Raw genomic sequence first — 144,179 nt, 5'->3', positions numbered from 1 at the left:
ACCCCATGCCCCCTGATCACGCAAAGCCATCTCGACGGGGCCGCCTGCATTGCTGGTGGCACTGTCAACCTTATTTTGCAGTCCATCATCATTCCATTGTGCGACCTTGCCTCTCCACAAGCTTGCACTCGTGTGGTCGTGCACACACTCCACGCCCTTCTCCTCTACATGCGTAGTGGTGCACACACTCAGTGGCCTTCTCCTCTACATGCCTCACTCTGCCCCACCATCTTGCCACCACCATCTCTTGTGCCCTCTACTTCCATCTCCTCATGTCCGATGGTGTCCACCTCTAGTGCCTACCCCCACCTCCTATATAGCCTCGATGCCTGCGGCAGTGGTGCTTCTACCACCTATCCATGACACCTCCTACTAGCTCCCTCCCTACACTGCCGCCCCCCCTCGCTACCACTCGACCCTCCCCTCATAGCCCCTCCCCTCCCCTTGGCCGCCAAGTCAACGCCCCCACCCCCCCTTTCTATTATTTTTAAAACAAATCACCTAACCCTCTAACCCACTCACTAACTAAAATTAGGTTACTTAAGTTCGTTAGGTTAGGTTAGATTAACTACATCACACACTCAGTGCCCTTCTCCTCTACATGCCTTGCTCTGCCCCACCGTCTCGCCACCACCACCGCCATCTCTTGTGCCCTCTGCTCCCATCTCCTCCTGTTCGATGATGTCCACCTCTAGTGCCTACCTCCACCTCCTATACAGCCTCGCCTGTGGCGGCGGTGCTTCTACCGATTGCCCACAACACCTCCTACTAGCTCCCTCCCTACACTACCGCTCCCCCTCGCTACCACTCGACCCTCCCCTTAGAGCCACTCCCCTCCCCCTAGTTGCCAGGTCAACGCTTCTGCCCCCCCCTTTCTATTATTTTTAAAACAAATCACCTAACCCTCTAACCCACTCACTAACTAAAATTAGGTTAGTTAGGTTGGTTAGGTTAGGTTAGATTAACTACATCTAGATTAGCTAGTTGGTTAGGTTAGGTTATACTAGCTGTAGTTAGGATAAATTAGCCAACGTTAGGTTAGCCTAAATATAGTTACGTACGGTTACAATAGACTAGGGTTAGTTAAACTAACTAAAGTAGTTGGCCCACTAAACTAAACTAGTTAGGCTAACTAATGCCAATTAGCTTGGTTAAATAAACTGAATGAGTTAGAGTAATTGACATAACTAGCAGTTAGACTAAGTAACTGAACTAACTAGCAAAGTGGTCTAAGTAACTTAGGGTTAGTCTTTCAACTAGGGTCCATCTACAGTTAGACTTAAAGTCTAAAGTCCATTCACATCTAAACTTAAAGACCAAAGGACCCCTAATTTCACCATAACTTTAACGGACCATAACGCATTCATTTGGGACCAGATTTGAACCCGGTTTGAACCTAAATTTCACACACAAAGTGTAGTCCGGCGGTGACTCACATGTCATGGGGTTCTTCAAAGAATTCCATGGAAGCCTCTACTCCCAAGTAACTCCTTTTGGGAGCTTGGTACGTGCGAGCTCATGCTTGTCACCCAAGCGTTTATCGGATTGTGTGCGTGTGATTCCACGAGGGGGGAAAGAGAGAGGGAAGAGGGGAAAGCATAAGGAAGGAGCAAGAGGGAGGGAAGAATGGGGAAGGGGGAGAGTGGCAAGGCACCTTAGCAAGAGGAAGAAAGAAAACTCAATGCAAGAGAATGAAGAGAAAGAGAGACGTCTATTCCAAAACTTGCAAGTACACAACGAAGACTAAAGTTAAAATTTTGGCCTTATATATACATTCCACCTTTTGAAGGGAGGGCTAACCCTTGTAGTCTCATGTACCTCTCTCATTCTCATTTTACAACCACTTGGGCTCATTTGGCTCCAAGGCAAATGGCATATGCTGATCCTCATGCTCTCCCAAAATCTCCGCTTGCTTCACATAATACATGACTATTAACTATGGACGGTGATTAACATGCCCCCCTCTTTGTTTACAATCCATCCCTAGAGTGTTGCCTGTGCATGGTCTTGGATTTGAGGGAATTATTCTCATGATCCGGTACTGGTCGAAGGTTCTATAAGAGATGCAGAAAAATGGATGGAACGGCTTCCAAAAGTGTCTCGAACATATCTTCAAAGGTCTGAATGTGGTGACCACGAAGATTTCGGAAATGCACGTAGAGGCACATTACTTGAGGGAATAAGGTACCCTAATTCAACTTTAAGATGATTTCCATATGGAGCCACTGATGATGCTCTTTGGCTAGCAAGTCGAGTGTAACTAAGAAGAGGAAAACAGTTTTCAGCCTCCACCTTTGTGTGTATTCCCCCATTTTGTATGTGAGAAAGTCGCAAGTGAGACTCCTTCCTTCTCTCCCACTCTCTTCACATGGTATCAGAGCTTGGTTCATGGTCAGGAGCTCAAGAAAGCAAACCAAGTTCGCGGTGTCCTAGTAAGAGGATCAGTGTTGCTTTCCTTTTTTTTCGAGTTTGGGAGCAAATCTCTGTAGGTAGCATAGTCGAAAAGTGCAAGAGTGCACTATCTCAGATTGGGACACCCTTAGCTTTGTGGCGAGAGGGTAGTATATGCTGCAGGAGAAGGCGAAGTCCTTGGTGACATTATTTTTTTGATTCGAGGCCATTTCGGGACCCATTTTGGTGGTGGAAGTTTTCTGCAGGTACTCAGAAAAGTGCCCTATTTTTGTTGTGCGACCATTGTTTTGCAGGTCCGTGAAAAGTTGTCATAGAAATTGCATCGTATGCCTGTGCACAGAGATATTAGGAGTGATAGAATCATTCTTATTGCCTGTTGATGCAAAATCGTCACTAGGAAGTGACTGTGTGGTCAAATACCACTCTCGTCAGTTTTGCAAATTTGCCCTTGTGAGGCATAAGTTGTGTTTTTTTGCAGTGATAGAATATTTTGCAATGTTCTGTAATGGCATCTCATGCTCTTTCACAGATTGTCACTGAAAAGCTTGACAATTCCAAGCATGGAAGTTTAGAATGATGAATTTCCTTAACGAAAAAGGCTATTGGGAGTTCATTGCTCGAGCTGAACAAGAACTAGTTATTCCTAATGTTCCCAATCAACAGGAGTTGCAGGCATTTAAAGGCTGGCATGAGGGAGCCATAAAAGTTATGTACTGGCTGTCTTTCAGTATTTTGAATTCTATGATTGTGCAGATTCAGGATGCAAGCACATCGAAGGAGGCATGGGATACTTTGACAAAAATGTATAGCACAAATACCCAAGCCAGGAAAATGCAGCTCAAGCAGAAGTTGCATAATGTGCAAAGAGAAAATATGAGCATCAATGACTACCACATGAAGGTGAAGAAGATTGCAGATGCACTTGCTTCCATTGGGTCACCACCAGTGGAAGATGATGATTTAGTTTCTGTGACCTTGAATGTGGTCTAGGAAAGGATTATGCACAATTTCGGACATCCATTGCTGTCCGTGAGAATTTTTGCAATGTCCGTGAGAATTTTTTTGATTTTGGGGAGTTGATTGCTCTTCTAATTTCTGAAGAGTAGAGAAATGGTGGTGCATCTTATTCAGGATGAACTTCAAAACAAACTATCTTCTACTCAAATGCTGGAAGAGGTAGAAGTAGAGGTAGAGCAGGCCGATCTGGAGGCTGTGGTAAAAATCAGAATACGAAGCAAATTCAAGAAAACTAGTCCTATGGAGGAGGACATGGTAACTTTAGAGGCAGGGGGAGCCAAAGAGGTCGTGGTGGATGGCAGAGAGGCCAAAATGCAAACAACAATGTTGAATGCTACTACTATGGTAAAATGGGTCATATGGTTAAAGACTGCTATAAAAAGCAAAATGACATCATGACTGAAAAATTGCAGCAAGGCAATTATGCATCCTCTAGTAGATAGGGTGATGATAGAAATGAGCATCTATTTATGGTGCAGCACATGACCAATTCTGTGACAAGTGCAAAAGAAAGGAATGATGTGTCGTATGTTGACTCAGGTGTGTCAAACCACATGACAAGTCATGTAGAATGGATGCAGGATGCAAGCAAAATGGAAAGACCAGGATTTGTGGAGACTGGTGATGATACTGCACATCCTATTGTGCAGATTGGTAAAATTCCTTTGTCTATGCAGGATGGAAAAAAGAAATAACTGTCTGATGTATTTCATGTCCTCTAGTAGATAGGGTGATGATAGAAATGAGCATCTGTTTATGGTGCAGCACATGACCAATTCTGTGACAAGTGCAGAAGAAAGGAATGATGTGTCGTATGTTGACTCAGGTGTGTCAAACCACATGACAAGTCATGTAGAATGGATGCAGGATGCAAGCAAAATGGAAAGACCAGGATTTGTGGAGACTGGTGATGATACTGCACATCCTATTGTGCAGATTGGTAAAATTCCTTTGTCTATGCAGGATGGAAAAAAGAAATAACTGTCTGATGTATTTCATGTCCCGAACATCACCAAGAACCTGGTTTCTATTGGTCAAATGGTTGTGCAGAGGGCTTGCAGGTCAGATTTATGCTTTGTTGAGGATATGCAAAGTAAAGGTCGCTTGATAGCAAAAGGGAAGAAGAAGGGCAGGATGTTTACATTGGATGCAAACATGCTTGAATGTGCAGCAATGTTTGCACATGGGACCGGTGTAGTTGCAGATATTGATATCTGGCATAAATGCATTGGTCATGTTAATGTACGACGACTTAAATTAATGCAAGCCCAAAATATTGTTGCAGGATTGCCTAAGTTCAAGGTTGCAAAAATGCATAAGGTATGTGAAGTCTATCAATTTGGAAAACAGGCAAGGAAACCATTTCCTAGACATGTTTAAGAGAGTAAGAGGCCATTGGAATTAATCCACTCTGATGTGTGGACTACTAAAGCTACATCTATTAGAGGCTGTCATTATTTTTTCACTTTTATTGATGACTACAGCAGAAAAGTTTGGGTGTATTTTATGAAAAGTGAAGTGTTTGGGCATTTCAAAGCTTTTAAAGCTATGGTTGAAAAAGAAATAGGCTTGCAAATAAAATGCCTAAGGTCAGATGGAGGGGGAGAGTACTCTCAAATGAGTTTGCAAGGTTCCTACAGGAGCATGGCATAAAGCAGCAATATTCATGCAGTCATACTCCACAACAAAATGGACTTGTAGAAAGGAAAAACATGCATATTGGAGAGGTATCTCATGCCATGCTCAATGAAAAAGACCTCCCGGATTATTATTGGGTTGAAGCAGTTGCTACAGCAGTCTACATAATGAACAAGACTCCCACTATAGCAATACATGGCATGACGCTAGAGGAGAGGTACACTAGTAGGAAACCAGATATTTCTCATTTGAAAGTTTTTGGTTGCATTGCCTATGTTCATGTGCTAGATGAGTTGAGATCCAAGTTGGATCCAAAAGCTGAGAAGTGCATCTTTATTGGTTATTCTCTATAGCAGAAAGGGTATAGATGCTATAACCCTTCTACTTGTAAGTTTACAGTGAGCAAAGATGTTGTTTTTGATGAGATGAGCAGCTGGTATAAACCAATAAATGTGATTGATGATGTAGATGCACATAATGGTAATGCTGCATAGAATTCACAGTAGCAATCACAAAATATTAGTGGACCTGTAGTGTCCTCTAGTAGTGGTTCACATACTTTGCCATGGACAGGCATATTGAGATCAGGAGGATCTCCTGAAAGCAATGCAGATAGTGGTATGCAAGTATCACAAAAAGGAAAAGAGAAAGTAGATCAGCCCATGGTTGATGTAAATGCAGGTCACTCTTATGTGGATGGTGAATCCAGTGGCTCAAAACAGAGCCTTGATGATGAGTTGGGTATTCCTTCTATTGTTACACCTGGAGTAAGGAAGACAAGGGATGTTTTGAGAGCACTTGGTAGTGAGTCTATTTTGCACAGGTCCTACTAGAGCTAGGTATCCAATGGATAGGCTGAAATATGATGGATTTATAGCCATTCACTATGCCTATATGGTCAAAGTGATACATGAACCAGAACCCACTTCTTTTGAGCAAGCCATGGGAAAAGAAAAATGGGAGAAATCCATGGATTAAGAAATGGATGCCTTGTAAGCAAATGCTACATGGGAATTGGTGCCTTTGCCTAAAGACAAGAATGCAATTGGCTGCAAGTGGGTTCATAAGGTGAAGCACAATGCAGATGGTTCTGTAAACAGATATAAGGCAAGATTAGTTGTCAAGGGGTATGCACAGACATATGGCATTGATTATGAAGAAACATTTAGTCCAGTTGCAAGGATGGAAACCGTAAGAGCAGTCATTGCTACGGTTGCATCAAAGGGATGGTCTTTACATCAGTTGGATTTAAAGAATGCTTTCTTGCATGGTGATTTGCAAGAAGAGGTCTATATGGGGTAGCCACCAGGTTATGTTCATGCTGTTCATGTTTGCACTATATTACCATATCAAAATTTCCCTATCACACTCAACTATGATTGGCTATTAAAGAACAATGCAATGATTGATTTTAAAAATAAGCAAAATTTTTGACTGATGATAAGTGATTGATGGTCTTATCAACATTTCTTATTGCCAAGATGTGGCATGAAAAGCAATTTGCAAGGTTAACCATCATTGGATACAACACAAGAGGAGCATTTTGGGAAGGGTGAAGACCTTGTCAATGTGCATTTGGAGATTTATAAGTTGAGGTACAAATATGAGGCATCACAGTAGTACTATTAAATCAAGCAACTGTGTTTCTTGATAGCATTAAAGCCACTCAACCAAGTAATAAGGAAATTTGCTACCAAATTGACTTGGTATGTGTTGACTCACATGGTTTTGCTGGCAACTAATGAATCTCAACTCAACCTCAAGTCAAAGAGCCCAACCAAAATGGAACATTGCATAATTAATTTCCCAAATTTTCAATAAGGTGCAAGTGAAGTGGCAACATGACTTCCATCCCATGCCCCAATTCCCACCCCATCTTCTCATCCAAAGGCTTACCTCTATTGCAACTGCATCCAAATTGAGCTATATTCCCTCTCTTTCAAGCTTGTCAAAGAGAGCCCAAGTATTATGTGCATAAGAATAGTTATACTCATTCATGGCATAAGGTGAATCACATGAGTTGGCAACAACAAGAGTTGTCCATGAGAAAAGAGAAGGGCAAGATATCTATTAAAAAGAACATACATCACACAAAATGCATTAATTGAAAAGATAGCCAGTAACAAAATATTTACAAAAAATCTTTCTTGTCATTGCTACCAAGGTAAGAAAATCAAAACTTGTGTTGTCTTTATAGTGAAAGAAATTGGCATAAGTCAAATGAGATACCCTAAATAGTGATAGAGAAACAAATCAAAATACTTACAAAATAGCACAATAATATTCTTAGACATGTATAATAGAAAGAAGAAGGAAGGAGCATAGAAGAGAAAGCAAGCCACAAATTGAAAGAAAAAAGGTAACAATATCCCTTTTTCTCCATCTCTTCTCTTTTTCATATATAATTGTCCTATTGATTGCAATCTCTTTCTTTCATTCTTTCATGAAATAACAGAGGAGGGGAGCTCCGAAAGACAGAGAAGACTAGATTGAAGGTAAGCAAGCTCCTCACAAGCTCCCTCCTTCTTCATCTCTATATTTCTATGTTCCATCCCTCTTTCTCCCTCTTCTTCTTTCATTCTTGCATGAGAAAAGAAGAGGAGAGAAGCATGAAAGAAACATGAGAGAGTAATGAAAAGAAAAAAGTAGAGGAGATTGGACATGTATTGGGGTATGGAAAAATTGGACTTCACTTCCTCTACAAAATCTACATTCTCTGTTGAGATGAAACCATGGCAATCCATCACAAAACTTAGAAGTACTTTTTAAAAAACCTAAAACCTCTTGAATGGAAAATAGAAACTACTTTAAAGAAAAGATAGGATGATGATTATCCATACATGGTATGGAAAAAATGAAGGGAGAAGGGGATTTGAGTTTAAAGCTCCTTCTTTGCCAAGCACCAAGCTCCAAGCTCCTTTCTCCTTCAAAGGAAAGTTGAAGGGGATAGGAAAGAGTGGTGGGTGTTAGGGTCTAAAGTATTTTAAAAGTGGGGAAGCTAAAGAAGCAAGGGAGGGAGGAGAGATCTCAAATTGGAAAAATGAAACTAAAAAATACTTTTGGGATTTCGCCCCAAATTTTGTCTATATTTCCTCAGTAGTTTTGACCCAAATTTCTTTGGTAAATCTATTGAAAACTCCCAATATATCCATCAATATTTGCATCAATATATTCATTGGAAAAACCAATATAATGGCTAATATACCAATGAAATAAAGTTTTTGCTCTATTTTTTGTATTTTAAGGTGTTATTTCAAATGCTGACATATTTTTGGCGTTATGATGGAATGTGTGATTAAAAATAGAGAAGTTCATCATCATGAAATGAAGAACTAGTGGATAGGAGCTCATAGTGGCTTTGTGAGAGGATTGTTTATTTGTGAGCATGATGAAAGCTACCAAATTAACACCCCTTTAGGTTCCATAAGCATAATCCTTTCATTGGGATATAATTTCAAGAAGCTTTGCAAAAATGCTATTATAAATAATGATTTCTTTGTATTGGTGGCATGAGCCACAATGTAAGTAGCTAGCTCAACCCCTGAAATGTTTCTCTCAAGAAGATAGAAAACTTGAATCTAGTGTTGATGCATCTTCTTTGGATACATCAACACTAGATTCAAGGTTGTTATTTTCTTGAGAGAATGTAAGTGTCATCCTCCTCCTCTAATTTATCATCCTCTTTGACAACATCACCACCTAAAACATACATTCAAGATGGTATGATTCATGAGATAGATATGCAAGAAAAAATAAGTAGAGAAAGATGTACAAAAAAGAAAGGAAGTATACAAAGTAAGAAACATATAAACACCCTTGTGGTTGCATGCTTGCATTATAAGTGGCCTCAAACTGCACTTGGAACATCTGCCACCTCAGACAGTGAACCCACAATGATCCATGCACTTCCTCTGATGCAAACTTGCTTGTAATCAAGGGATTCACATTTGTGGGAGATATGGCTAAGGACACTAATGTAAACTCACATGCAGCCACAAGGATAGTAAGGTTTACTCAGGCACCACTCAACAATATACGTATCCATATATTGGTAGATAGTGGGAGCACCCACAATTTTATCAAACTCAATGGTCTATTCAATAGTAAACCATGAGAGCCACTGAGGGCACTTTTTTTTGGAGGGAGGGGGGGCAATCCACCAAGGGCACACTGGTGACGCATACGTGTGTGACTAAAGTAGCTAGTCTAAAGTTTCTTTTAAAGGGTTGAAGAGTAAATTTCAAAGTGTTAGAAATGCCTAAAATTGAATACTTGTAGGATATGCTTTCACATATTGAAGCACTTTCATTGAGCAATGTTTACAAGGAAAGTGGGGGTGATCCTCTCCTAAAGTAATGCTCTGACCTTAGGACCAATGCAACTCAATTAAATATATTCTCTTTGACCTCAACTTTACTTACATAAACCTCTAAGATCAGTACCCAATGGACTTCTAGAGGTCTTTGCAAGTATAATTTAAGACCAAAGAGATCAAACAGCTTCAATGGAGGTACATGGTTCCAATTTCAAATCACTACTTTAGGGTAGGGCACCCCTATAATCCTTACAAACATATAGTTTTCAATTAATTGCTTCAACTTTTGAAAGCATATCCTACAAGTATTCAGCTTCAAGCATTTTTCATGCTTTGAAATTGACTCTTAAATCCTTTAAAGAATGGCTACTTTGATAATCACATGTATACACATCATCCAATGTGCCTACAACAATACCTCTCAATGCCTCAACAAGCACAAATAGTCTATTGTTGAATAGACCATCGAATTGATAAAAATGTGGATGTTGCCACTATCTACCAATATGTGGAAAGGCCTATTGTTCAATAATCCCCTTGCCTACACCAATTCCCTCAGCATCAACCTCCTACATCTCCCACAAGCATGCACCTCCCCTTGCATTGGAAGCGAATTTGCATTAAAGGAGGTGGATGATTGTCCACTCATGATTGTGGGGTCATTGTTTGCTTAGGTGTAGCCATTTTTGGTGAGGCTCAAGGACTTTTTTGTATATGGGTATCTTGCATGACCCATAACATTGCTCAATGGAATTCGGCAAACTTTGTCTTCAAGTTGTAGTACACATTCCAAACTTGAACATGAGAGCAAAAAATTATAGAATAAGGATTTGGAACAAGACCATTAAAGAATTATAAGTGCTATGTTGCATGTGAAGCATGCATCCTGAATACTATAGGATATAGCAATTTATTCCAAAACATCAAAATTTTGTTCTATACATACATGCAACCAAGTAATCATTCTAAAGTACACTACGTGAGCATCTTTTCAACCCAAGGTCACACCTAAATGAGATCATTATGCATGGGTTAATGGGCCTCCAATGTTGTGCTAAAGTGATGCACACCCATTTGAGGGCACGCTCCATAACTTTTTTTTATTTGTTGAAAACCAAAACGGATTGAAAATTTGGAATCCAAACTATTGGGAGTAGTGCATGGTGGTCTTAAAACATTGATAGTTGTTGGTATTAGTATCTAGATTCACCCTAAAATGGAAGAAGGTTGGAAAAGTGCAATTTGTGCATGTGCAAAGATATTTTAATAAATCCAACACTATTTACAATTTTGAATTGTTTCTTTTTCCATGCACTTGCTTGCTATATGGCTCGTAAGCATACCAAAGGTCATTGCATTTAATAATACACAGCATCAGACCCGATAGCATGCCCTTTGGCCTATTTGTGTTTTGAAGCATTTTAGACCACATTGCACTTGTTTGGGATATCCAATTATGCTGACGTGTATCATCGGAGGGGGGAAAACCGGCGGCTGAAATTTTTCTATTCCAATGAATTTTGAATTTTCACCCTCCCACCCGAAAAATCTTGGAAGATTTAAGTATCTACAATGTGCCCCCACCTGCAAACACCCTACAACCTACATGCACCTTAACGTGACCTTGTGTAGACTTTGGTTTGCCATTTTCTTCTTTCGGGTAAGTTGTCTTCTATTCTTTGCTTGCCTCACCACATCTAGCTTCTCTAGGTGTATTCTGGACTAATCGTGGCCATGGCATCAATGGAAACATGCAGCTTGCCATGGCTTGCAAGAGAAGCAAACAGAGGCTGTGAGACAAGAAAGTCGAAAAGTTAGGTCAAGGCACAAGGAACAGAGTGCGGGTCGAGGAAAGCACTGGCATGGTATCAAATCGACAACAGAAGACACTTTTGTAACATCTGCAAAGGGAGAAACAATGAGAACAAAGAAGACTCCTTGCAGAGCAACAGCAAGAAGAAATTGCAGATGCATGCATTCGATCATTGCCATTGGAGCAAAGAACACGAGCCATAGTGTCACGATTGGTGGGAGCATTTGAGGTAGCAACATCAAGCCATTCAGATGATTACCAGTCTCAAGTCTTCACAAGCTTTAGCCTGCACCCTAAAGTTCATAGAGTAACAAACCTACCAACACCTCAAGAGATGCACGCCCGAGGCAATGCTCTCTAACCTAAGAAATGGCCTACAGAAAGTGAAAGGGGTGCACAGCTTAGATCAACTAGCTGCAAAGAGGCCGATATTAGCTATGTTGGTGTCCCCTGAAACAAAGGAGAAATGGCGTGATTAATAATCACTGTCTGTGCTGACTCCAAGTAATACACCCATCACCGAAGCATGTCCTTCTTGCAGCTATTTTCCTCCTCCTTCTCTGAGTTTGTTTCTACGAGGATGCCATCCAACATCATTTTTAGATAGAAAAAAAGCATTCCAAAGTCTTTTGGGTATGGCATAGATTTGCAGTAGGTGGATCAATGTACAGAGTTTGGATCAGTGTACAGAGTTTTGGGGCTAGATTTCATAATGGGCTCTAAGTTGTGTCTGCATTGCACTTAAATAGGGAGAGAGTTCATTGAGCCTGACCTTCTCATTCTTCAGTCTCATGTTAGTTGTCCAATCTAAATCTTTCGTCTCAAATTAGTTGTTTAATCGAAATCTTTCGTGGTACAAGAGTTCACTAATTAAAATCTTTCAGCCTCACATTAGTGATCTAATCAAAATCTTTCATCTCACATTATGTGTCAAATCGAGATCTTTTGTCTCATCATTATCACCGTGCTGGCGTGGATCAAAGGACACTATCTAGTCACTTAGCTAAGAAAACATTGCCCAAGTAAACTCTGGAGAAGATTAACAATTCAATAGATTATACACAGATTACATAGATTACAATCTCAAAGACTCCTTCCCTTCATACCGGCCCTTCCCTTCATGCTGCTTCCTCTTTCCTTGATTTGAGTTTCCTGGTTCTAGGCTCGGCCCTTCAGGATCGGCCCTTCTTGCTCCTTTCCTGAAGGGGGTTGGTTCCTCCCTTCAGGCTTCTTTTCCTCGCAGTCAGGTTCGGTCTTGGCCTTCTTCAATTTGAGCTCCTTGTCTTTAAGATCTTTTGCCCAAATGGCAAATTGAGCTGCAGCATCTACTTTCTCATCGTAGTAGATAGCTGTAGCAGCAGGCAGGAACATTTGATCTGTCCATGACCTGGTCATCTACATAGCGATTTTGTATGCATCCACACTCCAAAGCAAAAAACATGCACAGGGTGGTAGCATGAAGGCCATCGAATACATCAGTCATCTATGATGGAGGTATGGCAAACCATGCATTTCGGACCCTGTTGCATAGCAAGATAGGCATCCGATTTAACTATTGTGGCCATCAATACCATAGTCTTGCTCTGTACATGATGAAGTTGCTTCTTGATTCCTTCCTCCCTCATCCTAAGGCTGCAGATGTTCTCCTTAATCTCCTCCACTTTTTTCTCACTTTGTGCAACAGCTTCATCTGAATCCCTCAGCATCTATTGAACTTTCATAAATTCGTGAAAAACTTCTTCATGGGCGGTTTCCAAGACTTCCACTCTAGTTTGGAAATCTCGCAGGACGATAGACTGCTGATTTGTTTGGGCTGACCAGTCTGCCCCAAAATAGCCCTTTAAGGGCTCACAAAACTAGGGCCCTTTGGCCCATACTTCTAGGGCTTTTGGCCCTCCAATCAAGGCAGGGGCCCAGTAAACATGGTAATGAGAATTATTGCCCAGTGGTGGTCTCTCTCATCAGCCACGTCTATTGTGGCTAAGTTAATTACCAGCCACTGGAGTGGCACCACATGGCGTCTTCTTCATGATTACCAACCCATCTGGGGGATTCCACTATGGTGGCCTGCAATTAATATGGATGGAACCTCGGGCTCTAGCCACCGTAGTGGCTTGAACTTTATAATATATAATATAAGATTTGTGGCATTTGGCATTTTACTACGGTGCTCTGATCTGCCCATGCTCTGCTACTTTGCTCCACACCCCTCCTCTATCTCTTTTTTGCCCCTGCTCTACTTTGCTCCATGCTCCCTCCTCCAAATCTCATAACTACATCTGCTCCCCTGCTCATCTTCTGCTCACCTACTCATCTCGATGCTTTGTGATACCAATAAAATCTTCCTTCTCATATAAGGTGATTGTGTTGCACTCATGTGGAGTAGAAATGCTCACACTAGTGGAGACCCTTTGTTTCCACAGGCGACTCCCCACACATCTGAATGTCATCACCTTGGATAACATGCTACAGAGGGCCTCTTTATGGCTGTGCTGTATGGGTTTCCCCTAGATGTCGATGAAGCCCTCAATATTTTTAGAGCAGAGTACTCTTAACTTGCTAGGGGGGCCATAATCTGAGTCCTGGCAATGTGCATGGTCTTCAGCCTCTCCATTGTATCCTCCTTTGGCTCCCTAAAAATTTTTAATGCAACAAGCTAGACTAGTGGAAAACTAAGTTGTACAAATTCCCTCTTGCTCAGACGAGGCTCTTAGCAATGGCTGGATGTAATCTTTTGGGCAAGTTGAATGATCTTTTTCCTCACTGGATGTAATGTTTTGGTCTCTAAGGCATTTATGTAATCTCTTTTTTTCAATTTGAGGCTCTCAGTATGTACTATTGTTAACTTTTACAATTTCCTTGGTTTATGATCAAAATAGCACTAAAATAAGTCCAACGACCCACCGTTGTGGTTGCATGGAGATACATCTAGAAAAATACAATTAAACTTTTAAAAAATGCAATTGATGATATGGCGCTTGAGGGGTCCCCGTTAGGGGCAAGGGCCATATCGACATGCCATTTCTATCTAGTGGCATCCTAGATATTGTATAATGCATGTAGATATGACCCTTGTCCCTAAAGGGGACCCCTCAAGGGCCATATTGTCAATTGCATTTTGCTTGGTTGCACAACGGAATACATTTTCCTTGGTACACAAATATATAACTCCAAGAACCAGCGCGGTGGCTTTCATAAATCTCCTCTCGTAATACGTAAAAATAGGTAATGGAGCTATAACTCCAAGAACTAGCGTGGTGGTCTCTCCAAGACAACCTTGAATTCTGGGCAATGACAGGTGATCATGCCAGAGACTGTGTTGAGGCGATGCTCAAAATGATAGATTGTGTCTCATTATTACACCAAAAACCAGCGCAGTGGTCTCTCTAAGCCAACCTATGATTTGCATGGGTTGCAGGCAAAGAAGCGGCAAAAGGCTGCATGATGACAGGTGGTCAGGATAGAGATTGCGCTATAGCAGTGTTCAGAATGACAGATTGCGTCTAATTATTACGACAAGAACTAGCGCGGTGGTCTCTCCAAGCCAACCTTCAATTTTAATGATCTACATGGGTGCGTGCCCAGTGACAGGTGGCAAGGCTGCACGATAATAAGTAATCAGGCGACATAGGCCGGAGACTGCACTGCGCGAAGCAGAGCTATGCGATGTTCTGAACAAATAGATTGTGTCTCATTATTATGCCAATGCACCTTCGTGACGTCGGGAAATTTTTTGGCGAGAGCGTTAGTCCTCAAAAAATTCAAATATTCACCTAGAAGTGCATCACGTCATGGCTCCAAAATAGTTCTGCGATTGGCTACACCCAAGCTAATGTTGACCCTGTGTGCATGGACAATTGTGGAGGTGGATGATTGTGGGCTCACATTTGAAGCTAACATGTCAAGAGAAGGTTCTGATGATGAAATCTCCCAAATGAACGCTTGCAAAAGCAAATCACAAGGGATTTTTGGAATGGGAGAGAGGAAAGGGAAGTCTAGCAAAGAAGGGATGGTAAATTAAAAGATGAGAGACAGGGATATGGGGTGGGAGAGGAGAAAGGGCAAAAAGGAGTAGTTTGAGAAGGGGAAAATGGGAAAGGATGATTGGGTCATGGTAGTGAAATCATGATTGAGTCAAGACAGTTAAATCGGGTGAAAATTTGAAGCATGGCCAAAGTTTCTAAGATTCTAGTGTAAAGTAGATGATAATTTCTAGCATCCTACATGAAGTGGAAACTAGAATAATGCTAACTCAGATATGTAATCTAGTGTAAGCAATGGGGCTTAGATACCCATCACACCACATCCATGTGTAGCCATATGATGTCCTAGTAATGTCACAAGGTTTAAGCTACTAGTAGAGATGTCTAATTTAATTACAAGAATTTGGGGGAAAAGGAGAGTATTTATTTGATGTGCTGAGCTAGCTCCCTCAAAATTAAAAAGTCAAACTCATGCTCATCCTCATCCATAAGCTCCCAAAATGTATTAGACATGTCTCAAGCTCAAAATTGACATTGATATGGCATGAAGTGGGAGTGAGTTATATCCTCTTGAGCTTGTCTTAAAGAGCTACAAGCTCACTTGGAGGAACTAGGGAAGCAAGGAGAGAAAAGCAAGGGAATAATTCTTATGTATTTGTACATAGATCATGGGTGGTAGTCATGCGTAAGGCTAGCATTAGACAACAATAATGCCATGAGCTTATAGCATGTAACTTGTGCGCCTACTATAACCCTTGCTTATAAGCTTGCTTCGTTTGTGGTCCCTCTGAGTTTTCGTAAGTGGCCAAAAGGAATCAAGCTCACTCCAAGCTCATTGCAAGGGTTACAATAAGCACCACATAGTAGCTACATGTATGAGCTCATGGCATTATCATTGTCTAATGCTAGCCTTCTATGTGACTATCACCTATGATCTGTGTACAAGTATCGAAGAAGGATTTCCTTGCCCTTTTTTTTTATGCTTCCATAGTTCCTCCAAGTGAGCTTGCATCCTCTTTAAGAAAAGATCATGCGTCTTGTACTCTTGAAACTCATTGCTTCAATTTAGGTAGAGAAGGAAAAGGAAATCCCTGTCCAACTAGGAAAGGAAAGGGATAGCTAAACCTAATTGGCCCTTTGACCAAGTCTTTACTAGGCCATAAACAAGAAGCCATAGTAGGACCTCTAACTAGCTTTTTACTTTCCAATTATATATAATAGAAGTGAAATCAACACCGTTTACTTTCTTATTCCTTTAAAAGACATATTTATATGTAAACATGCTAAACAATTCATTCTATTTAAACACCTCTAAAATATTGGAGGATAAATTTGATTGAAGAACAATAGCCAAAGAGACATAATGTGAGAAAAATAGCACAATCTTTTGTTGTTGATGGTTTGATTTTTCATGCTGATGATGATGACCAGCACCTTTACATGAGGAACTTTCTCTACATCTACCTCTCTATTTGAGGCTACAAAGGCTTGCCCACTTATTTGTCATTTCCTTTTTTGAATTGCCTATGTCCTTAATTATTCACCCAACAAAACAAATTGTAGCTCTTCAATGTTGGTTACTACTTTTGAATGGTTATGCTTTATACCATATGCTGATAACCTTTTCCAAGTCCACCATTGAGAGTGACTTAAACTTGTTCTTCAAATTTTATTGTTTGCTATAGCTAAGTGTTGATGTCTTTGATCCTTAGCGCATATGCATGATTGCTTTGTCAAAAGCTCTGAGCCAAGATTCTTGATGTATTCATTCAATTTTGCAAGCATGTTCCATGTTGCTTTTGATGTTTTGACTGCACTTAGTTGTCCAAGCATTACATCTTTTAATTTTGTTTGATCAAGTGATATGCATGTTTGTACTTTTTGTCCCAATCTTATTGTGCTTGTGCAATGGCAAGATTTAGTTCCTGCATTACTTCTTGATCTAGGTTGACTCCCATTAACATATTCCCATCTATCTTGAAGAATAAGAATGGTTTCTATTCTATATTTCCATATACCATAGTTGCCATTGTTGAGCTTCACTAAAGACTCTAGGTTGATGCTACTTAATGTTGACACATTTTTGGAAGCATATTGGATCAAATGTATACAAGATTCACACTTCCACAATGGTTTTGAATTATTATAAAAAAGATTTCAAGATTTTTACACAAAAGTTGGATTGTTGTGCTTAAGAAGCAAGAGAAGACTGCAATCCAGTCTAACTTCAAATGACCAAGTTGTAGTTACTTTTCTTATGAAAAGTGCCTAGAACTAATGCATGTTTTGATCTTTGTAATGATGTCTAAAAATATATCAATTGAGATGAAAGACTTCTGCAAAGCTAATATTTGTGTGAAGGTTGAACTCTAATTATGTTGACGTCTTGGTTTGAGTTTGAATGAAAAATGGCCCATTCAATCGTTAAAGACAAGTGTGAATAGGCCATTTTCCTTAAATAATATTCCATGCATATTCTCTTGGTGAGGTGGCATTGACCATAGGTAAACCTAGCCTACGTATAGTCAAACTTGACCATGGATAATCTGATTATGGTTAAGAGAGAGGGTTAAATTTAATCTTGATGATATAGCAAGATGATGTGGTAGTGCCACATACCAAGCTAACACGGTGGCTTATCTACCACATGGCTTCTTTTGTGGCTGTAAAAGTGATAACAAACTTATATGCCACGTGTCCTTTGTCTCTCTTCTCCTTCGTCATCTCTATGTGTTTTCTTTATACTCTATGTGCTCTTTCTTTATTGCTTATTATGATGTATTTTGGTGTGCAATTCCTTATGGCTTGTGTTGAGCATTGTGTATATATTACATTACCATGTTTACTTTGTTTTTGTAGGTGTGTACATGAGTTGTGTTTAAGTGTTTCTGATGTTTGTTACACCACCACGTCTACTTTTCTTTTGCCAGTGTGTGCATGAGATGTGTTTAAGTGAGTGAACTACTTTTGTTTATCTTGTTGTTGCATTGCATTGCCTACTTGTTGTGTTGAAGTTGTTGTTTTCTATTTACATTCTTAGCTCTACTGCCATATGCCATAGCCCACCTAAGTTACCAGGTCAACTCCATGGGCTTGCTTCGTGCCATGTACTAGTGCCACAAATTGACATTTTGCTATTGCTATGATTGTCCCGGGCCATTAATGCTTCTACCCAAAGTTACCTCAAAGCTACTCATTACGTCAACCAAAACTCTTTCACTCAATTCTATCGGAATGATCCCATCATAGCAGCTATTCTTTGCTTTCCTAGGCATGGAACACAAATATTATTTGCACAACTATTTTGAATCACGAGACTTGCAAAGCTGCTACGACAAAGGATTTACTCAATGAAGGTGAAGACTGTTAGTCGAAGACTCAAATCAAGGACCTCGGAATTCAACGCCCTAAACTGGCCAAGCAAAGAATTGAAAAGCATGCTGAATAGCTCTTCATGACAAATATTATTTGCTTTCCTAGGCATGGAATACAAATATTATTTTATACCTATGAATGAATTTATACAAGTAACAATATCCCAAATAAGTGTGTTTTTAGAGGCCTCAGAAAATAATTTAGCTTTAAAACAGTAGATATTGGAAACTTTGTTAAACCAAAAAATGATTATTATTCAATGAAAACTATCTCAATGTTCTTAATATCAATATGACAAATTCTAGTATAAAAGATTGTCGTCAAATGGTAATGAGCCAACTCACTTCCAAGTTTGTTCCACATTTTAGGCTACTTTTTCAAAACAACAACAACAAGTGCATTCACTTGAAATATGATCCATTCATAGGACAAATTTGGAAAGCGCATGCATATGACTATGAGGTAATAGGCTTAAGGCTTCTTATATTTTATGTACTATTCAAGATGATAACAACATTATGATTAGGAAGCATATATGTAAGAATGTTGAATGTCCAAATGAAACTTTAAAAATGTGTCCTTAGCACCAAAATTATTATTTATCCACCAAGAAATAGCTAACCATCATGGTGAAGGTGATTTGGGTTAATCAAAGTATTGAATGGTTGCCAAAGGCCATGGGCCATATTGTAAATAATGAATATTAAGGTAGGGCTAATTTATTTTATTAATTATGGATGAGGGCATATTAAGCGTTGTGATATTTTGATCTCATGGAGCTATGTTGAGCAATCCCTCTATCGGCATTGTCTCTCTTCTTTCCTCCTTGTTTCCTTGTTCTTGGTTTTTATGGTTTTGGTATTAGATGCCTAGCTATGCTCTAGCTAGTCTATGAGAATCGAGAGACATGATTACTGCCAATCTGATGACATAGTCATTCACATAATGTTCTACTTGATTGCTAGGTTTTGAGTTCATATGCAAAACTTATCAAAGATGCTTCAAAACTTGATGTTTCAAGTGCTATTGACAAAAACGGCCCGCTATAGCATGTCCAAATGGTATGTACCAAGTATTTTGAGTGGCTGGATCACTATATTTTGACTTAAGGTAAGAAAGCTATGATTGTTTCTTTTCAATGCCTACTATCAATGAATTTATAATAGTAGTCTTTGAACAGGAAGACGGAGAGCCACGACCAAAGATGACTTAATCTTAGGGCATGAAGACAAAAAAATAGGTTCATATTTTCATATAGTGAATGAATTTGAAGCAAAAATAGCATCATGTGATTTCAAGCATGGAAGCCGTATGAAAATAGCAACAAGGATGTCCCTCTTCTAGGCAAAACACCAAGACTATTTAATTTGGAAGAAATAGAGGCGGTCCTAAAAGAATTATAAGGGAGAATATTTTTGCACAGCTATTTTGGATCAGGAGACTTGCGAAGCTACTACGACAAAGGATTTACTCAATGAAGGCAAAGAGTGCAGCTGAAGACTCAAATCAAGAAGGAATTCAAAGCCACAATCTGACCGAGCAAAGAATTGAAAAGCATGCTGGACAGCTCTTCATGACAAAGGAGATATGCATTCTTTCCTACATATTTTCATTTTCTTTGCTTCTAGGTACCAAGTTAAATCATAAACTTTGATGTGTGATTAGACAACAATGTACATATACCCTTCTATTCATCATAGAATAATATATGTGACTTATTTCTACTCACATCATAAGGAAAAAGATTTATGCTTTGTATTTGTTATTATTTCTCAATATCATATTGGTATGGGATAGTATAGATACTAAGGAATATGACAAATATAATGCTTGGACCTATACCAAAATAACACAAGCAATGAATGGATGCCGCATAGTACTTTCTCTTAGTAAAAGATAAGAAGTGCTAAGATAAGAATACACGTGACAAGTGTTGAGAACAATAATCCCAACATCAGGGAGCCACGTGCACATATTGTTAATAGTATTGCAAGGTTAAAGTGGTATAAGGTAAAGTCCACATTAGGGCAAATCTAAGCCAAATGAGGAGCAACCCCAACCCAATTCTATGATTGTATATAAGTGTGTGTTCCTTGATTCTTCAGTAGAGTTGTACATTCTAGGTTTCTATTGTGTACTCTATCACTCTCCTCTCCACTTTAACGGTTATAATATCATGTAGCTTAGTGTGAAGAAGTTATTAAATATGTTATTCTCTTTTTTAACAAGAACAAAAAGGCTTTTAGCAATCAAATAAGTGCTTGAAGGAGTTGGTATTACTAAAGATGATAGAGATATATTTCTTCAACAAGATCTTTGAAGTCACCACAAGTATCACAAAAACACACATAGCAATGAATTTTGCTGTGGAATTAGTGGTAGTTGGAAGACATTGGACAAACCATGCATTTGCTGGGCATTGAAAAGCATCAAGTCAAAGCATAATCTATTTCTTTTATGGAGTCTTTTAAAGGTATAGAGAGAATAAGTGAAGGGCAACCATGATACACTGCACGCTTGAATGGACTTGTTATTGGGGGAGAGATGTGATGAAAAGTCTTGAACACTTGGGCAATAAGAAAATGGGAAGAATGGAGGAACTTAGATGGCTTGTCTTAGGAATTCATAATATATATTTGTAAGTGAGTGGTAACTTGGAACACTCTTAGGGATGCTTTAGTGTGGATCTAGTTTTGCAACTAAAGATATGATCATGCAAGGAGGCACAACGTAGGTCATGCTTGGGTGCAAGTGGAATGCATTTACTTTATTTACAATTTAAAAGGCACATAGAAACCATGTGCTCTTTTATTAAGTCTTTATGCCTTGAGAAGAAAGAGGCATTTTTTGAATGTGGGATTACACAAGATGACGTGATGTGTTATTTTCAACCTTTTTCTTTTCCTTTTGTTATCAACATAGACATTGACCACGGTTTGTAGGATGTGGCATTGTGAGAAGAGACTCCACTTTAAGATTCATAATTTCCACTCATAATAGTTAATAGCAAGCAAAAGCACTCTAAGAGAGATGCAAGTTTCCTTTAAGAAAATGTAACCTAGGACTAAAACTATACATGCACTAGGACTTTAAGATGTTCCATCTATAAAAAGGAGCATATGAGTGTGCACTCCAAGCCTTTACAAAGTGTCTTGTGCCTTGTTGAAAGTTGAAACATAATATATGCCACCCAAATTTTGAGCGTTATCAACATCTTTTGCCTCATTTTGTTGGTATTTCTATTTGTTTGAAGGGGAATTTCTCCATATCATGAAGATCTAGAACTTGTTGATATCATTTACCACATCCAAGAAAAGTCGGTCGGGGTTAAATTTTTGTCTTAAGTATCAAAAGGCATTTTAAATTGAGAATTTCAATTTTAGAGAAGTCTATTGCAAAAATAGATTTTTAGAAATCCTTATGCCTTAGCATCTTCGTTGTTGCTGAAAATAGATAGGAAGCCTAAAAGCTTACCATGGTAACGCCTGAGATGTGTTCTAGGTTAACTTATTGTTGAAAGTTGAAGTTCATGTTCTTTTTCCTTCGTGGATTTTTTTACACAATTTGTAGGTACTTAACTTTCTTTTAAAAGGAAGCATCTCCATCAACTCATGCATCAAACTTTACATATATGCTCACATTAACCTAACTTTTGAGTATTTAGAAACCTATCATTCATACATGTTAATTGATATTGGCTGTCGCTTTTTAAAAAAGTACACATCTTGTCAATAAAAGTAGATTGACGATTGTTGTAAGTGAAGGACATATTAAGTATCGAAGAGATCACAACAAACTAAACTCAATGCTAAAATTGCAACTACCCTCATGTTGAAGCTTGCATAGAAATGCTAAGAACATGGTAGTCACTCAAGTGTTTGTTAGTTTTGGAAAATCTTCGAGGAGATTCCACCCTTTATGTTTTTAATTCTTACATTTATACGATATATAATTGATGTTGTTCTCTCTCTAGAACTAGACATTCTCCCTCTACACATGTCATCTTCAGTAAGCTCCCAATATGAGGTTTTTAAAAAATGAAGTGGTGGTGAAGGGGCTTCCACCACCCATGTCCCTTCTCTCTCTCAAGTGCCCTCTCTTGCAGGCCAATAGAGACACATTCCACAAAGGCATGGGTGATGGGGAAATCAGTAAACCACAAAGATGTGTGTGACGAGAACCACAATGGGAAAATCGGCGAAATAGAAAGCTTGCCGAGGAACTTGGCAGGATAAGGATGAAACAAGCCATTCTAGCAAAGCAAGATTCCGACGTAGCGGAAAGGCATTTCATTCAGAAAAAACAACAACTGTGCAGCGGCGGTAGCAAAGTGTGGGGTCCCCTACCAGCTTTAGAACATGGATTCCTAGAACTTTGAAGCACTCATACAAACAACAAGGTGAATTTCTTCAATGGGCTTGCCCTTTTGAAGATATGTAAGGATCTTTCTCGAATTAAATTGATGTGCGCGGACTCTAGCTCGGTCTTGACGAATATGGACTGTGAGTTAATTGCCCCACTCAGTAGAAACTGCAATTCACAACAACACTTCAAATGCACACTACGCAATAAAATGGTAATTAAATAAAACAACTACTCAATTTCAATTCGTAGGACCACATTCGTTACTATGACCTTCCCCTACGAGGGCGGGCCAAAAACTGAAGGTGACATATAATGAGATGAGCAACGACCCACGTCACCCTTCAGATACACGTGGACTAAAATAAATGTCGTGACATCACCGAACCGGTTGACTTGTTATATAAATGTGTGGTGCGGGCGGGCTGGCACGCGCGTCCAATCAAAACGCGCCGCGTGGCCATCCCCAGCGGCCGGTGGACTTGGTCTCCGGTTTGGTGGGGCGGGTACACAGTCAAAGCCCGAAGAGGTGACCTGGGGGACCGGTAGCTGCTCTATCTAAACCGGCTACAGGCGGTGAACACGAAGGCGGCGCGAAAGGCGTGGACTGCCACACCTGCCAAGCCAGTCAAAATAAATTCACACGTGTTGGCGTGGGGCAACTAAATTAGCGGGGAAGGTAGGGGGTAGATGGGGGGGGGGCAAAACCGCCAGATTTGGAGGGGAGCCGCCAAAATCTAGGGGCGGGGAGGTGAGATTAACGACTAAATTAATACTAATCATGGTAATTAAGGAACCTTATTCAACTCCTCTTCTTCTTCGTCATCTTCTTCGTTTTTTTGTGCGCTGCTTCTTCTGCTCCTTCCTCCATAGCCAGAGCTTCATTCGAGCTCTGATTCTTGGCTTTTTCTCGCCTATTTCACTCTCCATCCCCCCCTCATCTTCTCATTTCAAGCTCCTCCTCGCTAAGTCCCTCTTTTGTTTGCCAAAAAACTCGCCAGATTCCTCTTCCTCCCCTCTCTCCCATTCGCCTCCGCATCTCCTCGCCCATTTCTTCACTTTTCCTTCCTCCCCATCTTTTTCTTCCTCTTTCATCAGCTATCTTGAGAATTGTCCTCCGGGCGACTTGCAGTTCGGTCACGCAAGCTTTTTTGCTTACCTGTAGCCATGGTGCAGTCCCTCGCTCTCTCCCTCTCCGAAAATCCCCTCTTCCTCCCCCTTATCGCTGCTGCCTTGCTTCTGTCCCTAGCGCTCTTCTTCTGGCGCTCCTCTGCAGGCGAGAAGCAGAAAACCACACAAAACACTCCCCCCAAAAAGCTGATTGTAGAGGTTCCCGAGCCTGATGCGGAAGATCTATCGAAGAAGAAGGTCACTGTGTTTTTCGGAACTCAAACAGGAACGGCGGAAGGTTTTGCCAAGGTACCTTATTGCCATGTTCTTTAGCTTCCCACGACTAGCTTCTCTTTTTTGCTTATTCAAATCTTTCCTAATCCAAATATTCTTTGCGCTCAGGCATTAGCGGAAGAAGGGAAGGTTCGATACGACAACCGAGTAGGTTTCAAAGTGGTCGATCTGGTTAGTTCGTCTCTCCTTATGACTACCAGACTAATAGGTGTTATGATTCATCTCGGGATCTCTTTTCTTTTGGTTCTTGAGAATTCGTATTTTATTAGATCGTTTCGTTTAATCTTATTGATTTCGTTTATTATGAAGGACGATTATGCGGCTGACGATGATGAGTATGAACGGAGACTGAAGAAAGAGACTTTGGCTCTCTTCACGCTCGCAACGTGAGCGTCATACTTACTAGTCAAAATCTCAAAAATTAAGTCCTAAAGATTATTTAGTAGTTGACTTAACGATTTGTACTTCGAAATAAGTATTATGATAGCTCAATTCTGGATACTTTCTGTGTGCACTTGCAGTTATGGGGATGGAGAACCTACCGACAATGCTGCAAGGTTTTATAAGTGGTTTACCGAGGTGACTTATGAGTCCTTGATAGTTCTCTCCCCTCCCCTATTCGATGGGTCCTGAGACATCCGGATTGTTTTATTCATTCAGCTTTGGGAAACGTGTCTTCTCTACTTCTTGCAAGTGTGTATTGAATTGAATTCATGCTGTGTCTATGCAGGGGAAGGAAGCTAGAGGCGATTGGCTTTCCGGTTTGACTTTTGCTGTCTTTGGCCTTGGCAACAGGCAGTATGAACACTTCAACGAGGTGGACTTCGAAAATCAAACATATGCAATTAATATGCACGTAAAATAACAAACATTTAACACTTTGGGTGAACTTTGTTTTGTAGGTTGCTAAAAAGGTTGATGAGGCTCTTGTGGAACAAGGTGGGTTTTTTCCCAGGTATTAATAATAGTGTTAAATGTGTGGTAAATTTAGCATGCTGATAGGGCCTGAATTGGCATCGCATGCCCAATGTTTGTACCTGATTTGTGATCGGTATCTTTTAGGGGCTAAACAGTTGATATCATGTGGCCTTGGTGATGATGACCAATGCATAGAAGATGATTTTACTGCATGGTAAGTCCCATTTTTGATCGTCTGAAGTTTCAGCTTTGTAATCAGGCACATATGTATCCATGTTCTTAGTCTTTCTTTTTGTGTGGTACTCAGGCGAGAGCAGTTGTGGGCCAATCTGGATTCACTTGTGCTCGATGCCAATGATGCCACTCCAGCTGTGACCACACCTTACACAGCTGCTATTCTCGAGTATCGTGTGATCGTGCATGATAGTGACACGAAGGTTTACGAGGACACATATGCAGCCAAAATGAATGGTCAGGCAGTACATGATGTTAACCATCCATGCAGGTGACTTTCATTTCTTTTCAAATTTGCCTATGCTATCTTCTAGAAAACAAAAAATGTGGCTGACATTCCTTTTTGTTCCAGGGGCAATGTCGCCGTACGTAGGGAGTTGCATACTACTCTGTCTGACCGGTCATGTATTCATTTGGAATTCGACATATCAAACACAGGATTGATGTGGGTAGATGAGCATCATCCTGATTATCACTCAATTTCGGAATTTGAATGCTTTTCGTGACTCCTCTTGCAATACCTGTTTTGAGTGTGGCCTCTTAATTGTTAGGTATGAGACGGGAGATCATGTTGGAGTGTTTCCTGAGAACACCCCTGAAAATGTTGAGGAGGCTGCCAAATTACTTGGCTACCCGCTGGACACAAAGTTCTCTCTGCATTCTGATGCAGAAGATGGTTCACCCATGAGCAGCAGTTCTTTGCTGCCACCCTTCCCAGGGCCATGTGATTTACGAACTGCACTTGCTAAATATGCGGATTTGCTTAGCCCACCACGAAAGGTATCAAGGGATAGGACCTTGTTATTTGCATGAAATTGAGTTTTTGTGCTTTCTAGCAGGCAAAATCTTGTGCGTCTTTAGTACTAATTGCTTTTGTTCCCTCTTGGTGTAGTGGCCACGATTTGAACATAATTGTTCTTTTGTGGTTGATGGTTGAACAATGCTTTCTGTTACAGGCTGCACTTGCGGCACTTGCAGCTTATGCCTCTGATCCTGCTGAGAAAGATCGATTAAAGTTTCTGGCCTCACCTCTCGGCAAGGTTCAAAGTTTTAGCAGTGTCTGTCGTTGGTTGAGTGGATTGGTTCTTTGTGGGCGGTACAATAATTGTTGGCCTATCGTGTATGGTGCAGGACGACTTCCAGCAATGGATTACTGTGAGCCAAAGGAGTCTTTTAGAAGTCATGGCTGAGTTTCCTTCAGCAAAGGCACCCCTTGGTATCTTTTTTGCAGCTGTTTCACCCCGTCTTCAGGCTCGCTACTATTCCATTTCGTCTTCTCCAAGGCAAGTTTTATTTCAAATTTGCCATCAAATGTGTAGTAAAGATGGTTTGATTTGGCTGTATGAAATACTTATGTACTTATATCTCCTGTTACAGATTTGCACCTGATAGGATTCACGTAACTTGCTCGCTGGTTTATGGAGTGAGTCCCACAGGTCGTTTCCATAGAGGGGTTTGCTCCACCTGGATGAAGGCAAGTTGGCTTCCTTGTTTCGATTGTGTGTTTGACTTGCATTAGATTCTCAATTACATTTCTGACCTAATGTTTTCCTGCTTTTGGATCTTCAGAATGCGTTACCTGCTTCGGAAGTGGGAGACAAATGCAGTTGGGCACCAATCTTTGTAAGGCAGTCTAATTTCAAACTTCCGACAAATCCAATGGTTCCAATAATAATGATCGGTCCTGGCACTGGACTTGCACCCTTCAGGGGCTTCATGCAGGTCTTGTTCAGTATTCTTGTTTTGGCATGATTATGCAAGATTTCCTTTTATAAGTTTTGCAAATATAATTTGGACTGGACTGTTTTATTCATCAAAGTTGGGCCATTTTTACTATTATTCCTCAGGAAAGGGCTTCTCTCAAAGAATCTGGTGAAGCACTAGGACCTGCAATGCTGTTCTTTGGCTGTAGAAATCATAAACAGGTATATTTGTTGTTCATGTACGACACTGGAGCAATTATGTTTTTGAAGGTTCTGAAGTTCCATTGGATTGATTCTATAGGACTACATCTATGAGGATGAGCTGAATTCATTCTTGGACAATGGTGCCATATCTGCACTGTCTGTCGCCTTCTCAAGAGAAGGCCCTTCAAAAGAATACGTGCAGCATAAAATGGTTGAGCAGGTAAAACCCCAAAGTGTTTGTTTCACTTCTTATGGACTTTGTAATGAAGGGGAAATTTTGTGTGTCAGTAAGGGTAAGCAACTTAGCACTGTGTGTGCTAGGGGTGTGTTAGCAAGGAAGGCCAAAAACTGTGAGCCTCATTGCCACTCATTGTAAGTAGGTTCTGTGACATTCATGTCGATTTTAATGTCTGCCTGTTTGGATATGATGCAGGCAGATGCCATTTGGAATCTGATATCCAATGGAGGCTATCTTTATGTCTGTGGGGATGCAAAGGGCATGGCTAGAGATGTACACAGGACTCTTCATACAATTGTTCAAGAGCAGGTTGGTAGTTAGTGAAGAGGCCTTTGTCATCAACTGGATCTAGGGCATCTGACCCATTCTTGTGTTTTGTCTTTGTAGGCTTCTGTGGACAGTACCAAGGCCGAAGCAATAGTCAAACAGCTGCAAACTGAGGGAAGATATCTCCGTGATGTCTGGTGATCTCTGGGCTGAAAAAAGCAGCATTTTCAGTTTATAATGGCTATCATAAAAATTTTGGAAGGCAAGGAAAAATCCTGCATACATCTTGTATACTATATACTTGCTTGATTGAACATCTTTTGGTTAGGCTCATTTCTCTAGCCTGCAGGGCTAGGTTGTATTCTAGTGGGGAGGTTCAAGCCCTTGCAGGTTAAAGCACCCAGAAATAACTTCTTGACATTTCAGGAGGAATTGGCTGACCTAATTGCCCGTAACAGGACATATATCACATATTGTGAACTAGCAGAAGGCTTCAAACTTACTGCTGTCCACTGAGCTTAAGTGTGATTTATGAGGGATTCTTTATTAGTTCTGGTCTCATAAATCAAAAGTGCAGTTCAAGCCACATGCGTTTGCACTGTAATGGTGTGCCCTTCCATCTTTTAGGGGACGCAGCAGTTTTTACATGGCTAGCTGCAGCACACTTACTTATTATTCTTTCAATTTTGAGGATCCTTTACTGGTTTAGTTGGTTGTAAGTAGAGTCACTGTAAATTTTCATGATCCTTTACTGGTTTAGTTGGTTGCAAGTAGATCACTAAAAACTTTCATGATTTTTAAGGTTTTGGGCTTATTTGCATTCCTGTCGGCATCATCTTTGTGTAACTTGTAAGTTTCACTAATACTCTCTAAAGCCAAGTTTTCTTTCAGTTGCCCGTAAGACTTTCTTAATAGATGTATTGAATTGGTTTAGTTATTTCTATAAATCCGTCTCCTATTGTCCAAGATGGATTTTGGCTTAGTCGCCTTTGCAAAATAATAACTTCCTTCAGTGATCTTGCTTGACTTACTATTTTACTATACTTTATACCGCAATATTATCTGAAGCTTTGTTAGAAAAGCCTGTCTCACTGGTTTTCATTTACAGAGTTAGAAATCAGGTGGATAGGTTTAAAATTTGAGAAATCAACTTTACATTGGATATTTGATTTTACAAAGATGAAACTTCCAAGTGGCAAGATAGATATGGCTTGCAAATAAAAGGGCAACACTGATTTGCACATCAAAATTGGAAGTGCTAAGGTTTTGAAAGACAAATGTAAAAAGTTTTGCAATAGATACACTCTAGGCCTGAGTCATTGCGTTGCGTAGAAGATGATGCAATTATTACTTCAATGCCGAGTAACCAATAAGTCATGAGCTTTGGAGAAGCCTATGGAGAGAGGAGGATGTTCAATCTGGGAATTATGTCAGAAGTTTTATTTTGATTAATTTGTTAAGAGTTACATCAGATTATGTGCCCAAACTCAACTTTTTGGAAAAATGGATTTGTTGGTAAAATGTTACAAATCAGGACAGTGATTTGCACATCTAAATTAAAGTGGTAAGGTTTTGAAAGACATGTGAAAAATTTTGCAAAAGATACACTACTCGATGTAGACCTAAAAATGAAACAACAAAACTTATGTAAGTCCTTTATTTGCAAGTCTGTCTTCCATATATATTGGAAGTGTCATAAAGGCTTGAGTCATTGCGTTGTGCGCAATGTGTGTTCCAATTATTGTTCAACTTAGTGTAACCAATAGCGTATTGAGAGAGGATGTACGAGTGGATTTAAGTTGGATTTTGAATGATTTGGTAGGAGTTTTATGTGTGGATTGTGTCCCCTAACTCAGTCCTCTAACTCAATTTTGGTAGGAGTTATATTTTGAATGATTTGGTAGGAGTTACATTTGTGTTCAATCCCCTAGTCCCCATGAACAATTAAAATTTTAGGAGGATCGCCTCTATTTCGCACAACTAGATGCATCCCCAGATTGAAAAATCAAGGTAAGATTTATTTTTAGAAAAATGATCCCCCCTTGCCCTACCCCTTGGGGCTCTTTTGCCTCACTCACCCGCATACCCTTCCCCTTTCGTTGGCCCCTCCTATGCATTGCCTCCTACTTCACCCTCCCCTTTTGTCATCCCCCCCCCCCTTTGTGTCATCCCCCTACCTCCCTCCTGCATCCCTCGGTATCTCCCTCCCTTCCCTTCGTCCCCCTTGCCGTCGAAGCATCCTTCTTCTTCTCTCAGCCTCCCTTACCTCCCTCCCTTGCTTTCCTTTGTCCCTTCACTTCTAGGTTAGGTTACATGAGGTGGGATAGATCAAGTTAGAGAAGTTTGATTAGCAACATTAGTTTAGGTTACGCTAGCCAACATGGGTTAGGTTATGCTTGATTAGCATGTATTAGATTACAGTGAAGGTTTAATTAATATGAATTCTCAAGTTGTAAAGCAAAGATCAATGAGGGCAATGGCCCTAGCATTCTGCTGCTTCCAAATTCTTTGGTGTTGCTAATCGAGTAATTCAACCTTTGTCATCCTCAACAACATCCCAAACACCTTCGCGCTTAAGAAGCAGCTACATCTTGGTTTGCCATGTGGGAAAACCTTCTCCTTTGAACTTCTCCATGAGTAAAGAGCTGGAAGGTAATGATTTCATTAGTATGATGGCAAAGACCTTGATGAAGGTGAACAGCAACCCCACCGAGATGCAAGGAGGCGGCAAAGAGAGCCAAAGGAGTGCTCCAAAATGGAAAGCAGTGACCTAGAATAACCTCGAACCAGCACATTAGCATGGGATTTTTATATGCAAAATACAAAAGTGTTGGCTTTGCTATACATTGAAAGTTATAGGTTTCACAAGAGGTTTTACAAGAGACTTCAACCACTAAGCATATATCAAGTATGGAAAAAAATGAAAACTTTTCATTGGGTCTCTATTGCAACATAGAGGTTGAAACAACTTGAAATGGGGGGTGGGGTGAACACGAACAGGAGAGCTAGGATGGAAGCTCTATCTTTAGATAGATTTGGAAATTTCAAAGTCGCTAAAAGGAAAGCATGTTTCATAAGTTTCCAATTACAATTAGATTGAAAGATAGCATTAGCCTTATCTCTTGGTTTTTGTTGGAAACGTGCACAAAAGTAGTAGATTGTGAAAATGTCCTTTGTGGGTCGAGCTATGACGAACAAAAATACAAGCCTACGACACAATGTACAGCTCAACTTTGTATCATAGCCAATGTACACACACACACACAATGTAAAGCTCAACTTTGTGTGTGCACTAGTTATAGTTGAGCTATACATTGTATCATAGGCTTGTATTTTTGTTCTTGCTGGTGTAAAGTCGTAATCTTGACATGTGTTTTGGTCCAATGGCTCTTTATTTCATTTTATTTTTCTATTTCTAGGCCTTGGGCTCTCTAGTACAACTCATTTCTCAATTTCTAGGTAGTAAAATAACCATTTTTGTATGATCTATTTCCAACAATCATGTTATATTTGTATCGCATCCATCAATGGGAGGTGAGTTATCATGAGAACAGTCAAAGTTCAAAATTTAAGAGGTCAGCAGATGTATTTTTTATGGAAGTCCTTACTCATATATGGAAAAGCAAAAAAAATCCATATCTATAGGTCATGTGATTCTAGGACACGAAAGTCATTGTTTGTGTAATTGAACTGATTGCCACATGTTGCCTCAAAGTGAGGCAAGAAAAAGTCTTACAAATTCTATATTTTTTTGAATCCAGAGGATAGCTAACAAGATTTAATTTAATGAGAACATAAGCACTACTTTATCTACCGTTTAACCTAATGAGATTGTAATCTACCAACTTAGGTTTTCTTTTAAAACCTGTTGTTTTCTTTATATATGCCTTCAATCTTCAATATTTCTTTACTCTTAAGCTTAAGGTTTATTGTATTAGTTTAGTGAAAATAGATAGATTGAAAACCAAAACTATAGCAAGGAACTTAGTTTTGCTACCAATTTTTGCTGTATGAAAACAGTAATGCCTTCTTGTGGAAGCACTCAACACTTTGTACAAACTTTTCCCTTTCAGGCCACCAATTACCAATGCCTGATTGATAGCATAAATTTTTACTCCCCAAAAATTAACCATGATTACTAGACCGTGTGAGTTCTTCACATTTTAATCCAGCACATCTCTTTATATGTATGATGTCCTACCCATGTTTCTTTAATTGTCTTAGCATCCCCTATTGTGAACCTATAGCATAGTGCCAATGGTGCCTCATAGATATGATGATGACGAAAGGGCAAGCCTACACATTGGACAAATTTAAGACCACTCGTGACAACATCAACCAATTGGCCAACAAACCATTGCCAACTAGCCACTCAGCCAATCTAGTCAACCACTCAACAACTCAGTCAATCTAGTCAGCTAGCCAGCCAACTACTTGGTTGGCTAGATGGTTCATTCTAGATCATCACTGAGTGCACCAAGTAACTTCATCCATGAGGGTAGTCTCTCATGCTAATAATACATATTACGTACATTTCTCATCTATTATATGAGAATAAAGTGTGTTATTATTGAAAGGTATAGTTTGTATATGCGTGATGTCTCATGATCTTTGGTGATCTCTGGGTTGAAAAGAACGCGGCTTTTTCAGTCTATCATGGTTATCATAAAAATTTTGGAAAGCAAGGAAAAATACCGACTTCATCATGCTCTCCCTTACCATGCCCACTTGCAAAGAAGCTCCATGTCATCTCTATGGCTATCATTCCACCGTACCTAGCAACAAAATAGAAGGTCCTACAAGAGTTGAATTGTGAGGCAACCCCATCAGACCAAACCCAACATCATTTCACTGCAACTTCTTGTTCTTTCAGCCACTTCTCATGGAATATGAAACAATGTTGCACAAATAATGTGTCATGATGCCTATCATCTCAAATAAAGAAGTGAATTATTTAGTATTTATCATTTTTGAACTTTCTTTGGTCCAATTTTGAAATTTATACATTAGACTTTATACAAGTCCAAAAATGTTGAATAGGGAACGAAGATGAATGGAGGATAATCTCAATTGATCAACTCTCATGGAGAGCAAGATAGGCTCATCATGCAGTTACAAAAAGGATCTTGCTTACATGCCAATGATCACATTGCTCATTATGTACATAGCTCTCCTCCCCATGATTGATGCATGAATTAGCACTTGGTTATCACCTATCGGACCATTTCACCATTGCTAATTAGGCACTTCGCTATCACCTACTAGACCATTTCACCATTGCTTAGTTAATCACCCTTCATCATGGGTTACAATTCACCTCCACAACAAACCACTAAAAAATGTGAACTAATCACTTTGATGGTGGTGACAATGAAGGAGCTGGAGAAAGTGTGGGAGGCGGAGGAAGTGAAAGAGAAATTGGATGTGGAAGAAAAGGTTCAAGAGAGAAATGGGGATGAAAACATTAAAGGGGGAGGAATGATGGATTCTGTTGAAATGCCTACTCAAGGGAAGTATGTTCTCATTAATGTCAGTATATGCACCTACTAGCTGTCGTGAGAGGTGTACTACGTGCAATCCTTATCTAATCTAGGGGACGATGTTGTGTTGATAGGAGACTTTAACATGGTTGAAAGAAGTGTTGACAGATGTCTAACACCTTAACATAATCTGAGCTTCATGCTTGGAGCGACCTCAAAGATTCTCTTCATTTGGTGGACACAATCAGTTCAGGAGACTTCACTTGGTCCAACAGGCAAATTGGAGAGACAAGGAGAGAGGCACAACTAGACACAGCCTATCTTTCTCAAACTCTCCTCCAAGATACTTTTAGTTTAAAAAGTACAGTCTATTCCACTTTTGCAATCTCTGATCTCACAAACCATTGTTTCTTCAGTGTGACTTTCGGTCAAGTACAAGAGCCTCATCTTGGTTTTAACACTGACCCCAGCCTTTTCTAGCTAGGTACTGTTCAAGCCAAAGTGAAGGAGTTATGGAATGCTCATAGACTCATTGATGAGTCAGCAGAGCTAACTTTTGGTTTTGGAATGTCCTTAAAACACATGAAGTTATCAAGCAGAGACAGGGTCTAACGGGGCAGAGAATAGACGTTGTCCAAAAGAGGTTCGATACTCTTGAAGCCCAAGCACGTAATGGAGATACCCAAGCGTAGATCGATCTTTGCCTTTCCAAGAGTGAACTAGCCAAACTAGAAAGCATAAGATATGCCTCAGCCAGATTATATACCAGAAGATGGTGGGCATGTAAGCTTGATAGGCCCACCAAAGAAACTTTCAAGATTATTTGGTCACAGGAAGAGAGCTTTAGAGGAAATTTCACTCCTTGAAGTCAGCACAAACAGTTGGGCGCAATCGGACACTGAAAACAGAGACTTCATTTGTGATCACTTTAAGAACCTGTTGTCAAGAACTATGCATTTAGATGATAGAGTGGCTCATGCAAGACATAGATGCCAATCTGCAAGACAAGGTGTAGTCACAGGTCTTGATCTTCAGAGCTTGGAAGCTCCTCTTACTCTTGGTGAACTTAAGGAAGCGATGCTGGTCACTAAAGATGACAAACCCTTGGAGAAGACAGCTTACCTATTGAGTTTTACAAGCTCTTATGGGATTGGATAGGCCCCAGACTTCTGGAGGTGTGGTAGGAAAGTATCTCCACCTCTTGTCTGCTTGATCACCTGAATAGTGGAATAATCAAGCATATTCCAAAAGAGAAGTATTTAATTAAAAACTGGAGATTTCTGACTATGCTTAACTGCAGTTACAAAATCTTTGCCAAGGCTTTAGCACTAAGAATTCAACACAAGATGGACAGATGGATTTTGCAGGAACAAAAGGGATTCATAAAAGGGAGACACCTCCTAGAGGCTATTGTAAATATCTGGGAAGGGTGTGAACATGCTAGGGAGTCGAGTCAAGATATTTGCTTCATCAAAATAGATTTTGATAAAGCTTATGACAGGCTTGATTGGGATTTTCTAACGCAATCCATGAAAGATATGGGACTGGGGCTGAATTTCATCTCTGTGGTCAGCTTCTGCTCTCCAACGCCTTAGCCAAGGTGTGCATTAATGGTTAGATGTCTTCACCTTTCCCGTCGAAAAGATCCATTAGGCAAGGCGGCATGCCCCATTGCCCCTCTCCTATGTGCTATAGCGACAGACGCGTTGGGCTATATGCTCATTGAAAAAACATATGAGGGTACAGTCAAAGGAATTGAGTTGCCTACTGCGAAGCAAATGGTTATGCAACAATTTGCGGATGACACCAATCTTATGCCTAGAAACTCCACTCGTGATGTGAGTGAAGTTATGGAATGTCTGGAAACGTATTGTCTAGCATCAGGCTCACTCATCAATCATAACAAAACATGATATTGCACTCTTAGTGGAAAGTCACAAGTTGAGCTATAACTCCTGGGCTGTCAACTGATCACTGTGTTCAGATTGCTTGGCATACCCATGGGCTTCGAGGTGTCTATGAAGGATCGATGGGATTGGGTGCTTAACAGGTTCAACGCACAGCTGGAAAAGTGGAGAGGATCTCAATCAAACCTGGTGGGAAGAAGAATGGTACTCAACCATTGCTTGTATCCCATTACCATTTTTTACTTGTCTTGTTGGCATCCTAGTCAGGTGGGATTGGATAAGCTTATCGTCAAATGTAGATCCTTTTTGTGGGGGGAATACAACAGAATCACCAAAGTAAGATGGAACTTTTGCACCCGACCCAAGAGTGAAGAAGGTTTGGGACTAGTCGACAACATCAAGCAGGCAGCGGTGAAGTTGGCTGCTACATAGATGCACAAAGGCTTTGGAGGGTACTCAGGTGCATCCCTCGCACACATTGGCTAGTATCTGGACAAACACCGTACATACTTTGATGGCCGTATGAACGAGTATGCAGGGAGACTCCTGTGCAGCCTCAGCTAGGAGGGCTTCTTTCTTCAGGGAATGGAAGGATTCTCCTTTCTTCTCTGAGACTACTACAGGGTTGAGGAGGCACTTTCAACCTCAGCCTTGGTTGCTTTCCACCTCACTCTGAGGGGCTTTTTTATTTATCCTCATGATTTCATAATGTATTCTGCTTTGAGCTTGCTCTCGCGGGTTTTCTCTCTTACTTAATAGAAGTCTCTTTCTTGAAAAAAAAGAAGTTGGCTGCTACATAGATTCTCAAAGCCCTTTTAAGCCCTAAACTTGATTGGGATACACTTCTAGCTCAAAACTTCAAACTTAATCGGCCTGTTAGGGCTAAGAGGTGGAAGAATTACCCAATATTGTATGCAGTTTTTTGTCCTGGACCTTGCTCAACTAAGGGAAGTGATCTATGGAAATCCCTCTTCTTCGAAAAAGGCGCTTTTATGAGACTGGACTCCATTTGGGCTTCATCAATTCACAGAAATGCTTTACTTACCAACACATATTTTATTAGAGCCTTCTTCCTTTTCAACGAGGGCCTCCAATCTTGGGGACAGCTGTGGCAAAGGGATCAATTTAGATGAAGACCTTATTGGAAATTAGGAGAGAATTCAGACTTTTTACCAATCAAGATGCGATGTTTGTCACTGCTAGACTAGCTCTTTAGGAAGAGACACATAGTGGAAGGGGGGCTCAGTGCTCAATTACGCCTTAGAGTTTAGCTGGATACTCTCCCCCCATTTGCTTATGATTCCTACACCCTATGACTCTATTGAATATATGATCCCGGTCCTAAATTCCCGGTGAAACACCTTATATTTGGGCTAAAGCCATTCCTGAGAAGATGTCAACCTTGCTCTGGTTTGTTATGCTAAAGGCTGTTTGGCCAAATGCAAGGGGACTTAAGATTGGAAAAGGTGATGGCAAGTGCCGATGGTGTCCGGGAGCTCAAAAATATGTTTTTCGATTATTCATAGCATGCCCACCAGCTAGGAAAGTCTAGAAGAAAGTGCAGATGCAATTAGGCAAGCCACTCGATTGGAAAGCAATTCTCCTTGGGGATGCATCTAAAGTCAAACACACATGATGGGCACTCGTGCAGGCACATGCATTGTGGTTTGTGTAGATTTCCAGGAATGAATTTCAATTTAACGCTAATATATGTTTTCTGAATGGTTAGCAGGCATCGCAGATCTATGATAGCGACCTTGAATAGTTCTCCGCGGAGATCAAGGACCACGAACTGGAGAGGTTATCTAGATAAGCATGTTCTCTTCGCATGTTATTTGTATCATTTGAGACTAAGGAGGCAAAATAGTGCTTTATGAGGCTTTAAGAAGGGTTGAAGACTAGGCACATGGGTGCAATAGGAGCTGATTAAGGATTCTTGGCTTTAGTGATGGAGGATGGTACATATATCCCCACCCTTCTCTTATCATGGACCCTCTTCAACCCTTACCATGAGACCCATGAGATAAGCAATAGATGGTGTATTGTCTCCATAAGACAATCTCCTCCGAGTACATAGAGACTACATAGCCAAGAATGCTAGGCAATCCTAGATGTGAAGCTTGCAATGGATACTTACCCAGAGAGTACATTGGGATAACTTTCGCATTAGTATGCATGCATTCTCGGCCCGGGAGGCAACTCTAGTGATCCTATCAAAAGAGGCGACTCAGTGATCCTACTGGAATAAACAAATTTCCATGTTCTTTTGGCTCTCTTCTAGCATGTTGGATTCCTAGTCAACACTTGGAGACAGGCCTTTGTTTGTGCATCCCAAATGCCCATGATGCGTCATAGCATTAGATGTTAGAAGGATCATGTACGATGTATGTGTGTGTGAGTGCTCAATGGTGTGAACACACCCTTCATAGGATAAGGGATGTAAAGTGAAAGATATGGTTAAGTGTGTAGATGAATAAGAGAGCCTGTGAAGAAGCAAGATGGTTTAAAGAAGAACTCTCATTTTTTGTTTTTGTGTAGTAGCAAGAGAGCCTGTGAAAGATATGGTCAAGTGTGTAGATGAAGAAGAGAGCCTGTGAAGAAGCAAGATGCTTGTAAGAAGAACTCTCATTTTTTGTTTTTGTGTAGTAGCAAGAGAGCCTGTGAAGAAGCAAGATGGGTTGAAGAAGAACTCTCATTTTTTGTTTTTGTGTAGTAGCAAGAGAGCTTGTGAAAGATATGGTTAAGTGTGTAGATGAAGACGAGAGCCCTATGAAGAAGCAAGATGGGTTGAAGAAGAAGCAAGATGGGTTGAAGAAGAACTCTCATTTTTTGTTTTTGTGTAGTACATCACACACACGTGGTATCAAAGTCATTTGGTTCCCTCCTTCTCATCTAGTCTTCAGCTAGTCCTAAAGCTTCTATCAAATCGCCTCTGCGGTTAGTCGCATTAAGCAGTGTTTGAAGCAGCACAAGCGACTCAGCAATGTAGCAAGCAAGGCCACAAGAGCATGCAATGAAAGCAGCAGCCAGCAAGATAAAAGAGACGCACTGCAAATACTTTGCAAAAGCAAGCAAAGCAAGAAGTAATTAGCAAGGTAGCAAGGCAAACAAAAAGGCAACAAAGCAGCCAAGTGAGCAGCGCATAGAAGCACAAGCAGAGGAACAAGCAAAAGCCTAGTAAAGCAGTGAGCGACAATTGAAAGCCCATAGTGCAAGAAAAGCTAGAAGCAATGCAAGCACAAGGTAGACAAAACAACGTAGTAGCAGCCAGAATTGAATGCAGAGAGCAACAAAGCGACTCAACTAGCAACCAAGCATCAGCCAGTAGCAACAGCGTAATAAAGCAGCAAAGGCGGCGACAAAAACCATAATACAACATTGCAAGCAACTTAGCAGCAAGAGCGAAGTTTAGCAATGCTCAATTGAGCACCTAAAAGTGCAAACAAGAAGCAACAAAGACATAAGCAATCAAGAAGCAAAGTGACTGAGCAGCAACAATAGAAACAAAGCACTCAAGCAAGCAAGAAAAAAATCAGTAGCCATTTTTGTCTAGTTCCAACAAGAAAAATCACTTTTCTCTTGCTCTTTCATGTTTTTTTACAAGCATTATCTTAGTTCTCTTACCAAGGAGAGCAAAAAAATGCTAAGCATTCATTAAAAAGGATGCTGAAATTAACAGTCGTGGACAACAGATAGTTGAATTGTCAAGTTTGAAAGTGCTCTGCCCGCATTCTTATGAAATGTACAATTGTTGTGCATCGAGGTTCTAGATATTGCATCTTGACGGCTTGTATGTCGATTGTTCCGTAGACATTTGGACTGACGGCATGATGCCGATTCATGCTTGACAGTTTTAACACAAGAGACTATTAGAGAAATGGTCGTTCTAGAGCAGCTGCAAGATTCGTTAATCAACTAGGCGACATGTTCAATTTTGCATCTTTGATGAACTAGACGATGGCATTTCTCACTCAGTAGAGGGTTGTAGATTTCCCAACATTACAAGCTTCAATACTAAGCATAATGACAACAATTTCAAAAAATGAGGGAGTAAGAGGCTGTTTTTTTCCCCCAAAGAAAAGACTTCAATTACGTATGAAAAAACCTTGAGAGAGAAGCTCAAGGGATAAGTACATCATGTGAGGCATGAGAAAACAAATACCCTAATAGGGCAAAATCAAGCTTCTAGAAGAGAGGAAAAATCCAAGGTTGAGGCTGAAAGTGCCACTTCAACCCTGTGGGGGACTCTGAGAAGAACAGGGAGCGGCTCCACCCCCTGAAGAAAACAGTCCTCCTGGTAGACGCTGCCCGTGAAGGACCTTACATGCTTCCCCAGCAGAAGGCTATTTTCAGAGGCAAATAGGAAAGAATCCTACAGGGAAAAGTTTTCAGAGCAGGATCTGTTAATCAACTAGGTGACATGTTCAATCTTGTATCTTTGATGACCTAGATGATGGTATTTTGCAATCAGCAGAGGGTCATACATTTCCTAACATTATAGGCTTGCAAACTGGCAGCTTCACGATAGGAATTTATGAATTCGCTACAACTTTGCTCTTTATACAACCTTTTCATTGGAGTTACAATTTGGAGGATATTAGCTGTTCAAAACAGGGAAAAAATTGCTGTAAACTCTTATAATTCAGCTGTTTGAACTGGACATACATGTTGCAGATTTTGTATATGCAGTGTAGATTGATGATGTATATGCATTGATGGTTGATTTGATGTATATGCATTGGCGGTTGAATATATGCTGAAAGTCACTGAGAGCACATCATTTGGATGCATTTTTTAAGCCTACATTCTTATTTGGATGGACATGCTTATGGTGTGACAGTAAGCATATGACATAGATGTCCTAATTGGATACTCCTGGTTTGTATTCAGTTGGTATAGCATCATGGGAGAGAGTTCACAAGTCACACAGATTGTTGGTGAAAAACTAATAGAGGACAACTTTACGTTTGGTCCTATAGGATAGAAATTTTAATTGCTATTGGGAGTTAATCACAAGAAGATGAATGCTATAAATTGCCCAAGGAAGATTTATCGATGAAGCAAATGAAAGCTTACAAGGAATGGGTCGAGAGATCTAGGAAAGTCTTGCATTGGATTTCCATATATATGTATCAGAAGGGATTATTTTCCACATCAGGAAGGCCAAGACACTGAAGGAAGGATGGAACATTATTGTCAAATTGCATGGCATAAGCACTGAAGCCAGGAAGGTTGCATGGTAGCATTACGGATTATGTGGCTGAAATTAGACAGATCTCAGAAGATCTAGCATCTATCAACTGCAAAGTTGAAGATGATGACTTGGTTTCGGTCACACTGAATGGTCTTGGACTGCAATATGGATACATCTGTCTCGGTGTAAGGAACTACGCCTAATTTTGAAGAGCTAGTAGCTTTGTGTATGACCGAGGAGTCTGGCAGTAGATCCAAAAGGAATCAAGCATTTCATTGCAGCTGCTTTAGTGGTGCAGGCCACAGAGGTCATAGTGGCTACAATAGAGGCCATGGACGTGAGGCCTATGGCCATGGATACCATGCATGTAGAGGCAATTTTATGAAAAGAGGAGGCGACCACATGCCTAGAGGCAAGGGGAGAGCACAACCCCATGGAAGAGGTCAAACAAGGCCTATCCAACGTGATGGAGAGTGTCACTTTTGTGGGAAGCAAGATCACTTTGAGAGAGATTGCTACTTCAAGAAAAATCAAAGCCATAGAGGTCGTGGAGGCAGCCATTATTCTGGAAACTCTGTACATCTATGAAAGTAGGTACGAAGGTGGTTCTGGATATAGAGAGCCTGGATATAGAGATAACATCTATGAAAGTAAGGCTAGCAGTCATCTTTTGGCCATGGAGCATGTGCCTGGAAGTATGACAGAGCTGTAGCAGATTGAGGACTGATTTCTTGACTCCGGAGCTACAAATCACATTCATCACACGGAGAATGGTTTGACTGTAAAGATGAGATGTAAACGAATGAGTTTGTGGCCACGCGAGATGACACCAAGCACTCACATAGGGACTGTGTCTTTACTAGATAAGGATGGCACACAGAATGGACTAGCTGATGTATTATTGTATGTGCCTTGCATTAGTTGGGCAAATGGTAGATCAAGGATTACATGTTTGCCTCAACAGGCTTTGATGCTTTGTCGAGGAGTTTCATAATAGCTGACCAGGAAGATTACCTGCATGGGGACGCAAGAAAGGAAGGTTGTTTGCCTCGAATGCCAAGAAGCCGTATGTACCACAAGGCATGTATAAGGACATGGGCAAGATCATGCAGTGGAATTGACCGCAAATGAGGCGGTCGGAGAGAGTCAAGTACCTGTTGACAAGTTGACATACAATGGCTACATGAGGATGCATTACGCACACATGGTCTCTAAAGTACAGCATGACAAATTTATGTGTTTTGTAGAAGAAGGAATTCCAGAATGGATTGTGGCAATGGATGAAGAATTGGATATATTGATGAAGAATGGAACATGGTTAAGTTGCCACAACAGGGAAAGAATAGATGCATTGATGAACAATATATCATGGTTAAGTTGCCACAGGGAAAGAATGACATAAGTGGGTTTACAAAGTGAAATGCAAGTTTGATGGCATAGTGGAAAGGTTTAAGGCTGAAAGACTCTGCACAAACTCATGGTGCTGATTATGATCAGACCTTTAGTCCCCTTGCAAACGTGAATATGGTTAGGACAATAGTTGCATTGGCAGCCATGTATGGCTAGAAATTATGGCAAATGGATGTCGAGAATGCTTTCTGAATGAGAATCTATAGTATGAGATATACATGCATCAGCCGGAAAAATGCCCATCGCGTTGGATGGACAAAAGCAGTAGAGCCTAATCTGCCTTCACAGCCACCCTCATTCACGTTTAAGACAACAGAACAACACCATCAGAAGGTAAAAGGCATTCATTCAACATCATTGTCTCTACACATTCAATTCATACAATAGCTATATTTTCCTCTGGAAGCCAAACAACCTCAAAAAAAACCCAGTGGACTACACAGCCCAACACAAGCTCCTACTAACTGAGCTCAAGCTCACAAAGCATTCAGATTCATGATGCATCCAATCCCACAACTCACCGGACAACCACCCACAAAGTGGCCATGGTCAGAAGTCTTATTATATCTTTCCCAAAGATCATCAACAAGCAGTGGTAATGATGCAACCCGCCATTCTTGCTCATCTCTGCCTTCAAGCTATATTAGCTACCTCATAGCTATTCCCCTCCTCACTCTATACCCACCTTATATAGTAGTGACACCCACGACCAAGTTCTGAACCTCCCAACAAGAGCAACAGCCCTTCATGCACGTGACCATTGTCTACACCTGGCGCTTCTCTGGCTCATAAAGCACCCGCTTAGTCAAAAGCCTCTCCTCTCCTCGTATATTCTCGGCCTCTCCCCAGAACCATGCAACAAGTGAAAAACATTTTTTCATTTTTATCCACACATCTCTAGCAACCCCTTCTCTTCTGCTATGACATTCATGTCCAACAGCTAAAGAAAAACACCAGCAAACCACCTGGATCACAAACAAAGCAAACTTGTACTCTATGCCTCTGCTTTTCTTTTCCTGGATCAAAAGGAAAACTTTGAACCCTCCATTGCCAAATATGCATAATCCACCATCCCCCTGGATCAAAAGGAATCAACAACACACCAAATTGATGTAGCCACCAGCTCCTTCCATATACCCACATCCTCACTAAGCCTCCAGGATCCCATAGCTTATCCTGCCAAGAGATTACACAACTCCACTGGCTATTAGCCATCACACTTGTATCATGAGTCTTGCTCCTCTTCACATGAGCCACATCTTTTGAGGTCACTACCTCACACCCAAATCTCACAGACACAACTAGCTCATAATCTGTGATTAGGGACTTTTCAACAGACCCTATTGCCTCAACCTTGTAAGCTGCAAAACTTAATCCATCACATGAATTATCAAGATCATCGAGGAGCAAACAAACATCCTTCCCACCTGTGAATGCTCAAACATATCAGCACACTCTTTGCTATGCATCCTGTCCTCATTGATATCCTCATTTTTTTAACAATCATGAGAAGTATATATTTTCTTATCATTACCAACCACACATGCAAAATCCACGAGGGTTCATCAAGTAAAGCATCTAGCTGATCATCAACCACACTATCACTACCATCCAGCTCAACATGCATACTGGTGTTTACATTCTTTTTCAAAGAGATCAATGCTAGCATATCATCTAGTGCATCATCAAGAATGCAATCCGGCTCATCCTCTGAATCACCATCATCCTGTAAACACTGAATCTTAACCTCATCATACACATCAAAGTCCACATGCACATAATCAACATTTGTTGGTCCCACCCACAATAAGTGTTTTAACTGCAGGTCTTTTACTTTATCAGTAATAGCCACATCTGCTTCATCACTGTCACACATGATTGAGCTCTCATCCTCATTGCTAGTTTTACCTCTTTCTTCCTCACTTGTTGAATCTGAAACCTCAATCTCTTCGGTATGCACAATCACAGTGTCAACCACGAACTGATTGCATTCAGCCATCATAGGCACATCATCACATAACACTGGAGCATGATCATCATCTACACACACAGACTTATCCTTAGCTACCTTGAATGGGCTCTCAACCTTTCTGCCATCTATGGCAGCAACCCCTTCTCTTGGGTTCTCCTCTGCCACCTCACACAGATCTGGTTGAGCAACACCCTCCTCCATAGTAACTGACAAGCCTCCTTTCATAAGTGTAATGATTTCCAGCTCCCTTACATCATCAACATCCGGTTTCTTCAACAGTGAAGATAACTGACTCTCTTCCTCTAATGAGATGCTCTCTTTCTCTGTCTCATTCTCTGTATCTTCGTCTGTGACTGTCTCCTCAGGTTCCTCTTTCAATTCTAGCCTACAACTCATATTACACTGCATGGGTATAGACATAATCTCTGGTATGGTCTCCATTCTGATCAGGCTGATTGCCTTTCCTTTCTCCTATCCTCCCATTTCACACCACTGGTAGAGAGCTGATTCAGATCTTTCACCTCCATACTGTAATCACTTGGTCTATCATTTGTTCTCTGCTACTCAGGATAGACATCTCCTGCCCTGGCTGGCTTATCACAGTGAGGGCTGATATGTCCCCACTCCCCACAATTCCAGCATTGCACATTACTCGGATACCCTCTCCCTCTTCCTACAGACTCTATCCAATTCAAGCTTAAAGACTTCATGAGCTCCATTGCTTCATGAATATCTTTCTTTAATGAATCCTCATGTTTAGGAATTGCTATAGCTTCTTTCTCAGGATGTACATTCACCATCTCTGGAACATTCACTTACTTCTTCGGTTCTTCCTGTATTCCCAACTACCTCAGACACTTCACCTTCCACTCCTTCTCACGAGCAAACTCTAACAACCTCCTCAAAGCTATCTGGATTCTTCAGCTCCACCTTCAGACGGAGGGTAGGCTCCAGACCAGCCACAAACCAGTCTCTCTTTATCATATGCAGAGGTACTTCAGGAATCAAAGCCTCATACCATAGACTCCACAGTCTACCAAACTCTATCAGATACTGATCCACATCCTGACTATCCTTTTGCTGAATTTTGCACAACTCCTTCCATACTTCATTAGGGCTTTTGGATTGTGCAAACCGTGCAAGAAAAGCTGCTCTCACCAATGTATACTCCGGATTTTGCTGCTGAGGATAAGTAGTTCTGAAGGCAGAAACTTAAGTCTGCAGCCATGCTTTTGCATCTCCCTGCAAGCAATAATTCAGGATCTGAAACAAAATCTCAGGGGTTGCTCTATCCTTCATAAGTGCTGTAAATTCCATCTTTTCCAGGAATCTCACTGCATTCTCATATGGCATCCCCCAAAACTCTGGAAAGTCCTCTGCCATCTCTCTCAGCTCTTCAACACTACAACTGACTGCACAACTTTACACTTGTAAACTGAAGTGCACAGTCCTCCGTGGAGGCTCCAAAACGTGGATGGACAAAAGCAGTAGAGCCTAATCCGCCTTCATAGCCACCCTCATCCACGTTTAAGACAACAGAACAACACCATCAGAAGGAAAAAGGTATTCATTCAACATCCGTGTCTCTACACACCTCTATATACAAACTCATACTGTGGCCACATTTCCTCCGGAAGCCTAACAACCTCCAAAAAAACCCAGTGGACTACACAGCCCAACACAAGCTCCTACTGACTGAGCTCAAGCTCACAAAGCATTCAGATTCATAATGCATCCAATCCCACAACTCACCGGACAACCACCCACAAAGTGGCCACGATCAGAAGTCTTATTATATCTTTCCCAAAGATCATCAACAAGCAATGGTAATGATGCAACCCACCATTCTTGCTCATCTCTGCCTTCAAGCTATATTAGCTACCTCATAGCTATTCCCCTCCTCACTCTATACCCACCTTATATAGTAGTGACACCCACGACCAAGTTCTGAACCTCCCAACAAGAGCAACAGTCCTTCATGCACGTGACCATTGTCTACACCTGGCGCTTCTCTCGCTCATAAAGCACCCACTTAGTCAAAAGCCTCTCCTTCTTCTCGTATATTCTCGGCCTCTCCCCAGAACCATGCAACAAGTGAAAAACATTTTTTCATTTTTATCCACACAGCGTGTATGTAAGTGCAGAAAGCATTGTATGGACTAAGGTATCCACCAAGAGCATGGTGCGAGAATATCAATAAGTCATTGCAGAGCATGAGTTTCAGCCAATCAAGAGCTGATTACTTCTTTATGTGAAGTACATGGATGGTAAGTTAGGCGGTGGCAGTCATATATGAAGCCATAGAGATTGTCAAAGGAGTTTGACATGAAAGACTTAGGAGAGCTCAGGTACTTAGGCATTGAGGTGATTGACACACCTGTAGGGATGTGGATGGTAGAAAGACAATATCCCCTTGACATGTTGCAGAAGTATGGCATGACAGGATGTAGGCAAATGGATACACTATTTGACCAGAATGTCAAGATGTTTGATGATGGGAGATATGTCCACGATGCGACCATGTATTGGAAACTAGTTGGGAGTCTCATCTACCTAACCAGAACTTGACCGGATTTGAGCTATTTTGTTGGTGTGATACGTCAGTTTATGCAACAGCCATCTTGATGCTATAAGATAAGCTCCTAAAATGTGGAGCCTATGCACACATCATAGAAAAATTATACGGATAGAAGGGACAACCTGAAAACTCTGTTAGAACAACCAGCCAAAAGCTGGGGAGCTTCCTAAAAGAACTCTTGGAACATTGCAGCAAAGTCTCGGATTAGCACACAAGTCAGCTAAACAAGTACTCAACAATGCAGCAAGCTTTGTAAAAACTTCTTCCACTACACACACACACATAAATATATCTATATGAATATGTGTATATACACACTTTCTTTTAAATAGTGAAAGCCATGATTGTTTATATTACAAGAAACACCACCTCAAAGCGAGGAACTAGAAATTACATCAGCTGAAAACCTCTGTATATGCTAAATATACATCATGATCGATGTAGCGAGTGTGCAGAGCACACACACACACATGTTTAAAACTCTGTGTGTGTGTGTGTGTGTAGGTATGTAAAATGACCAGTATTAGTTAATCGTGGTCGCCAGTCCCATAGATCCTGAAGGGTCTGATCCACGAGAGAGGACTACCGTTGTGATAGGGTACATGTGGGAGTCGGCTCATAGGAAGAAGCTTAGGAGGGATACTAGGACAGGGAGTTCGGGGGATATAGCTGTCCTTTCTTATCACACCTAAGACCACTCGTATCCATGATGTGGAAGGAGGAGCATGCACATGTGTATACGAATTTCAGCCACTTGGTATACGTTGTTGTGTGCTACTCCCCCCCAGATACATCATCTTATGCCCATGAGGAGGAGCTTGTATTCAACTTGGTGCAAACAACAATGAAGACCAAAGTCAACCATTTGGTCGTAGTCCATATGAGAGAATACATGATGATATCACGTAGTTCTCCAGATAGGGGGAGTCTGCAATGCACGTATGGGGACAAATAGGTTTTTGACTTCAGATTGGACTCCCTCAAAGTACTAGAGATGGACCTACAGAGCTTGGTATAGTGACACACTTAGCAGATGCACACCGACACTTATTGGAGATTGGAGTAGGTGCATGACTTGATCATCTATAACTGTCTTTAGAGATGGCCGTTATCTAGAGGGATCACTTGTTTACCACGTGGAGGGTGGACTAGTACAATGGACTAATTGATGGGCTGCCCAGCCTTTGTATCAGGTGTAGGGGAGATTGGCCACACATTGGCCAAGATTTATGGATCGATGCTAGAGAGAGAGATCACCCTTACACCAAGGCACATGGGCAACGAGCCTTGGGACAGGCTAGGTTCCGGTGGCAGCGCTCTACCCTTGATCACATTTTCAATCTTCGAGCGATCATTGAGGAGGCGAGGTCGAGATCCTAGAAAATATACACATGCTTTGTAGATTTTCAAAAGGCCTTTGACACACTTCCATGACCCCTATGATTAGGAGACTTCGGTAGATGCAGATTCCAAGAGTCATGATTTGGGAATTGATGAGCCTATATGAGTCTAGAGACCATGATCTAAGTAAAGCAGGGATGCCCCCTCTCACAAACCCTCTTCGTCTCCCTGAACCTCAAAGAACAGAAACAGAAAGGCCCTCCAACCAAAGCCAGGTCGAAGAGTCCTAGGGCAAGAATGAATCTGCAAGCCGACAATACGGTGAACCGATGAAAACTGAGTCATGCTCAAAAGCTGTCTAGCAATCTCGCTGTCAAGTAGCTCAGCTGACCAACTTTCGCTCTCCCAAGAACGAAAGCTGCCTGTGGAGGAACGAAGAATATGCCCCTCTCTGGATAGAGTAACAGATGCCAAGTACTCCTCTACCTCCTCTGACCATCGACAAAATACCGGGAGAAGTTCCAATCTAGTGAGGGAGTCTGTGGAAACCCCTCGAGCCAAAAAGGACCAAAACTCAACGGGCAGATCTCTGTCAACCATCCTGGGGTCAGGTCTAGGAGTCAGAAGAGCTGAAAAGGGCTGAGCCATCCTAACTCTGCACCTAGAATAGGTGAGAGGGAGAGGAAGAGGAAGAATCTGCGACGAGGTGCCTGTAAGCATGGGTGACTGAAAATCTCACTCGATCTCATCTGCTAGGATCTCCCAACCCTCACACCTGTCTGGAACTTGGGGAAAATCTGTGACCACACTCGCAAAAGATCTGGATAAACCAGGAGTGAAAAGCTGCGAGGACGAGGCTGTACTGGGAGGGGTGTCTAAGAGGACACTCCGCATAGCAACAAAAGAAGGTAATGTGCGATGGGAAGAGAAAGAGGTCTCGAGGGAACCTCATACAGGCGCATGAGATCCTGGGACGGGCTCTTACTCTGACCTGTGTCTTGAAATACCTCTCTCTCAATGGACTGCTAGGAAGAGGCATCCATCACCGTAACTACAGTCTGAGCAGTCTCCTGCTGGATAACTGTCTCAGAAACCAATATCTAAACCTCCGGGGTAGAAGTGTCAAGAGTCATCAAAACCTGAGCTACTTTCTCCTGCACAGTGTGAGGACCTGCCTGCGAATGGTCCTCTGCATCTCCCCTTTCCGGGGTCTCCTACACGTGTGTCTCAACTCCCTGAGCTACCATCTCCTGCACAGTGTCAAGACCTGCCTGCGGATGGTCCTCTGTATCTCCCCTTTCCGGGGTCTCCTGCACATGTGTCTCAACTCTCTGCCATCTGTGAGCTCGTACCTGGGGCTGCTCGTACTGCTGACTCTCCCTCTGTCTCCATCTCCTCCAAGCTCTCCGTGAAAGCTGTTCCACTGGAGGCACCTCCAAGTCCTCTGAGTTCACTGGAGGCTCCCCCAGAGGAGTCTCCTCTCGCTCTGCTGAATGAGTCGAAGCAGGCTCAAAGACCCCTGGAGGCTGAGCTGTAGGTTTTGGATCACTCGTAGGATGAGATGTATCCGGAGTCTCTGATCGAGGCCGACGACTGGGGCAATCCCTAATAAAGTGACCTCTCTTCCAACAGAAAAGACACTGATCAGGAAGACCCTCGTACAAAACCCTCTGCTGCATCTGGACCCCATCTCCGGTGGAGTACGAAATCAAAGTAGGCAAAGGTCGACGAGGGGGGAACTCTGAAGTGAGTCTAACCCTCGTAACACCTGTGCTAGTAAGTGACTGAGCATAGGAAAGTCTAGCACCTGAAGGGATGACTGTACCTGCCACACTAGCCATATGCTCCACAGCTCTACGACAAGAGCTGACCTCATCAGGAAGTCTAGGGAAAAGCATCCGAAAGGAGACCTGTCGCGGTCCCGGGGAAGTAGAACTGAAGTGCTTCCGCCAAGGCCACAAATGGATGACTCTGCTCTGAAACTGAATCGGTGAGCTCATAAGTACTCTTTGAGCTTGCTCTGCAGACTGAAGGCCAAAAGAAAAGTACCCTCTACGAAGCAATCGGAAAACCGTAACTGAGACACCCAATGAGGCCATGCTGGTGTACACCCAATCACGTAAGTGTTGGCCTCTACCGGGTAGAAAGCCAATGATGTGTGTTGAACGAAAACCCTCCTCTGCTATCTCAATCATCTGCACAATGTCGGGAGGAAAAGAAACTGTGACTTCAATCTCCTCAGGTTCGGCGACGGGAGTGGCATTAGTGTCCTCCATTGTCTCAGCTTACGCTGTCCTGAGGGGAGGAGCTACCTCTGCTGAAAATACCCACCAAGAACTCGCAACCAACCACAAGTAAATCCCCAAAAAACCTGTATAATGAATGCTCCGATCTTCAGCCTGCGTGGGATGCAAACAGGTCGCTCAAAGCTGAAGCAGACAACTCCACCAATGCCTGGAAACAGCCTAGGATCTCAGCTCCACGGAACACGAGTCGAACAGTCCTGGAGAGGGCCCTGAAACAGCCCAACCTGAAGCAAGGGAGGGGCGGGCAACCAGCAAGAGAGGGGGCCTGAAAGGCGGCCTGGCGCGGCCAGACAGCAGGCTGAAGGGGGGGCGCGACACGCGACCAAACAGCAGGCTGAAGGGGGGGTGCGACGCACGGGCAGACAGGCTGAAGCGGGGGGGCGACCTGAGCAGGATGCTGCCAAGGGGGCCTGCGCGGCCAAGGCAGCAGGGCGCGGCCAAGGGGCGTGCGCGGCCAAGGCAGCTGGGCGCGGCCAAGGGCGGTGGCGGGCAGCTGCAGACGGGAGCTCCTCCTTCTATGATTTTGAGCAGCATTTCTGTGGGCAGATAATAGATTTGACTATGTGACATTTAGCTTTTCAGTATGGGTGTTAATGATCGTTTAGTAGGTCCACCCTTTCAGCTTGTTTGTATCAGGTTTCTCATAGTCTCATAGACCCATCGGTCTTCCAAAGACTTTAATAATCTCTCTCTCTCTCTCTTCCCCCCCCCCGCCCCCTCTCCTTCTAAAGGGTTAGCCTGTGCTGCAATGCAATGGATTGTAGCTCTGTGCTGCCCTACTAGATGGCATTGACCATCCCACTAGCCCATCCATCCTATGGGGGGACACTCTACGCCTGTAAAATCTGTGCAATGGCTTGCTAGACCTCCTCCTCATGGAATAGTGCATCTATAATCCTCATTCCATTCTAAGGGAGCCCCTGCTGTGGGTATTCCAAATGCCATACAGTGGGAGAGTGATATGACATCATTGCGGAATCGGCTTCCTCTTTCCCCCCCTCATTCCCCCCCTCTCTTTCTCTCTCTCTCTCTCTCTCTCTCTCTCTCTCTCTCTCTCTCACACTCACTCTCTCATTTGGACCCTAAAAATGCAACATCATAAATGGAATCCATGTTAAGTTGCATGGGAATTACAGTAGGAAAGGAATGCAAGGTTCCAAAAGTGGCATAAAATGTATTACTTCCCAGTATCTCAATATGTTTCTAGCTTGAAGGATATGGTGGGTACATAAGTAACCCAACACACAAAAATGGAAGATGTAGTGGATGCAAAATTTGATGCACAAGGAACATAGGAATGCTAATGTGCTGAAAAATTGGAAGGGTTGACTACTAGATGGCTACGAAAGACTTTGGATCCCTAACTAATGTGTAATCTTCATAGGTCGTCCTCTTGGACTCTTGCTTCATACAGAATACTTGCAAACCTAGATGATTGCTTAAGACTCTTGAGTTTCAATGATGAGCAAACACTTAGTCTTCATATACTAATATTCTGTTCTATGATAGATATGATTTCGACGCCATAAATAGTCCCTCTTCGACTCTTTAGGATACTTGAAATACAGGTATTAATGAGAATATGTTGCATACACTCCATATATCATCCTCTTCAACCCTTTAGGATACTTGAAATACAGGTATTAATAAGAATATGTTGCATACACTCCATATATCATCCTCAATTGGGTTTTCACTGTTCCATAAACTTTTGAAGACTTGAATGGGCATTCGACTTAACAATCAACCTTAATAAGACCAAGGTTATGATCTTCAACACCTCACAACCAATACTTCATCGGCACGAATCCACTTACCAAGGAGAGCCGGTGGAGATCGTGTAGTCATATACCTATCTAGGAGCAATCTTCACAGGGCCAATCTTCACGATGACTCATGCAGCTACTGCATAAATCACATGAGGGCAAAGAGCTCTAGGTGGACTAGAGCATCAGTGCTTTCAAGCACACTACCAAGAACCCCCGACGAAGGGATGACTATTTAATACACTTGTGAGGCCGACAACCATGTATGCAGCACCCTTTTGGAGGAGTGACCTATCAGCAACCGATTGACATAGATTCAAGAGGCTATGGGTGATTATGAGGTTCAAGATGATTCAAAGTAAGCCCTTGGCCCCTCATCACATTGTACAGGCAGAGTTTGTTATGACCCCACTCCAAATTGATGCCATCTTCTAGACGATGACTTACCTTCACAAGGTTTATGCCTTGCCTAGATGGATATTACCGAGGTTTGCACTAGAGTCATCCATACGACTAGTCAAGCGAGGAGTTAGCATGGCTTGGTGCACATGGATATCCACATGGTTTGCCAATCATGATATTTAGATGGATCATCTTCCCCCCTTCCAGTACAGCTTGGATGCCCCTTCCCTCCAGATCCTCTTCCCTCCAGATCCTGCAAGATGAGATCAACAATCTCATACGGTTGGATATACTCTAGCTCTACATGTCACGGAATCCATGACCACTTCTTGAGTATCAGAGGATGGAGTGAATGTATGGAGGATGGATGAGTACCACATGCATTGAGGATTGCCATCGGATAGACGGGTCTCATCCAAGGAGAGCCATAGGCACACCTAGAGAGCAGCGGATCTACATGTTATGCACATTGGTAGAGGTGGAGACAATGGAGCATTTCCTATGCACTTGCCCCGTCTACTATGAGATCGGAGGACTGTACCATTGACTCTTGCAGGAGGCATGAAGGCAGCATGGATCAACAGGAAGAGATAGTGCGGAGCCGTGAATCCAAAGCCACAAAGACCACGCATGATGCAGAGATTGACCAGGGCACATACGATGGAGGTCTAACCCATCCGAACTACTCAGAGGGGACAGTCCGGGCCGAGATGTCACTCTTGATATGGCCCACTCGGAGACCAAGTCCCACACCACAATGACAGACAAGTCGACGGATATAAATACAAGACATCTCTCATGGGAGAGCCACCGTGGCGCTTGGATATGTATTTTGAGCACGAGTTTTGAGTGTTTGAGTTTCTTTTGAGTTTATTAGCTTAGCACTCAGCAAGGGCCTTAGTGAGCCCTTTGCCTAAGCCCATAGTGGCTTGTATGAATTAACTTTTCTATTGTACTTTGTCTCCTAGGCCCGCGAGGCCACCCAAAGACGTTAATACAACTCTCTCTCTCTCTCTCTCTCTCTCTCTCTCTCTCTCTCTATATATATATATATATATATATATACACCACCCTTTTTTTTGCAATCCTTGAGGTTTGTGGGTATGCATACATCAGTTTGGAACCACAATTGACACTAGTTCTTCCACTTCAAATGGTCTGATATAGCTTGTTATTACAAAGTACCCTCTACAAGTTGGAAAGCTATTTAAGTTTGATGAGAAACTCATAGATACTCCAAAGACAGCTTGCTATTACAAGACACCGTCTACAATTTGGACTTGATTTTGAAGGTTTAAAGACAAGCTCATGTATCCTCAGAAGTTAATGAAAATCTCCGCCTGCATAGTTGGACGCCAAAAATTAGAGCAATGTGTCAAGAAAATACATCTGTACTTGGAACACCGATCTTACAATTAGCATGACATAGACTAAAGTGGTGCAACTTTTCACCCTTACAATAATTGAGACAGGTAGACAAGAATTGGAAAGAAACTGTCTCTTATCACACATGTACATGTGCAGGCACAGATAGACTGGATTGTGTGGCAAATTGTAAGTATATAGAAATCCAAGGCCATCCATAAACTGTTCTTCACTGTAAGTATATTGATAAATTAACTTAGAAGGATTTGATACCTCAAACTTTGGTGGACAGCAGACTGCAGCTGAAGATTACAAGATCATCAACAAACCATGAACTTGAATGGACAAGACAAGTGAGCTGCATCACAAGGCATGATCAGGTTTGCCATCTCTTAAAATTACTGATGATGCTGTGTATGATGCAAGCAGCCTTTTAAAGTCTTCTCCTGGATTCAGAACCCCACTACACATTTGAAACTTTAAGAACCAAAAAGAGCTTGTTGCCATGTGAAATTGCAAAGCCTAAGGAGGTCATATTCATACTTTCTACACTAAATCTGCAGATTCTTTAATATATTACTTTGGCAAACACATTGAGGATCTCTGTTTCACATTTCTTAAACTTCCTCCCAAAAAAGAGAGAAGAAGAATCACAATCTACCTCCATTATTAGAAGTCTCCAGTTCTGTATTCAACGGGTCCATCACTTTTTTATAGAATTACTGTTTACTTATCTTAAGACAGTCTACAACAGACACAAGGGTGAGTTCAATGAGGAATGTCGCTTTACTGAGAAAGCAAAAGCACAACAGCAGATCTAATAGAACACTCTATTTGAGCTTGAGGATTACAAGACATCTGGAATATTACTGTGTTGCTAATATTGGGGATTCAGATGTTTGAATACCAAAGGGCTCTGCCTTTTCATTCCCTTTTAAACAATCAAGATTTAAAGAAACCGTTTTTTCGATTATATCTCTGCCTTGCTGATTAAATGTTTGTGATAATGAACAACCGCAGTCTCTGCATTTGGCTTGTGTGAAAGGAGTTGATTCCATAGCAGATAAACTGTCTGTGAAATCATCACCAGTTTGCTGGCCACAACTGCAGCATATCAATGATATCCCCTTTTTTGAATCTGCAGAGTTATCTATCTGCTTCATCTCGTCTTGTTTGTCATATGAAGCACTCAAACTGATATCTTTCTGACCATGCATAGTCTCCTTACTGTGCTTTACCCTCTCATCATCCAACCTCTTCTTGACCTTGAGTACATCTCTTCTAGGGAAAGAAGCAGGACTCTCTTTTTCTGATATTGCATTGACCAGTATCCTGTTCAATAAAAGCATGCACACACATAGTTAAGATTTCTAGCATTGAGGAAATCTCAGACATAAAGCTAAATACAATGAGACTGTTAGCAGACAATGCAGCATTACTCAACATTTGCTTTGAAACTTAGTTACAGTTGGTTTTTTTAAATGTATGGTGAATGGATGTATTTCTTTGTAGAGGAAGTTGACAAATATTTCTTGCTGTTCCCATCAAACAAGCAGGGACAGCAGGCTATAAAATAGTGCCAAAATTTTCCTCCTCATCTCTCCACACCCTTATGTTGGTGCTGCTCTCCTGTTCAGACGGTATTGAGGAGAGTCCATGTCTCTTAGACATTGCGCCTTGCCTCCTTTTTTCTTCCTCTCTTCACCCCTCTCTGTTATTTTGGGCAATCTCAGAATTATCAGCTAGATAGGCTGTGCCACCGTCTCAGCAAGCTTGATAGTTTGAGCTCCTCTTGCAACTTTTGAGCTCACTATTTGCTTCTCTCTGCTTCGTTTTGATGAAAAAAACCTCTATTAAGTATGAAAGAAACAGAGGAGAGAAGAAATTCTCAAGGCATAGATACATCATACAGAGCATGAAAAACATATGGTAATATACCACTCTAGAGTTTGAGCAAATGGAAAACTCGATAAGAACCAGGACTGTGGCTGGAAATACCAAATTCTGGGGGCTTGTTTTAAATCATAAACTGCCTTCTTCCATTTGCATACCATTTGCTTCTACCTCATAGCTATTGCATGTAGACCTCTTCTTGAAGACCTTTGTTAAGAAGAGCTGACTCTAATGAACATACAAGTTTAAAGTGTATGTAACTAACAATAGTAATATGGTCATCTTTATTCTACTGGATAGTGCAAAGTTTCCTCAAAATCAACTCGTTCTTGTTGAGAGTTACCTTTTGCAACAACCTTGCTTTGCATCTTTCAGATGTGCCGTCTATCTTATGACCTTTTAAACCCATCTGCAACCAATAGTGTTGTGTCTGGGACGTGGTTCTATACGTCCCCACCACCGGAAAACTTGATCTTGCAAACAATGCAAGCCCGCATCCCTGTCATGTCCATGTGTTGGATATTGCAAAAGATAAATGTCTCTACCATCATCCTGACTTCCACCAATGCTGCACAAGTATATAAAACCATGGCATCCAAAAAGTCTTCTTTCTGGTTGCCACATACAAATTTCAGACTTCCGGGGCGTCTAGGTTTCTTAGTAATTGGAGCCATTTTCGTACTCTTTTGCCTTGATTTTTCAACCCACCAGGGTTCAAGGTTTGTAAGTTAATGCAAGCTGATCCGCCTGTTTCTTTTGAGGAGAACTTGATGTTCCCTCAGTTGACTTGACATCTCAGGTCGTTGCTGACCTAGAGTAACATCCAATGTTGTCTATTCCCCATACATCTCCTTAATTGCTTTCCATATTTATTTACATATTGTTCCAACTCTTTTTTTGGGTTATCTTTGGCATGCATTTCATCTATTGGATCATGACCTTGACATGTGCTGTCCTTTGGCATTTCTTCAAAGATTACATAGCTACTGCTTTGGTTCTTGGATCCCAAGTTGTATGAATTTTTCTCATCTCTATATCCTATGAATATACATTTCTTACCCTTAAACGAAAACTGGCCTTTCTTGTGGATATAGGCTTGACTGTTGGATACGTGTCTTCTGGTGTCATACCTTTGAGTGCACGTGTTTGTGAGCAGTTAATTCTCTGCCATTGTCCCCTCCCCGAGCATTTCAACTCTCTCCCACTTCCAGCTTCTGCCATTTCTTTGAAAGCTTTGATATTTCAAAAGTATTGGAATTTTTCTACATTAAAAAAATAAATACTTTCCTAGCGAAATCATCAATGAAAGAAGGTAGATAGTAGTGATCAATATCTGAATCTGAAATGTCTAAAAGAAGAAACAACCTACACTTCAAGCTTACATCCTTGCTTTGTAGAGGAAAACATGAGCTAGAGCAGCAGAATTATCATGTCAACGGAAAATTTGTAATCCCCTTGTTGTCATCTGCTTCACTTATTTTTTTGGGTTGAATCACTTCTTGGTGGCTGAGTGTGTCCCAAAAGAGACACTACTAACCCAAAGTCCTCCAGGATATGCTCCTTAGATATTAAGTTTCAAATTGCGAACGTGAGTCCGTGAGGATTAGGAGCTAGCACTTGTCGGTCAGTTCGGAGGATGAGGTGCTCACATTGTTCTACATCCATAGGGGATCACAGGTCCAAGAGCGGATGGTGGAAGCCCATAAAAATGCTCCCATCAAAAATTCCTCGTCTTCAAATCATGGTGGTCCTGAGTACATTCTGTCCCAACAGTGCTCTCCCCTTCATGCAGTGCAAGATGATGCCAAATCTAATAGTAAGAGCCTTTCCATCAACCATGCTTGGACAACCCTACTCCTGGATATTTCCCCCTGAAGAACTTCCTTCATCAGGGTCTCATTTAAAGATTTCATTGCTGGCCCTTGACCTCCGGTAACAGTGCGCAATGTCTACCAGGATCAAGTTCTACTTCTCGGGAGGAAGCTAAATGCCAGGGCGTGAGAGATTTGAGAGCTAGCTTGGTTAGGATCTGACGCCTCTTGGAGAGATATCAAGATCCCCCTACCTTCCCCTCAGTCAGCCCATGCTACAGGATGAAATGTTACGATCAAGAGTAAATGATCTCAGTTTGAATTCCACACAGCAGACTTTCTGAATCAAGAAGGTTAACTCATGTTGCAGGGAGCAGGCGGAAGCATCGCCATTTATATCAAACAAAAAGAAATCTTAGTACTCCATCATTCTTATGATGAGTAAAGGCCTTTCATTTAGACCCTGTAAGAACTTTAGCTATGTCTTGAAGCAGTAGCCTCAGTCACTCCTCCATGCCGAGTGTTCATGTAAAAGAAAGGCTTGCCAAAAGCGTACCTTCCAACTTCAAATCCCACACATGGTAAGAATATTACCTCTAGCTATAGATTGACCCTTGCAGCCTACGTGCTGCTATTGCCACTTGACAGTGAATGTCCTTTGTGTAGGGTGTGGCTATGCCACTGTTAAATTTTTGGTTTGAGTCTCTGTTCTCTCTATCTTTAGGCAGATAATTTGGCAAAGGAAAGAAATCGACAAGAAGTTTAGTATTAAAAACTGTTGGGTTACCAAAGGACAAATTCCAACTACAAAAATAAATAACCTGAAATAATATCACCCCTTTTGGAGGAAGTGTACATAACATGAAATATAATCACCTTTTTGGGCTTCTTTCCAGCATATCCATATTTTCTCTCACAGGTTCATCGATAGAATTTGATCTTTCAGAAGCTCGCTTCTTGGTGTCACCTTTAAAGACATGAAGGACCTCATTGTCACTTTTGATCACTATGTCTCCTTCTAGAGGTGTGTAAACATATTGACCCTTTAAAGCCTCTGAATGCACGACATTCCTTGTCAGATGCTGACAGACACTGGGTTCTTGAAAGTCAAGTTGCCCTTGCACATGGTTCAAATTCACTTTCGAACATCCTGTGAATGCCACAAATTCTAGTTTACAACTAGGTGACTCTTTGTCTGTCGTACTGTTGACATGTTCAACTTTTTTATAGTATATCCCCTCTCCCCAGTTGGTAGGCATTCTCTTCAGTCCCAAGCTACTTGATACCACATTTTGTTCTTCTCCTATCTGGTAAATAAAATACTCGCTCTTTTCTTTCTTCTTGGCAATATCTGTGCTTTCAGGATTAAGAATATTTTGACATAGCCCATTGGCTGACTTGCTTGGCAGTCTCTCCTCAGATGCAGATGATGAGTGGTTACGCACATCAGGAGCAATGTCACATTTGTCAGGAGAGCCACCCACAAATAATGCTCCAGCTTGAAGTTCCTTGCTTGATCTGGTAGACAGATCTGGAAACCACCCTTGGTAAGAGAGAATATTATTTGGTAATGGCAACTCCCTGTGGCCTGCATGTGAAGAAAGTTGCATGCCATCCCTTCCTGCTTGTGACGAAATTTGCATGCCATCCCCTCCTGTAGGTGCGCATATGGAATGAATACTCTGTGACTCTGGAGACATCACATCTCTATCCTCATTCGCAGTGGTTTCAGTTGTGTGTTGGACTTTGGAAGATCCATCAGTTTCATTGTTAACTTGATTATCACTCTGACTAGGTACATCAGACATCAGTAACATGGGGCCAGGTTTTCTGCTCAAATAACCAAGAAACTGCCTGATCGAACTGCACACAAGACAAACACTGATTTGTGTCATACATACATGCCTGACTCTGCACACGCAGCCAGAAATATGAAGTAACTGAATAAAATCTGCCACACGCAATGTCTTGGTCAGGATCATTATGATACAAATAGCCAGAAACAACTCCTGAATCAAAAGAAACCTGAGGTCCTTGACCCTTCCAGTACTGCAAATAAGATTGATTCGCCTTGCAAGCTCTTTCTCAACTTCCACCCTGAATCAAATGCCAAATTTCAACAAGTTGAGGATAGAAACCAAATTTCCCAAAACACACATACAAAAGTCAATACCACACACTTACAAAAGGAGCTTGTTGGTAGCAAGCCTGTCTATGCCTTCCATGTGTAATTCCTACATCCTCAACAAGTTGGAAGCAAATGTATTAGAAAAAGTGACAAGCTGCAGAAGACAGAACCGAGCATAGAAGTGTAATTTCTCATGACTTGAATAGCAAATTTGTATGATTAAGATAACAAAACATTGAATATTGGTATATAATACACTACACATACTGTTAACTTGATGTTGATGAAGCCTGGAATCTCCCAACTAGACATGGTTCTATTTTCTCAAGATGAGGAAACCACTCCTTATGTGTGAAGTCAAATGACTGAGGCTCTTGGGGCAATGATCCATGACTCATCCGCTTGACCAAACTTATTCGGCTTAGAGATAGCTAAGGCTTCCTGAATCCTTAGCATTATCAGTCTGGCGCGTTGCTACATTTGCGGAGTCTTACCAGTAGGTTTAGACCCCCATTTTGCTATATCATTCTTCTTGGTGCCAATATGCTCATGATGATCTTTGTTATCATGATGATATTAGAAGTAAGGTTTTAAATCGGACTTGACGTGTCCAGAGATCCTAGTGCTACAATGGCTTGGGAGATCTTGGTTCTTTTAACTCTTTGAAGAAGGGCTTGATATTGATCTTGATACCAATGCAGAGCTTTACTTTGCATGCTTGCTGTAAGAGGACTCATGCCCAGTCAAGAGCCGTAGATGGATTTTTTCTTAGGTGCATCAAATCTGAGAAAATCAAGCAAACAAGGCCAAGTGCATCTTGTTTTGACAACTTCTTGCCATCCCTTCTTCTCAATACAGGCTTGCACATGCATCAGTGGATACTTGTCGGGAGATTGTAGTGGGCATCACTGCCTGGCATGTTTGGAGATCTAGATGTACAAGCGTTATTAATGGCACCCAGGTCCATCCAGCTCATGTATTGGCTGGTATTGGACAGATATTGTACCCTCTGGTGGCTATTTGGTCTAAGATGCAAGGTTCTTCTAGGTTTGTTTAGACTAGGATGATGATTTTTCTCAAAGAGTGGAGAGGCTGTCCTTTCTTTTCTTGGCATTTCTAGAAACAATCCTAGTTCTTATCTAGTTTTATATTTGTTCAGAATCTTTGAGTGGTATTTTAACATGTGTTTCTCATGCTTTGCATGATGTACCTTTGCCTTGAGTTTTTTTCTCAATTGTTTCTTTCATATTTAAGAGGAATCTATTTTATGGAAAAAAAAAGAGTAGTTGTGTGTCCATCCAAGATAGGAATGGCTCATGAAGAGAAGATACAACCCAATTGTTCCTTCGTAATATATTTAATGTTACTAGACCTTCATCTACTAATAACAAAGATGTCAAACCATCTGAACCTAGGCACTCATCCTTATGAAGGGCAGATAAAGCAAGTCCTGAATTCCAAGTTGGTGAAAGGTACATCAGGAGAGATCCTTACATCATGGTTCACCAACGATGGGACTATCTACCAGTCCCTCAAACGGGCACTATATCTTTGTCAGTCGTGTCTACAGTGAGGCAAACCTAAAGCAATATGCATGATAGTGTTTGCGTCTAACTACAAGATCCCATCAGAGACAACCAGCTTGAGAAACACTTTCTCTGCATGTCTAGGAACAAGAGTAGAGAAAAAGTGTTTATTGACCCTTACCTCCATTTAGACACAAAAAAACTCCCGTGCACGATATGAAATCTAATCTCTACTCCCCAAGGGAGTCTAGTGGTAAGCCTTTTGCGGCAACAAAGGCATTTGTGGACCTAGGCATCTGAAGGTCTTTTTTGTTTCTCCCTTTGTAGGCTACCAACTACTAACAAATTGCAAGCTCTTGCCTAAAGATATCCTGTCCCTTGGTCCTGACAATGAGGTGATAAAAACCACAAATTTAAAAAATAGTTTCAGCCAAAGTAGCAAGAGAGCACCATTAAAAATATCTAGAGTCATACTGACAAATTGAGCATGTTGTGAAGCTTAAAAATGGAAATGATATATGAATCCAATCATCCACATGAAATCTATCAATCTCTGCATGGATGGGACTTAAGTGTCTCCTATTTGACCAATGAAATAGGAACAACCGTGGCAAGGCATGAAAAGCATCATCAACCAAACAATCTCTATCTCTGAACTGAAAAATGAACCCATCCCAGGAAGTTCTCTGAAGAGAGTGAATTCCACATTCCCTTCCCCATCTTTTGTCTACAGGCAACTCGATCATTTTGAAGTCACCTCCCCTTACCCAAGATTTAGCAAATCATGACCCAAGAAAGCAGCTCCTTCAATAAAAGAACTCTTCCACCTCTATTATTTGGAGGACAGAGGTTGAGGAAGCAGATCTTAGATCCATCTATCAATAAAATAACCCACTGAGCCCTAGATAAAATGACGATACCATGGGTATCTACAAGGGGGAGAATGGTGGCTGAAACCCCCCTCCCCTCCTGCCAAGTACAGCAAACCATATAGCTTATACTAAAATCCAATTTATGCTCTTGAAGGAAAAGAAAATCAATGGGTCCCCCTGAGACATGTAACTGATTACGAAGCATCGTCTTTGGTGGTGATGAGGAACACCACCGAGACTCTGAATGTTCTAACAAACCTCATTGGCGAGAGGAAGAAGCTTGGAAATCCTTCCCAGAATTAGTGAAGGAAGCATCTTCCCTCCCTGAATGTCTCTTGGCATAAGTGAGGGGCAGGAAGTCCACTGAAGAAAGGATGATACCATGCTGTCTTGTGCCATTGGCAGTCAATGCCCTCTTGAAATGAGCTGAAGTATCAATAAGAGTGGAATGCACAACCTCCAAAAAGTCTCCACAATCAGCCAGAGGAGTAAAAGCATTGCTCGACATGAGCTGAAAGGGAGCTTGAGTTCTCAAAATCCCGGCCTCTACAAGGGCAGCAGCAAAGAAGAAAATGAGGCCTCCAGTTGTTTGAGGATCTGACAATATGAGTGCTGCCTGAACTAGATCCTCCATGTTTTGGAAAAACATGCTAAGCTAATGAAGAGAGATTGACACTAGGTCTGAGAAGGCAAAAGATGGCATGGGAAGGGGATTCCAGATCTAAGGGAGCAGGAACAAAAACCCTGCCGTCTCTGACTACCCTCCATCTCTCACGAGGAGGACCAGGTGCCAAAGAAGAATTCTATTGAGAGGGAGGAGCATTCTTTCTTTTCTTCTTGGGCCTCTTTCTCTTCTTTTGGGCAATCCTAAAAAAAATGCCTAAACATTCTGCAAATGCGGCATTGACCCTGGCAACCAATTATCTCGATCCTCCGTTGAAATAGGCCATCTGGTATTTGAAGCATGATGTGATCATCCAAGATATTAGGGTCAGAGACAAAACTCCATCAAGTCTGATTGCCTCTACCACTGAAGAAGGCGAACCAGGGAGAGAGGAAACCTCTGTGACTACTCCAAATGAAGCTCAATGTTGGGGAGGAGCCAACGATAAACCTAAGGCATGAAACCTTGATGAACAAAGTGGTGATCTCACTTTATCCTCCTCTACTGAGTCAAAAACCAAGGTATAAAGAGAAAGGAAGACCAAAGCAGAACTTTACTTCTCAATGTCAACATGATAAAAAAATATCATCATGAACAGAATGACACAAAGAAGAAAGGACCTTGCTTTTACGGTGGAAATCCTGGAGACTTTGCTTTCGAGTGTCCGAAGAAAACGGCAGATTTAGCTATTTCAAAACCAAAAAAGTCGAGGCAAGCTGATAGTCATGGATCATTGACTCCGGAGCCTCTAGTCACTTCACTCCGCATGAGGAGTGGTTCTCTCACTTCAAGAAAAAAGATAGTAACCATGTAGAACTAGAAGACTCCACACTACATCAAATCAAGGGTACTGGGAACATACCAATGCAAATGCCAAATAATGATATATGGGACATACATTACATTTTGTATGTTGTAGGTCTAAAGAAAAACCTTCTATCTATTAGTGCCATTACTAAACAGAACAAAAAGGTGGACTTTGACGAAGGGGAATCTGTCATTCGAGACTTCAAAATCATAGCCAACAGAATTGAGGAAGGTCTTTATAAGCCAACACCATCTGTACATGCCCTTAAGGCATACATCTCAGAAAGAAAGAAATCATCTGGCATGAAAAATTTGGCCATTTGAACATGCAAAGCCCAGTCCTCATGAATAGGAAAGGCATTGTGAATGGCTTGCCTCATCTTTGTCAAGAGAAGATGGTGTGCAAAGCATGTATCATGGGTAGCACAGCCATGAAAGGTATCCAAAAAAAGGTTCAGTCTTAGATGTCAAATCAATAGGAGGTAAGGTTTACTTCCTGACATTCATAGACGACTATTCTAGGAAGAAATGGGTGTACTTCTTAAAGAAGAAGTATGAGACCTTAAGTACTTTAAGGAATTCCTTGCCATGGTTGAAAACCAAACTGACAAGAGTGTCAAGGCTCTCAAATCATATAATGGGTGAGAACATAAGTCAACAGAATTTATCAGATTATGTAAAGGGAAGGGCCCTCTACTCCTCATCCACTCCAACAAAATGGTGTTATTGAGAACATTAATAGTTCTCTACATGAGATAACCAGGACTATGTTAAAAGCACATAATATACCAAACCACTTCTGGGCTGAAGCAATAAATACAGCTACATACCTTCATAAACAGAGTGCTACAAAAGTGTACTAAAAAAACCCCATGAAGAGGCCTTTACAGTTGCAAAGCCTAGAGGCTAGAATAGATCATCTGACAATATTTGGCTGCACGGCTCATGCTCATATTCTTGATGCCAATGGAAGAAGAAATTGGTTAAAAGTATATTTGGGGGCTATAGTGATGATCACAAGGCCTACAAGATTTGGAATTTTGAAGCATGCAATATCATCACTAGTAGAGATGTAATCTTTGACGCAAGAGGAAGTGTTTATACTGCACAACAAGATACATCATTCTATCCTATCACTAAGCAAGTGGCAGAAAGAGAGATTGAACCATCTATTGCTAAAGAACCTTCATCAGATACTGGTGAGGTTGTCATGAACTGTATCAAGATGATTTATGAAACCATCAAAGGTTATGTATAGATGAATCATCAACTAGTGAAGAAGGACTCAAAAGATCTACAAGGGCCCGACAGGTACCCGATAGGCTCAATGTGAGTCACATTAATGACCACTACGGAAGATATAGCTGAGTCTAAGAGATATGATAATGCAAGGGATAATCCCAAGTGGCACGAAGCCATGAAAGAGGAGTCTGATAGTTTCATACAAAATAAAACTTGGGAGATTTACCACCAAGGAAGACTTCCATCAGTAATGAATGGGTCATTCGGACTAAAATGAAGAGTGATGGAAGTGTGGAAAAGTATAACGCCAAGCTATTTGCAAAGGGTTTGCCCAGAAAGAAGGCATTGACTATGACGAGACCTTTGCGCCAGTAATACTATCAGATTGATAGTAGCCCTTGCCTATCCTCTTTAGCATATGGACTTTAAAACCACTTTTGGTGATCTGAAAGAGGAGTTCTATATGGACCAGCCACGTGGATATGAGGTTAAAGGCGAAGAGAAAAAGGTCTTCAAACTGAAAAGCTTTGTATGGTTTGAAACAAGCATCTCGTGCTTGGTATTCAAATTTCGATCAACATTTCTATGAAAAGGAATTCAATAAGAGTTCATCAAATTATAATCCATATACAAAGCATGATAATATAGTTCTCATTGTCTTATCTATTGAGGACATAGTCATCATTGGTAATAATTAGGAACTAATGAAACAGGCCAAACAGGACCTAAACAAAGCCTGTGATATGAAGGATCTTGGCTATATGCATTACTATTTGGGAATCGAGGTCTAGAGGGACCAAGATAAAACGTTCATATCCCAAACAAAGTATACCAATGAAATTCTCAAATAATTTGAATGGATGATTGTAAGCTGATCAATACACCAATGAACCCAGGTAAGAAATTGTCAAAAGATCAACATAGCCTTGGAATATATGGCAACCTTATATAAGCAACTTGTAGGTAGCTTGATATATTTGACCACTACCAAACCGGACATAGCCTATCTAGTCAATGACGTATCTCAATATATGGCTGATCCGAAAGAAAGCCGTTGGAAGGCAGCCAAAAGAATTATCACATATGTCAAGGGAACCGTCACTCATGGGATTGACTACAAAGAAGCAATGATCTAAAACTGTCAGAGTGAATAGGCAAGATGCTCAGACGCTAGAAGGTCTACTTCTACATATTGCTTCAACATTGGATCTAGCCTGATGTTGTGGAGCAAAAAGAAGCAAAGTACTATTGCATTATCCTCCATGGAAGCCAAATATAGAGCATCCTGTAATGTAGACTGTGAGGCTATTTAGTTGACGAGGATCTTAAATGATATTGGAGTTATTTAAAAAAAAAGATTCAGCTTTGTTATTGATCGATAATCAAAGCTCTACTAAATTGGCTGCCAAGGATCTTGTGTTTCATGCTTGGACAAAGCACATTGAGGTGCAACATCACTTTATACGTGAAAAGATACTGAGCAATGAATTGTCCTTATCTATGCGTGATGGAGTTTATAATTTCAGCCTTATGAGTGACCATCATGAGATTGAAACTGCACTATGTTGTATTTTTAGAGGATGAATTTGGGCATGTTTTTGGACTCATACATCTATTGTCTGACAGAAGATGAGGTGGCTGGTATCCTAACCAAACCTCATGGTAGAATTAAGCAAGAGAATTTTTCCAGCCTGATGGGCATGAAGCTTAATCCATTATTCATGAAGGGGGAGAGTTGGAAACACTGATGATGAACTACAATGGACTTAATGCACTGAATTGCCCTTGGGATAGTTTTGGGTTAGGATTAATAAAAGGTTAAAAAAGAGCGGAAAGTGGACCTTAGGTCCTTGGAGAGGACATCAATGACATTATGTCATGGATAAGGGTTAGAGATTTTTAAGGTGCCACATGATGTGGTAAGCCCCTACATACATCCATCGTGGATGAAGGGGATGGTCGCTACATGGCGCCATTCTATTGGCCTTTCTCTTGCCACATCTCACACATACATACATTCACTCACCATTCCACTCACTCTAGGGCAGCCAATTAAATGCAAGTATTCCATGTACTGCATGAGTTTGGTGCATTCTAACTCAACACACTATGTCCGTGAGCCATATAGGATGGGGTTGAAGTCCTAGCTTTTGTGAGAAGCCTCCGAGAATCTTCTCCATCCTCACCTCCACACTCCTCAATTGGGGTTTGCTATTTTTGGGATAGTGCAGCCCACATGGTTGCCCTTCATGCACAAGGTGCTGCACACATACAATTCATATGGCTGCCCTCTCCTTTCTCAGCTCTTGGTATCTTTCTCCTTGTCCCCACATGGCAGCCCTTGCTATCCCATGCTCGTTGTAGGTGTCTTGCCTGTCCTCTCATTTGTGGCTCGCAAGGGCTGTGACACTCTTATCCCAACAAGGGGGACATTAATAAAGGGTGAAGCAAATTTCAAGTGTGTATTGGGGGGGCTCCCCTCCAATAGAGCCTTTCTAATTACTATATTGTTTGTTTAGTTCCTAATGGAGTCACCGTAATGCTCTCTAGCCTAGTGTAGGGTTTACATACGTTGTAGGAGGAGTTGTGAATTCAATCTCCAGTGGGTGGGTTGCTCTAAACTTTTGGAAGATTGATGTGTAGCCCTCTCCCTACATCAGAGCAAATTATCAAACCAAAAATAAATGGCCCTTAGCCATAGGTTAAAGATTAACCTATGCAAAAGCATAGGTTGATTGGCCATTGAAGCCAAAATAAAGTTACTTTTATACAATGTTGTATTTCTAAATTACCTGAAAAACATATAAAGGATTCTTTAGGATCTTGAATAGGTGCCAGGGTCATTCATAAAGATTGACTACCTTGGATTTCTTACAGTTGAACAGGTGATGGAGTTTCCATCTAGGAAAAGATTTGTTTGAGCATTATCACTTACTTTTTCCAATGGAATCCTAACGTCCTGTAAGCTTGATATTGATGCTAGGGTTCAGCAGGACCAGCAAGGAAGCTTGCTTGATAAACCAATTGATATCAAATTACAAAGTTATTCAAGGTTGTGAAGCACCAACCTCAACAAGAGAATAGTTTACATCAATGTAATGGTGTAGCTGTTTTCCAATTTCCTGCAAAAACCACAATCCATGCATTACAAAAACAGAAAACAAACATTTCAAGGGCCATAGAAAACAAGTTTCAAGTAGCCACACTATCATAAATGAACTGCCACAGGTGTATGCCAAAAAATTATAGAGATAAATATTCGAAGACAACAATAACCCTTGAAGCCTGATTGTACTATTGCTATACTATAATTTTTGCACACAGATCGTGCTATGACTCTGATGTGACGGTGGAGCTCCAATAAACCAACTTCCTCCTGATGTTCTCCAGGATTGGAGCAAACTAATAGGTGGTAGTGTCCATGCCTACCCAACAGCCCATGCATTTGATAGTAGTACCCTTCTCTATCCATATGTAGATGGCCCCTACACCTAGACCATATGGCCATCAAAGTGTGCACAATGCCAATCTATATGTTGGCCAACTCTGATCTGGGTGAACCTGCACCTTGTCAATCGTCTCTGTACATCTTGTTAGAATTATTATTATATTCTAGCAGTGACCAATGTAATGTAATAAGTAGGTTAGGGGCACTTTTCCCTCTTTAGAGGTTTTTTCCCCTAACCACAGTTAGTTCACTAACTACGGTTAGTGAAGGATAAGGTTTTGTCACTTAGATAAAATCTTTCCCTCTTGATATTTTTCCTCACTTCATCTATTGCAACGTTTGCAGGGGTTTCGGGATATGATGATAATGTAGTGTGGTTGCACCAGGGTGATCCAGAGCATGACATCCAGTGTGCGACGATGTTTTGTTACGGTATGGCATGTGCTCTTCATGGTTGTCCTGAGCCATATGTGCATGAAAGCATGAGTTTTTTTCGTTGAGGATGCCTTGTTTCCAGTGTGTCGGGATTGGCTTATATGTGGATAAGTCGTTAGGCAACTAGGTACTAAGCGCTTGTGATATGCATCAGTGTGCACAAAGTCTAAGTGTGGTGCATTAATTGCCTTGGTCTAGTTTGTGGGGAAGTTTTGGGAGTGGTAAAAAGGCAAAGGTGACGTGGCTAATTTTGAGAGAAGGAGGCCATGCATGCTACGTAAATGAGAAAAGAGGAGCCTCTGGATGAAGGACGAAGTCACGTACGTGGAGATGCACCTTGCGGGAGGATGCGAGAAGGAGATCGAGGGCTAGAGTATTTGGGGAGGGGACTGTTGCTTTGGGGAGCTCTAGGGTTCAGAGGTCGCTACTATATGAACGGGCTGGAGGCTGGGTGCTATGAGACGCAGCTGTGGCGTCGCTACTGTGTGGGCTAGGAGGATCTCAGACGACGAGGGTCATTTGTTCTGTAAGCTGGGGGTCGTGACTGCTCAGGCCAGGAGACAGATGAAAAGAGGATGAGCACGTGAACTAAGGACCGGGAAGGAGGAGTGGATTAAGTTCTCTAGAAGAGGCATCTCTACTATAGAAGGCTGGAGGCCTTTTGACTGAAGTAGTCGTCGTGTGTGAAGAGCAGAGCTCTGTGAGCAAAGGCACGCTGTGGAGTTGGGAGCTTTGGGACAGAGATAGATTCTCTATAGGAAGCTTGAAGTCCATGGCAACACGGGTGATACGTGAGCTCAAAGGCCACAGAGAGGAGTCCAAGTAATCGACCATGAAACATCTCTTGAGGGGACTAAAAGGACCTTCGCGCTGGGTACGTAATGATCAAGAAGCTATCTTAGTGTGGAGGCCATAATTCGACGATAAGAGCTCAATGAGCAAGAGGTAAACAGTGCGGGACTGTGGCTAGTGCGTGACGGGTTACAAGCGGTTAGTGCTTGCTGGTGGGAGCTTCTTGCACATGGAGGTTGACGGTGTCCTGTGAGGGAGTTTATTTTGGCTGGCTGGGGTGTCACTACTATGGAAGGTTTGGAGAACATTGGGTGGTGAAAGGCCATGACCTCCGTGAGGAGGAGAGGGACCTTTGGCTAGGCGGTTTCTTGATTGTAGCTGTAGAGACCTTGACTGTGGGAAGAACTATCTAAAAGGTTGGCCTGTTGGTTGAGGCGATAACAAGATGAAGGAAATGGTGATCTGCATTGATGGAGTTTTGCTATGCAATACGTATGTAAACTTGTGTGATTGTGAGGCAATAGCTCTGCATGGTGATGAGGTGTTTGAACAAATCCAGCTTCTGTATCAGTTCAAAGCACGACTGTGTGGTTGAAAGAAATATCGAGGTGGTGTGCTCTCCATAGTAGCTCCCGTGACTCTTCAATAGCATAGTGTGCAAGTTTGTGATTGTTTGCTCGAATAGGCTCAAATGCATCGTCTCTTCCAAGATTGTCAAAGCATGTTCTACAATTGCATGTGTTTGGTGGCTGGCTGTAGCGTATCTGATGCTCGTTGTTGAACAAGGGAAGAGGCCTTGGTTGAGGTAATAGGACTATGGACAGTAGAGTGGATAACGAATTTTGATGATTTAATAGAGGAGGCCGTAATGCAACAGAGCAAGGCGGATGGTGTCTTGCCTTTACATTGAGTTTATTGTAATTCTCTAAGGCAGTGGGATGCTGATAGAAGGTATCTGAGTCCTTATGGGCATGGTGTGTGAGTGGAAGGGAAACTGCAATTATGGATGATCATGTGAAGGAGATGGGCTGCATCATTTCTAGTGCTTGATTTATAATCTTGGGAAAAATAAAATAAGATTTCTAACCGTGGTCACTTTGTGGGTGGTCGTCTTGTGAGCTGTGGAATTTTCAATATGAGGTGCACTTCTCAGTTGTGTCAGGAGATACATGGCATCTAATATTGCATGTAAATGATGAAGAGTGGATTAATATGAGTTTGCTAGATCAGGAGGATATTCCTGAGGAAGTTTTATCTGGGATTATGTAAAGATGAGGATTTGGAATAAAAGTACATTTTGTATTTTGTCAGGTGGCTTCAATAAATGTGAACTGTGGATGTGATAGACTATAAATGTCACCCTCCTCGTCTCTATACTAACCTGTTCTGACAGATCACGGGAGTAGCACCCTGATTCTCCTCCCAGCCTATTCTGCCAAGACTTCCAAGCGAGACAGAGATCTACATTCGAAATCACGTGAATCCAATCCTTCTCTTCTCTCACTAGCCTTAGCAAACCCCAAATCCCTAGATAGATCTAGATGCCACATGTCATCCATATAGGGCCTTCCTAATGCAACATTTCACCCCTCTCTTGGGATGCATTTAATTCCTTGCCCCTAGGCACAATCTTTGCACTAGGCCCTTGGTCTCAGATCTATCTAGTCTGGTGCTATCAGCCCTCACCTAGGACCTTGACAAAATATCCCTCCCGATCATTTACATGAAGCGCAAACACATATATTACAGAGATAGATCCTATAAGGGAAATGTCGACTGATTCTTCCGAGGTCATGCTACCTCGGCTAGAGCGTAACATTCCTTCCCTCTTCAGACATCAGCGTCCTCGATGATAAAGTCTGGGAACACTCTCCGTAACTGATATACGGATTCCCAGGTAGCTTCGGATAGAGGCTGACCATGCCATGCAACCAACACCGTGGGTATCTTCCGATTTCGTATTTGCATTGTTCCTCGGTCCAGGATTCTTGTTGGTTTGCGCCTTGCAATATCCTCTATCTCCTGAAACAAAACCACACCTTCGATTAGTGAGTCACCAGTATGTAAAAATTTCTTTAAACGTGAAACATGAAAAACCGGGTGCACCTTACACCCCTGTGGCAATTCTAATTTATAGGCTACACTGCCTATTCTCTTTAGAATTAACCACGGCCCACAGTATCGAGGTGATAACTTAGCACACTCTCCTGAAGTCAACAACTTCGAGTGCGAAGGAATTCTGAGAAAAACTTTTTCTCCTTCTTCAAATACTCTTATAGACCGATTTTCATCCGCATACACCTTGGCTCTATCCATAGCCTGACGGATATTAGCTCTCGCAAGTGCTAGCATCTCCCGCATCTGAACTACAAAGTTCGCGGCACTAGGCACTTTCTGAGGCACTCCAACTATAGTTGGATTGGCTGGCCTATAACCATAGTTCAGTTCAAACGGACTGAACCCAGTAGATGAATGTTTCCTATCATTGTAGGCAAACTCCAACAATGGCAACCACTTGTCCCATGTATGTTGCCTCAATGACACATATGCCCTCAGCATATCCTCTAAAGTCTGGTTGACTCTCTCCGTCTGACCATCCGTCTCAGGATGATTCCCACTACTCATTCCCAACTCAGTCCTTAGTGTCTCAAATACCGCTGTCCAAAAGTGACCGGTAAACCTGACATCTCTGTCTGACACTATGGATCTAGGCAATCCATGCAGACGAAGTATATGTCTAATAAACAAATCCGCTACTTGCGGGGCACTAATAGACTCTCTAGTCGGAATGAAGTGAGCCATCTTGGTTAGACGATCAACCAACACAAGGATAGAAGTATAGCCTCCTTGTGTTGCAGGTAACCCTACAATAAAGTCCATGGAAATGCTCTCCCACTTACTTAGTGGTATTTCCAAGGGCTGTAAAAGTCCGGGTGGCTTCACCCGCTCGGCCTTACTTACCTGACACGAGAAACACCGTGTCACATATTCATGAATATGCTTTTTCATCTTTGGCCAAAAGAAATCTCGCTTCACGAGATCATATGTCTTCTCGACACCTGGATGTCCCGCACACGGGCTATCATGGCATTGTCGAATGACTCTCTGCCTGAGATCATTCTGACCAGGTACTACAACCTTGCCATTTCTAACTAGCATACCATCCCTTATGGCATATCTTGCATAAGTTTGGCCTTTTCTGGATGCCAGGTCATCCTTTTCATTTTCTCCGGGCTTTAACACATGAGCCTTAGGCCATAAGCTCTGGACAAACTCGTCCACCTTCTGAGTTTCTCTGATCTCGGTCATTACAGCACTCTCTAATACCGTGAAACTCAGGTTGTGCATAGCGAGACAACGCATCAGCTACCTTATTGTCTTTTCCTCTTCGGTACCGAATCGTTAGATTAAACTCCTACATGAGTTCTGCCCACCTAGCTTGGCGGCCCCTCAAGTCAGGCTGTTTACAGAAATGTTTCAGAGTATCATGATCCACATCCACATAAAACTCTGAACCATACAGATAATGCCTCCATGTTTTCAAAGCATGGATAACAGCATACAACTCCAATTCATGAGTTGGCCAATTCCTTTGAGAGGGAGAAAGCTTCTTGCTTTCAAAGGCTACTGGCCTTCCCTCTTGAAGAAGGACTGCTCCTACCGCAATGCCACTTGCATCGGTTTCTAGGAACAACGGTTTCTGGGGATCAACTATTTTTAACACCGGTCCTGTGACCACAGCTTGTTTTATGGTGTTAAAACTTTCCTGTTGATTCTGTCCCCAAACAAAAGGTACTTTATCTGAGGTCAGATCAGTCAATGGCGATACTATTCCGGAATATCCTTTGATATGCCTTCTATAAAACTGGACAAATCCCAAGAATGATCGCAGCGCGGTCAGACTCTGAGGGATTGGCCAAGTTAGTATCGCAGCCACTTTCTTCGGATCCATTTCTACCCCCTGTGGAGTAATTATGAACCCTAAGTACTCAAGCCTAACCATACACAGTATAGTTTTCTTTTTATTCACGTAAAGACTGGCTTTCCTTAAAGTACTGAACACTATCCTTAAGTGTTCACGATGCTCAGTAATACTTTTACTGATTATCAAGATATCGTCAATAAAATGTACTACGAACTTTCCGATATACGGACGTAGTAAATCGTTCATAAGCATGACGAAGGTCGCTGGAGCATTGGTAAGTCCGAAGGGCATTACTAAAAACTCATAATGACCAAACCTGCTTCTAAAAGCGGTTTTATGCACATCCTCGGCTCTAATCCGGATCTGATGATAGCCGCACTTAAGATCTATCTTGCTGAAAATCACGGCTCCATGTAATGCATCTAGCAAATCATCAATCCGAGCCATCGGATACCTGTGCTTAACAGTGATATTATTTAATGCTCTGTAATCTATACAGAGGCGAAACGTATCATCCTTTTTCCTCTTTAATATCACTGGCGAAGCAAAAGGTGAGAAACTTGGTTGAATCTGCCCCAACTTGAGGTATTCTTCCAGTTACCTACGCACCTTCGCTTCTTCAGTAAAACTCATTCTATAGGGAGGTCTATTTACAGGTTCTGCCCCCGGGATCAGTTCAATCTTATGCTGAACTTTCCGCTCTGGAGGTAACCCATAAGGTAGTTCATCCCTAAAACATTCAGAGAACTCCTCTGTTATAAGATTAGCCAGCAAGATTAGCCAGCTTGGCCATCTCACCACTTTGCGTAATATCAGTGCTAGTCGAAGAATCATCCATCGACTCTACCGATGCTGTGCAAAGATACAAAAACTCTACTTGAGCCTTTCTGATTTCCATCACGGAAACCAACGGTCCCTGAGGTATATCTCTTTCACCTCGTAAGACATAAAGCACATCATTCATCTTGAATTGATATACGTGCTTTTTCCAATCAATGGCTGGATTCTTCCTAGAATGCCACGCCATTCCCAGGGCTATATCCGCATGAGCAAGCTTGGTTATTTCAAAATCAAGCTTCTCAGCATAGTCCTGAATCCGAAGCTCCAACTGGGTAACCCTTTGGTCCCATACTTCAGTTGAACTTCCGTCTGCCATCCTGACTGTGTACGCATAGTCAGATGGACTTGTCTTTAATTTCAGCCTCTTCATGAGCTTGGAGTTAACCACATTGTGAGTTGACGCTGAGTCAAACAACACAATGACATCATGACTGGCCACTTGCCCTTTCATTTTGATTAACTCCGTATCATTGAAGGCTGTATACCCCGTTGCTGCGGGCTTAGATAGGATGTTATCAGGTGCACTCGTCACTAACTTAGTAACAGACACACAGAACAAACAAGGTACTAACCTCTGAGAAGATCCCGCTAGTTGAATCTGCATCTCTTCCGCTCTGGGACTTCCCTGCATCTCCACGTCGCACTCTGAGATCACCATCTCAGCCATCCGACGATCTTTATTACGTGGACAATCTCTCCACTGATGAGGTTGAAGGCAACCAAAGCATAAGCCTTCTCTCCTCGCTTTTTCCCTTTGTTCTGGGTTCAAGGGAGACTTAGACCAAGCCCGAGCTGCCATTGGGGTTACTTTCCTCTTCACTCCAATGGTGGTACTTGGTTTAGGAGTTTCAGCCGGTCTCGCCTGCTTGGCTTGACCACTCGGCTGCGAACCACTCCCTCTACTAGCCCACTTCTTCTTAAACCCAGATTTCTTCGGATACCCATACTGGGTTCCGACCTGTGCAAACCCACTTGGCTTGCTGCCCTTGGCATCCTCGTAGTTCAGGGCTATAGCTATTGCATCATCTAGCGTGTTCGCGTACTTAGCCCGAACTTCCATTTTTATTCGATCATTCAATCCAAATATGAAATCTTTCACTTGGATTGATTGAGGCAGGGGTTCGTCAACCTTCATTACACTCTCTCGAAACTTATCAGTGTATTCTGCCACTGATAAATTTCTCTGACAAAGGTTCCTATATTGATCCCAAGCTCGGGATGCCTCATCAGGAGGTAAGAAGTGTTTCCTGAACTCTCTTTTAAACCCCTCCCAGGTAGTGGATGCTATGCCATCTTTTTGTTGTTTAATCCACCACCGATCCGCAGCCTCACTAAACATATAGGTGGCCTCGCGGATCTTTTTGATGTCATTTCTGATCTCACAAATGGCGAACGCCTCGTCCCATTTGTGTAACCAGGTCTCAATGACATCGGAGCTACGGTCGTTCATCCGACCAGAATACTTTTCCGGTCTGTAATTGGCAATATTTGGCACTTTAGCCTTCCTAGGCTCGACCGTATGGACACTAGACTCCAGTTCCATTGGAGCCTTTCCCTTCTCTTCTCGAGAAGGCCTGGCAGACATACTCTGTAACGCTCTCCTAAGTTCAGATTGCCCTGCGTTGGCTTGTAATTGCTGCACTAACAACTGTTGCAAGGCATCCTCCAGCAATGCAATCCTGCCAGATAAAGTGTGAGCTACTGGGCGCGATCCCTGCTGGGTCGGCCGGACTCCTGATTCACCAGGGTCCCTCCTGGAAGCCCCTTCTTCTGCTTCCATTTAGTTCAGTAGGTGTTTTGTTTTGGGGCTTTTTTTTTTTTTTTTTTTTTTAAACACCCCTAGAACACTGTAATCACAAGCTGACACAATTCAGGGTACTAACACTCTGAACACAATTCCCTATACTAGGGAATTCCTGCAATCCCACATTCACACTGATCAAGCATTTAATACAGGCATATATCACAGATGGCGCTTTTCCCTATACTAGGGAAATTCCTGCAGTCTAATTCTAACTGAAGCACACAGGCATCTGCTCAAGCATAATTTGTTCTTGCTATAGCATCATAAACTGCGACCTCTGCTAAAACCACAAAAGTCTAACTGCTTCCGACAAAACAGGAATAACGAAAACCAAAAGGGAAAATAGATAAAGTGCTCCCTGGAATTCGAATCCCGTAGCCTTGCAGCCTGCACGTACGGCCTGCTCTCAGCTCTCACCAGTCAGTCCTCCACCAGCGGGTGGAGCCCAACATTCATGTATGGCACTCCCGAAACACCACACGTGACCCAGCAAGGGCCTTGTGACTAACCAGTAGGAAGAGTCACTTGGAACCCTCTGCCCTCTCCAACCGAGCTCACATGTCAAGAAAGCCAGGCGCCAAGGCGCAGCCCCTCTCCAACCAAGACACAATTGACGAGCGGCAGAGTCCGTGATGAAATATGCCTCCAAGCCACCAACCTGTGCATCGACAGTTCTGGCCAAGCCCCCGGACTAATCACTTGCGCTAACGATCCTCGTCGACCGTAGACCACCACGTTATCCATGCTCCGTCGTTCTGCGCCAACCTATCAGCTAACCCCGTCCATCGAGTCCATGAGCGGAGAACCTGCTTCACCCCACGAGCTATTTTCGTCGAATCACTGCATCAGCCCGTTCGTGGGTCCACGTGTTGCACGACGTCGTCGCAATCAACGTATCGCTTCACGCCAGCTGCCTTCAAGTTCGTCAACAGCGCTCCACCTTCTTTTCTTCGTGGACGCTCCCGCTACGCTCTTCCAAGGTCACGTCTCCCCTTGGACTTTCCGCTCTACGACAGCTACGTAAACCCGTGTTCGTCCCTTCTCAAATTCCAAGCCTTCCGCTCTGATACCAACTGTCACCCTCCTCGTCTCTATACTAACCTGTTCTGACAGATCACGGGAGTAGCACCCTAATTCTCCTCCCAGCCTATTCTGCCAAGACTTCCAAGCGAGACAGAGATCTACATTCGAAATCACGTGAATCCAATCCTTCTCTTCTCTCACTAGCCTTAGCAAACCCCAAATCCCTAGATAGATCTAGATGCCACATGTCATCCATATAGGGCCTTCCTAATGCAACATTTCACCCCTCTCTTGGGATGCATTTAATTCCTTGCCCCTAGGCACAATCTTTGCACTAGGCCCTTGGTCTCAGATCTATCTAGTCTGGTGCTATCAGCCCTCACCTAGGACCTTGACATTAAATCCCTCCCGATCATTTACATGAAGCGCAAACACATATATTACAGAGATAGATCCTATAAGGGAAATGTCGACTGATTCTTCCGAGGTCATGCTACCTCGGCTAGAGCGTAACAATAAAGGTATGTATAGCTCTACTGTGTTTTTTGCATCCAACGTCATACGGTACTCTTGCGTCAGTTCGTACTTGCTTTGCCGTACGTTCCGTATCTGCTCCAACAAAGTGTTTGTACCAGGTTGTACTGCCGTATGTGCGCTCCATACTAGGCCGTACTGTACAGTTGTACAGCTAGATCAGCAGCTCGGTGCAGCAGTCCTGTTCAACCTTCATGTGCATTGAGGTTCTTTTGCAAGTGATTCTTTGAAGGTACCTCTTGTAGGGAGCCATTGTTTGGCTAGGCAGATTTTTGGACAGATTTGAGCACATTCTGTGAATTGGGCATTTTGTTAAATTTGGGGCTTTTGTCAAACTGCCCTAAGTTGTGCTCAATTTCATTTTGAAGCTTGGGGCTTTTGTCTATTTTTTGGCACACATTGCAAGCAAATTGCAAAGATTGTCCAAGAATTTGGGGCTTTTGCAGGAGATACTATTTGGGTGAAATTTGGCTCAATTTCAGCTCAAAATTTGGGGCTTTTAGTTTTGCACTGCAATTTCTTGCATCTTTGGGGCTTTCACGCAATTTGCCCTCTTTTGGATGTAATTTCCTTGAAAAAAAATTGGGGCTTTTGGCATTCTGATGCAATTTAGCGGTGTGTACAAGCAGACATTGCAGACATTGGCAAATTTTGCAGTGTTTTTTGGCAATTTGGAGAGCATTTGAAGGATAATTGAAGTGCATTATGAGCCTTTGACAAGCTGTGACAGTATTTGTCACTATGGGCAGATTTTACTTGTGCATTTTATATCCCAGGAAGGGATTTCACTTGGTCAGTCTGCCGTATTTTTTGAGATTATCTGGTGAAAATGGCTCAGAACAACTCAAATGAGGTGTTCGGGGTTCTCACATAGGAGGATAAGTTGGATGGCACCAACTACTCCTTGTGGAGTTTCATGGTTCGCAATATCTTGGTATGGAGATGAAGCAAGACCAGATACAGTGACTACACCTGTCACTCCTACAGCTGGAGGCAGGGGTAGAGGTACAAATGCAGCACAGGTGGTTGGAGCAGCCACTCCAGGAGCTCCCATAGTAGAGCAAAAAAGATGGGACTCTAGAGATGCACAAGCTCTTTCAGTAATTTCTCTTTCTGTCAAGAGGTTCATTATACCTCATATTCGGTCATGCAAGACATCTATGGCAGCTTGGGAGATACTAGAAAGTATGTTTGCAGCAAGAAATGATGCTAGGGTTTCCTTTCTGAAGCGAGAACTTTCCCATATGCATATGGAGAAGGGAGATTCCATGAATTCTCACCTCACAAAGCTTCAGGACTTGAGGGAACAATTGCTGAATATTGATGAAGTCATTCTGGATTCAGAGATGATCACCACCACTCTGAACTCTCTTCCTAAGTCCTATCTCGGTTTCCACACCTCGCAAAATTTGTCATTGAGGAGGGACAGCAATCCTCTCTCTTTTCACGAGTTAGTAGGACTTTTGTTGCAGGAGGAGCAGACTCGTAGAAATATGGCTACCCCGACTGGCGAGCATGCTATGCTCTCCAAGTTCAAGCCCAAGGGTAAAGGGCGGCAAAAGCCACATGCCAATCAGCCCACACATCAGCATAAAGCTGATTCTGGACAGCCTTCTTATAAGGCAAAGGGTGATACAAGTAAACAGAAAAAGAAGGGCATCTGTCATTATTACAAGAAGCCAGGTCATTATATTGGAGAGTGCGAGAAGCGCATAGCCAAAGAGAAGAAAAGGGACTCCGGTATGGCTGTGTCAAATGCATCAGTTCTATATTCTCATGATGGAGGAGATGTTGTAGCCAACTTTGCTGAAGAGCACTATGCCTTTCTGTCTTGCACTTCAGATTTTTCAATGGGTAGTTCTGATATTACAACCACTAATGATGATGACCCATATGCTTTCTTAACATGCAGTTATGATCCTTCAAAGGATGAATGCTCTTCTAGCGTTGATAAGACACTTCATACTTGGTATTTTGACAGTGGTGCTTCAAAGCACATCACTTCCAAGAAGAGTCTGTTTGTATCTCTGCATTCTTCACCCACCAAGAAGAAGGTACTTGTGCAAATAATTCTTCTTATTCAATGTGTGGAGTGGGAGACATTATTCTCACATCCACTGATGGCACAGATTTCAGAATTTCAGATATACTATATGTGCCAGGGATAAAGAAGAATTTTCTTTCAGTGTCCTCACTCAATAGAGGAGGATTTTAGGTTGTTTTTGATGATGACAAGTGTGAAGTCAGAGACAAAGAAAATGACTATGCTTTGATGTTGTCTGGCACTTTGTATCGGGGTCTTTTTCAGCTTGATCTATATGAAAAAAGATCCCATCTTGCATTATCAGTTAGCATTCCCACTGCTGCAATGCAAAATGCGGAGTTATGGCATGCCAGGTATGGGCACATGAGCTATGGCAACTTAATGACACTTCAGAGGCATGATATGGTTGATGCATTGCCTCCTTTGGAGTCGCCTCCTCCTCATGCATGTGAAGGCTGCATTCTTGGCAAAATGCATAGACTTCCCTTCAAAAAGGATGGTGCAGTGAAAGCTACACGAAAATTACAGCTTATTCACAATGATGTCTACGGTCCCATGAGGAGACCTGTTTTTGTGGGTTATCTCTATTTTGTTACATTCATAAATGACTTTACCAACTACACTTGGGTCTATGGTCTCAAGGCAAAATCAGAAGTGTTTATGCATTTCAAACACTTTGTGGCTATGGTTGAGAATGAGACAGGACTCAAGGTGTAGACACTTCGAACAAATAGAGGAGGAGAGTATATGTCTCATGAATTTGAGACATTTTTGAAAGAAAAAGGCATCATGCATCAGCTTACAGTGAGGCTTACACCTCGACAGAATGGCAAAGCTGAGCAGAAGAATCGCACTGCCATGGAAATGGATAGATGCATGCTCACAAGTAAGAAGTTGCCGCACAGGTTTGGCTAGAACGCCTCATGTGTGCCAACTATATTTTAAATCGGACTCCTACAGAGGCTTTGAAGACAATCACTCCCTATGAGGCATGGCATGGGAGAAAGCCTTCAGTGGACCATTTCAGAGTTTTTTATTGTGTTGCATATGCCCACGTGCCTATGGAGTTCAGACACAAGTTGTCAGATAAGGCACTCAAATGCATTTTTGTGGGATATAGTTCACAAAAGTTGTCAGATAAGGCACTCAAATGCATTTTTGTGGGATATAGTTCACAAAGCAAAGGCTATCGTCTCTACAATCCTGCTACACGCAAGATTTTTGTTAGTAGAGATGTTATATTCTCTGAAAATTCTGACATACACACGTTGAATTTCAGATTCCAGCCTCTTCAGATAATGTGTTTGAGGGGATGCTTCCTATAGCATTTGGTTCCCCGTTGAAACTCAAAATTTACAGCAACCTCCGCCAGATCCACATGTACAGATTCAGCCCCCAGCTGATTTAGTACAACCTCAGGGTGTGGATGAAGTTGTCAGGCAAGAAATTCAAGAGATACATGCAGCCAAAACAGTCCCGAATTGGTTGCTTCAGACTCTCAGGAGAGTAAGCTTGAGGCTCCATTGCCTGGTAGGACTCGTAGTGCAGTAAGGCACACAGGGGGGGCTCTTTCAGTTGAATCATCTTATGCAAGTACTCTTCTTGATGAGGAGGAGCCTGAGACATTTGAAGAAGCAAAGGATAATGTGCACTGGATGAATGCCATGCACAATGGAATGCAGTCCATTCATAAAAATCAGACTTGGGATGTCGTGGATTTGCCACCAGGCAAGAATGCCATAAGTACCCGTTGGGTTTTCAAAGTCAAAAGAAAGCCAGATGGGTCCATTGATCGGTACAAGGCAAGGCTGGTTGCAAAAGGATATGCTCAGAAAAAGGGCATAGATTATGAGGAGACTTTTGCTCCTACATCCAAGATGACCACCATCAGGTCAGTTATAGCAATGGCTGCAAATTTTGAATGGAATGTTCATCAGTTGGACATTAAAACAGCTTTCCTTAATGGAGACTTGTTGGAAGAGGTTTTATGTCAAACAACCTCCGGGCTTTGAAATTTCAGGAAATGCACATCAGGTAAGCAAGATGAATAAAGCTTTGTATGGGCTGAAACAAGCCCCACGTGCATGGTATGCAAAAATTGATGCCTTTCTAACCAGCAAGGGGCTGCACAATAGTCCAACTGAAAGCACCCTCTACATAAAAAAGGATGGGGGGGATATTTTGGTCATCATTCTTTATGTAGATGACATGCTGCTCACCGGATCAAATGAGGAAGTAATTGCAGATTTCAAAGTCCAATTTAAGCTACATTTGATATGTCAGACTTGGGCTTGTTACATTTCTTTTTGGGGATCCAGTTTATTCAAGAGAAACGTGGCATTGTTATGTCTCAGTCCAAGTACGTTCAAAAGCTGTTGGACAGATTCAACATGCATGATTGCAAGTCTATGTCCACTCGCATGGAGCCAAGGCTAAAGCTTACAATGCATGATGCAGGTGAATCAATTGATGTCACACTCTATAGCCAGACTATTGGATGCCTCATTTATCTCTGCAATACGCGACTTGATATTCAGTTTCAGTTTCTCAGGTGAGCAGGTATATGCACAGCCCAAAGATTATGCATTGGCAGGCTGTAAAACACATCTTCCGTTACTTGCAAGGTACAAAGTCTTTTGGCTTGATGTTTCCCAGGGGGGGTGACTTGCAAATACATCTTCCGTTACTTGCAAGATACAAAGTCTTTTGGCTTGATGTTTCCCAGGGGGGGTGACTTGCAGATGCATGCTTACAGTGACTCAGATTGGGCTGGAGACTATGATACTAGGCAGTCCACCAGTGGGAATTGTTTCTTTCTAGGACATGCTTGCATTTCTTGGTTGAGCAAGAAACAATCTACAGTGGCTACCTCCTCATGTGAAGCTGAGTACAGGGCAGCTTTCACAGCGACAGTTGAATGTGTTTGGCTGCGTCGTTTGTTTACTACAGGGGAGGTGACTTGCAGATGCATCTTCCGTTACTTGCAAGGTACAAAGTCTTTTGGCTTGACGACAGTTGAATGTGTTTAGCTGTGTCGTTTGTTTACTGATCTTCATCTTTCATTGGAGGGTCCTTCTCCGATTCTCACTGATAGTCAGCGTGCTATAGCAGTGGCAAAAAATCATGTGTTTCATGCTCGCACGAAGCACATTGAGGTTCACTATCACTATGTCACAGAGAAGTTCCATGCAGGAGAGATCAGTATGATCTATGTATCAACACATGACAATGTTGCAGACATCTTCACTAAAGCACTTCCACGTGAAAAGTTTGAGGCATTTCGTAGTGTTCTAAACTTATATCCTTTTGGTGATTGATCATTTCCTTGTACATGACATTGGCACTATAGGGGGGTGTTAGAATTATTATTATATTCTAGCAATGACCAATGTAATGTAATAAGTAGGTTAGGGGCACTTTTCCCTCTTTAGAGGTTTCCCCCCCTAACCACAGTTAGTTCACTAACTACGGTTAGTGAAGGATAAGGTTTTGTCACTTAGACAAAACCTTTCCCTCTTGTTATTTTTCCTCACTTCATCTATTGCAAACTTACGTTCAACTCTCTTGCTCTCTCACTATCCTCCTTCCTTCACATCTGGCCCTCCAAATATGCCACGCAGCAATGATCTCCTAGCTAGTGTCCACCAAAGCATGTGCAGGCTTGTACTGAGCGTAAGGAATAGAGTTCAAGCTGCATATCTGAAGTAAATGAGATTGCACCCTGAAAAACCATGATGAAGCATGGCTTTCATAAAGACGGGAGATCTAATCAAAGAGAGCCAAGCTACTGCACCCCAAGTAATAAGTAAAGTGGAGGGGATGAACCTTCCCATCAGCCCAACTATCCTTGTCCAAATGATTATGGCCTGCCTACATTCCCAAAGGCAATGCTGGATAGACTCAATCACATGCATACCCCATGGGCATCATGGATCAGCACCAAAACTCTCCCTCCGTTTGTGACAATCCGTCCATGCAAAGACAGCCAAAAGAAGAGATTGATCTCCCTACTTCTCATGGACCTCCATAGATCTGTATATCCTGACTAATCTGAAAGCTCTCCAAATCAGCCCTTATCCCGAATCAGAAACTTTCTTGCATTGCTAATTGCGAATTAGAAGAAGCAAATGCTTTTGACTGTATTACTTACTACTAACCAGCTCCACTCACCACGGTCCTAGGTCAAGAATTTGATTGGGACACCCCCAAATAACCATAACCTCCAGTTCCCCACAAGAGTCATCTGTATTGGGGTCAACATACAAGTGTGAAACTTCATCTGTGATAGAGGTCAACATACAAGTCTGAAACAAATCAAGCTCCCTCAACCAAGTCCAGAACTCTCACTGGAAGAAGCTGTGAACCCTGGAAAGCGACCTCCTGTGATGGTCCTTTCAGCATCCCCCAAAATCCCAGTCACCGAAAGAGGAATACCAATGCCAAAGAAGGCACCCATCCATCTCAGATGGTTGGGCTGTCCACCATCCCCTGCAATCCATTCCAAACTGATAGCTGAGTCAATCTGAGCAATCCTGTGCTCACTCCCCCTAAGATGGTGCACCTGCTGAACTCTTTGATCCTCAGGAAGGTTCTTGAAAGCCTTCCACGGACCCCATTATAGTAGCCAGAGCAATTTCCCACCTAGACCACTTCATATATCCTGAAGCTCCAAGCGTGCCATGATCATCCTGAATAAAATATATTCCACACAAGCAGCTTATCACATCCTGAGTGGAAGGCATAGCCTGAACACCCCCCTCTGTTTACAATTTTTACTAATTGTGACCACAAAAATGCATAATATGCAGCAAAACAACTCAAATTTGCTGTACTGATGCAGGGAACACTATATAGGCCACTTGTAGGTAGTCTGATATATTTGACGACCATCAAACTGAACATACTTTTTCAAGTCAATGCAGTGTCCCAATGTATGGCTGATCCGAAAGGAAGGCATTTGGGATAATGGTGTTTATGATCCAAGTGTGAGGAAAACTGGTGCAAACCGCTTCATTGAGTTTTACTAGGATCTGGGCTTGGGATCTTAATCCCATGTGCAATGCACTCAATACATAATCCCCTCATAGGCTTGGCCATTATAGTTTTGCTAGGATCGGGGGTAGGGGTCCTAATCCCATGTGCAATGCACTCAATACATAGCCCCTCATGATCTTTGGCTCGGCTGTTGTGGAGCTCGAGAGTTGCGGGTTTGATATGACTAGCAGCATCAAGTGGTTGGACAAGAGAGCAAGGGCAGAGAACCCATAAATGACCCCAAGTAGCTGCTGCACAGAGTGCACATCCCGATCTGAAGAAGTATGTCGGTGAAGAATCAGGCGAGGATGTCCCTGAAGATATGTCGATGTCGGCCATGGGAGCAGCTACCAAGAGTGATTACATCATGACTCTCAAAATGGTGGGTGGAGAGTCACCGGAAGTGTTGCAAAATTTAGGGCTTTTCAAAATTTGTTGCAGGGAAGTGTCCTAGAAACACTCAGCTTGCTGTCGAGGCAGGATTGGAGGGTCTTACCCTGGATATGGGTAGCATCTACTCACAAGGCTAGATAAGAGTCAACACTCAGTAAACAATCAGTCAACAGCAAAGGCCCTAAGTTTTAGTTGACTTGGCCAAGCATTACACTTCAAAAACTGACAAACAAATCTTGCAGAAAACAAAGAGTTTTAATAAACTTTCTTTCTTTTCTTTCTGTCCTTTGGCCATGTTGACTCGATCTGCACTCTCTGTTTTGCTGTATTTGGTTACAAATTTCTTGCTGAATTTTATGGTGGGGAGAAGGGTACGAGACCCTCCACACCCTTCATGCCTGCATGCTTTGAGAGGACAGTAGAGCAGGAGAGGAAATGCTAAGGGTTGGGTGGGACAAACCCAACGTCAAGGGGGGGTTGGGAGAACGGCTGCAGCATGCAGCGAGAGGAGGGACTAGGCTGGATGGGGGCGGCAGCAGAGGCCAATGCATAGCTAGGACTGCACTAAAGGTAGAATGTACGGACAGACTAAGCAGGGCTTGATAGATGGAGGGCTGAGCAGCAGCGCAATGAGCAAGGCAATGGATGGCGGCTGAGCAGTAGCACAATGAGCAGGGAAAGCGCAATGTGCGATACAGAGGCTGAAACAGGATGAACAGAGGTTGAAATGGCAGGTAGAGAGGAAACGAGAAAAACAGAGGCTGGAACGGGATGTACAGAGGCTGACATGGGGGACCAGAGGCAGATTAGGGGCAGAAGAGGGCTTTAAGAAGAGGAGGTGACAGGAAGGAGCAGCAGCTTCTGAGGTGTGATAATTCATAAATTGACATCCCAAACTGAAAACCCACGGTTTCCATGAACTATGTCCGGGTATCAAATTGCTCTAGAAACTTACAAGCAGATCAATTTTTCCCTAGCACGTGCGACATGTATAAGTTAGATGGGCTAGCTGGAACGTATGTGATCAACATACCATAAATAATCATATTTAATAAGATTTATAATCTATGCACCCAGTCATTGCTACAAGCCTAAAAATGCCGTAAGACTCTTGTTAATATACCCAGGGCAAAACCCCTCTGCAATATGTAGAAGAGAATACCAGGAGAACTCAGGGCACACTGAAGGGCTATGAGAATTTCAACACAACAGACACAAAAGCTGATCTGACAAGTTGCAAAAGTCTTTAGAAAACTATTTTCTTTAGCAACATGATACCTGTAATTTGTCTGTTTCCTTCTCAATCTTTTGAAGCAAAATTGATCTTCCTCTATTAATCCCTGACATTTCACAACCTACAAAACAATATTTGAGTAGGTAAACTTGATGGCAAAGCTATGTAAACAATTCCTATAGCATCAAAAACCATCACATCATTTGCTACAAGAAATGACTTGGCAATCTCTCTTTGTTTTGTGGGCTGACAAAAATTAACCAAAATCTACCTCCGCGGGAAGACAAAACTCATACGAGTGAATTCAATACTTCTATCTATCAAGATAGTACTCACCAAGGAATTGATAGAAGAAAGCTCAAAAATTTCTACAGTATTTTAGACTGAGCCCTTCTTATGTTATTCTTAACCAAAAGTATGAAAAAGTACAAGTGTACAATATAAAGAAACAACCTATTTCTTTGCTGCCAAGAAGCAGCTACGTGCTATTCAAAAAAAGGCATGTAACTGTGTAATAAGTGCATGTACACAGTGTACATACCTGTATACATACATATAATCACGCATGCAAGCATCCACATTGACTTTTCAACCATCAAAAGGTAACAGACAAGATCATTATTGCAGCTTTTGAATTAAATGCGTGTGGCTTGAATCACACCTCTCAAGGTGCTCAATTTCTCCTCCAGATTTCCTTCTTACTGCTAATAAAGAAACAGAATTGAACAAGAATCACAATGCCACAATTTATTCTACCCTACTTGTTTCACTCCTACCAAGGGAGGCAAAAAGCACCCAGTTTATGCTGTTATTAAGCCCTCTCGATACCATTGTAGGAACAAGAATGGAGAAGAGTTGTGAACACAAGAGAACAAGAAGTGAACTCCAACTGAAACGTTCTTCCAAATGAAGTACAAATACTTGGTATATATAGTCCAAGTACTAGAGCACACAAAAACTCTAAAATAGACTAAGTCCTAGTCTATCCTACACCACCATATCATTGTATGTATCTCTGCAAATCCCCCCTCAATGATATGGCTGAAATGCCCTGGAATGATCTCAGAAGCACCTGCAGTACCTAAAATACCATGGTTGCACAAATTCATCCACGTGGATATAGCAACCTACGGGAGTACAAAAGAAAACAATGTCATTTTACAACCCCCCTTGACATTGTTTGAATGTCTCATATCCCCAAGCCATGTTGATGTCGTGTTAATTGTACCATCTCCATGATACTTTATTTTGTAGATCCATTTGGTGCCAACCACATTGCCAATGGGCGCATCAACCAAGTCCCATGTAGCATTCTTTTGAATGGATCTAATCTCAGCTTCCATGGCTTTCTGCCATTCTGGATTGCCCTAAGCATCCTCAAAGCACCGCGGCTCATTTTCATCTTCCATCACTTGGGTCATGAGAGCAAAATTCACCTACTTCTTAGCATTCTTAGTGCTTGCCTTGGTTCTCCCCAATATAGGCTAATCTTTAGCATTTTCAAGTGTCAACCTAGCCCATCTAGGAACTGAATTTTCAGCTATCTTACTAGGAATAGCATCTGGAGTAACATCCTTTGCACAGCGCTGATAATGCTTCCAAATATTGGATTGTCCCTCTCCATGAATTAGCTGCAAATCTAAAACATTTGAGGGAAAAGAACCCTCAACATGTGGCAACCCTACTGGAGTCTGAGAGGTAGAAGGAATATCAACTGGAGAACCCAAATCAGCATCATCCTCAATGAATGATGTCCAGAGGTGTATCATCATATGGAGGTAAATCCTGACTGATGGACTGCATGTTATCATGCTCTACTAGCAAAACATCCCTACTTATGATTACTTCCCTTGTGGCTGGATCATAAAGCCTAAAGCCTCCGCTTTCACTGCTATATCCCACAAAGATGCATTTAATGCTTTTATCATCAAGCTTGGATCGATTTCAGCTAGTATCAAAGCATATGCAACAAACCCAAACACTCGAAGTGATTCACCTTGGGCTTGTACCCATAAAATGCCTCAAAAGATGTCCACTTGAACGGGCTGAATTGGAAGTCTGCATTTCTTCCTGTAAGAGCAAGCCAACTAACTCCTCAAAACTCAGTGGAGCAGCCTTGAGCATAATAGTCAAGAAGTAACAAACGTATCATATGAGGGTGCCAGACTATTGAGGGTTCTAGAGACCAACTTCTTGTCTTCTATATCCTCATCAATAGCTACATGCTCATCTTAAACGTCAGTAATCTTTGCAATATGAGCTGAAATAGTTTGACCTTCCTGCATGGACAAGTTGTTGAGCTTATTATTCAAAGCAATGCTTCTTGCCTCATTCTTCACATTCCACATACTTTTCACTCTATCCCAAGCTGCCTTTTAAGTCTTGCAAGACTTTATAGTGGACTTAATGTGTGTCTTCACAGACAATGCAATCAAAGAAAAAGATTGGGCATCCTTCGATCAAACCTTCTATGATCTTCGGTGGGAGCGACATGAGTAGTGGCAGTAGAACCCTGAGTGGTAGTGGAAGATGCACTAGAGCTAGGAGCACCAGGTCTAGTCTCATCCCCATTCACAATGTCCCATAAGCTCTTTCCAACCAAGATACTCTTGAGTGTAAACGAGCACAAAGCATAGTTGGGTCCATCCAACTTATCTGCCTCAGTCATGGTACCAAAATTCTCATTGAGAGACATGATTGCAAGCTCAAGAATAAATGCAAGTGTACTACAAAGGAAAAGACAGCAAATGGACAACTGAAAAACCATAGACTGCTATGCAATCACTGCAATGGCATTCACTGACAGTGGCTGCTCTGAAATAGTAAATCTGCCTCAAAAATTCTGCTCAAACCTCAATCCCTTACGGTGCTCAAACCTCAATCCCTTCTGGGATACAAAATGCAATCAAGAACTATATTGCTGCCCCAAAAAACTGTCCTCAACCACAGCCAAACACTAACTCAAATACAATGTGCATTTGTCCAAAAAAATCAGCTTGAATCTCAGCCAAACAATGGCTCACAATGCAACAGCAAACTCTTGCTCAATAGGCATCCAAAAGTGCATCAACTTACAGCCAACGCTTGGCTTCAAAAATACACAACACCTGAGCAATGATTTGCACTCAATGTGTAGCCAAAAACTTGTCCCAAATGCACTGACACCTATGCAATGCAATCTGCAAGACACTTGCGCAATGTGCAATGAGCTGAAGTAAGGATCTCGAGCTGCAAAAGTCGAACCACCAGACTGAATCCGGAGCTGGAGATACGAATGGCGAGCTGGAGAGGCAATGGGCAGCAATGTCGAGGTGTACCGGTGTACGGATGGCGAGGCAGTGGTACGGAGCTGTTTGTAGGCGCAATGTACGGAAATCAGTCAATAACAGCAAAACATAAGTGGTATTGCTGGTATCTTCTGATATGCTGCTCTGAATGAAATTCCTGGGAGCACGAACAACTCCAAAAGGGGGGTAAAACTCTAGTACGATTGCTCAAAGCTTTCGGTATCTAGAATTGCCTGGAAAAACTACGCGCCCAGCTGAGGAGTGCTTCCTAGTGCAAATCTCGCAACAAAACTGAAGCTCAAGATCACGCGAAGCTCGTCGCAGGACAGCAAAAAAGAAAGTCAACCAGCAAGAATTAACTTCTTCTCCGCGACAAAAGTGCAATAGGAGCACGCAGGAGAGTGGGGAAGCAAGTGACAAGGCCAGAAGGACTAGCTCTGATACCACATGTAGGAAGAAGAATGGAGATAAGTTGTGAACACAAGAGAACAAGAAGTGAACTCCAACTGAAATGTTCTTTCAAATGAAGTACAAATACTTGGTATATATAGTCCAAGTACTAGAGCACACAGAAACTCTGAAATAGATGGAGTCCTAGTCTATTCTACACCACCATATCATTGTATATATCTCTACAACCATGTCCATTTATAACAATCCTTTGCCTACTTAGTTCCTTTGGGCCCACTTCACTAGAAAACTTATTTGTCAATTACTAGTTTGTTGTACACAGAACTGTCACTATGGATGCCATAGCATAAGTATTCCAACCTCATGTAGCATAGGCTTCACCTCTATTCATGAGGACATCAAACGGTGGATGACATATGTTAAAATTCCATTTAGTAACCCTAGTATCGAGCAGGACCAGTTGCAGCTTTGGCGTCTTTGGCTCTGGGAGGGGCGGGCCTTGTCAGAGCTTGAGTGGGACCCAGGAGAGTGGTGGTGGCCAGAGATTGTGACAGGACAGGGGCAGACTTCCTTCTTCGCTTACAGCACGACTCTGGGCAGGCGAATTCTCGGGAGGATGCAGAGCCGCCCCCCCACCCAGCGTCCTAGCTGGTACGCACAGGGTATCTCCAGGTTCTTTTTGCAGGCTTTCTGGAAGGCCTTGTGGGAGAGCTGGCGGCCGCGGAAGATCTCGTACTTCCTGTGGCTTCTTACCCACAAAGGTCTTCCAGTGGGGAGCTGGTTGAGGCAGATAGGCCAGGAGGGTTGCTGTCAGATTTGCCATGCGGATGAGGAGTCACCAAAACACTGCCTGTGGAGCTGCATGCGCGCCCAGGAAGTGTGGAGGTGGACTTTCGGGCTTCTTACTCGTGCAGCACCAGAGCTAGGAGTGATCACTTGGGGCGCGTTCTGTTGGTGCAGCACCGCACCTGGTCTTCATCACTTGTTCGAGGCATGCCAGCAGGACCCCACTTTCCTTATCACACAGGGGATGTGGGGGCCGCTCGAGGGTATCCCACAGCACCTAGCAGAGGCTGATACAGGAGTTCGGGAGAGGCAGCCAGTCTGGGAGATTATCAGCAGCATTACAGGATGGCACATCTGGACCTCGCGCTGCGCGCAGATCCTCGGTGGCACCTCCTTATCGACTGCCCAGATCATGGCGGAGATTTGGAGTGAGATTATTCATACCCTCAGAGGCCAGTGGGACCAGATTCAGGGAGACTCCCGGGCTGGTCAGGAGAAGCGGAGACGCTTCCTCCAGGCTTGGGATTCACAGAGCCTCTTCTTCGAGCAGACTACGCAGGGCCTTCGGTGGCACTACTCACCACCCCGATGGCTGTTCATTCACACTCAGCATATTCCTCCGTGAGAGTATGATTTATTATGCTACCTTTTGGGCTGCGTCCGGTTTGTGTACGCAGCCCGTCAGCTATAAGCTGACCTCTTGTATCTTGTTCTCGAAGTAATATAATTAGAACTGTTTTTTCGGAAAAAAAAAAAATTCCATTTAGTATAGCATGCACACATACAAGGAGTAGCCTTGGGCCTGCAAATGCGGCTAGCATTAATTTCATAGATGATCACAAAGCAAAGGTTTTGTTTATGCTAGCTTTTTGACCGAGTTGATCAACTCTGGATGACTTGGTTAACTTTGGTCAACACAAGGAGTAGCCTTGGGCCTGCAAATACGGCTAGCATCAAGTCCATAGATGATCACAAAGCAAGGTTTTTGTTAATGATAGCTTTTTGACTGACTTGATCAACTTTGGATGACCGATTTGATCAACTCTAGATGACTCTAGACTGCCTTTGTTAAATTGGCCAGTCTATAAACTTCCTAGACTAGGGCCAACCTGGCACAAGACCTGACCCAAACTGAAAGACTGCCAACTGGCTGTCCATCCTCTGCCCTATATAAGGGCTTTATTTGCTGGCCTTTCCCCCAGCCTCTTGGCCAACTATTTGGGATCCTGGTTGGGCTGCTGCCAGCAAATCTTATGCCAGCCTAAAGCAAGGCATACAGCCAGCCAATGAAGCTGACCAGGTAGGCCCATGTGGCTGCCCTAAATATAATCTAAGCCAGAATGCTGCTCACATGGCAGCCATACCACTTCCCTCTCTCTCCCATCCCTTGTTGTATGTCAACCTCCCCCATGTCCTCCTTATATGGGGGATCAAAAGAGGGGAGGTGACCCAACAGTTCTCTACCACAGAGAAGCTACAAAAAAGTTTCATGGAGAGTGTGGATTGTGCCAGTTAGAACAAGATTTTGGACGATGAAGCAAGACAACCAATATCTTCCATAATGCAGCCCCATCATCAATTGCCCCATCTTATCTCTTCACACGCATCACATGGATTAGTTAGGCAATGGCATTGACTGTACAGGAGGGTCAATGACCCTATCACTTGGCTCTGCAATTGATACTCTTCATAGAATTGACATGATGTACAAGATAGTTTGATGACCAGTTGGCATGGTCGAGGGGATTTCAGCAAGGGGACCCTAGACTTGAATTATGTTGGTATATGATGAGGATATGCACCCAAACACATCAAAAGTGACCAACAAGCCTGCAGTAGCAGCCACGTCCAGAGACTAATACAAGCTTTCCGATATACCCAATATGGCCTTTCCCAAACGGGTATCCCTAGCTGAATGGAAGTAGAGCCTAAGGTCCATCACACTGAACCCTTAGGTAGGTGTTAACTTCCATGACTTCACATATTGAACCCCAATGGAAAGCAAACTGCTCTACGGCACATCTATGTGATGCCTTCATCCCCTTAGATACAAAGGATATCAAGAACACATCATCTGCATAGAGTAACATCCGAATGGTAGCTGTCTTTGTGCTACATGACCCAACTCTCCAAACAGTAGAGGAGTGATACGTATAAATCTGTAACGCCTAACTTTCCTCTTTTGTAAATCACGGGCATAGGCACATACTTTCCTCCCAGCCAACCTCGGTGGTAGCTAACTCACAAAATCAATCCTTACGTGAAAGCTCCTACTTGCAAAGTTTCACCGAGCCCCAATTCCCTAGATGGATCTAGTATGCTACATGTCTTCATTCTAGGTTACCTCCTAAATGCATCATTTACCCCTCTCTTGGGATATCATTGAAATCATTTGCCCCTTGGCACATTTAATGCATTTAGACCCCTTAGCCTTAGATCCACCTAGTCTTGTGCCATGTCACCCTCACCAAAGACCTTGACCTTGATTCCTTTTTTTTCATTTACGTGAAGCTCAAACAAATATAATACAAACATTGATAATGTCGACTAACCCTTCCGAGGTCATGTTGCCTCAACTTGAGCATAACATTCCTTCCCTCTTCAGGCATCAACGTCCTCGATAATAAAGTCTGAGAACACTCTCCGTAACTGGTATACGGATTCCCAGGTAGCTTCTGATAGAGGTAAACCATGCCATGCAACCAACACCGTGGGTATCTTCCAATTGCTTTATAGGCTACCTTGCCTATTCTTTTTAGAATTAACCATGGCCCACAATATCGAGGTGATAACTTAGCACACTCTCCTGCAGTCAAATACTTAGAGTGTGAAGGAACTTTGAGAAAAACTTTTTCTCCTTCCTTAAATTCTCTTAACGGATTTATTTTCATTTGCATACGCCTTAGCTCTATCCATAGCTTCGCGGATGTTAGCTCTCGCAAGTGCTAGCATCTCCCGCATCTGAACCACAAAGTTTGCGGCACTAGGCACTTTCTGAGATACTCCAACTATAGTTGGATTCGCTGGTCTATAACCATAGTTCAACTCAAATGGACTGAACCCTATAGAGGAATGTTTTCTATCATTTCCATAGCTTCGCGGATGTTAGCTCTCGCAAGTGCTAGCATCTCCCGCATCTAAACCACAAAGTTCGCGGCACTAGGCACTTTCTGAGGTACTCCAACTATAGTTGGATTCGCTGGTCTATAACCATAGTTCAGCTCAAATGGACTGAACCCTGTAGAGGAATGTTTTCTATCATTGTAGGCAAATTTTAACAATGGCAACCACTTGTCCCATGTATGTTGCCTCAATGACACATATGCTCTAACCATATCCTCTAAAATTTGGTTGATTCTTTCCGTCTGACCATCCGTTTCTGGATGATCCCCACTACTCATTCCCAACTCAATCCTTAGTATCTCAAACATAGCAGTCCAAAAATGACCGGTAAATTTGACATCCCTGTCGGATACTATAGATTTTGGTAATCCATGCAAACGAAATATATGTCTAATAAACAAATCCACCACTTGCAGGGCACTAACAGACTCTCTAGTTGAAATGAAGTGAGCCATCTTGGTAAGACGATCAACCACCACAAGGATAGAATCATATCCACCTTGTGTCGTAGGCAGACCTACAATAAAGTCCATGGAAATGCTCTCCCACCTACCTAGTGGTATTTCCAAGGGTTGTAAAAGTCCGGGTGGCTTCACCCGCTCTGCCTTACTTCCTTGACACGAAAAACAACGTGTCACATATTCATCAATATGCTTTTTCATCTTTGGCTAAAAGAAATCTTGTCTCACGAGATCATATGTCTTCTCGACTCTTGGATGTCCTGCACATGGGCTATCATGGCATTGTTGAATGACTCTCTGCCTGAGATCATTCTGATTAGGTACTACTACCTTGCCATTTCTTTTCAGCATACCATCCCTTATGGCATATCTTGCATAAGTTTGGCCTTTTCTGGATGCCAGGTCACCCTTTTCCTCGGGTTTGAATACCTGAGACTTAGGCCAAAGGCTCTGAACGACTCGTCCACCTTTTGAGTTTCTCTAATCTCGATCATTAGAGCACTCTCTAATACCGTGAAACTCATATTATGCATAATGCGTAACAACGCATCAGCACTTTAATTATCCTTCCCTCTTCGGTACCGAATCGTCAAGTTAAACTCCTGCATGAGTTCTGCCCACCTAGCTTGGCGGGCTCTTAAGTCTGGTTGTTTACAAAAATGTTTCAGAGTATCATGATCAACATCAACATAAAACTCTGACCTATACAAATAATGTCTTCATGTTTTCAGAGCATGGACAACAGCATACAACTCTAATTCATGAGTTGGCCAATTTCGTTGAGAGGGAGAAAGCTTCTTGCTTTCAAAGGCTACTCGCCTTCCCTCTTCAAGGAGAACTGCTCCTACCGCAATGCCACTTGCATCGGTTTTAAGGAAAAACGGTTTCTGGGGATCAACTATTTTTAACACCGGTCCTGAGACCATAGCTTGTTTTATGGTGTTAAAACTCTCCTATTGATTCTATCCCCATATAAAAGGTACTTTATCTAAGGTCAGATCAGTCAATATCGATACTATTTCGGAATATCCTTTGATATGTCTTCGATAAAATTGGACAAATCCCAAGAATGATCGCAAAGCGGTTAAACTCTAAGGGATTGGCCAAGTTAGTATCGCTGCCACTTTCTTTGGATCCATTTCTACCCCCTCAGGAGTAATTATGAATCCTAAATATTCAAGTCTTACCATATACAGTATAGTTTTCTTTTTATTTACATAAAGACAGGCTTTCCTCAAAGTACTAAACACTATTCTTAAGTGTTCGTGATGCTCAGTAATACTTTTACTGAATACCAGAATATCGTCAATAAAGTGTACTACAAACTTTCCGATATACGGACGTAGTAAATCGTTCATAAGCATGACGAATGTAGCTGGAGCTTTGGTAAGTCCAAACGGCATTACCAAAAACGCATAATGTCCAAACCTACTTCTAAAAGCGGTTTTATGCGCATCCTCGGCTCTAATACGGATCTGATGGTAGCCACATTTAAGATCTATCTTACTGAAAATTACGACCCCATGTAACGCATCTAACAAATTATCGATCCGAGCCATCGGATACCTGTGCTTAATAGTGATATTATTCAATGCTCTGTAATCTATACAGAGGCGAAACGTATCATCTTTCTTCTTCTTTAATATCACTGGCGAAGCAAAAGGTGAGAAACTTGGTTGAATCTGCCCCAGCTTGAGGTATTCTTCCAGTTGTCTTCGTACCTCCGCTTCTTCGGTAAAACTCAACCTATAGGGAGGTCTATTTATAGGTTCTACCCTCGGGATTAGTTCAATCTTATGCTTAACATTCCGCTCTGGAGGTAACCCATAAGGTAACTCATCCCTAAAACAATCAGAGAACTCCTCTGTTTTGATCAGCCAGCTTGGCCATCTCTCCATTTTGGGCAACATCAGTGCTAGCCGAAGAATCATCAATCGGCTCTACCACGGATTCTTCCTAGAATGCCAAGCCTTACCCAGGGCTATGTCTGCATGAGCAAGCTTTGTCATTTCAAAATCAAGCTTCTCAGCATAGTCCTGAATTCGAAGCTCCAACTAGGTAACCCTTTGGTCTCATACTTCAGTTGAACTTCCATCTACCATTCTGACTGTATATGCATAGTCAGATGGGCTAGTCTTTAGTTTCAGCCTCTTTACAAGCTTGGAGTTAATTACATTGTGCGTTGACGCTGAGTCAAACAACACCATGACATCATGATTAGCTACTTGCCCTTTCATCTTAATTAACTCCGTATCATTAAAGGCTGTATACCTCGTTGCTGCGGGCTTTGACAGGACATTATCAAGTGCACTAGCTTAGCAACAGACACACATAACAAAACCGGTACTGACCTTTGAGAAGATTCCGCTAGCTGAATCTGCATCTGTTCTGCTCTGGGACTTCCCTCCATTTTCACCTCGCATTCTGAGATCACCATCTTAGCCATCCAATAATCCTTGTTTCGTGGACAATCTTTCCACTGATGAGGCTGAAGTCATCCAAAACACAAGCCTTCTCTGCTCGCTTTTTCTCTTTGCTCTGGGTTCAAAGAAGACTTCGACCAAGCCCGGGCTGCCATTGGCGTTACTTTTCTTTTCATTCCAATGGTGGTACTTGATTTAGGAGTCTCAACTGGTTTCGCCTGCTTAGCTTGACCACTAGGCTGTGAGGCACTCCCTTTGCTAATCCACTTCTTCTTAAACCCAGTTTTCTTCGGGTACTCATACTGAGTCCCAACCTGCACAAACCCACTCGGTCTGTTCCCTTTTGCATCCTCATAGTTCAGGGCTATGGCAATTGCTTCATCAAATACTTAGCCCGAACTTCCATCTTGATCCGATCATTTAATCCAAAGATAAAATCTTTTACCCGGATTGATTGAGGTAGAGGTTCATAAATTTTCATTACACTTTCTCTGAACTTATCAGTGTATTCTGCCACTGATAGATTTCTCTGACGAAGATTTCGATACTGATCCCAAGCTCGGGATGCTTCGTCAGGAGGTAAGAAGTGTTTTCTAAATTCTTTTTAAAACCCCTCCCAAGTAGTGGATGCCAATCCATCTTTCTACTGTTTTATCCACCACCTATCCGCTGCCTCATTAAACATATGGGTGGCCTCGCGGATTTTTTTCATATCATTCCTGATTTCACAAATGGCGAAGGCCTCCTCCCATTTGTGTAACCAGGTCTCTATGATATCGGAAGTACGGTCAGACATCCGACCAGAATACTTTTCTGGCCTATAATTGGCAATATTAGGCACCTTAGCCCTCTTAGGCTCAACTGAATGAACATTGGACTCAGCCTCCATTGGAGCTTTACCCTTCTCTTCACGAGACGGTCTGATAGACATAGTATGAACCATTTTCCTAAGCTCAGATTGCCCTACATTTGCTTGTAACTGTTGCGCTAAAATCTACTGCAAGGCATCTTCTAACATTGCAATTCTGCCAGAAAGTGTATGGCCTGCTGGGCGCGACACCAGCAGGGTCGGCCGGACTCTCGACTCTACGGGATCCACCCTAGAAACTTTCTTCTACTTCCATTTTGGTCAATGGGTGTGTTTTTTTTTTTTTAAATAATAAATAAAACACCACTTGAAACTGTATTCACAAATCAAAAGTCCAACTTCCAAATTTACAGTTAACCAGGCATATATCACACTATAACCAAACCCACTTTTCCCTATGCTAGGGAAACTCCTGCAATCTGAATCAACTCAAACACGGAGGGAAATAAACTTTAGAAGGCATAGAAGACTCCCTGGTCATTCATGTAGCATAGAAAGATCAAGTTGTTCCTGTATTTGAACCACATGAATATTCCTGTTGTGGCTCTCAACTGTATCGTCATTGGAGACCCAAAACACCCCAGCTCTCACTTCAACAGTTATCGTCTGTTATCTGCATAGTACTCGTTGATAACCGAAATCTCCAAATAACAAAATGTCACAAGCAAGTCTCGTGACCACACAATAGCTCTTTGCAGGTAGTCGTAACTCCAGTAACCTCGCCTTCAAATGAAGAGAACCCTACGCATGAAGGCGGCAGCCAGCCCAATTAAAAAATACACAGCTTTTCCACATCTAGTGCATATTAGCAGTCACAACTCAATTTATGCATGGTAGAATGCATCATCTTTCTCATTCCAAAGTGATCAATTCGATGACGAAGAAGACTGATCTACGTGACTATTTTACTCACGGACTTCGCACCGCAATCGACCCACGATACAAACACCAGCCAATCGTATAATGTTCTATCCTAGTCCTCAGCACTAACCAAATTCCTCACGCGATGCCAAAGAGCCCTGAAGGTACCAAGTTGTACACCTGCGACAAAGTCTACTAACAAACGACCTTGCGAGCATCAACGCTGCACGACCAAGCGACCAATACAATCGGCAACTCCAACTATCGGCTTGAGCAGATACTCCAACAACTACTCTTCAGCAACAAGCCCAAAGACGATGACCAGCACCTCTCCAACGACTAAGCAACATTCCAACCACGGGCTTTACAAATGACGAACTCCAAAAGACTAGAGCTGCTTGAAGCTGCAGCAACATCCATCGTTCCTGTAAGTGTAACAATAGGGGCTGCAATGTCTTCTCCCTCTGTACCTGCTTGCCTCGCTAGCAGCCTATCATCATCCTTCTCCTTGTTGATCATTTCTAGGGTCACTTCTATCTTCTCAAATCCCCTTTCCTTGATTTTGGAAATGAGACGCAAATTAGTATGGATGTACACTAATTTCTCGGTATGCTTTGGAAGCAGCCTATTCCTTCTTTTAGTATGGATAAGAGAGAATGTGCTCCAATTCCTCTCACAAGGAGAAGCACATGTGCCTTGCGAGAGCACTCGAAGAGCTAACCGCTGTAAATTTGGTGTGTGAGCCCCAAATGTCTCCCACCATTTCACCCCTTGGTGCATTCTCTTTTCATCCTTTGCAATCGCACGAGCAAATGTGCCTGACATGGATTTGTAAATATCCAACTCATCACATAAGGTGCCTTGGCTGTCAACATCATACTTGGTGTACCGCTCTATGGCATCCATCCACCCATCGTGCACCTCCTTGTCACTATCTGGATTTTTCTCTCTCCAAATAGGATGGAGAACAAACGCTGCCGCATGCAATGGAGAATGCATCATATTCCACCTGTCAACACATAAGGCTCTAACATCAGCCAGCTTTGAGGATTCAATCCCATCAATAGTTGCCATCTTCTCAACCATCCGATCAGTAAGTTCATATACAAGTCCCATGGTAGCCCCTTCCCTATCAGCCAGGCGAAGGATCTTCAAAATAGGTGCACAAAGCTTCACAATGAGTCTTGCATCTTGCCAAAATGAAGCACCCAATATAATAGTTGTGCTTTCACAGTGCGTGACACCTTCTTCTTGCAATACTCATCACTGACAACCATGCGACGCAATCCATTATATACCCTCTCATCCAATAAGTTTGCTAACATGATAAACATGTAAGCAAACCGTGTTTGTGCTGGCTTCACCAATTCCTTCTTGCTGAATTTTCTATACATTGCTAACACGGTGTGTTTCCGGGTAACAAATGTCACAATCATGTTAGCATGTACCAACACTGGCTTTACCCATGGAAGCTTTCCAATGTCCTCAAACAAGAGGTCAAGGCAATGGCATGTGCATCTAGTATAGAAAATGTGAGGCCACTCTTCCTCCACCAATTCTCCTGCCCGCACACAGTTAGATGCATTGTCCATACACACCTGCACCACATTTTCAGCCCCAACATCAAGAATGGCATCTTTCAGTATCCCAAAGATGTACTCCCCTGACTTATACTGCCCACTTGTGTCCACAGACTTCAAGAAGGCTGAACCAAATATGCATGAGACCATAATATTGATTATAGGCTGGCGTCGAGTGTCAGACCAACCATCACAAGTTATACTTATCCCAAAACTGTAGCATCTCTTGATCTATGCATACTGCTTCATTAGTTAGCTCCGTTGTGCGCAAAACATTGTAGGATGGAGGCTTGAAGGTAAGCCCAACTTGGCCAATGGCACGAACCATCTCCAAAAAATAAGGGCTCCTCACCTTCCAATGAGGAATATCCTCTGCAAAGAAAAAACGACGGAGAGCAATGTATGCATCCTTCCGTGCTTGTGACTCCCATGCCTTTTCCAAGGTTCCCTTTGACGTCTTCAACTTCTTTTGCTTTGGCTCATATGCACTGCCAGATGCATTTCCACTTGCAGTACCACTCACTGAGGCATCTCCCAAATCAGCCACATCTTCAACAAGCTGTTTTGCAGCAGTTTTTAGGGCCACCTTTGCCTGCAATCTTCGACAAGTATCTTTCACATTTTCAGGAGGAGCAGTACACTTGTCAACCCCCAAGCCTGTGAGCCCAAGAAAATGTGCCCTTATACGGGTCGGTCCTCCATCCCATGAATGAGGGCAATATTTACATTTACAAGTGAATTGGCCCTTCCCCAAAGGCTTCAAGGCCTCTACAAATTCCCATTCTGGTCCTTTTTGTCTTCCCATTTGTAGATCTGCAAGCTGCAAATTTGCAAAAGAGGGCAAATAAGGCATTGGGCAAAGGAACAATTTCCAAAGAGGGCTTGAAGTCCTTGCAGGCTGCCCTGTTAGATGGCATCAACTAAAGAGAGAGCACTTGCTGCAAAACAGGAAAAAAAAGCAGCCATTGCATTTACCTTGACACTTGGAGCAGGTAGAGCGTAGAGGCAAGCTGCGGGCTGCAACTGTACGGTGACCACTCACCTCCAAAGCAAGTAGAAGAGGGCAAAGGGCTGTCTAAATAGAGGGCAGCAAGGTGCTGAAGAAGAGGGCAAACTGAAGAAGAGTGAAGGGCTGAGGGGACTCGGGAGTCGGGACTGAAGAAGAGGGCAGCAAGGTGTTGAAGAAGAGGGCAAAGGGCTGCAGCCTGCAGCCTGCCTAAATAGAGGGCAAAGTTCAAAGTTCAAACGTCAGCCTAAATAGGCTCTTGAGGGCCGAGGCAGCAATGGTCGGTGTGCAGCCTGCAAGCAGAGAGCCTGCAAGCAGAGAGTCGGTCGACGGCGAACAGTTCGGAAGCCTTCGCAAGGATGTCGTACGGAATCCGGATTCGAACATAGCAGCCAAGCAACAATATAAGCCTTAAGGTACGCATCCCGATTTTTTCACCCCAAAAAAAGTCACGTACGGAAATCCATACGTACGGCCATATGGAATCCGTACGGAAAAAACGGCCGTACGCGTACGGATGCAACAGTGATCATACGTTTTCTCGACTCCTGGATGTCCCGCACATGGGCTATCATGGCATTATTGAATGACTCTCTACCTGAGATTATTCTGATTAGGTACTACTACCTTGCCACTTCTTTTCAGCATACCATCTCTTATGGTATATCTTGCATAAGTTTGACCTTTTCTAGATGTCACCCTTTTCCCCGGGTTTGAATACATGAGCCTTAGGCCAAAGGCTCTGGACGAACTCGTCCACCTTTTGAGTTTCTCTAATCTCCGTTATTAGAGCACTTTCTAATACCGTGAAACTTATATTATGCATAATGCGTGACAATGCATCATCGACTTTATTATCCTTCCCCCTTCGGTACCAAATCGTCAAGTTAAACTCCTACATGAGTTCTGCCCACCTAGCTTGGCGGCCTCTCAAGTCAGGTTGTTTACAAAAATGTTTCAGAGTATCGTGATCAACATCAACATAAAACTCTAACCCATACAAATAATGTCTCCATGTTTTCAGAGCATGGACAATAGCATAAAACTCTAATTCATGAGTTGGCCAATTTCGTTGAGAGGGAGAAAGCTTTGTTGATTCTGTCCCCATATAAAAGGTACTTTATCTGAGGTCAGATCGGTCAATGGCAATACTATTTCAGAATATCCTTTGATATGCTTTCGATAAAATTGGACAAATCCCAAGAATGATCGCAAAGCGGTCAAACTCTGAGGGATAAGCCAAGTTAGTATCGCAGCCACTTTCTTTGGATCCATTTCTATCTCCTCATAAGTAATAATAAATCCTAAATATTCAAGTCTTACCATACACAGTACAGTTTTCTTTTTATTCACATAAAGACTGGCTTTCCTCAAAGTATTGAACACTATTCTTAAGTGTGTGATGCTCAGCAATACTTTTGCTGAACACAAGAATATCGTCAATAAAATATACTACAAACTTCCCGATATACGGACGTAGTAAATCGTTCATAAGCATGACAAATGTAGCTAGAGCATTGGTAAGTCCAAACGGCATTAGCAAAACTCATAATGTCCAAACCTGCTTCTAAAAGTGGTTTTATGCACATCCTCGGGGTAGCCACATTTAAGATCTATCTTACTGAAAATTGCTACCACTGAGGTTGGCTAGGAGGAAAGTATGTGCCTATGCCCGTGATTTACAAAAGAGGAAAGTTAGGCGTTACAGATTTATACGTATCATTTTGGTATCAGAGCGACAGGTGATTGAAAAAGGGGGATTATAGATTAACGATCACGAGAGGTCTTGGGCTGGCTGGGCGTATGCTTAAACTCACGGGCTGAGGAGCAGGTAACGGGACGAGGACTACATCAACTTCAGAGTTACCAGTCGTGTAGGCCTCGACGCCCTTAGCCTCTATATAAAGATCTTTGTGGTCTACAATTACTACGGAGCAAGGACGACGAGTGGAGAGTAGTTAAGCCTAGGTCTGGTGCCTTCATCGTGAACGTGAGTATTGAAACGATGATTTGAAGCGAGATAAAGCATAGCGATCGTAATATTTTAATCAACGAATTCAGGGGAACATTTCGACTCTTGAGAAGTTTGTGTTCTTCGAAGAATTGGGCTCAAATACAATTGCATTCAAGAAGTCGATTCTTAGTTACAGATCGAAAGGTGGCTAGCAATAAGAAATTACCAGGGGGCATCTTACTTTGCTTTTCTTTGAATTTTGGTATTTCTAGTGCTATTTCAGGTTTTATTTGTCTTTAGTTTGGAGTTCCTGATCGTTGTATTGGGTTCCAGATTTGGGAGGCATATTGGATTGATGCAAACATTTGGTTATATGCCTGTTATGCATGGGATATTTGTAGTTTAGGTGTGCAGGAGTTTCCCTAGTATAGGGAAAAGCGGTTTTGGTTTGCAGTTGATATATATTTGGGAGTTGGGCTTTCGATTGTGGATACAATTTATGTGTGTTAAAAAAAAAAAAAAACAACACACACACACGCACTCATTGACCTAAATGGAAGTAGAAGAAGAAGCTTCTAGGGTGGATCCCATCGAATCGGGAGTCTGACCCACCCCGCAGGTGTCGCGCCCAGCAGGCCATACACTGTCTGGTAGAATTGCTTTATTGGAGGATGCCTTGCAACAGATTTTAGCGCAACAGTTACAAGCAAATGTAGGGCAATCTGAGCTCAGGTTAATGGTTCATAGTATGTCTGCTAGACCATCTCGTTAAGAGAAAGGTAAATCTCCAATGGAACCTAAAACCAGTGTTCATACAGTCGAGCCTAGGAGGGCTAAGGTGCCTAATATTGCCAATTATAGGCCAGAAAAGTATTCTGGTCGGATGTCTGACCGTAGTTCCGATATCATAAAGACCTGGTTACACAAATGGGACGAGGCTTTCGCCATTTGTGAAATCAAGAGTGATATGAAAAAAATCCACGAGGCCACCCATATGTTTAATGAGGCAGCGGATAGGTGGTGGATAAAACAGCAGAAAGATGGAGTGGCATCCACTACTTGGGAGGGGTTTAAAAAAGAATTTAGAAAACACTTCGAAGCATCCCGAGCTTGGGATCAGTATCGAAACCTTCGTCAGAGAAATTTATCAGTGGCGGAATATACTGATAAGTTTAGAGAAAGTGTAATTAAGGTTTATGAACCTCTACCTCAGTCAATCCAGGTACAGAATCAATCCTTACGTGAAAGCTCCTGCTTGCAAAGTTCCACCGAGCCCCAATTCCCTAAATGGATCTAGTATGCCACATGTCTTCATTCTAGGTTACCTCCTAAATGCATCAGTTACCCCTCTTGGGATATCATTGAAATCATTTGCCCCTTGGCACATTTAATGCATTTAGACCCCTTAGCCTTAGATCCACCTAGTCTTGTGCCATGTCACCCTCACCAAAGACCTTGACCTTGATTCCTTTTTGATCATTTACGTGAAGCTCAAACAAATATAATACAAACATGGATCCTTTAAAGGAAAATGTCGACTGACCCTTCCGAGGTCATGTTTCCTCAACTTGAGCGTAATAAGGAGACCGCTCTAAAAGTGACAGATAATGTGCAAATTTTCATACATACAAACTCAAAAACTATTAATAGAGCAGCAGAAAAAGTAACCGAAATTTCAAGATTTAGAAACAATTGAAACAAATTGTAAAGGGATAAATAAAGAAGAGAAATAAATTGAAATCCATAACAATGAGAGAATCACCAAAAAGAGAGAGCAAAAAGACAAGCAATAAGCGAGCTAAAAACTGAAGTGAGATGACAAAATAATAAAAGGACTGAAAGGCTATGGAGCCGCTGTAGTGCAACAAGGATCTGGATGAGAGCCCTCAAGATCATGACACGTTTGTAGTTCATAGAGACTGCACCTAGGGGATGGTGGCTTGGTTAACAGAGGGAGGACACGCGTTTCAGATTGATGAGATCTCCCCAGCCTACCGGATACAGGGTCAGAGCATTCATAAGATTGCACTCCATGAGAGAGCAAAAAGACAAGCAATAAGCGAGCTAAAAACTGAAGTGAGATGACAAAATAATAAAAGGACTGAAAGGCTATGAAGTCGCCGTAGTGCAACAAGGATCTGGATGAGAGCCCTCAAGATCATGACACGTTTGTAGAGTCTTCATAGAGACTACACCTAGGGGATGGTGGCTTGGTTAACAGAGGGAGGACATGCGTTTCAGATTGATGAGATCTCCCAGCCTACCGGATATAGGGTCAGAGCATCCATAAGATTGCACTCCGTGAGGTAGTCCCTCCTGACAGCCTAGCTCCTCCTTCTCCTAGGGAGGACAGTGTTTGGGAGGTGGTAGCCAGCATCACGACTTGGAACATTTGGGTGGCTCGTTGCAGTCTTGTGAGGGGTGAGCACCCGGTTCCACCCTCGGCTACCCTAGTTGCTATCTGGTAGGATATCATTTACACTCTACGGTCCACCTGGGAGCGTGGGGCCTCAGGCTCTAGGGCGACTATCAAGAGGCGTGCTTACTTCTGCGGCCTACAAGTGTTTTCTACATCTTCACCCCGCAAGGGATTCGCTGGTTGTATAGTCCCCCCACTTGGCTGTTAGCCCCAGTTCCAGAGATCCCCTAGGCAATGAGTTGGGTTTCTTTGGAACAGGCTGGTTCTTCTTTCAGCCTAAAAAGGACTGAAAGGCTGAAGATATGTTGAAAATGGACAGGAAAAAGGAGCTGAAAATGAGATTAAACAACAAAAGAGAATGATGCACTTATTTAAGAAAAAAACGCAAATAAGGATGACTGAAAGCAATGGTATTGAAAGAACCCCCCCCCCTCCACCAAAAAAAAAAACAACTGAAAATGATCCAGAAAAGAATCCCTCCAGACAAAGCACGGAGGAGAGTTGAAGGCACAGCCTGCCAAGGTGGAGACCTGGAGTCACCAAGCTGGACAGCTACCTGGCAGGGTTAAGGCAACAGTCACTGACCTGGCAGTAAGCCAGGCAAAATGAGGGTAGCTCACAGGAGGGTCGCGGTAAAGTGAGATGGAGGGACGAGGAGAGTGGAGAGTAGGGGCAGGTGAAGGTGCTCAGCTGAGGAGGTAACAGGAGGGCAGTATCAGAGTAAGTTAAACCAGTACTCTTCAACCTTCTACCATTGTATGGTATATATAAGATAGTTAAATGAATGCATCTCCATTTGTATGCATAATATAGTTAGAAAGTGGAGTTCAAAATTTCAGACACAAAACCCATTTCTATATACTCCTATGAAATTTTGTGTATCCCCTGGCAATTCAATGAACAATATCTCCTCGATAAACTGTTCCAACATATCAAAGTAAAGCCACCCATGATGACTCAAGTTTGAATCCTGATATGTTCCGAAACAGATATTTGAGTGTGTAATTAGAAATGGTACACTGGAAGAACAGCAGATTTCAAGGTTCAGTCTACATGGACAGTTTGGAAGGCAGAAACCTAGCATATTACTTTCCAAAAAATTATCACATGGGAGCACTAGGTCAACGCATAATATAGAATAAATTTGAAAAGTCTCACATCAAGAGGAAGGGCCAACAATCCATATCCTGAGAAAGATCCAAGCAAAGGCATACAGGGCCAGCCCATGCCACACTAAATGACAAGGAAGAACAATGCCACAATCCCAGCCTGAAATCTTATTTCATTCAACACTTAGATATTGCAAGCTTTGAAAGTCATAAAAAACAATTCCCGTGTGATTTATGAAATCCATAGGAAGTGAATAAATCCAGCCTATGCCATGCTAAATGACAAGGAAAAGCATGCCACAATCTCATACTCAGCTAACCCTTATAGGAGTTCTCTTACAAATAGAAGTGATTCATACATACTATGGAGCTGCATGTTCCTTGCAAGAAATTCATATTTATGATTGCATACTTCCTTGCCCGATTCGAAACGGAAGATAAACATCTGGAACCAATTGGCAATAACAAATAGCATTTGATCTTTACTTACCAATTATAGGAATTGCAGGTACAATGTATGGTTCATGGGCAAGCCACAGGGTGTCCCATGCTTCTTGAAGTTCCTGCGAAACAAGTGAGATTCAGTATCTACCCCATCATCCAATTCGATGCCTTCTGCTACGATAGATTGGTAAGGAACTGAAAGCATCATACAGCAATTATAGGTAATTAAGCATCCATTATTTTGTTTTCTTTTTAAATTTGGGAGATTTTATTGACAAACCTGAGCTCTCAAAGCTATGATCTCATAGTTCTTCATAAGAGAGTCTAGAGTTGCAGCCGAATTCGAGACTTTTAGAAGCAACTCAATTTCCTTACGATTTCTGACACTGCAAATGGTGAGGATTAGATCTTTGTTTATCTTAGTAATTTCTCGGTAATCAAGTGCTTTAAAATTATCCATTTAAAGAAAACACATCCACAACATTCCTTCTAGCCCTTGGTTTTTGATTGAAAAGGCATTTAACCATGTTAATTCTCAAGTAGGAAACATATATACAATCTAGGCTTCATGAATGCCGACGTTGCTATTCATGGAGCACATGATATCATTGAGGCCAAGGTTCCACAGCAGATAGTGGAGGCACTAGTCCCGAGTATTAATGCGGCAATTGGCATCACCTATTTGCATGCATCCTCAATTTTGTTGACACATAGCACATGTATAAGTGCCACATCACTTAGAAAGGGTGAGGGAGCGAGCTATGGCGATCGTTTCTAAAGTATATGGCAGTCCTTGCAACATTGTAGGATCAATAAATAGCTCTACGGGAGATAGAGATAGGACAAATTGTATCTATGAGGAACATTTAGGACATCCTATATGTCAATACGTGGTGGTTGCAGTCACTACGAGTCTATCTGCAGGGGAGGAGCTATTTGTATTGACATTGGGATATTTTCCATCATAGACATGGGATCACCAAGGCCACCATGACCACTAAAAATAGGAGCAAACAATAGATATGTTCTATGTGTCGTCCTATTATGATCATGGCATATGCTTCATAGAAAACAAGCTCATAGTGGATCGAGGATGCATGCATAATAGCAATCGCTTGGCCAGTAGCTCAAAGGCCTGGGTGGCACATCACAAGCACATGGTCAAACAGAGCCAAACTTCACTCCTCTGATTCCTAATGTGTCTCCTTCAATCAACCCACCTTCTCGGACCCAACAATTAGGCGTATGACAGCCAAGGTGTTGGGTAATTCCGTGGTATCTTCATGTAATCTAAGGGACCGCAACTGACAAAAATCCTGCAAAACTCACTACCTTGGTATGAGAAGGCAGCTGTCTACTATTGAAGAAGCTATGTAAAAGAAAGAAAGAAAGAAAGAAAGTCTAGTTAATTCTATAGGAGACGAACAGGTCTATGGGACAGGGAAAAAGCCAGCTAATACGTCCGCTTAGGGAGGAGGGCACATGGCAGCTCCCAAGGAGTGCAAAAAAGAAACTCTAGGTTATTTAGAGTACCTACATTATAGTTTGAAATTTTAAAAAAACATAACCAGCCATTCATCAGTTCAAGACTGAGAGTCTTTTGATTTGGATTTAAACTCCTTAATGAGTGCTACACCCTCTCTGCAAAGGATTCAAGCTTGACAGAATCCCCACGGAACCTACAGAAGTATCCATGGCATCTCGAATGCCTATCCCTAATTTTGGAGAAAAGGGGATGTTGGATGGGATAAATTATCCAATCTAGAAGATGGGAGAAACTATAATCTGGAAGATGAGAGCAACAAAGTGAAATGGTGATTAGAGAAATTTGGGAGATTACTAAGGATGTCGAGGCCAACCCCAAGGACCTTAAGGATATGATGGGCAAGGTAATGATGAAGACACAGATCCAGCTGACGTAAAGGACAGAAATGTTGAGGCACTGTCAATAATTATTGAAACGGCTGCAGATTCAATTCTTTGCACATTCAATTAGCACGTACCGCAAGCGAGGCTGGAAAGATCTTAAAGGAACTGTACGAGACCAACAATATGGCACAAATAGTTACTCTCCAGAATCAGTTATTCATTGGGAGAGAGGGAATCTGTCAGCGACAATCTGGTCAAGGTGAAGGTTTTCAAGGATCAACTTGCAGTAGTGGGTCAAACAGTTGACAGCAATCAGCTTGCCATCCCATTGCTTAGCAAGCTTCCATACAGCTACCCTGACAACTCGAGAAAGGCAGAGGCCTCTCACGTTCAAAGAGGTTTGCCCTTTCCTGCGCCAAGATGAAGCTAGGTTGAAGTTGTAGGAAATTAACAGTGATGAGAAGACACTACTTCTACGAGGAAGGGTAAAGGCAAACCCAGTAAGGGTAAGCAAAATAAGAAGGATTCTTCAAAAGGAGGAGAAACCCAAGAAGGAAGAGTCTAAGTCAGGTACTAAGGTCCTTCTACTACAAGCTTGGCACTCCTAGATCTCTGAGCCCGCGTGCTCCACCTCGAGCATATGTAGACTCTCTGTCTAGATCCCTTCCACCTTGGTGTCCGGAAGCCAGCCTAGGTGGGCTGCCACTCTAGCTCAGTCTGCAGCCTCTCCTAGGTCACCTTGTCCTCCTGAATGTAGGCCTAAGGCTCCCCCTTTGCTGCTCCTGTCTGCTGTCCTGAGGGCTGCTCCAAGTGATGTTGAATGAGGGCTGGAGGCCCTCCTTTTATAGGGCACAAGGTCCCCTTGAATGGACCGACCAGCCAGCCTCATCCTGGCCAACCAGACTGGACGACCAGTCTGCTTGCTGGCCGACCTGGTTGGCTGGTCCAACCAGCCCTTTATAAGGGCCTTTGGCAGCCCCTTTTGGGCTGCTGCCTTTGCCCATTCCTGCACCTATTGCAGGCCTGTTTGCAGGTCTTATGCCTGCCGATAGACCCCCACCATGCAGCCGTACTGCAGCCGTACAGTTGCGCCACCTGTCCGCCATCATTCGGGGCCTGTTCCAGCCCGTACAGGCAGCCCTTGAGGCGCCTTTGACAGGCTAATCTGCTGACCTTTCCCTGTGAGGTGCTGCCCATGTGGCAGCCCCCTCCCTTATCTTTTCTGCCTACGTTCACCCCCCCCCATGCTCTCCTCATATGGGGGCTTACAGATGGGGAGGTGACCATTCCAACAACATGTTGCTCAGATCATGCTGAACTCAAGGTTGTAGTGGACCAGGGTCTGATTGAATGTGGAGCAATGAAATGTGCTGGTGAATGCCCAAAATTTAAAAAAAAATGCTGTTCTGGCAGGTACTTTGAGGAGGTATCCAAAAACAACAGACCAAGGTATGTTTTCTCTCTGTGCAATGATATGGATTTCCAATGCATGTTGTGGTCACAATGTTTGGCCAAGTGGAAAGTGAAAGCCTTCCAGACATACAAAGGGGGAAGTCTCAAGGCAAAGGCATTTGGAGCCGTCTTTTGATGATGTTAGTGTCTCTGACTTTACAGAGATTGAGACACTAACAAATGCAGGTGACAAGGAGAATTCTCAAAGAGTGGTCATTGGTTGCATAGAGAACGTGAGGGTTTACAGGACAGCTTGGCAGGCTCAGGATTCATATCTGAGTGGAGCTCAATGACAACTTGGTTCCAGAGGTGGCTGGGAGCAGTTCTAGAACGAGGGTCAAGGTTGCGGATGCCGGTGGAAGATGATGGGATTGAAAAATATCCAAGATGCGTGGAACTTTGCAGTGTTTGGTCCGTTCCTAGTTTCTAAGGGGGATGATGGATGCACCTGTTGGTGCCTAGGTATCTTGAAAACTCCGTAGTGTTTGTTGGACCAGTGATTGTACCAATGTTCTAGACCAGATTGGTTGTTTGTATACGATGTGGAGCATGACCTTAGAGATGCTGGAGGTGCGGGTTTTTCAACCAGCAGATGACAACATGTTCCTGGAATCTTCTGCATGGGAACTGAAGGAGCTTCTCTTCAATAGGGGGGGTACACTTTTGAAGCTGCTTTTTGTATGGAATTTAATATCTATTTATGATATCTAATGGGTTGTACATCTGAGTGCTCTCTCTCCCATCTCTGCTAGTGTTTTCTACCTTCTTTTGAGTGCACACGTCTTGTTGTGAGATGCAGTGAGTGTTGTACCATGGCATATCTTCTGACTTCCACACTAGATGCCTTGCATTCATAGTTGGTGATTGCAAGGACATTGATTTATCTACATGTGGTTTTAGCTTTGCTGTGCTATAGACAAGTGTATGTCTATTTTCCGTCATCCCACCGCCCTATCACCCTCATCCAACTACACCTATCTGCCAAGTAGACGTCAACTTGGACGCCTAACTGCCGTCTGTGTCCTTCTCCATGAAGACACCTATCTGCGAGGTGCCTCAGGATTACTGCATGCTAAACAGTGGGTGCCCATTGAGGCTAATGTGTAATCGCATGTGGCTGCTGCAAGGGTGGTCCGAATGCCCCAACCAACTTCCCAAATGCTGCACTGACAGCTGCTGCAGAGGCATGGGATGAATGCCAATCCCAAGCCCTGCATAGGCTGGCTGCTGTAGGGAAGCGGGCCAAGTACCCGACTAACTGCCAAAAAGGAATTCTCTCAAATGCCTGTGCCCTGGCCTTGTATAGGGCCCAGCAGAGTAAGTTTCTGGACAGACAGATCAGGTTGACCAGATTTTGGCTATCTGCCACATGGCCAATTACTTCATCAGCTGTGCTCCATGTTCTAATGGGCCCTCAAGAAGTCTGCATGTAAGTTGCAAACTAACCAACACTAACTGAACTATCAACTGCTTCGTTAAGTCCCATGGATGACTCACAAGATTGGAATATAGAATGATGACATTAATCTATCTACCCTAACCAAGAATGAATTCAGGCTACCATGCCGCTACATCCAATTGAGAGAGAATGCATATGACAAGATTCTACTCCTCATCAATAGAGACCATGATGGCATATTGCAAAGGACGTGCATGATTTTGGATGCTCTACATGCCTTGAGCTCGGCAAAGTGCTCAGGTTGGGATGGCCTTCCCATAGTCTTCTTAGAAATACTGGAAGGTAACAACCCAAGACTTGACCAATGTTTCATGAGAGACCTTTTATATACTAACCCAAGCTCTGTCTCCATATGGATATGTCAGGGCTACTTCTTGGCTCCTTAAACATTCTTCTTTTGGCTGCAAAGGCTATACGGCATTATCTTCATGCCTTGGGACTGTTAATGCTAGAGATGGGAGTGATGAGTAATACAATGAGATATTAAAATTTGTAATATCATGTATTTTGAGAATGACATACTTATAATATTGTCTCAAGAGGTATATGGCACGTCTTGAAAGAGCTAACTTAGTGAAATTGATGGGTTGGTAGATAACTATTTGCTCAATTCTCCTGATTCTTTGTGGCTCTTGCAAATGTTGTCATGAGAGACATCCAAACATTCAACCGATTAATTTTGACTTCCAGAAACAAATGAATAAAGACACGACTTACAATGACAGCAAGAAGTCTATAGGCAAAGATAAAGCCTGAGATATTGAGAACTCTGCATCCGGATCTGTTTCGCTTGTGCTGCCTAGATTTTCCAATATAGCAGAATAGTCCTGCATTGCAAAAATAGACGAAGGAATGTTTCAACAAAGACTTCTGGGTAGTATGGTCAGACGTGAGACCCAATGAAGGACTTGTATCGTTGGCGGGAATGGTGATAAAAAACATGCCACGGAACGTTCAAGAAGAAACTAATTAGTTAAATAGGACTACTGCATGCTCCCAATCAATGGGCGCAAGGACATCTAGTAGTCAAAGTATAGCAATGGCACGGTGAGTGAGCTGATGAGCGTCCAAGGCAACTTATAAGCAGGTAGATCAGTGCCCACATGTTCTAATGCAGAAAGAACAGATATGGTACACTATCAGCAAGCGGGAAGAACTGTAACAATCATGGGCTGTAGCAGAAATACCATGGTAATGGGGCGTGTGCAAGGCTGATGAGAGAGCCACAATGCGTCCTTCCGTCCATGCTGCTGTCCACCTGGAGAAGGTCCAAAAAGCCAGTTTTCATACTTTTCAGGAGCTTTGGCTTCTCCAGGAAGCCTTTTCAGCTGACATGAGTATATTGAGGTGGTTGTTGCCCAATACTAACTTGGGTGCATAATTGTTTCATTCAAAACACTAGTTTGTTTAATTAAACAAGATGAATGTACATTCAAATAGGCCTCCCCACCACAAAATCTAATGCAAGGCACTCCAAATGCAATAACTATGGCACTTGAGTAGAATGCTAGCAGGGTGTACTCAAAAGGTTGGTGGAAGAATTTTCGAAGATGCATCACAAAAGATGGGGGGCATGGAGGCAGAGACTAGCGGAAAAAGCACGTGAGAGAGAGAGACAGAGAGAGGTTGAAGTCAAGCAAAATAAGTGCAAATGAAAATGGTAAGTTCAGCATCAACCAATGGATGCAATCCCTTTGACAAGAAAATCATCACTAAGCCCTGCCCCTCTTGGGACAAGCCAAAAAGAAAATCATGTGAAGCACACAACTTAATTAATTAATCCACTACACCACTACATCATAGGAGGCAATGCTAATAAAGAGCTACTAAAACTTTAAACCCGCTACAATCAATAATTAATGGTAACTAATCCTCATATTAAAATAAAACTAACCCGATGCGCTAATTTGAAATCCTCACATCCTATACCTTTTTACAACAGTCAATCCTCAAACGTATTTTGAACCTATTACCCATTTTGAACCTTGAATCCTCACATTCTATACCTTTTTTCAACCCAAACTCCTAGATTAGCATCTCTAACTCTTCTAGTCTGTGATGGAGAAGCGTTTCTCCATTCTTTCCCTTTTTGAAACCCACTCTCAACCCATTTTTGAACTCCACTCTCAACACACTTTTTGACTTCCATCCTCAACCCATCTTTAAACCCTATAGCCTCCTTCCATCCCTAAACCCTATGGAGCAAGTATCTTTGATCCTCGTGATTAGTCTTCTTGCAAAACCTTGCTCATTCACACTTCATGCCTCCACTCAATGGAATAATACTCAAGCCATAATGCTAAATAGTAAATACATCCACCACTTTGAGCTAATATAACAATAACACTTGTAGGTAACTCAAAACCTTGGTATATGAAAGAGAGAATAAGTGACCACTTTGTTGCAAGAATTTCTTCATTGATATCAAGCTTTTAATATAGATTGCAAATTGATTGTCATAGACTAAAAGATCATTTTCATCATCATTAACAATCACTGTCTTATTGTAGACACTTATGGCATTGGTGGCTGATGTGTCAGTATGTTTCATACAAAGAAAACTATAAAGTGAATTTTATGTTTGATGCTGACTATTTGTGGGCCTGATCTAAATGCATTGTGGCATTGACTCCTTGCTTGGGCCCTTAGATGTATTCTTTGTAATACCATCAATTCACACAAATTAGAAGAACAATACTCATTCTAAGTAAGAAAGCCTATCAAATTTGCCTTTTTATGAGGAATAAAATGTCTATTGATTGAAACATTTGCATAAAATTACATATCAAAAGAATGTTTCTTTTGATTAAATGAGTTGGAATAAACCATACAACTTGTTAATAATGATGCTAAAGAAGATAAACCGAGCTTGTCACATCAAAAGAAGATTGCCAATGAAGTCAAAACATCAACTACAATAAAAGAGCGAGCATGATCGAGCTAAATTTGTGAAACATGACACCAACTATACAACATATCAAATCATCTAAAGATATGTAAAAAAGAAGAGTACTTTGTATGCTAGAAATACCATTCATAATCGGTCCATTACAATTTTTGGTAGTGATTCAGTTTCCTTGAGATGTTAGACACTCAATCAAGTAAGATATGGCAAATTATGGCACTGATAACATTCATTAACTTTTTCTTTTAAAAACAACTAATGTACATTCAAGTTGATGAAATGTTGCCATCATAACAATGCAATATGATGGCATTAAACATGGGGATGAATTGTGATAGAAGACTTTCAATGTTGGTGTTTTTTGGCCTATTGGGGATAACATTTTTCCATGGTGTGCCATTGAGAGGTCCTACTATGAGGACTGATGGCATTAAACATGCGAATGAACTTTGATAGAAAACCTCTAATGTCGATGCTATTGGTCCTGCAGGATAACATTTTTCCATGGTGTGCCAAATAACAGCTTGAAATAATCAGTAATAACTTTGAATTATCTTGTTATGGAAGTCCCCAAAGGAGCAAACTAAAAGTGCACCTTATAGTGTGAGGTGTTCTCTTCAATCTAATTTAAAAAGTTCCAAAATTTGATGTAATAGGCTATTTGGAAATTGCTATCTTTGTGGGCTTTGGATGTGTCAAGACTTTGAAATTTGTGCATTTTGTGGGCTTTGGATTTGTCAAGGCCCTTGACAATGTAAAATTTACATAATAAAATTTTAAAAATGCCAAGAAAAAAGGCCATCCTTGAGTTAGTATGGATCTCTTGAGGTTGAGTTGGAGCTTTTTGGGTTTCTTTGAGTAGCTACCACATGTGAACCATGGCATGAACTACACCTTATGGTTGATCTAACTCTGAAATCAACCATAGCTTGTTAATCCATGCCAATTGAATCTTCCACTAGGATTACCTTAGATAAGGATTGAAGGCTAGGTTGAATAATTTCCACTTGAATCCTTTAGCTTCACCTAAGTGTCAAGAGCTACTTAAGGTTTGCACCTCTAGCTAAGAGAGCAATGATCCAAACTCCCATGTGGCTATTTAAGTGGTCGAAATGGTTGCATAGCATACTATCATGGCTGCATGAGGACATGGCATATTCATTGGCTAAAGTGGACTAGGCCACATTCTTATTGATGATGTGGTTGAAAGTTGGTGATGTGAGAATGAAGATGAAAGAAAGATATGGCATTGGCATGGAGCGTTGCTAATGTGGAGAAACACGGATATGAGGTATGCCACACGTTACATTAAGTGGATCTCCAAGTGTTGAATTTTACCATTCACTTTATGTCATTTGCATAATTGTTGCCAACTGTTGAATGCAAACTCAACACTTGAGTCATATTTATCACCATTGTTTGTGCCTTGGAAAACTAGAGAAGAACTTTTGTGGAATCTAGAGGGACGAAGTCCATCCAACTAGCATTGAAGTCTCAAAGAGTCATAAAAGATTATTGCAAGTAGCTAGTTATAGGAGAATTGAAATGATATGGTGAACGTAACAAGAACCTAGAGAAGAACCTATGTGGAATTCAAAGGGATGCACTCCTCGACGGTGACTCACGTGTCGTGGGGATCTTGAAGGAATGCTGATGGAGCCTCCACTCCAAGCTACTCCTTGTGAGAGCAATGCAAAGCACGCGCCGTCCGCTTGTGTCACTCAAGTGGCTCCCAGATTGTCACAGTGTGTTTCCATGAGAGAAAGAGGGAAAGGGAAGAGGGAAGAAGAGAGGGGAGAAGGGAGGGAGAAGGAGGAGGGGAAGAGAGAGTGAAGGGGGATGGAGTGGCAAACACAAAGGCACTACAAAGGAAACAAGAGAACACCCAAAGACACTCTTGAAGAGAAGAGGGAGCTTGTATTCCAAACTTGTGCATACAACAATGAAGACCAAAGTCAACCATTTGGCCTTTTATACAAGTCACCTTTTGAAGGGAGGGCCAACCCTTTTCCTTTTAGCACTCTCCCTCTCCTTACAATAAAAGGCTCTTGGGCCCACAGGGTGCCAAGGCATATTGCTATTCTTTCCATCTCTCCCTACTAGCGGAAACAGCACTTGTGTTAACCATATAAGAGCCCTTGGGACAAGCCTAGCATTAGGAGGTGTTCCTAACCGGCTCCCAAATAGCGCTTGTATTAGCCTCACGCCTCCAAGCCTTAAGCTATTTGGGGCTCAAACCCCCTGTACGAGGCTCAAAACCTAGAGTGGTGAGGCTTAACTCCCGCGAGACACTTAACCACCATAGCTTGCAGCTAGAACATACAACCTGTGCACATTGCCTACAATCTTTGGCCTTGGGGTATTCGGGGCTCAAACTTCCTGAGCTTGTACTGTACTCCTTCCATGGCTGTAACCATTGAAGTAAATCATGAATCCTAATTACCTCTAATCATTGATTATCCTACATCTGGCGACTATACTCTGTGGATGTTAACATGCCCCCCTTCCTATTGCTAATCCACCCTCGGGTCAACAGCCGTGCTAGAGGAGGTGTGTGGTGAGGACTCTATGCAGGATAGTTGGAGTGAGCCGAGTGGGATATGAGCAATACTTCCAAAAATGGGTGGCATGCATATCCTCGTACGTGCATGTGGTGTTTGTGGACATTGCAGACGTGGAGGTAGAGGCGGAGATCCTAAAATTACGTAGGACCAATGTCGAGATTGAAGACAATCTGATTGTTCAGATTGTGGAGGTGGTTGTCGATGGGGTGACTATGGGCGAGGAGGTCATGGAGAAGTAAGAGGAAGAGGCGATTGAAGTGGATCGCTGCCACGACGGTGGGATCGGGTACCGAGCCATACATGTCATTGAATGACTGGAGGCGAAACCAAATCCCTCCTAAGTCATCTATTTGGGGAAGTTGTACTTTTGAAATTGTACAACATATTAGGGTCCTTTTGCTGGAGCTCTCTAAATTCTTCCCAAGTCCATCGCCATTCCATTGGCATATACAAGGGGTGGATCCAGCGATCAACATGGGCATTGCGATAGTACTGCCATAACTGCTCTAGCTTTAAGAAGGAAATGCGCTAGCGAGGCTGTAGACCGGCATCTGTATCGGTCTTTGGGTCTGGAGCATCGACGGCGAGGCTGTATCCTCCTCATGTGTGCTTTAGATGCATGCATCACCAATCGTTGAAGGACTGGGTGATGAATTGTGTGAGGGGGCACACGTCTAAGATTTCGTATAGATGGAGGTGGGAGCCCTCGAGTTGGCGCTTCCAATGGTGCATAAGCGCACTGTCTTGGCAGCTCTTGAAATGACTGCAAGTTGGGGTGCCATTGGACATTTTTGGGCGAGGAGGAAGGAGGACTCATCTTCAACGGGCATGGGTTCCGCCTCTGCTATGCCTGTTGGCATTGTATCATCGGCCACCTAGACAAAATCGATTGCTTTGAGCAACGTGTTGAAAGCCTCTTTAGGGAGGTCGATCGGAGCCATAGAGGAGATGGACGGGGAGGTCCTGTGCTGTACGGTGGTGGTGTTAGAGGCATTGGAAGAATATTTGGGCAGTGTTGTCCGAGGAAGGGGAGGTTGGGTGGGTTGCTGGGTGGGTTGGGCAGTATCCAGAGGAGGTGGTGGTGGGATTTCAATAGGTGGGGTGGTAGAATTAAATATGGCGATGGCTTCTTGGCCTTCCTCCTCGGCGAGTTCCTTGGGATATGCTACATGTATTGTTTCAAAATTACTCACACCAAGGACTCAAGTGAGTCTTGGAGAGCTTGTAGCACCCGATTCAAGAGGATTATTATGCTGAGGGAGTTGTAAGTGGTGGACTGGTATGTCACAAGATGCCCTTGAGATTGGATTGTGGAGGCTCGGCCATAGGTCTGCATCCAATTAGTGTTTGCTTGCAAGCTTTCGGGGGTGCATACCCACGGGCTGAGTTCCTCAGGCTTTGTGATTTGCATCACATCATCGTCCATTGGATAATTAGTGGACTTCGTGATGATGCCGCACTAGGCTTGAAAATTCAGCAGAATGGGATGGGCGGCTAGAGTTTGGAGATCTAAGGGGCAGAGAAGAGAGAGACTAGAGGGTTGGAGATCTAAGGAAAAATAAGATATGGCGAGAATGGTGTGATAGCGATCAGGGTTATGGGAGAGGATTGTTTGGAGGGCGTTAGGAGGGAATGGAGCTGTGAGGTCTAGGTGGAATATAAGGTTTTGTGTGTGGAGTGTGTGGAAGTGCATTTGTAGTGTTTGGGGGATGGTGTGTGGTGCAAGTGTGTAAGTGGTGAGATGTGCAGGGACCTCCCTATACATTCTAAACTCTTGTTGCTCCCAGTCTTCGAAGCTTGAGTCTTCTGATTGACTGGGGGCACACTGTCATTTGTTCTCCTCTTGAAGGGACACTTTTAGTGCCCGTTCTTCTGCCAAGAGATCTTGTAGTGTTTGGATTTGGCGCTCCTTGTTCTCTTGTGTTCTGGCATGTTGTGCCTCTACCTACGCCTTTTGCTCCAAAGAACACATGGATTATTCCAACCATCAATGCTCATTGTCACATCAATGCCATTGACCAACACCGATTTTGTAGCATCCTTTAACAACTTAATATTATAGGAGAAGTTAAAATTATTATTGATTGTATCATTCACAATGTTCTCCACGGTATTTGCATATATTTCTTGAAAACTTTTGGCATCTTGTCTCTTACGCTATTTGTTGGCATCACATCACTTCCCCATGACTTCATCCATCTAATAGCCCAAGTCTTGTCAACCATTTGACCAAGGGCATGTGCTTGTTTCTTATCGACATCACATGTTTTGCCAACTAAGCCCTTACTTGAAGTTAATAAAAACAATAATGTTGAGTAAGAAACTTTATCTTTTGGTGGTTGCTTGACTATTTCCTCAATCATGTGGCTATGCTTGTCCTCCTTTCCAAAGAAGCATTCACCCTTTAAGATATTGTGGCATATCTACTTCACAATTTTATCCATAATAAATCATAAAAGTCTCTACCAAATGATGGACATTGTTCTTATGAATTTTTGAAGTGTATTTTTGATATCTCTTGCTGTGGAAGTTATTTTATTTTATTCAAGTGTGACTATGACTAAGAGCGCATCAGACATGGCGGGTGTCCTAGTGGATGCTTTGTGGGGTTTAGTTGGGGATGCCTAACTACCTATGTTTTGCTAGGCTAGATGGTTAGTATAGTGGGTGGTTCCATGTTAAATCTAATGTCTCTATTGTTACCGGTGTTATTGCAATTGGTCATAAGGTGTGTATTTTTATGTCTATATATAAGCATACAATTGTGTTGGGATTAGTTGGTGTGATGATTCATCAATTGATTGTAACAAAAACACAATTGGTGGCTTGAGTACAGATGATGAGTTGGATAATGAGGAACACAGATGGTGAAGGTGATCTAGATTGATTGAAATATTGAATGGTTGCCAAAGGCCATGGGCCATATTGTAAAGTAATGAATAGTAAGTCGTGGACTAATTTATTTATTAATTGTGGATGAGGGCATAGTAAGCCTTGTGATATTTTAAGCTCATGGAGCTATGTTGAGCAATCCCTCTAATTGTGGACAAGGTATGCTTTTGGATGTACTATGATTGGCTCTTTGCTTTTTGGAATTACAATTATGAATACTCTAAAAAAGAATTACAATTTGAAGCTCGAAATGAGGCACAAAAGGCTGATTAGGTACAAATGGATTCCTTGGTCGAAACATTACCAACCATAGCCAAGGCCTAGAAACCTTTGTAATGAGATTGTGAATAAACCATTCAGGACGAGCTTTTCCACAGGAATCAACAAGCAGATGCGCCAAATCTCCCCCCAAGCTTGGGGAGCATCCCACCCTTCGAAGAAGGAAACCGTTTTGATTACCTCTGAAGCAGCAAGTAGTTCGATCACCGCACAATGAGTAGAAGTAAAGTCAAAATCCTCCCAGTGTATCAGTAGTTCGTCACCATGAATCATCCACGGTGTGTCATTCCACCCGTCATCAGCATCAATAATGCACTGGACAATCAGCCATTGAAGGTCGACATGAAGATCAAGGAAGACATCTCGTGCATTGGTAGCCGTAAGGTGCGGAGGAACAGGCACCAATTCCTTAAACGCGTCGAGAAGTGACATAAATGTCCACCCTTCTCGTGCGGCGTGCGTCCGTGAAGTGAGCTTGGAGAAGTTCTGAATTGGCGATCTAGCAAGAGAAGTGGATAGAGCACATAAAATGAAATATTTTTGCTTTTTACAACAAGAGCAAACTCCTTACGGTTAGAGAGTTACAGCTCCCGCGATTTCAATATATGAACAAAAATCATTACATTTCTACCACTTCCAACTTGTTGGCCCAATGGTAAGACTTTCTTTTGTGAAGGGGGAGGTCTTGGGTTCCAATCCTACTCTTTAATAAAAAGAGAGGAGAGGAGAGGAGAAAGAGAAGAAGAAGAAGAGAAGAGATAGGGGGGGCACGGGATCTGCTGTTACTCTTTTGCAGGAGCTCAGAAAACAGAACAGTCCGCGACCAGAGCAGTAAACAGAATAGTCCGCGACCAGAAAACTGTTCGCAACCAGAAGTCGCAGCAGTCCAGAGAACTGTCATGCAGGTGAGCGCAGAAAACTGTCCGCAACCAGAAATCGCAGCAGTCCAGAGAACTGAAGTGCAGAAAACTGTCTGCAACCAGAAGTCGCAGCAGTCCAGAGAACTGTCGCGCAAGAGACGCACGAATCGAATGCATGCGCAGTAGCTTAGAAAGAGCACAGATGGTATAGTTTTGTTGATGTAACCCGTACGAATAGAAGATTCACCACCAGCCGTGGAGATTCGTATCCCAGCAGCCACACCAAAACTTTTAGTCGGAAAAGTTATCGAGATCAGAGGCTAGAGACTAAGTATGGCTATGCTCAAAGGCCATAGAGAAAAGGAGATCACGAGGGCGAAGGGATGTCATAGGGGTGAACAAGGAATTAGAAGTGGAGGGAAGGAAAAGGGAGACTATGACAGGGGAAAGGGAGAGGGGGAAGAGAAGCATGTTCATGATAGGAAGAGGAATGTTGAGATGTAGACATCAAGGGAAGTGAACCATACTTTATTGGAAAGAAGGGATGAGAGGGAAATATCAAAATACTAGCTAGGTGGCTTTACAAGAATGAGCGTGTGTCATCAAGGAATAGCCCCTTCCTTTTATAGCCAAAAGAGGGGGTCTCTCCACATTAATGTATCCTCCCACATGCATGGTGTGTGTGGAAAAGTCTCCCATGTGGGCTAGGTGGGTACGCACTCTCAATTGTGTGCGACAACCCTTTGCCTCAATTTTCCACATAAATGAGGCATAAATCAAGCCCCATATCTCAAGTCTATGATACTCCCTTGGTCTCTTTCCAATTTTATAATATGTTCAAACCTCTAGGAGGACAAGTGGAGGGTTGGCACAAGGAATCTTGCCACCTCATCCTACTTTCCCCATTATTTAACTAGCTCTCTTTGTCCTTCTATACCTCCCCCACATGGGCCTATCCCATATGGAGGGAATAACTCAATATAATAGCCATCTCCACCCATTTTATATTGCTTCTCCCATGGACTTTGAGCCATATCTCACTTAATGCATCCTAGGTGGAGGGGTGGCACATGGAGGAGCCATGCCACCTTGCATTTTATATTATTACTATTATGGATTATGTACAACACACCTTATGGGTCCTCTTACATGGAAGGGTGGCACATGGTCATGCCCTACCACCTCAACCTTGGGCCCTATGCACACCATATTTTATTATACTATTGCCACATATACAAACACACATACATATTAATGCATTTTTCCTTAGACAATTTTATCCATAACAGTGGCCCACCCCCAGCCCAGAGGTAAAACCACATGGTGGGGAGTAATTGCCAGAAAAATGGATCTCTATGATAAGTGTAAAAGTGATATAAAAGCACAATGCCATCAATGGATGCATAATCCAATTTTTGGTACCAATGTTTCTGCACATAAAAAAGTAACCATTGGTACACATAACCTCATAACTCAAGCAAACAGATAGCTTTCTCCAAGCTGATTTTTGGAAGCTCTTCTACTCCAACAACTTCATATTTGGCAACATCTAGAAGCCATAAAGCTCTTGTCACTAAGCGTTAAGAAGGTTCTCTCACATATTGATAGCATCGTAAAGTTGGTATTGCAGATCTTAGCAAAGACGAGTTGCAACGCTAGTGGACACTCTCAACTTGGGTGGCAAGAGCACAAGAGATTAGTAAAACAATTGAGTAAATTTTATTTTATTGAGTGTTCAAGAGAGTTTATTTGTTTTTATTCCCTTTCAAATTCAAGTCGAAAGTCCGTCAACAATGGGATAGTTTGCATCAATTAGAAAAAGAGACTATTGCTTTGTATATTGAGAGATTCTGGCAATCTCTCATTCAACTTCAAACCATAGATAGGATTTCTGAGAAAGAACAAAAGAGGAAATTTTTATCTGGTCTTAGGGCTAAAATAAAAACTGAGATCAACATGTTTAATCCTCATTCCTTGAGTTCTACTATATCACTTGCTATGAATTTTGAAAGAAAGAATGGGATACCCAAGGATGGAGAAAAGAATAAACCTTTTGTTCCTTTTCAAAAGAGGGAGAAGAATTTTAAGTTCGAACCATATTCTCGTTTTATGCCATCGACCACATCTTCAAAGATTGCGACAAATCAAAAGAAGAAAAGAAGACCAATTTGACGAAGGGAACTTGTTTCAACTGTCACAAAGAGGGACATTATGCAAATAATTGTCCAAAAAAGAAGAAGGCACCAATCGCAAAGATTAACGTAATCGATGAAGTTAAGTAAGCGGGTAACTTTTCGGACTCAGGTAACTTAGGTAAGTTTTCTCCTTATGCTTGGTTAAAAATGAAAGGAAAAATAAATGGAAAAGAAATTGTTATTTTACATGATGATGGAAGTACACATGATTTCATTTCTGAACAATTAGTAAAAGCAATGAATCTGAAAGTTTCACCAACACATTATAAGGTTAAAGCTACTTTTATTGAAACTAGATATAATTGTTTGTATGAAGTGAAATATTTAGAACTCACTATTAATCCATACAAAGAAAAGAGAAATTTCTTAGTGGCTCCTCTAAGTGGAAAAGATATAATTTTTGGAATGCCGTGGTGACATCAATTTAATCCTGATGTTGACTATAACACTTACCAAATGTGGATCACACATAATAATTTGTTTAAAGGGACAAATAAAGAATGAAATGAATCCTTTGTTGAATCACACACAAGCTAAAAGGGCTTTTAGGAAAGGTGAAAATTTATTTTTGGTTTTGGTTAATTCGATTACGGCCATGCAAATTAAATTGAATGATAATTTCAAAGATTTTATCTTGCAATTTCTGGATTATTTCTTGAACGAATTACCCCCAGGTTTACCAAAGTCTAGACTTGAATATAGAAAATTTACTTGGAAATTCACCTCCTTGTGGAGCTCCATATCGAGTAAACATCTTAAATCGTAAAGAGATTCAAAGACAAATAGAATAATTGCTAGAAAGGAAGTTGATTAGACCAAGTAGCTCCCCTATGGTACTCCAGTCCTTTTGGTGACAAAGAAAAATGGCACATTTAGAATGTGTGTGGACTATAGAGCACTTAATAAACTCACTGTCAAGAATCGATATCCAATTCCAAGAGTAGATGTACTTCACAAGTTGAGAGGAGATAAAGTTTTTAGCAAGATTGGATCTTAAATCTGGTTGTCATCAAGTTAGAATGACGGAAGAAGATATTTATAAAATGGCTTTTAGAACACAAATGGGTCATTATGAGTTTTTGGTTATGCCATTTGGTTTAACCAATGCTCCACCTACTTTAGTAGAATTATGAACCAAATCTTTCTAAAGCATCAACACTGTGTAGTGGTGTTCTTTGATGACATACTGAATTTGAGCAAGAATATTGAAGATCACAAGGAACATTTGAAATTGACTTTTTCTCTTTTAAAAGAAAATCAATTGTACATCAATCTTGAGAAGAGCCTATTCTTTCAAGATTGCATTGAATATTTGGGTCATATCATTTCAAGTCAAGGTATTCAAGTAGACCCAAAGAAAGTGGAATGTATTGAAACATGGCCAAAGCCTAAAGATATACATGAGCTAAGATCATTTTTAGGCTTATGTAGTTACTATAGGAAATTCGTTATAGGAGCTTTGCTCTCTTAGTAGCAAATCCACTAACCAATCTCCTAACTACAAAGTTCATTTGGGCTTCAAGCCATGATAAATCATTTCAAGATTTAAAAGAACCTTTAGTGAAATCCCCAGTATTTCAATTACTAGACTTCTCACGACCCTTCTTTGTGGTCGTAATAACTTATACAAGTGGAATTGGGATTGGAGCTATGCTTATGCAAGACAATCATCCTATAGCATTTAAAAGTAGAAAGATTAAGCCAATAGAATTGAATTATAGTACCTATGACAAAGAATTAATCGTAGTGTAACATGCCCTAAGAATTCGGAAGCATTATTTAATGGGTTCAGAATTCTTGATCAAGACTGATCAACAAAGCATTAAACATATTTTGATGCAACCATTTATTTCAGACAGACATATCAAATGGGCTTTTTTAATTCAAAGTTTTCAGCCAATGATTCAATGTCAGCCCGGTAAAGAAAATATGGTTGCAGATGCATTAAGTCGAAGACCACAAATCAACAGCATTTCAGTGATTGAAATACAACCATTTGAGGCAATGAAAAATTCTTATCAAGATGAATCTGACTTTTCAGATACATGGACTAAGCTCGAACAAAATAATTGGAGTCCTATATCCAACTACTCATTTAATGATGGATATATCTTTTATGAGAAAAGACTCTGCATCAGCAAACCATTTAGATTACAAGTTATGGAGGAAATGTATCAACCTCCTTATGTGGGATATCGAGGGGTGACTACAACTTATCAAAGTATTGTTAAGGAATTTCATTGGCCTTTGATGAAGAAAGATATTTTTAAGTATGTTACTGAGTGTTTGATTTGTTAAAAGATTAAAAGTTTCAAAGGAAAAACACCAGGACTATTAATGCCTTTGCTTATTCCTTCATAGTCCTGGGAACAAATATCGATGGATTTTATTACTGGATTTCCCTTGACTTTTATCAAAATAACATGATTTGGACCATCGTGGATTGCTTTAGCAAGCAAGCATAATTCTTGCCTTGCAAAAAGACATTGTCTGCACCACAAGCTACACACATGTATTTGAAATATGTTTTTCCACATCATGGATTACCAAAAGTTATAGTATCAGATCGAGATTCCATGTTTTGTGGTGCCTTTTGGAGGACTTTATTTGAAAATCTTGGCACTAAAGTGGATTTTACTTCATCTTTCCATCCTGAGGCAAATGGACAAACAGAAGTAACCAACAATACTATCTTGGATATGCAATGGATATATGTTGATTCTCAAGACAAGAATTGGGATAAGTATTTGCATTTATTGCAATTTGCTTATAACAGCACAATCCATTCTGAGCCCCATTCAAAATAATATGTGGAAAGTTATTACCAATTCCTATCATAAGAATTAGTCAAATATTGAAGCTACTGATGATTTTACAAGAAATTATGATCAAATCATGAGAGAAGTAACTGAAGCCATGAAGAGAGCTCAAGAAAAGTATACTAAACAAGCAAACAAGAAAAGGCAATATATGATGTATAAAGAAGGAGATTTTGTTCTTTTACGAATTGAAAAGAGGCGTTTAAAGAGTGTTGATAAATGCCCTATAGTAAAATTAGCACCAAGGTTTTATGGACCTTTCAAGGTTATTTCCAAGATGAATGATTTGACTTATCATTTGGAATTGCCCGATCATTGGTAGATTCATAATGCCTTTCACATCCATCTCTTGAAATCTTTTAAAGAAGAATTACCAATGCATCCTATTTTTGAAGAACGACCTTCAATTGTGGATGAAGTTGAAGTTCTTGAGCCTGATTGTATTCTAGATGATCAGCAAAGAACAACGTGCAAAGGAAATATTTATAACTCATATTTATTGAAGTTTAAAAGTCATCCAAAAGAAAATGCACAATGGTTTCCTAAGTAGATTTTTCAAGACCACCCTGATATCCTTAACTCATATAAACAAAATCACAATTAAGGTCAGTTGCACCTCAAGCAAGAGGGAATGTTACGAGAAGGGGGATGAGCATTTTCCGAGCAAAATCTTGCGAGCGTCCGAGCGAAGGAAAAAAAAAGCTTCCAACTATGCAAAAATATGACAAAAATGGATCATAAGAAAACATAGTTTCACTTAGAAATATGAAAAGTATTATAGAAATGCCTATTTTATACATGAATATTTATGTGAATCTTTTGGAATGGTGAGAACATAATGGGATGGCTTTTGACCCACATGTAGAGTAGACTTCTCTATGAAAATTCCCTTATGATCCTTCTTACAACTTTTTACTTAATAGGGGGTGACATTGAAAAACCTCTCTCAACCTATCTTCATGAAAGGGTTTCTCCAAAGAAAACTCATTGAAGCAAGCCAGCAAAGTAGTTTCGCCAGCGAAACCCCTTTGAACAAGGTCTTTCAAGGTAGTTTCGCTGGCGAAACTACCTTGGACAGCACTTTTAAAAGTGACATAACTTTCACATCCAATGTCCAAATATAGTCATTCAGCCACTCAAATTGATCGGAAAACCCCATTTGAGCACATCTATGGGGTTATATTTTGGAAAACCTTGCATATATAGTATTAAATATTACATGTATTTTATGAGAGTGATATATAAGCCCAAGTTAATACTTATTTATAGTAATTTAAACTTCGGTAGAAACATGTCCATAAATATCTTGTTATTAATACTATAAAAACACTTGAAAGATATTGACATATGATATAAATGTGTTTAATAAGTAATTATTTATGTATAATATTATTATATTGAGAGTGATTATGAGGGACGTTTCTTAAATGAATTATTTTTCAATACTTTTTTAAGGTAATAACAAGGGTACAAAGGGATGTCTATGAATAAGAAGATTTATGTTATGTAGAAATGAATGAGTGACTAGTCTATATAATTTTATGATAAAGGGATCTAGTTCTAATAAAGATAAAAGTGTAAAAACCATGTTTCCTAAAGAAATACTATTTTTAAAATCTCTTGAAAAACACGCTCGTATAAACCTGCTCATAGGCATTTGCTCGTAAAATTGACGCATCCTTACGAGAAGTATTTCTCAAAACTCTTGTTCAAAATGATGTAAAGTATTTATAGGATCACACTAGACATGGCAGGGGTTCTATTAATACTTGAATGGTTTAGTCAGGGACGCCTAACTAAATATTTGATGTATATCATTTCACTAAGTATGTGAGTCATTAGCTTGATTAATGTGTGGTACATTATTCTACTAATGGTGAATTGGTTTATTGAGTACACGAAATGACATGGACGGATGGGAGTAAACAAGCTTAAAGGAATAAAGGCTAAATGCCATGGTTTTATGCTAGTTCTATTAAATGTATTAAATGGCCAAGTGTCATTACATTTTGATAAGGTAGAGTGCTTAAAATCCTTCCCACTTTTTGGCATGTAATTTTGGATGAGATCGTGAGTAAAGGAGTGATAAAGAGAAAAGTATGGTAAAAGGATGCTCAAGAGATGAATATGTAACTTTGTATCAATGGCTCATGCACTTATTTCAATATTATAAATACTCTTGGTGTGGGATCACAAGCCACACACCTCGAGGGGGGAGATTGTACCCAATGATTGCCTCTTGTCTTTTCATGAGTTTCCATGCATATTCAAATTTTGATGCTATCGTATGTGTTAGAATTGCAATTTACGTTTCACTAAAAGTATTAAATTGCTTACTGATATTTAAGAGAGTAAAGAGTGAAATGTAACTATAGAGGAAAAATCGGGGGCACCAAGGGGGGAATAAATTTCAAGACATATAAGATTTGACGATATATACAAAAATATGTATGTATACATGATTATGCAAATATATAAGTTCATATTATCACATCAAATAAGTAAGTACAAACCAAGCATTAAAGTAGATAAAGGGATAGGGGATTTATAAAAAATGAAAGATAGGTTAGACAACATTTAGAGAAGAAGAGGCAACTAAAAGTTAAATGCTAACTTTATGAGTGAGTGTATTAACTAGTACTCTTATTGCTAATTTTATTACATATAACAAAGGGATTAGGAAAAAAATAGAGGGTAGACAAAGGACTCTGTAAAGAAAGGCCAACCAACTTGAAGGTTGACTAGAACCTTAGTGATAAGGTTTTTTGACCAAATTAAAAACCACATGTAAATTCATGACTCTCTTTGAGATGTAAGGCGTGGCCACGCAAGAAGTGGCTGAGAAAGTTGTGGAGGAAATCTTGAGCGATTGCATGCACTTTGTGAAGAGGAAGGTGGAGAAGGCAACAACAAGTCTTCATGCTAGAAGGCAAAGTTGGTGTGCAGTAGAAGAGACAAGGAAACTTGACAAGAGAGGCAAGGGAAAAAGAGAACTTGATAGTGCGACCAATGAGCTTGAAGGTAGTGCAACAAGAAATGGCAATACATAAGCTAAGAACCACATGGGCTAGTGAAGACTAGCAGAAAGAGAAGGGTGAAGAAGATGGAAGAGTGAGAATCCACGAGAGGAAGTGCAAGATAAGAAGCTACAATCTACCCGGGCTAACTTCCGATGTGAGCTGCATGAGCAAGCAAGACATTGAAAAAATTAGCTTGTAGAAGATAACATGAGCAGGTCACCAAAAATGGACAAGGGCTATGAGGACGAGCATGAGCCATGAGCTACGTAGTGCCATGCTAATTGACCAATAGAAAAGGCTCAAAAGGGAAAGAAGAATAATGATAAAGCGCTTACCAAAATCCTTGCCAAAAGAAGAAAGTTGAAAAAGGAGTGACATAGGGTACCAATCCCCGATGAAACCTAGCCCAACTAGAGTAGAACCAAAGAAAAGGATTGGACAAAGACCAAACAAGATGAAAGAAGCTCAAAGGTAATGTAACTATGAGAGAGCCATCAAGGGAGCTAGGTGACTCAAGGAGAACAAAAAGAGACCACAAGAAGATGAACTTGCCTGACTTGGCTGTAGAGCAACATAGCACCCATTTAAATAGGGATCGGGATCAAAACGTGAGGCAAAACTCTAGACTAAACGAATCCACGATGCAACAAGAACAAACAAGGCATAAAAGAGAGCCATGGATGAAGTCTGAAAGCAAATGCACAAGCTTCATGAACAAGAAGCGTGGCTAGCAATCGAAGCATCTTTATGTAATAATAACGGAAATAAGGCTTGAGAACCAAAAGAGGGATGGCAACCAATGAACCAACAGAGAACGCCTCAAACCTACCAACTCAAACATGCACGAAACCAAAGATGGAGCATGAAAGGCTCAAAGCAACACGGGAGATAAAGGTTGCACGAATGAATCATCAACCCTGAGAGTAGAACTCCAAAAGACCCCAACTTCAATCGCCAAAGTGAGTCTTCAAATGCCAAATCTCTAGTAAACAGCACGACATGAGAACGATCCATTGTTTAGCATGTCAAGAGCAAACCAGTTGACAGGAACCCTTGAGAACACTTTTGAAAAGCACACAACCATAAGCTGGAATTAAGGCAAGGCTTAGATGAGCCAGTAGGGAAGCATACGAGCATTTGAGTTGCTATAGAGTCATAGATGAAGGAACTGCTTTGCAACTTGCCACTAAGAAGCACCACTACCAAAAGCTCATGCCCACAATTCCTGACAATGCAAGGGCTCGTAGATGTATTCACCACCTCCAAAATAGCCTATCCCACATCGAAGCAACAGACTCCATCATAGAAGCACCAAATGGAGACTTTGAGTGCTAGAACTCTAATAAAGAACACCTTCCATGTCTTAGCAAACCGCCAAAGATGAAGACTTCTTAAATGCCAATGGCATGCAAGCAACATAGGATGATGAGCTAGAAGAGTAAATCAGAGAAGGGAAGAAAACACACGTCGCTTGCCAACCCAATAAACTCCTGGAAAAAACTATAAACTCTCTTAATTATTTTAAAACTACCAACTTAGTTTAAAACTAGCTAATCTCATGAAGAAAACAAAGGCAAAGGGATCCCAATCAAAAAGATGGTCATGCCATCCATAAAACATTGAAGAGGAACAGACTACCTTAATTACAACTCAAAGCATTCAGCTATGCAGTATACTTTGTTTATGCTGATGTATAGTTTCCAACCTCGAGCCCCCATGGTTGTTGGTGATGACGAGAAGGAGAAATTGGGTAAAGTAAAAGACTTTCTTCAAGATCTCAATGAGATGTTGAAGATAGCCAAAGATAATATTAGACAGGCTAAGGACCCCGTGCAAACATTATGTTGCCAAGAATTGTTGGTAGGTGACCTTCAAAGAAGGGCAAAAAGATTATTTAACATTTCCTGAGCATTCAACACCCTTAAAGGCTCACGTAGTTCCTCAATTATTGTAGGGGTATTGCGGTCCATTCGTAATGTTTAAAAAATTTGAAAGTGTTGCTTCCAAGTTGGCACTCGAAGCTAGTAGAGTGCATCCACTCTTTCCTGTGTGTAGACTAAAAAGGGTTCTTTTGCTGACGACAATGTTGTCAAGATTGAGATACTTGTAGACCTTATTAAGCCTCCCTCTATACCACATGAATAGGAGAGTATTTTAGATACTCAAGGGAAGATACTATGGTAGCTAGTCTTGCTTGTGCAGCAAGCTTGTGTTCACATGGTAGCACATACATGCTGCACAAGGAATTAGATGTGTATGGCTAGATCACCCGAATCAGTGCATCTTGACCAAGATTGTCCAAGATTAGCCTAGAGTGCCTATGTGGTGGCATGCTTAGTGGTTAGTGGCATGCTCTCACTTCTCCTCTCTTATCGATGTCCTTATAGTGGGTATTCCTCGGGAAAAGTTAAATAAACTTTGGACAAATTTTGTTTTCAAGGACTAAAACTCTCTTTAAGGGGGGTAATTCTGCAACAATTGTAATTCTAGGAATTATAGGTGAAAGCAGATATCAATAACGCATATGGTAGTGTGTTCATTAGTCAAGGGTCCATGGGAGTCAACATGGTATTTAGGCTTGCTTGTACAACCTTGAGGTAACATGATTGCACACACGTGGTGCACAAGGGATTAGCTATGTATATCCAAATTTCCAAATTAGCATGTTCTAGCCAAGAATAACCTGGAAGCCTATATGGTGGCGTGGCTAGGTTGTTAGTGGTATGCTCTCAATTCTTGCTTTTCATTACCATGGTATGGTCTCAATTCTTGCTGTACATTACCAAGGTGTGGGGCTTACCAAACCTGGTTAGGGTTGTTTCTTTAGTTAATAAGTGAAGTTACACTTAATTGAAGAGTGATTTCTTGGAATCATTGAAGATTAAGCCGATTCACATTATTCCCCGGTGTGGCATGTAAGAAAAAGGAGGGATCCCTCAGCCTTGGCCTCTACTTTAGAGCAAGTTACTAATGTTGGCCCTAATCATGAGACAAGCATGTCCACAAAGAGTAGTATGTCTGAACTCATTTCTCTAGACACATCATTGTGATGAGTGTAATGAAAAGGTTTGGTGAAGATTTTTTCCATCAAATACGGTTACTTGCTCTATAAAGGTAGAGTATATATACTGGCATATTTATACATGTGGCACCAAATTCTTAATGATAGTCCAAGCACGGGTCATCTTGGAATAGAAAAGACCTATGTGCTAACCTAAAAAGTAGTTTTATTATTTTGGGTTGCATAAGGACTTCCAAGCTTAACTATAATTGTGTCCTTGCTAACTGAGGCTCTAGTTGCATAAGGACTTCCAAGCCTAACTTGTTTGGTCATCTTGTCACCCTACAATAGCCCTCATGCCTTGAATGAGTGATAAGTGGACTCTTGTTGGTGGATCTTTGTGTCCTATAAGTTTGAGCTATGCACACTCGTACAAATTTGCAAACTACTAAGAGCCTGATTCCTACTCCTTGCTGACATGATCTATGGAAGCTAGGTCCAATCAATGCTTTCCCATGCCCCTCTTGGTCATAGAGTAGGCATCTCTAAGAAAGGCACTCCACCTTGCTTGTCCTCGATAAACTCTAGGTTGTTGAAGTCACCTCTAAAAATCATGAGTCCAAATCAAGGAGGCACTCAATCATTTACCTCCAAAATAGTGGGCACTATTGTCTACAAGCTGGGGCATATACATTCAAGATGTTGATCTTGGAGTTTCCCATCTGTAACCCATCAAAATTGTCCTACAATAAGCTCCACCTGAGCATATATATATATATATATATGTAGCCATGTCTTGTGAAACAAAAATGCAAACAGCACCGCTCCTGGCTACTGTGGGGAACCACACCTTAGATCCTATCCTTGGGAGGAGACATCTGAGGTTTTCTACTACTAAACATCTATGCTCCTATATCATTAGAAAGTCTACTCATATATCATTAGAAAGTCTATTCGTCCTACCATATCCCTTTGTAGCTCTTGGTGAAGTATCAAATATTGTGGCTATTGCCACGCACGATCATGGAACCCATGCATGTTCCAACTCGTGGGAGGACTGAGAGAGCTTGGCTCACCTATGAGTGGGAGCCTACATTTGTGGGGGTTAAAGGTCACTGTGCCTTTACCCCGGTTATGTACAATACTCAAACACATATATAAATGAATGAAAAAGAAGATTAGGGTGGTTCTGTACCCACCAAAACTTGTGTGCCTCTCTGTCTCTCTCTCTCTCTCTCATGAGGCATTGCGAGGCAGTTAAGTGCATCATGAGGTACATGAAGGGTACCAAGGAGATGTGCATCTGCTTTGGTAAAGGAGACATGCGTGTACTTGGGTACATAGATTCAGACTATGCAGGGCATGTGGATAGTAGGAGATCCACTTCTGGTTATGTGTTCACCTTTGCAGGTGGTGCAGTGTCGTGGATGTCTCATGCACAGAAGTGCGTTGCTTTGTCTACCACACAAGCTGAGTATGTTGCAGCCACAGAGGGTTGCAAGGAGGCTATATGGCTTGATCGGCTAGTGGGAGATTTGGGGATTCATACAGGTGTACCGACATTGCATAGTGATTCCATGAGTGCTATTCAACTAGCACGGAATCTGGTCTTTCATGCAAAGACCAAACACATTGAGGTCAGGTACCATTTCATCAAGGAGGTACTTGAGGACAAGCGCATAGAGCTTGTCAAGGTTCATACAGATGATAACCCTGCAGATATGCTGACGAAGAGTCTACCTAGTCAGCGGTTTGAGTATTGTCATGTATTGATGGGCATTGGATAGTATGCTCATTAGTTGTTCTCCCTTAAAGGCACATTGTCCTTTAAGTGGGAGGTTGTGGGGGTTAAAGGTCACTGTGCCTTTACCCCGGTTATGTACAATACTCAAACACATATATAAATGAATGAAAAAGAAGATTAGGGTGGTTCTGCACCCACCAAAACTTGTGTGGCTCTCTGTCTCTCTCTCTCTCTCTCTCCTTCTTCCGTTCTTGCTTCCGTTGAGAGCACTCTCAACATTATGTCTTTGACAGGGGCTTGGACAGAGAGTAGCATATATCTATGCAGCGGTGTACTAGAGGCATAACAAACTCTACACCTACCTTGAAGGCCTAATGTATCATGAAGGAAACCTCGATCCCAAGCTTGGTAGTGCACTGTTAAAGTGTCCAATGCATAGCCTATGTGAATTGCTCCTTTAGTCTCAAATTGATGACCCCTATTGCTATGCATGTGCCTGGCCTCTCCATAGGGAATCTGAGCTAAAAAGCATTAGAGGGTCCATGGGTGATAGATCTATCCCCTCGGATACCATCCACTCCTCCACTATAAGAAATACCTATGAGTTCATCATATAATCAAACAAAGAGGGGGTCCACTTCTCCTTTTCACTTCCCTCCTCTCCCCATCCCTTTCTAGTAGTTTTGGCCATGCTCCCTACTTGAGTTCTTCTCCATTAAAAGTCTCAAGGATGATATCCTCTGAAGATTCTCTAGGCACTCAACTATCAACCTACCGACAAGGAGCAATGTCATATATTACCATTGACATTGCTGGCTAAGGCGTAGACTCAAGCACCATGCTGAAAGCCCTCCTAATGGATGAATGATAGGCCAATATTCCCTTGGAATCCTTCAAGAGCAAAGTGTCACTGAGAAGTGAGGGACGTGGTGAGTTGAATCCATGTCATCTATTGTGAACCTATGGTAACAAGAGATGAAGTACACAAGGTGCAGGCTAAGGAAAAAGGGGCTTTACTCCACAAGGGCTATGATGGCATTGGGGGACTCAACTGGAGGAGGCAGGTGCCTCTGCCATAGATGGTAACCTCTTGGATGTGATCACGCTCTAATTCTAGGCTCACCTAAATCCAATCATGAATCTAACTCCTCATGGGAGTGAGACACACACATGCCTACTATTGCTTTGTCTTGGAGTGACTAAGCTACTTGCTTCACCTGTTGTTGGTTTGTTGTAGAAAGGAGAACCTTAATGGCTTGGGGATTCAAGTGTGTTACCATGAGAGCCCCTCTAGCTAAACCAAAGGTCACCACCAAGTTTCTTTTTTTTTGAGTCAAAGCAATAAGCTCACCACAACTAAAAAGAAGGGGGGATTGGAAAAAAAATAGAAAAGGAAAGGCTAGCCATTGGGTTGGGCAAAATGCTGCTCTAAACACTAGAATGACCAAGGAAATGAAGCTAGAACAAGAGCCATAGGAAGCTTAAAACTATGAGCTACAAAGAGCTTGCAACCACTTCACTAAGGGGCTTGAGAATACATGACCAAACTCAACAAAGAAGGTGACCAAAAGCGAGTTGTGGTTGCACAAAGGAAAGTCCTTGAGCGGCTCTCTTGAATAGGATTCTTGCTCTCTTTTGGGAAGACACTAGCATGATCATGGAGTAGCCAGACTTGGAAAATATATGGATTCCACAAGTTACAGTAATCGTACTAAACAACACAATTTCTTTCCCAAAAAGAAATGTTGTGGGCAAACTCAAAAGTTTTATCGAAGGAGTACCCTCACACCTAACCCCCACCCAAGGTTTTGCATTTGAAACATTCTCACCCCTCACCACCACTTACCCCCCCCCCCCCATTTCCCTATTCAACCCTCACTCTCTCCCATCACCCATCCCCATCCCATTCACTTGTCTTCCCCCTCCTCTTCTCTCCTGTTGGTCCCCCCCTCCCCCCCCCCCCCCCTCTCTCTCTCTCTCTCTCTCTCTCTCTCTCTCTCGCTCTCTCTCTCTCTCTCTCTCTCTCTCTCTCTCTCTCTCTCTCTCTCTCTCTCTCTCTCTCTCTCTCTCTCTCTCTCTCTCTCTCTCCCCCCCCTCTCTCTCTCTCTCTCTCTCTCTCTCTCTCTCTCTCTCTCTCATTAAATAATTGGTCTACACACATGCATGCATGTGCGTGTGTGCGCTCACACACACACACACAAAACATGTATGTATGTATGTATGTATGTATATACATACATACGTTTTTTCCCCCCAAAGAAAAGGAACTTCTATTGATGCTTGAAATAAAACCACCATACAAATCAACAAAAACTAGAAAAGGTGCTGATCGTGGGAAAGAGAAAAGACATTGATTACTACCTGAACATGGCCAACCTATTTCCTGAGATGCTAGCAATATGTGTGTGTGTGTGTGTGTGTGTGTACATATATAAAGACGCTAGTGCTTTTGGAGAAGAAATCTATCCTCGTGACTCTTGTGAACTGAACTGCACCTCAAGAGGGGATTCTTGTGTTTTCTTAGATCTTAGAATTTCTCAATCTTCCATAAGATTAGAGGTTGATATATATGATAAACGTGAACAACTTGAATATAGTGGTTTACACATTACAAAAATGCCTCACATTGACTCAAACATTTCTGATTTGGCAAAATATGGAGTCATTTCTTCCCAATTCTATAGATTTTCCTGCCTTTGTACAACTAAGGAGTCTTTTATCACTCAATGTAGTAATTTGATCACTTTACTATTACACAAGAGGTATAATCCAAGGAAAATAATGAAAAAAGTACGCACAATCTTAGATATGAAGTCTTGTATCTATGGTGTATCGGCCTTAGGTATGTTTAGAATGATTGAACATAAGCTGAAAACAAAAAGCGGGGAGTTGAAAGCCCGTTTTTCTTTTAGATTCAAAAGAGAGTTTGTTTGAGTATGCTTGTGCTTTCTAAGTTAGAAATGTATTTTTGACTCTTTGTAGGAAACAATACATAAGTGTAAAGGACTATTTAGCTTTTTATGTTTTAAATAAGAGCAACAGTGTGAGAGAGAGAGAGAGAGAGAGAGAGAGAGAGAGAGAGAGAGAGAGAGCAATATTGTAGATTTTTGGAAGATTTTGTTTCTTGACTTTTGCTTAGTCACCTACTTCCTTTCTTCTTTATTTCTTGTTTTCTTTCTCTTCTGTTTATTTGACATATTTTAGTAAGCCCTGGGTTTGCCCAAGAGACTCCACGGGTCTTTAGAAACCTAGTATAGCTGCTTATGCTTGGGCACTGATGATGACATAAGTGTTGCTTTGCTTGCTAAGTATGTCTTCCTTTTGTTTTTCTTCAAAGTTTTTGTTTACCTCTTTTTTCTTCTCTTTCATATTCTCTTTTATTTTTTTCTGTGTAGATTTTTTATCTTTAGAACAACAAAAAATCTAAATTTGAATGATTGGACTTATTCTAGTCTTACAAAGGTATATATATAAGTTAAAATATGGTTCTTATAATTTTCATGGTTGGGATGGTGGTAGGTATGCAGACTCCCCTCTTTAATAAAAGGGATGCTTGTGACGACTTATCAAAGCAAAACTTGTATGTACAATCATGCATTCTATAAGTCTTTTACAAATTGTGCTTCTCTCAATTTTTTGTAATGTCTCATAGCAGTTTTTCTTTTGTTTCTATTACCGAAATTGTTTTCATTTCACTATGAAATGGGGTTTTGTCGAGTCTTCACACACACAGTAATGTTTCTTGTGCAACTTTGGACGGTTGTAGTTGAGATTGCTCTCAATGGAAGTGGAACGAAAGAGGGAGAGAGAGAGAAATAGAGAGCCACACAAGTTTTGGTGGGTGTAGAACCACCCTAATCTTCTTTTTCATTCATTTATATATGTGTTTGAGTATTGTACATAACCGGGGTAAAGGCACAGTGACCTTTAACCCCCACAACCTCCCACTTAAAGGACAATGTGCCTTTAAGGGAGAACAACCAGTGAGCATACTATCCAATGCCCATCAATACATGACAATACTCAAACCGCTGACTAGGTAGACTCTTCGTCAGCATATCTGCAGGTTTATCATCTGTATGAACCTTGACAAGCTCTATGCGCTTGTCCTCAAGTACCTCCCTAATGAAATGGTACCTAACCTAAATGTGTTTGGTCTTTGCATGAAAGACCGGATTTCGTGCTAGCTGAATAGCACTCATGGATTCACTATGCAATGTCGGTACACCTGTATGAATCCCCAAATCTCCCACTAGTCGATCAAGCCATATAGCCTCCTTGCAACCCTCTATGGCTGCAACATGCTCAGCCTCTGTGGTAGACAAAGCAATGCACTTCTGTGCACGAGACATCCACGACACTGCACCACTTGCAAAGTGAACACGTAACCAGAAGTGGATCTCCTACTATCCACATGCCCTGCATAGTTTGAATCTATGTACCCAAGTACATGCATGACTCCTCTACCAAAGCAGATGCACATCTCCTTGGTACCCTTCATGTACCTCATGATGCACTTAACTGCCTCCCAATGCGTCTTTCCTGGATTAGCCATATACCGGCTAACAACTCCCACTGTAAATGCAATGTCTGGTCTAGTAGCTATCATAGCATACATAAGACTCCCAACCGCTGATGCATAAGGAACCTTGACCATCATGGCCCTCTCCTCATCTGATTTGGGACTATCTGTATGACTCAGTTTCACATATGGAGGCAATGGAGTACTCACTATTTTCCCCCCCTCCATATTGAAATGTTGCAATACTTTTGTAACATACTCCTTCTGTGAAAGCCAAAGGAGTTTCCTACTCCGATCATGCGTGATGCGCATACCAAGAATATGACCTGCAAGTCCCAAATCCTTCGTATTAAAGGCCTCATGCAACTTGGCCTTTAATGCATCAAGCTCATAAGTATTCTTGCTAGCCAATAGTATATCATCCACATATAGTGCCAGGATTATCATGCTATCATCCTTAGCCCTTTTAGTGTAGAGGCAGTGATCAATTTCACTCCTTCTAAAACCCTGGGACCGAATGAAAGCCTCAAACTTCTGATACCATTCTCTAGGCGCTTGCTTAAGATCATAGAGACTCTTCTTCAACTTGCAACCTAAATGCTCTTTGCCCTTTTCTTCAAAGCCTTCCGGCTACACCATGTAAATTTCCTCATGCAAATCCCCATGCAAGAAAGCTATCTTGACACCCATCTGCATAAGCTCCATATCCTCTGCTGCCACTAGTCCAAGCATGCATCTAAGTGTGGTCATATTCACAACCGGACAGAATATCTCATCAAAGTTCACACCCTTCTCTTGATTAAACCCTTTAGTGACCAAACGGGCCTTGTACCTAGGCACATCGTCACCTGTGACCTTCATCTTGTAGACCCATTTACATGGCAATGCTTTCGTTCCATGTGGCAAAGAAACCAAGTCCCAAGTCTTATTCTTCATAAGTGAACTCATCTCTAATTGCATAACGTACTCCCACTTGCATTGATCCTCGTGCATCATAGCCTCTCTATAGCAAGAAGGCTCCCTGCAATCAGTAAGCATCACATAGTCTACCTCTGGAACAAACCTATCAGGTGGTCTAGACACTCTAGATGATCTTCTCAAGGGTATTTCAGCTTGCTGTCCCACCTGCATATCAGCCACATTTGGCTCATCATTTCCACTAATAAATGATCCATCATCTACCCTTGATTGTATACTTGTGGGAGTACTTGGTGGTACCATTTATTGCACATTTGGTGCATGGATAGCTTGCTGTCTATCAACATATGTAGGTGGATTCACATCCTGGAAAGTGATTCTCCTCATTTCCACATCCCTCATGGGTGCCTTATGCATCTTCTTCTCATTGAACACTACATCATGGCTGCATATGATCTTCTTTGCTTCTGGATCCTAGAGACGATAGCTCATCTCTCCACTTTCACCATAACCCAGAAAGATGCATTTCCTAGACTTAGGATCTAGCTTCTTTCGAAGCTCTTTTGGCACATGTGCATATGCCTCACACCCAAATATATGCAAATGAGAGTAAGAGGGCTTCTTGCCACTCCATGCCTCTTCAGGAATACCACCATCCAAGCTCTTACTAGGTGATCTATTGACCACATGCACTGCAGTCATCATTGCCTCAGCCCAAAAACCACCAAAAAGACTTGCATTGGAAAGCATGCATTGCAACCTTTCTTGAATGGTAGGGTTCATCTTTTTTGCAATTGGATTTTGCTCTGGAGTACGAGGGGATGTGAGCTCCCTCTTAACCCCACGTGTATCACAGAAATGCTGAAAGTCATGAGAGAAATACTCTCCACCATTGTCAGTCCATAGGCATTTAAGCGTTCTACCTAATTGATTCTCAACCAAGGCCAGCCATTTCTGAAATACCGAGAACACATCAGTCTTTTGAGCTATAGCATAAGCCCACACTTTCCTAGTTGCATCATCAATGAATGTCACATAGTAATCAGCCCCGCCTAATGACCGTGTAGGCATGGGACCACATACGTCTGAATGCACCAAATCAAGCTTTTCAAACTCTTTCTTTCCCCTTCTTTTATGGGCTGATTTAGTATGCTTCCCATAGAGACAGTACTCACAAAATTCAAAATCAGAGAAACTCAAATGCGGTACATAACCCAAATGGCATAAGAGTTTCATTCCATTCTGGCTCATGTGCCCCAACCTACAATGCCACAAAGAAGTACTTGGCTACTCGGTTATTGCAACAACATGATCAAACACCCCGATACATGTAAGGGATACAAAGTCCCACACTTGGCACCCCTGGCCAAAAGCATAGAGCTCTTCTAAATTTTCCAACTTTGAAAGCCAAAAGTGGTGTGAAAACCAACATCATCTAGTTGACCCACTGGAATAAGACTCTTGGTCAACTTAGGCACATGTCTCACATGTTTCAAAACAAATGCAGACCCATTTGCAAAAGAAAACTTTATGTCACCTACTCCCACTGCGTCACATGCATAGTCATTTCCAAGATGTGCACAACCTGTCTTTCCACTGTCATAAGTGGAGAACCATTCCCTATGGGGAGTAACATGGAATGAAGCACCGGAATCCAAAATCCAATTCTGGGAATATGCATCATCCGAAGTGATAAGCAACTCTGCAGATAAACTAGACATGAAGAGAATGTCATTGTCACTATCATGTGTGACTGCATTGATCTCCTCGACCTTCACTTTTCCTTTGTCCTCCCTTGGACTCTCTTCCTTTTGATTTGCACCCCAATTTGCATTCTTTTTCTTATACTTTTGCTCTCTTTTCAGCTTGTAGCAATCCTTTTTCATATGGCCCTTCTTGCCATAGTGGTAACACTCAATGTTCCATGCCCTGGATTTGCTATGAGACTTCCCTCTTTCTTGGGACTTTCCCCTGAACTGTGATCTATCCCTTTGCACATTTAAGGCTGCATCCTACTTGGTTATGTCCATAGACTTCCGTCTAACCTCCTCAGCCAACAAGCTACCCACAACATCATCAAATTTCAATACTCCACCAGGTGTAGAGTTACTGACAGCTGTACGGAAGGTATCCCATGAGGATGGCAATGAACATAAGAGAAATATTGCCTCAGTCTCCGCATCAAAATTCATCTTCTAAGCCTGAAGCTGGCTGAAAATAATATTGAATTCATTCAAGTGAGAAGCAATGGAGACCCCTTCCTTCATCTGTAGCTCAAATAACCTCTTCATGAGGTAAACTTTATTAGAGACAATTTGCATCTCATAAGTGGCACACAATTTCTTCCACAAATCTTCTGTAGTCTGCTCATTTACTACTGTGAAATAAACTGACTCTGCAAGATGAATTCTAATAGTAGACTTTGCTAATGCATCCAACTCATTCCAATCATCCTCAGACATATTTGCAGGCTTAGCTTCATCAATCCTTGCCAAGGGTTTAATCTGCTTCTTTTGAATAAGCACATCCTTATCTGTTCTTTCCACAAAAAAAAGTTTGTCCCATCAAACTTTTTAATGGTGAAAAATTCCTTTTCAGACATGGAAGAGGATGCCATGATGCAAATAAAGCAAAATCCCAAATGCTAGTGCCTGCAAGAGAGAATCACACTAAATACTAGGTGCACCCAAATGTGTATGCCACCATAGAGTGAAATATAAGCATTTGACTCATGTGCATATACTATGCATCCGTATGAGAAAATCTGGCCTAAAAGAAAATGCCAACTGCAATGGCAATCCAAAATGCCAATAAGTGCCAAATGGCTCAAGCATAAACACTGTCCATGGGCATATGCATCAATAATATCTCATCCAAGAGAGCATAACACTATCAGTGCATCACCTACAATGTGTCAAAGCTATCCCTCAGCATAAAATAGCATCCATGTGCAAAGCGTCCATAAAAAATAGCATCCCACAAGGCAATTTGGGCCTATCAGCGCATCCAATAAGGATCTCAATGCATCCAAATCGCCTATAAATCATCCACTACAACCCAATGCACACCACAAATGAGCGCACATGGCTCAAACTGCAACCAGAGTGATCTGCATAAAGTATGCTCAAGAAATCATGGTCCCACGGCATTTATCACTACTGAAAATAAAACCTGAGATGCCTCAAAACATGGGCGCCATTGCATAATTGGACTCAGCAAGAAAATCTGCAAAGATCTCTCTTCTACCGGAACTCCAAAATCCCAACCGATGAGAGAAATGGGAGTCAACACTTATCCATTGCCATGTGGCATAAATCTAAGGTTTCAAAACCTTAGAATGAAAAAATGCATAACAGAGAGACGAAATCCAATACACAGAGATCTATAACTCTGAAAATACTCCACCGAATCATGCAAGAACTGACAAGTAGGGGTTTTTGGGCATCTGGAACACAATGAGGCAGACGGTTTTGGAAACCGTAGTCTCAATCATTGGGTCCAACACACAGACTGAAAAACGTTTTTGGAAATAGAACTGTTTGTAAACTCCACCAGAGTGCGAATGATGAGCAACATAGAAGTTTTAGGACCTCCTAAGTCCACCAAAACTGACAAATCTATAAATGGTTGCTCCAAACTTGAGTTCCAACACCCGAGCAGAAAAACGTAGGAATTGACACAGTGAGTCAAAAATCCAATGAAATGATCCCAGATTCAAGAATGAAGGTGTTTCCAAGCTCCTAAAGTGAAGTGGACACCAAAAGCAAGCAATAGTTGCCTCTACAAGTCAATACAAAGTCTCTTTTATCGAATGGAATAGGGAAAAGCTTAAAAAATGACTTTTTCTTTGAAAACACTTAACAGGCTCTCAAAACCACTTCACAAAACCAAAGTGACTTTTCCAAAGGATCCTCAAAGGTCTCTTCACACTTAGATGCAAGTAAAGTCACCCACAAAGCTTCCCACAGAGCTTCTCCTTCCTCCCACAGAGCTGCTGAGCTTCCAGACATTCACGCACGCTTAGCTAGATCACCTGGGCTCTGATACCAGTTGAGAGTGCTCTCAACGGAAGCAGAATGGAAGAGAGGGAGAGAGAGAAACAGAGAGCCACACAAGTTTTGGTGGGTGCAGAACCACCCTAATCTTCTTTTTCATTCATTTATATATGTGTTTGAGTATTGTACATAACCGGGGTAAAGGCACAGTGACCTTTAACCCCCATAGTAGTAGATAGTACATTTAAGTCATTATGGCTCTTTGCCTCTTGACTCACTTCATCGCTCACTAGAGCAACACTTCCTCTCTCAGTAACCATTTAAGTTTCACATCTTCAATTACTCTTGTATCCCAAACACTTCTCAAAATATACCACTTCCCCCCTTTTTCCTTCCTTTCCCTACCCTGGCATTACTATCATCTAAAGCTTCACTTTGTGATGTTTGCTTTTACTTTTGAAATCCTCACTTAAACCTCTCTCTTACCCCTCGCTTCTCTCTCTCTCAATCCTTAAATTGGACTTATAGATACTTTTGTATTTTTTAGGTAGACAGTAGGTCATCACACTAGGTGATGACCTACTATCTCACCTAGTGTCATGTACCCTACTGGGGCAAAGGTGGGGTACACACACACAATCCTTTTCTTCCCTTTTTCCATGCAACTTACATTCTTTCCCTTGTTACCCATTTGGTAAAACTTTTTTAGCTACCTCTCCCCTCTCTCTCATTCTTCAAATAAAGCTTCCTCCCACACTCTCTATCCTTCCCCTCTCTTTCTTCTAATTTCCCTCCCATCCTTTCTCAACTTCCCCACCCCCTTTTTTTCCTAATCTAAAACCTGTTTTCAAATAAAAATATTATCCAAATATTTTCCTATTTTTCTAAAATTTTCTAAAA

At 41.9% G+C, this 144,179-nt stretch overlaps 3 protein-coding genes across 3 annotated transcripts; 1 reads left to right on the top strand and 2 right to left on the bottom strand.

Annotated features, from left to right (window-relative positions):
- Positions 1-23,751: 23,751 nt before the first annotated feature.
- Positions 23,752-28,570, top strand: LOC147887810 (NADPH--cytochrome P450 reductase-like). Its single transcript, XM_087393102.1, has 18 exons — positions 23,752-24,334; positions 24,428-24,490; positions 24,629-24,705; positions 24,841-24,898; positions 25,050-25,136; positions 25,222-25,258; positions 25,382-25,451; positions 25,545-25,742; positions 25,824-25,916; positions 26,023-26,251; positions 26,428-26,511; positions 26,603-26,754; positions 26,849-26,945; positions 27,041-27,193; positions 27,319-27,396; positions 27,476-27,598; positions 27,812-27,925; positions 28,004-28,570. The coding sequence occupies exons 1-18, from the start codon at positions 24,083-24,085 to the stop codon at positions 28,082-28,084; spliced, it is 2,046 nt and encodes a 681-aa protein (XP_087249228.1). The 5' UTR covers positions 23,752-24,082; the 3' UTR covers positions 28,085-28,570.
- A 25,701-nt stretch (positions 28,571-54,271) lies between these two features.
- LOC147887808 (uncharacterized) lies at positions 54,272-112,943 on the bottom strand. Its single transcript, XM_087393675.1, has 11 exons — positions 112,935-112,943; positions 112,753-112,823; positions 112,283-112,392; positions 107,066-107,171; positions 106,832-106,904; positions 86,098-86,174; positions 67,616-67,669; positions 59,493-59,542; positions 59,334-59,405; positions 58,185-59,219; positions 54,272-54,936 (listed from the first exon to the last, which is right to left on the bottom strand). The coding sequence occupies exons 2-11, from the start codon at positions 112,753-112,755 to the stop codon at positions 54,471-54,473; spliced, it is 2,046 nt and encodes a 681-aa protein (XP_087249801.1). The 5' UTR covers positions 112,756-112,823; positions 112,935-112,943; the 3' UTR covers positions 54,272-54,470.
- LOC147887809 (uncharacterized) lies at positions 98,613-99,374 on the bottom strand. Its single transcript, XM_087393976.1, has one exon. The coding sequence runs from the start codon at positions 99,357-99,359 to the stop codon at positions 98,613-98,615; it is 747 nt and encodes a 248-aa protein (XP_087250102.1). The 5' UTR covers positions 99,360-99,374.
- Positions 112,944-144,179: the final 31,236 nt, after the last annotated feature.

Source organism: Dipteris shenzhenensis, chromosome 22 (genome assembly GCF_047967505.1).
Source record: "Dipteris shenzhenensis isolate YYH24624 ecotype China chromosome 22, Dip_SZ_1.0, whole genome shotgun sequence".
NCBI lineage: Eukaryota > Viridiplantae > Streptophyta > Polypodiopsida > Gleicheniales > Dipteridaceae > Dipteris > Dipteris shenzhenensis.
The sequence above is the reverse complement of the archived record's forward strand: the minus strand, read 5'-3'. Positions and strand labels throughout refer to the sequence as shown.

Coding starts and splice junctions, on each gene's coding strand:
- LOC147887810 (XM_087393102.1), top strand. CDS start 24,083: ATGGTGCAGTCCCTCGCTCTCTCCCTCTCCGAAAATCCCCTCTTCCTC. Junction 24,335..24,427: donor CGGCGGAAGGTTTTGCCAAG/GTACCTTATTGC, acceptor CTTTGCGCTCAG/GCATTAGCGGAAGAAGGGAA. Junction 27,397..27,475: donor GCTGTAGAAATCATAAACAG/GTATATTTGTTG, acceptor TTGATTCTATAG/GACTACATCTATGAGGATGA.
- LOC147887809 (XM_087393976.1), bottom strand. CDS start 99,359: ATGGTTGAGAAGATGGCAACTATTGATGGGATTGAATCCTCAAAGCTG.
- LOC147887808 (XM_087393675.1), bottom strand. Junction 59,220..59,333: donor GGAAGGGTCAAGGACCTCAG/GTTTCTTTTGAT, acceptor CTGCGTGTGCAG/AGTCAGGCATGTATGTATGA. Junction 54,937..58,184: donor CTGGAAAGAAGCCCAAAAAG/GTGATTATATTT, acceptor TTTATTGAACAG/GATACTGGTCAATGCAATAT.